The sequence below is a fragment of the Plenodomus lingam genome, assembly GCF_022343315.1.
Source record: "Plenodomus lingam strain CAN1 chromosome Unknown contig_26, whole genome shotgun sequence".
In the NCBI taxonomy this organism is placed as follows: domain Eukaryota; kingdom Fungi; phylum Ascomycota; class Dothideomycetes; order Pleosporales; family Leptosphaeriaceae; genus Plenodomus; species Plenodomus lingam.
Genome location: NW_027093941.1, coordinates 896,399 through 1,030,633, shown reverse-complemented (window position 1 = coordinate 1,030,633; position 134,235 = coordinate 896,399). Strand labels below are relative to the sequence as shown.

The 134,235-nt window shown below is 46.8% G+C and overlaps 43 protein-coding genes across 43 annotated transcripts in view; 24 read left to right on the top strand and 19 right to left on the bottom strand.

The window, feature by feature from the left end:
- The window catches only part of IAQ61_006610 (uncharacterized protein), a gene marked incomplete at its 5' end in the record, with an annotated part of 1,504 nt that extends 807 nt beyond the window's left edge, over positions 1–697 (top strand). Inside the window, one exon of the mRNA XM_066097239.1 lies at positions 1–697. This exon is cut by the window's left edge and continues 807 nt beyond it. Coding sequence (XP_065952716.1) covers positions 1–288 — 288 coding nt within the window. The 3' untranslated portion in view covers positions 289–697.
- Positions 698–849: 152 nt separating this feature from the next.
- IAQ61_006609 (uncharacterized protein) lies at positions 850–4,545 on the top strand. Its single transcript, XM_066097238.1, has 3 exons — positions 850–3,817; positions 3,876–4,031; positions 4,087–4,545. Exons 1-3 carry the CDS (start codon positions 1,581–1,583, stop codon positions 4,202–4,204), a joined length of 2,511 nt encoding a protein of 836 aa, XP_065952715.1. The 5' UTR covers positions 850–1,580; the 3' UTR covers positions 4,205–4,545.
- Positions 4,546–4,684: 139 nt separating this feature from the next.
- IAQ61_006608 (uncharacterized protein) lies at positions 4,685–5,450 on the bottom strand (the record flags this gene model as incomplete). Its single annotated transcript, XM_066097237.1, has 3 exons — positions 4,685–4,918; positions 5,177–5,221; positions 5,340–5,450. The coding sequence occupies 3 exons, from the start codon at positions 5,448–5,450 to the stop codon at positions 4,685–4,687; spliced, it is 390 nt and encodes a 129-aa protein (XP_065952714.1).
- Positions 5,451–6,486: 1,036 nt separating this feature from the next.
- Positions 6,487–6,861, top strand: IAQ61_006607 (uncharacterized protein; the record flags this gene model as incomplete). Its single annotated transcript, XM_066097236.1, has 1 exon — positions 6,487–6,861. The coding sequence occupies one exon, from the start codon at positions 6,487–6,489 to the stop codon at positions 6,859–6,861; it is 375 nt and encodes a 124-aa protein (XP_065952713.1).
- Positions 6,862–7,306: 445 nt separating this feature from the next.
- IAQ61_006606 (uncharacterized protein) lies at positions 7,307–10,831 on the top strand (the record flags this gene model as incomplete). Its single annotated transcript, XM_003845449.2, has 2 exons — positions 7,307–9,815; positions 9,876–10,831. The coding sequence occupies exons 1-2, from the start codon at positions 7,919–7,921 to the stop codon at positions 10,829–10,831; spliced, it is 2,853 nt and encodes a 950-aa protein (XP_003845497.1). The 5' UTR covers positions 7,307–7,918.
- Positions 10,832–11,213: 382 nt separating this feature from the next.
- IAQ61_006605 (uncharacterized protein) lies at positions 11,214–13,871 on the bottom strand. Its single transcript, XM_003845448.2, has 3 exons — positions 13,537–13,871; positions 12,644–13,169; positions 11,214–12,579 (listed from the first exon to the last, which is right to left on the bottom strand). Exons 1-3 carry the CDS (start codon positions 13,772–13,774, stop codon positions 12,096–12,098), a joined length of 1,248 nt encoding a protein of 415 aa, XP_003845496.1. The 5' UTR covers positions 13,775–13,871; the 3' UTR covers positions 11,214–12,095.
- A 1,021-nt stretch (positions 13,872–14,892) lies between these two features.
- IAQ61_006604 (uncharacterized protein) lies at positions 14,893–16,449 on the bottom strand (the record flags this gene model as incomplete). The annotated part of the gene is made up of 9 exons (XM_066097235.1): positions 14,893–14,964; positions 15,015–15,176; positions 15,232–15,280; positions 15,344–15,738; positions 15,787–15,813; positions 15,863–15,913; positions 15,967–16,102; positions 16,204–16,327; positions 16,383–16,449. The coding sequence occupies 9 exons, from the start codon at positions 16,447–16,449 to the stop codon at positions 14,893–14,895; spliced, it is 1,083 nt and encodes a 360-aa protein (XP_065952712.1).
- A 489-nt stretch (positions 16,450–16,938) lies between these two features.
- Positions 16,939–17,286, bottom strand: IAQ61_006603 (uncharacterized protein; the record flags this gene model as incomplete). Its single annotated transcript, XM_003845445.2, has 1 exon — positions 16,939–17,286. One exon carries the CDS (start codon positions 17,284–17,286, stop codon positions 16,939–16,941), a length of 348 nt encoding a protein of 115 aa, XP_003845493.2.
- Positions 17,287–17,372: 86 nt separating this feature from the next.
- Positions 17,373–19,832, top strand: IAQ61_006602 (uncharacterized protein). The gene is made up of 3 exons (XM_003845444.2): positions 17,373–17,835; positions 17,889–18,206; positions 18,425–19,832. Exons 1-3 carry the CDS (start codon positions 17,761–17,763, stop codon positions 19,067–19,069), a joined length of 1,038 nt encoding a protein of 345 aa, XP_003845492.2. The 5' UTR covers positions 17,373–17,760; the 3' UTR covers positions 19,070–19,832.
- IAQ61_006601 (uncharacterized protein) lies at positions 19,833–20,987 on the bottom strand. Its single transcript, XM_003845443.2, has 3 exons — positions 20,818–20,987; positions 20,459–20,749; positions 19,833–20,404 (listed from the first exon to the last, which is right to left on the bottom strand). The coding sequence occupies exons 1-3, from the start codon at positions 20,944–20,946 to the stop codon at positions 19,931–19,933; spliced, it is 894 nt and encodes a 297-aa protein (XP_003845491.1). The 5' UTR covers positions 20,947–20,987; the 3' UTR covers positions 19,833–19,930.
- Positions 20,988–21,586: 599 nt separating this feature from the next.
- Positions 21,587–22,903, top strand: IAQ61_006600 (uncharacterized protein; the record flags this gene model as incomplete). The annotated part of the gene is made up of 2 exons (XM_003845442.1): positions 21,587–22,153; positions 22,232–22,903. The coding sequence occupies 2 exons, from the start codon at positions 21,587–21,589 to the stop codon at positions 22,901–22,903; spliced, it is 1,239 nt and encodes a 412-aa protein (XP_003845490.1).
- Positions 22,904–23,869: 966 nt separating this feature from the next.
- IAQ61_006599 (uncharacterized protein) lies at positions 23,870–24,218 on the bottom strand (the record flags this gene model as incomplete). The annotated part of the gene is made up of 2 exons (XM_003845441.1): positions 23,870–23,923; positions 24,009–24,218. 2 exons carry the CDS (start codon positions 24,216–24,218, stop codon positions 23,870–23,872), a joined length of 264 nt encoding a protein of 87 aa, XP_003845489.1.
- Positions 24,219–25,284: 1,066 nt separating this feature from the next.
- IAQ61_006598 (uncharacterized protein) lies at positions 25,285–29,050 on the top strand (the record flags this gene model as incomplete). Its single annotated transcript, XM_003845440.2, has 6 exons — positions 25,285–25,514; positions 25,753–26,106; positions 26,391–26,503; positions 26,676–26,754; positions 26,897–28,191; positions 28,244–29,050. Coding segments are annotated over 6 exons (2,415 nt in total), but the record flags the coding sequence as incomplete, so codon positions are not given.
- An 824-nt stretch (positions 29,051–29,874) lies between these two features.
- On the top strand, positions 29,875–30,877 carry IAQ61_006597 (uncharacterized protein; the record flags this gene model as incomplete). Its single annotated transcript, XM_003845439.1, has 2 exons — positions 29,875–30,131; positions 30,178–30,877. 2 exons carry the CDS (start codon positions 29,875–29,877, stop codon positions 30,875–30,877), a joined length of 957 nt encoding a protein of 318 aa, XP_003845487.1.
- A 585-nt stretch (positions 30,878–31,462) lies between these two features.
- IAQ61_006596 (uncharacterized protein) lies at positions 31,463–33,041 on the top strand (the record flags this gene model as incomplete). Its single annotated transcript, XM_066097234.1, has 2 exons — positions 31,463–31,654; positions 31,710–33,041. The coding sequence occupies 2 exons, from the start codon at positions 31,463–31,465 to the stop codon at positions 33,039–33,041; spliced, it is 1,524 nt and encodes a 507-aa protein (XP_065952711.1).
- Positions 33,042–34,816: 1,775 nt separating this feature from the next.
- On the bottom strand, positions 34,817–36,958 carry MDR2 (multidrug-resistance transporter mdr2; the record flags this gene model as incomplete). Its single annotated transcript, XM_003845436.2, has 2 exons — positions 34,817–35,284; positions 35,333–36,958. The coding sequence occupies 2 exons, from the start codon at positions 36,956–36,958 to the stop codon at positions 34,817–34,819; spliced, it is 2,094 nt and encodes a 697-aa protein (XP_003845484.2).
- A 933-nt stretch (positions 36,959–37,891) lies between these two features.
- IAQ61_006594 (uncharacterized protein) lies at positions 37,892–39,124 on the top strand (the record flags this gene model as incomplete). Its single annotated transcript, XM_003845435.1, has 1 exon — positions 37,892–39,124. One exon carries the CDS (start codon positions 37,892–37,894, stop codon positions 39,122–39,124), a length of 1,233 nt encoding a protein of 410 aa, XP_003845483.1.
- A 155-nt stretch (positions 39,125–39,279) lies between these two features.
- On the bottom strand, positions 39,280–42,511 carry IAQ61_006593 (uncharacterized protein; the record flags this gene model as incomplete). The annotated part of the gene is made up of 3 exons (XM_003845434.2): positions 42,104–42,511; positions 41,107–42,051; positions 39,280–41,057 (listed from the first exon to the last, which is right to left on the bottom strand). Exons 1-3 carry the CDS (start codon positions 42,411–42,413, stop codon positions 39,280–39,282), a joined length of 3,033 nt encoding a protein of 1,010 aa, XP_003845482.1. The 5' UTR covers positions 42,414–42,511.
- Positions 42,512–42,683: 172 nt separating this feature from the next.
- Positions 42,684–43,125, top strand: IAQ61_006592 (uncharacterized protein; the record flags this gene model as incomplete). Its single annotated transcript, XM_003845433.1, has 3 exons — positions 42,684–42,845; positions 42,899–42,985; positions 43,039–43,125. The coding sequence occupies 3 exons, from the start codon at positions 42,684–42,686 to the stop codon at positions 43,123–43,125; spliced, it is 336 nt and encodes a 111-aa protein (XP_003845481.1).
- A 126-nt stretch (positions 43,126–43,251) lies between these two features.
- On the bottom strand, positions 43,252–44,359 carry IAQ61_006591 (uncharacterized protein; the record flags this gene model as incomplete). Its single annotated transcript, XM_003845432.1, has 2 exons — positions 43,252–44,264; positions 44,317–44,359. 2 exons carry the CDS (start codon positions 44,357–44,359, stop codon positions 43,252–43,254), a joined length of 1,056 nt encoding a protein of 351 aa, XP_003845480.1.
- A 555-nt stretch (positions 44,360–44,914) lies between these two features.
- On the top strand, positions 44,915–45,844 carry IAQ61_006590 (uncharacterized protein; the record flags this gene model as incomplete). Its single annotated transcript, XM_003845431.1, has 1 exon — positions 44,915–45,844. One exon carries the CDS (start codon positions 44,915–44,917, stop codon positions 45,842–45,844), a length of 930 nt encoding a protein of 309 aa, XP_003845479.1.
- A 552-nt stretch (positions 45,845–46,396) lies between these two features.
- Positions 46,397–47,341, bottom strand: IAQ61_006589 (uncharacterized protein; the record flags this gene model as incomplete). The annotated part of the gene is made up of 2 exons (XM_066097233.1): positions 46,397–46,796; positions 46,929–47,341. 2 exons carry the CDS (start codon positions 47,339–47,341, stop codon positions 46,397–46,399), a joined length of 813 nt encoding a protein of 270 aa, XP_065952710.1.
- Positions 47,342–48,333: 992 nt separating this feature from the next.
- Positions 48,334–49,062, bottom strand: IAQ61_006588 (uncharacterized protein; the record flags this gene model as incomplete). Its single annotated transcript, XM_066097232.1, has 2 exons — positions 48,334–48,643; positions 48,914–49,062. The coding sequence occupies 2 exons, from the start codon at positions 49,060–49,062 to the stop codon at positions 48,334–48,336; spliced, it is 459 nt and encodes a 152-aa protein (XP_065952709.1).
- Positions 49,063–70,934: 21,872 nt separating this feature from the next.
- On the top strand, positions 70,935–71,387 carry IAQ61_006587 (uncharacterized protein; the record flags this gene model as incomplete). The annotated part of the gene is made up of 3 exons (XM_066097231.1): positions 70,935–71,096; positions 71,145–71,171; positions 71,220–71,387. 3 exons carry the CDS (start codon positions 70,935–70,937, stop codon positions 71,385–71,387), a joined length of 357 nt encoding a protein of 118 aa, XP_065952708.1.
- A 2,077-nt stretch (positions 71,388–73,464) lies between these two features.
- On the top strand, positions 73,465–74,787 carry IAQ61_006586 (uncharacterized protein; the record flags this gene model as incomplete). Its single annotated transcript, XM_003845427.1, has 2 exons — positions 73,465–74,579; positions 74,634–74,787. The coding sequence occupies 2 exons, from the start codon at positions 73,465–73,467 to the stop codon at positions 74,785–74,787; spliced, it is 1,269 nt and encodes a 422-aa protein (XP_003845475.1).
- A 956-nt stretch (positions 74,788–75,743) lies between these two features.
- On the top strand, positions 75,744–77,861 carry IAQ61_006585 (uncharacterized protein; the record flags this gene model as incomplete). Its single annotated transcript, XM_003845426.1, has 1 exon — positions 75,744–77,861. The coding sequence occupies one exon, from the start codon at positions 75,744–75,746 to the stop codon at positions 77,859–77,861; it is 2,118 nt and encodes a 705-aa protein (XP_003845474.1).
- Positions 77,862–78,000: 139 nt separating this feature from the next.
- Positions 78,001–78,726, bottom strand: IAQ61_006584 (uncharacterized protein; the record flags this gene model as incomplete). Its single annotated transcript, XM_003845425.1, has 1 exon — positions 78,001–78,726. The coding sequence occupies one exon, from the start codon at positions 78,724–78,726 to the stop codon at positions 78,001–78,003; it is 726 nt and encodes a 241-aa protein (XP_003845473.1).
- Positions 78,727–81,690: 2,964 nt separating this feature from the next.
- On the top strand, positions 81,691–82,211 carry IAQ61_006583 (uncharacterized protein; the record flags this gene model as incomplete). Its single annotated transcript, XM_066097230.1, has 2 exons — positions 81,691–81,796; positions 82,004–82,211. Exons 1-2 carry the CDS (start codon positions 81,693–81,695, stop codon positions 82,209–82,211), a joined length of 312 nt encoding a protein of 103 aa, XP_065952707.1. The 5' UTR covers positions 81,691–81,692.
- Positions 82,212–82,928: 717 nt separating this feature from the next.
- IAQ61_006582 (uncharacterized protein) lies at positions 82,929–83,252 on the top strand (the record flags this gene model as incomplete). Its single annotated transcript, XM_003845420.2, has 1 exon — positions 82,929–83,252. The coding sequence occupies one exon, from the start codon at positions 82,929–82,931 to the stop codon at positions 83,250–83,252; it is 324 nt and encodes a 107-aa protein (XP_003845468.2).
- A 1,091-nt stretch (positions 83,253–84,343) lies between these two features.
- Positions 84,344–84,709, bottom strand: IAQ61_006581 (uncharacterized protein; the record flags this gene model as incomplete). The annotated part of the gene is made up of 2 exons (XM_003845419.1): positions 84,344–84,501; positions 84,556–84,709. The coding sequence occupies 2 exons, from the start codon at positions 84,707–84,709 to the stop codon at positions 84,344–84,346; spliced, it is 312 nt and encodes a 103-aa protein (XP_003845467.1).
- A 121-nt stretch (positions 84,710–84,830) lies between these two features.
- On the bottom strand, positions 84,831–85,578 carry IAQ61_006580 (uncharacterized protein; the record flags this gene model as incomplete). The annotated part of the gene is made up of 5 exons (XM_066097229.1): positions 84,831–84,839; positions 84,886–84,965; positions 85,192–85,208; positions 85,262–85,315; positions 85,535–85,578. 5 exons carry the CDS (start codon positions 85,576–85,578, stop codon positions 84,831–84,833), a joined length of 204 nt encoding a protein of 67 aa, XP_065952706.1.
- On the top strand, positions 85,577–86,571 carry IAQ61_006579 (uncharacterized protein; the record flags this gene model as incomplete). The annotated part of the gene is made up of 2 exons (XM_003845418.1): positions 85,577–85,901; positions 86,009–86,571. The coding sequence occupies 2 exons, from the start codon at positions 85,577–85,579 to the stop codon at positions 86,569–86,571; spliced, it is 888 nt and encodes a 295-aa protein (XP_003845466.1).
- Positions 86,572–87,432: 861 nt separating this feature from the next.
- On the bottom strand, positions 87,433–89,064 carry IAQ61_006578 (uncharacterized protein; the record flags this gene model as incomplete). Its single annotated transcript, XM_003845417.1, has 1 exon — positions 87,433–89,064. The coding sequence occupies one exon, from the start codon at positions 89,062–89,064 to the stop codon at positions 87,433–87,435; it is 1,632 nt and encodes a 543-aa protein (XP_003845465.1).
- A 1,902-nt stretch (positions 89,065–90,966) lies between these two features.
- Positions 90,967–92,559, bottom strand: IAQ61_006577 (uncharacterized protein; the record flags this gene model as incomplete). The annotated part of the gene is made up of 1 exon (XM_003845415.2): positions 90,967–92,559. The coding sequence occupies one exon, from the start codon at positions 92,557–92,559 to the stop codon at positions 90,967–90,969; it is 1,593 nt and encodes a 530-aa protein (XP_003845463.2).
- Positions 92,560–93,832: 1,273 nt separating this feature from the next.
- IAQ61_006576 (uncharacterized protein) lies at positions 93,833–96,240 on the bottom strand (the record flags this gene model as incomplete). The annotated part of the gene is made up of 2 exons (XM_066097228.1): positions 93,833–95,029; positions 95,080–96,240. The coding sequence occupies 2 exons, from the start codon at positions 96,238–96,240 to the stop codon at positions 93,833–93,835; spliced, it is 2,358 nt and encodes a 785-aa protein (XP_065952705.1).
- A 509-nt stretch (positions 96,241–96,749) lies between these two features.
- IAQ61_006575 (uncharacterized protein) lies at positions 96,750–99,699 on the top strand (the record flags this gene model as incomplete). The annotated part of the gene is made up of 3 exons (XM_066097227.1): positions 96,750–96,956; positions 97,014–98,342; positions 98,395–99,699. Exons 2-3 carry the CDS (start codon positions 97,560–97,562, stop codon positions 99,697–99,699), a joined length of 2,088 nt encoding a protein of 695 aa, XP_065952704.1. The 5' UTR covers positions 96,750–96,956; positions 97,014–97,559.
- A 1,189-nt stretch (positions 99,700–100,888) lies between these two features.
- On the top strand, positions 100,889–103,825 carry IAQ61_006574 (uncharacterized protein; the record flags this gene model as incomplete). The annotated part of the gene is made up of 4 exons (XM_066097226.1): positions 100,889–100,943; positions 101,140–101,454; positions 101,681–103,752; positions 103,814–103,825. The coding sequence occupies 4 exons, from the start codon at positions 100,889–100,891 to the stop codon at positions 103,823–103,825; spliced, it is 2,454 nt and encodes an 817-aa protein (XP_065952703.1).
- A 3,434-nt stretch (positions 103,826–107,259) lies between these two features.
- IAQ61_006573 (uncharacterized protein) lies at positions 107,260–108,446 on the top strand (the record flags this gene model as incomplete). The annotated part of the gene is made up of 3 exons (XM_066097225.1): positions 107,260–107,319; positions 107,520–107,966; positions 108,132–108,446. The coding sequence occupies 3 exons, from the start codon at positions 107,260–107,262 to the stop codon at positions 108,444–108,446; spliced, it is 822 nt and encodes a 273-aa protein (XP_065952702.1).
- A 408-nt stretch (positions 108,447–108,854) lies between these two features.
- On the top strand, positions 108,855–111,194 carry IAQ61_006572 (uncharacterized protein; the record flags this gene model as incomplete). Its single annotated transcript, XM_066097224.1, has 3 exons — positions 108,855–108,876; positions 109,455–110,602; positions 110,673–111,194. The coding sequence occupies 3 exons, from the start codon at positions 108,855–108,857 to the stop codon at positions 111,192–111,194; spliced, it is 1,692 nt and encodes a 563-aa protein (XP_065952701.1).
- Positions 111,195–111,449: 255 nt separating this feature from the next.
- IAQ61_006571 (uncharacterized protein) lies at positions 111,450–112,631 on the top strand (the record flags this gene model as incomplete). Its single annotated transcript, XM_003845408.2, has 3 exons — positions 111,450–111,682; positions 111,732–112,017; positions 112,080–112,631. Exons 1-3 carry the CDS (start codon positions 111,519–111,521, stop codon positions 112,629–112,631), a joined length of 1,002 nt encoding a protein of 333 aa, XP_003845456.2. The 5' UTR covers positions 111,450–111,518.
- A 2,269-nt stretch (positions 112,632–114,900) lies between these two features.
- Positions 114,901–116,891, bottom strand: IAQ61_006570 (uncharacterized protein; the record flags this gene model as incomplete). Its single annotated transcript, XM_003845407.2, has 2 exons — positions 114,901–114,971; positions 115,064–116,891. Coding segments are annotated over 2 exons (1,899 nt in total), but the record flags the coding sequence as incomplete, so codon positions are not given.
- A 172-nt stretch (positions 116,892–117,063) lies between these two features.
- IAQ61_006569 (uncharacterized protein) lies at positions 117,064–122,376 on the top strand (the record flags this gene model as incomplete). Its single annotated transcript, XM_066097223.1, has 3 exons — positions 117,064–117,245; positions 117,313–120,595; positions 120,646–122,376. The coding sequence occupies 3 exons, from the start codon at positions 117,064–117,066 to the stop codon at positions 122,374–122,376; spliced, it is 5,196 nt and encodes a 1,731-aa protein (XP_065952700.1).
- Positions 122,377–122,994: 618 nt separating this feature from the next.
- Positions 122,995–124,040, bottom strand: IAQ61_006568 (uncharacterized protein). The gene is made up of 3 exons (XM_003845405.2): positions 123,491–124,040; positions 123,124–123,434; positions 122,995–123,067 (listed from the first exon to the last, which is right to left on the bottom strand). Exons 1-3 carry the CDS (start codon positions 123,874–123,876, stop codon positions 123,024–123,026), a joined length of 741 nt encoding a protein of 246 aa, XP_003845453.1. The 5' UTR covers positions 123,877–124,040; the 3' UTR covers positions 122,995–123,023.
- Between the last annotated feature and the right edge of the window lie 10,195 nt (positions 124,041–134,235).

Sequence of the window (134,235 nt, the reverse complement as noted above, 5' to 3'; positions counted from 1 at the left end):
CTCATTGGACAGTGTGGACCACTGCTAGGCACGCGACTGTACCCGAAGCATGAAGGGCCTTTCTACGTCAAGGGCCAGTCGGTGTGCGCGGGCTTCATGTTTTTGTTCTGCGCGTTGTCACTGATACTCCGAACGCTGTTGGTATGGGAAAACAAGAAGCTGGATGAGAAGTATGGCACGGTAGCCGAACAACGACTAGCGATGGAGGAGGCCGAGGCACGGGGCGAGGGCAAAGCTGTTGCAGTCGGTGTCGAGAACTACGGCCCACTGTTCCGATATGTGCTGTAGATGGATTTAGGGACGGGAGTCTTCAGACGATGGATATGTCAGTCTATATGCCATGCTAGGTAGTCCGCGAGGATGGGATGGATACTGGTATCTGGGGACGGCTAGCTAGGTGACCAGATGTATCAATATGGGTGGTGAAGTGCCAAGCAGCCCCGCAAGACGAAGCATGTGTGGACACTGCCTGCTATGACCATTTCCAAGCTTCTTATCCGACGCGGCACCCGCATGCATCTTTGGCCTAGTCGAGGAGGCGAGGCGATTGCGGATACCCAGGTGCCACAGTTTGTAGGTACTGTATGTACTGTAGGTAGGTAGGTAGGTAGGTAGTAGTGGGTTGGTAGGTAGTAGTAGTGGGTTGGTAGGTAGTAGTAGTGGGTTGGTAGGTAGTAGTAGTGGGTTGGTAGGTAGTAGTAGTGGGTTGGTAGGCACATGAGAAGAAAGATAGAAAAGTGGAGTGTTGTGCGTCGGATCCAATTGCCAAGGCCCCAGGCCCGTTCCCGTGATTGCCGTCGTGGCCCGAATAGGAAACGAGGCACGCGCCCACAATCCTGATCTTCACATGCAATCTGTTCGAACAGCTGTTCCCTGGTTCCTTGTAACATCGAGCCAGATTAGAGGGTTGCAGTTACATATGGGAGGATAGACATACATGGTACTGGTCGCGCATACCTGTATATGATGTGAAGGATGCTACTGATTCTGGACAGCAACTACTTGAAGAGCACGTTCAGTTCGGTGGGGAATCCCAAGCTACAACAAGGAGAGAGAGCAGAGTGTGCCTAGCTAGAGTAGTATCACTATGGGACGTACACGCCGTATACTCTACCTAGGACTGCCAACTACGCTACTAGAGTTACTGTGAACCACATAGTGTGCCGTATGTAGCATGCCAATGTTATCTTGTCCTAACCTAGGTTCTAGTAAGGCGGCGATTGTCTATCGGGCGCTTGGACCCCATCTCTTTCGTCACTCGCAAAGCCGCCCGGGCTGGAGAAGCAGAAGGAGAAGAGCAATGACGGTACATGGATTGGTAGCGCGACATTTGAAGTCTGTCGTCCTGTCTCGCCCTGTCTCGCCCTGTCTCGCCCTGTCTCGTCCACGTTGTCGACACCTTCCCCTGGCCTTCCAACGTGTGCGCTTCTTAGCCAGCAAAACTCCCTCGGCTTCTCGCAACTCACCGCTGCTTCTCGTTCCCAGGATCAACTCATCCAGGTTCTCTCGTTCCATCATTGGGTGTCCCCCCGCCCCCCCCCCCTCGCAATCCCCACGATTAGCATAGTTGGCAATCGTCAATGCCATCCCCGAGTCCAGCGCGCCCTGTTGGCCCTGTGGCGAGTAATGGCACTCCCGCAGGCGCAGCTTCAGGCGCAGCTTCCGGCGGCCCCTCCCACACTGAAGCCGCAGGCTTGTCCTCGATGCCCGCAAAGAAGAAGAAGCATCGCGCTGGCAAGAAGCGGCGCAATCGTCGCCAGTCCTTTGCCGCTTCTGGGGACTTGAACACCGGCGACATGAGCCACGAGCGCCCCAGCCTGGCAGACGTCGCTGGCCACGGCAACTCGCGTGGAAGCACCAGCTTCTATCGCTCGCAGAACAACCTCAGCACCACCAGCCTCGAGAGTGAGGCGCTGTTAGATCACCGGGAGCATCCCACCATCCGAACGCGACGTCCAAGCGTGCCCGTCACCTCCATATACCAGCCCCGCCCAAGCCAAGCCAACATCAGCTCACCTCAACGGCTTTCTGCTCCCAAGGGCCAAAGTGCCTTTGGTCGCTCACGACTGTCGCACACGCCAGAGGCCAACTTCAGTGATGGTGAGGCGAATGAGGAAGACGACGTCGACGACCGTACCCCTTTGATAGGCACGTCACAGCGAGATACCAGAACCAGCTCCAGCTATGGTGGAACGAGCGCGCAATCAGGCGCCGCTCTGGGGGCTGCCATATTCGCCCAACACCATCGCTCGCAGACCAATCTTGCCGACTACGATGTCAACAATCCTCCATCGGTACCAACCAGCCCAGCCTTTGAGGCCGAGTCTGGCTTCGACGATGTCATGCTTCCCACAGACTTGGACAACATGTCTGAGCCAGAAAGATCTCGCGATGCCTTGATCGATATGGATGGGGAAAGCATCCATGGTTCGCCCCCGACACCTGGCGCCGACCTCAGGCGCCGTATGACCACCTCTGCTCTCGAGGACGTCTGTTTCCCACATGAGACCATGTCTGAGCTGGGCCATGAAGACTACCTCAACGCTCCCACCACGGGAGAGCCCACAAGCCGACGAAGACGCCGCCGTTGGCCAGATCTCGAAATCCTTGAATCGTGGGCGCGCGAGGAAAAGGAGCAGAGGACAATGGAGGGCATGCGCATGCGAAAGGTCAGCGAGCCATTGATGGTGGAAGGACGTCTGCGGCCAAGACAGCGTGTCTGGCATCGCGAGGCAAGCGACGCTCCATACCGCTTCACCTACTTCAACGAGACTTTTGAAAACACCATCCACAGTCAGAGCATCAGTGAGCTTCTACAGCCGGGACAGACGTTTAGGAATCTATTCATCCCAGATCCTCCTCTGGTCGAAGATACCAGCGACGAGGAGACTGACGAAGAGGAAAACATGCAAAATATGGTTAGAAATGGATATAGCTCCCGAGCCACTACTCGCTCACCCTCCAAGGCTGAAGGCAAGGGCTCATCTGGGGAACAGACTCGCTCGGTGACACCACGTCCAATGGAGGCGCCAAAAGCCAAAGAGGAAAAGCAAAAACATTATGGACCGCGCCCGGCCTGGTGGCTCGATGTCATGTCGCCAACCGAGACGGAGATGAAGGTCATTTCGAAAACATTTGGCATCCATCCCCTCACCTCTGAAGACATTCTCATGCAGGAGCAGCGCGAAAAGGTGGAACTCTTCAAGCATTATTACTTCATCAATTACCGGACCTTTGAGCAAGACGAGAACAGCGAAGATTACCTTGATCCTGTCAACCTGTACGTTGTTGTCTTCCGGGAAGGAGTCATTAGCTTCCATTTCTCCATGACGCCGCACCCGGCCAATGTTCGAAGACGAATTCGTCAGCTTTCGGATTACCTTGTGCTGTCACCAGATTGGATCTCATACGCAATCATCGACGATATCACCGACGCGTACGCGCCCATGATTCAGAGAATCGAGGAGGAGGTGGACGATATTGACGAAGCGATATTGCGTCTCCACTCAAGTGATGACGAGAGTGATGCAGAGAAGGAGAAGGTTGCGTACAATTACAACAACCCCCACTACGAGAAGCCAGAAGCCAAATCACAACAAGATAGTGGACGAGACATGTTGCGAAGAGTGGGCGAGTGCCGAAAAAAGGTCATGAGCCTGTACCGCCTGCTAGGCAACAAGGCAGATGTCATCAAAGGCTTTGCCAAGCGATGCAATGAGCAGTGGGACATTGCACCACGAAACGAGATTGGCATGTACCTCGGAGACATTCAGGATCATATTGTGACCATGACGGGTAATTTGAGTCATTACGAGAAGTAGGGCGACCCCTTGTCGTTCGTCGTTGCAACCCACATGCTGACATGACCTTCGTAGTCTCCTCTCGCGCGCGCACAGCAACTATCTCGCTCAGATTAACATTAGGATGAATGAGCGCCAAGAAAAGACTTCCGACATTCTCGGCAAGCTCACTGTCCTGGGCACGATTGTTTTGCCCATGAATGTCGTTACTGGTGTCTGGGGTATGAATTGGTACGTCCTTGTCCTTGAGCACCATCTCACCTTCCCATGCTGACTCCCCTCGCAGCCTCGTTCCTGGCCAAGACATTCCCACTTTAACCTGGTTCTGGTGCATTACAGGTGGCCTCATCGGCTTTGGTCTCATGTGCTTTTTTATTGCTAAGAGGGTGTACGGCATCGTTTAAAAGTAGCACCATAGCGCCGATTCTTCCACGCAGAACGCGGTCCCTTTCCTTTTCGTTTTCTTTAGTTTTCTGAACCTCTGGTTTAGACTGATACCATCATCTGTAGAATTAATCGGTGTACCTCGATGGTAGTGGTTGGGCGGCAGGCTGGTATGCATGTAGATACAAAGGCGCAGGGTTGAGGGATATACCTAGTCTTGATGACATTGTTGCATGCTCTTGCAAAATTCAAACTCTTCAGTTTATAGTTTGAAAAGGAAGTGCGAATCTATGGTGACAAAGTGTTGGTGGTTCATGCAAAACCCCCCCTAGGCTACTACTAGACCATTCCTACCAACATCAGCCCATCAACAACCTTTCCTCCCAATCTCAATCAGATATCGCCATGGAAGTGCAAAACTTCCGACATTGAACTTCATACTCTACACCTCCAAAGCCCCTAAACTGGTTTCCCCCCTTGGAAAAGTACGCCACGCATCTCTACAGCACCAGGATGTTACCACAGTCCAGCCACATGCCACTACAAAGACCACAAACATTCAAAGACAAGAACCAAACGTACATTCTCGGCACCGTTTTTCCAAGTCGTATGAGCCTCCTGGTTCCAGGGCTTGGGCTTGTTGAAGAAGACTTTGTTGTCTGAATAGGCCCAGCAGGCTGGTAGTTGGCAATCGCCGCCGTCGTTGGTGCCGCAGCGGCATTGCCTCCATGTGTCTGCCAGGATCCTGTTAGTGAATGAGTCGGGGTTTTTGGGTAGGTGGTATGGGGAGGAGTACAGGGAGGGGAGTAGGAGTGCTATGAAGAGCTTGCTGGCATGCATTTTGTAGACATGGATATGATGTAAACTGCTGGGATTTCCAGGTGCCATCCTAGGCTACGGGTGCGGGATGGGTCGATAACAAGGGAAGGATACGGTATGATATGTGATTGTAGAAAGAGATGAAAATTTTCCAAACGCATGCTTCTACCTACTTTGTCTAGTGAGTCACTGCAGACCCCTCTGCTTGCGTATCCAGTCTACTAGAGTGTGCGTCGTTATCGTGTCGGGCACGTTCGGTTGTAGTGAAAAGCTGCGCTGGGACCATGGTGTAGGACCTACTTGTGGTTGAAAGTAAGAAGTGTAGTACCTGTGTACCACGGTACTGTCTAGTTTGGCAAGGACATGCAATTGGAATTTTGCATAGTTTTTGTTGGTGCCGTTGGGTATGTACCCCCAGGCTCTTGAGCCTGAAAAGTCGACGGGCATATTGGCAATAAGAGGTTCTGTTAACTTCAATGTCTGATGAATTGGGGAGACGGATTAGTAGGATGATAACTTTTTTTTTCATTGATAAGTTTGGCCGTAGTGATTCCTAGGGGAACTGTCTTAGCTGTAGATAGGTGAGCTACATGTTGAGTCTTTTGGCCATCTGACAGATCTACATAAGCATGCTTCCAAACGGGATTTGCGCATTGTCCTTGCCATATTAGACTAATGATTAATCGTCCTCGCCTTTTTTATTTAGGTATAGATGAGGGCTTAGTAGTAATATGTCTTCGTAGTCGGGTGTACATAACGTGTTTTGCCAAGGCAAAACATATCTACGCAGGCAGCGAAGGGTGATAACTACGTAGCAGAGGGTAATACTCTTGTAGCAAAGGGGGAGCACTTGTTTAGATATTTCTGTATCCCTTAACCTAGTACAACCTGACTCCATGTGTTTGTGTTTGGGCTTACTAATGTATTCTTTCAACTAGAAATACACTATACCTAACTTGGTGGTTATGGCGAGGACAATAAGCACTTTCCCTCGCACCCTCGGTAGTCGCCTAACAACCGTTATTTGTGTAGGCACCATGAGCCAGTGTTGTAAAACGGCATCAGAATCTGACACATAGTCTCCTCTGCCACCAGGTGCTCGTCAAAGGAGGGGGCGGTTTCCGGTGTGTGGCTTCTCCCTGCGCAAGGTCATCCCAGACATTGTTATGCTTGCTTACTTATGTTGCACGTTACGTGGACATCTTGCTACCTAGTACGGCAATGCAAAAGAATCGGCATGAGCCGTGTTGGGTCCAAGTTGGCAGTTTTCATGTGTCAAAGAAAAGAGTGAGGCCAACAACGGACACATGCTCGGCCTTACAAAGACGGTAGTTTTTCGCTTACACACAAAGTGTGCTCTACGTACGCAACAAGAGAGATTGGAAGATGCTCCGAAGACAATGGCATTGTATTCGTGTGGTGGTAGGTATCCATTGTCTTCGTTACCGTACTTTACGTAGGGAGAGATAAGATCAGGATAAGCATGTTTGTAAACACATCATGTGACTCTGACAAAGCAAGGCCAGATTCCAGATTAGGTGACCGACCAACGACCAACAAAACTTCATGGATCAGGCAGTCCGCCCAAGGCTCGGCGCATTCGTCACATCGTCACACGGGTGCGACGGAGTCCGCCGTGGGTTGCGGCATGCTTCGATCTTCTCACACGGCGTCACACTGCATGCGCATGCGGGGCTATGGATCGGTATACGGTGGGTATGTAATGCTTGGGACAGCGTGGAAGTTGACGTGCAGGTCAAGCGGCAGACCGGTGAGGGTTGCTCTGTTGCTCTCCCGCGACAACGAGAGGGGCGATGTGCAGTCTTGGGAGAGGTTCAGTTGGGCGTTCGCATCCTAGCCGATGCGCCAGTGCGACCTTCATTCGCTAGGAGGTAGCAGGGCTGCAACGGCGGGCGCGGTGAGCAGATCTTTGAAGGTTAGGCCTGGTCAGCATGCTTGTGGTCTTCTGGAGAAGGCGACGTCCTCTACAAGGTATACAGCACAGAACAGAACAGAACAGAACAGTACCGTGGTGGTATGGCCGGCCGTCTTTGCCGTCTACTAGTATTCCACATGGACGCCGTACAACGGGTACACAATGCCTGAATGGGACAGACATGTATTCCGGTCATGGATTGCGCACTTCTCTGCCTTTTTTCTTATACTTTTCTATTTTCTTCTTATTGATGCGCAGACGGAGTTCCGTACCTGGTAAAGTGCGTTCCATGCTGCCATGGGTGTTGGTATCAATATATACCCGTATGTGCATGCTGCTGCCCTGCCCAAGTATGACGTAGCATCTGGCACCGCTTCTTCCATTTCCTTGTATGCGCCTGATGCCACCCACACTTGTCCAGCCAGCCTGACTGACTGACTGACTGACTCACTCACTCTCTCCCTCCAATCCATCTCATCATCCTACCCATCTTCCATCTTCTTGTTACTACACTCTCCATTCCCCATTTCACGCCATCCCAACCTGTGCGAGTTGTGCGCATTTGTTGCCCACCTCCCCCCCCCCCACCCCCGTTCCACCCGTTCTGTGAGTGGACTTCGTGCCCGTGATAAGGTTGCGAATCATCGAGAACGTGCCATCGGCACCGCTGCACGATCCCGCCGCTCCGTCAGCTGTGCAGTCATTGTCCATCGTCTCATCGCTCACGGGAGACTCATCCAGAGCGACTGGCTGAGTAGGCGAGTGCTGCACCACCATATTTACCCGCCTGTGATCTGCATCGCAGCATCCCCATTCCTATCGACGACTCCATTCATACATACAGCATACGTACATTTTGTTAGATTCCATACCCCTACTTTGTTTGCGCATACATCCCACGGAGAAGTGCACAAACCAACCCCACTCCCCACCACCTTCTCGCACCACCATCACCACCACCGTTACCCCACCACTCATCATGTCTGTCCTCTACAAGCGGACTGAGCGTGAGCGTGACTGGGAGACGGGTTCGTCACGCACCGCTGGAGGCGGCGGCGGCAGCTACACTACCGTCAAGCGCTATAAAGTGCCCGACCATAGCCTCGAGCAAGACATTTACGAGACGGAAATGCAAATGGTCCACCGCGGCCGCAATGACTTTGATGAGCGCCGCTCCACCCATGAATACATCATCGAGCGCGATGCGCCCCCACCCCCTCGAAGCGAGGTTCGCACCGAGTACCGCTACATGGAGCGCTCGCCCTCGCCGCGGGGTCGAGACGTCCACGAGTATCGCATTGAACGTCACATCGAGCGCTCGCCTTCTCCTTCGCGACACCAGGAAATCCGCATATCCCGAGACTACGAACGCGACGTCCAGCTAGAGCGCCCCAGAGAGCATCCCTACGATCTGGAGAGGTACTCTAGATCCACCGAGTACTTTCGCCCTGAGCCCCAGCCACTGCCTCCTCCCCAGCCCATCTACATTCACAATGAAGCCCCTGTCGTGCCCCCTGCACCTCAGCCTATCATCATCCGGGATGAGCCCCAGACCATCATCATTCGCGAGCGTGTTCCGGAACCTGCTTATGAAGTGGTTGAGCGTCAAGAGGTAACAGAAGACAGACAGGTTGCTCGCCCACGGCAAGAGGAAGACTACTACTACGAACGTAGGGTGAAGGAAATCGACCGGGGCGGCCGACGAGACGAGCGATACATGGACGAGCGAGAATACGGCCGTGATCGCTATGGAGAGAAGAACTACTATAGTGACGACGACGTGTATATCCACAAAGAGAAGGATACATGGGGTTCCGAGACCCACGCCAAACGTGACGTGGCTGCAGGTGCTCTTGCTGGCATCGCTGCTGGCCAGATTGTTAGACACCACCGCAAGCGAAAGGGCGAAGCGCCCGGTGGCAGCATCGGTAATGCACTTGGATATGGCACACTTGGTGCCGTCAGTGCTGTAGCACTTGACCGATTCAACAACCGTGATAGATCTCGTTCCCTGTCGTCGGAACGCGGCCGAGGACGACGAGAGCGCCACCGCAGCAAGTCTCGTCACCGCAGCAAATCGAGGACAAAAGAGATTGGCACTCTTGCTGCACTGGCAGGTGTGGGGGCCCTTGCTTACGCCGTGGGACAGAGGCAGAAGAAGAAGAATGACCAAGTCACTACTGTCGTCGAGAGGACCCATAGGAGCCGGTCCAGATCGAGGAGAGGTCGGCAGCGGTCCAAGTCTGTGACTGTGATTGAGTCTGAGAAGGGAAGATCTCGCAGCCGAAGTAAGCACACAGACCCAGAGCACCGCAACAACCGTGCTGCACAAGTTGGTCTTGCAAGTGCGGCTGTAGCCGGTCTCGTGGAACATAGGCGGAGCAGATCGAGGAAGCGCGAGGGCAAACGATCACCAAGCCGTATCCGAAAGGGCGTGCCAATTGCGGCAGCTGGCGTCACTGGCGCTGCTGTGGCTGGACTGTATGAGAAACGCAAGGCTAAAAAGGAAATCAGGGCAGCGTCGAGGTCGAGATCGCGATCGAGATCCAGGTCAGTGATTGACCGCCTCAGGGGCCGCAGTCACAGTAGATCAAGAAGCACTCATAGTGAACCTGTGTTAGTAGAGTACGGAGGTGATCCAATCTATACGGACCGCGCGAGAAGTCGGGCACACCGCCACCGGCGACGAAGTTCCTCCTCATCCTCGCGCGGTCGACACAGCAGCCATGACCGCAGTCGAAGCCGAAGCCGAAGTAAGAGCCGCGCACGATCGGTTGCGGAAACAGCAGCAGTCGCCGGTGTCGCCGGTCTAGCAGCTCACGAAGCGGCTAAGCGGCGCGATAAGAAGAAGGCAGAAAAGGAGCGCGAACGACGACGTGAGTCTATCCTTCGCCCATGACGCAACTAGAACCCATACTCAAACATACCCACTACAGGCGAAGACGACTCGGCCTACTCCACAGGCACTTATAGTCCCGGTTCCTATGATAGCCCCCGATCCTCCACCGTACACCCCAACGACTCGCGTTTCTTCCCTGAGACAAATTACTTTCCCCCGCCCCCCAGTGCTCCTGTAGACCACGCCACCACGACGCCATACCCACCCTACAATCCCGCCGACTACCCTCCTCCGCCCCAGACTGCCTATGAGCCCCAACACCCTTCGCACTTTGTCAACCACCCTCCACCACCACCGCACGACATGAACTATGGAAACCCGTACGCCCCGCCCCCAGCACCACCCCATGATCCGTACTATAACCATGCGCGCCGAGGTCATCCAGATGACAATGTGAGTGCACCAGCTCCTGACCGCTTCACACATGCACCTACACATGCCAATAAGGCTGAGCACTCTACTCCTGCTGCGCGTGGTGCGTCGAGGTCGATGTCTAAGCCCGGTGTGAGCAACGTTACTGACACGAGGACAGATCGTGTAATAGATGACGATGAGTCGGCCGCGAGCGAAATTGTAGAGCCAGGAAGCCCATCGACAAGAAGTGAGAAGACTGTACAATTTGACTTGAAACCGCAAGAGCAGACTATTCCTCGTGATCCATCGCCCGAACCCGAGCCAGCAAGAGACAGGGAGCGAAGCAAACGCAGAAACCACCATGATTACGACGATGACGATGACGACTACGACGAACGTGCTCGTCATTATGGAGATGGAAATGGCCACCGAGACGGCGATGCTCACCGCAGCCATCGTCGGCGCAAAGAGGATGGCCGCGATCGCAAGAGACATGATCGCCACGCGAGTCCAGACTCGGAGGCGGGAAGCGACACGACGATTGAACTGCCCTCGCGCTTCGATGAGCACGGGCGACGAAGGCCAGAGGATCCGCTTGCGGATAAGTTGGAGAGTGTGTTGCTGGGCTTGTTGCGGTAGTGCGGTTCCAATGTCCTGATGTTGTGTTGATTGTTTTGTTGTAATCGTCATGTTTTTTCCTTTGAAGTTTTCCTTGTTGCTCCAATCTTTTTATGTTTTGGAAACTCGTTTTTTTTAAAAATTTTCCTCTTTGTCTTTCTCTGATTCTGGTTCGCGAGGTTGGCTGCTCTTGCTTTGGATGATTTGGTGACGTACTTTATTGATTTTTCTTTTTCACATACACGAGATATATGATGAGAGACGGGAACATTGACGATGATTGCGGGAGGGGATTTTCTTCATGGTTCGACATGAATGCCATGATGAATATCATTTCCCCTTGTCATATATAGAAGATGGTAGTTTGCACACGGGATAGTAATTTAACGCTTCACCTGCTGGTTTAGTAACTAGGTGTCGTACATTTTTTATTCTCTATTCTTGCTTTTTGCCCCCCATGCGCTTGGAATGCGAGCTTGGCAAGTTGGGCGTGTGATGTTTAGGCAGTTGGGGGGTTAGGTTGTGGCGCCGTGGTGGTGGTGGTAGTGTTGCTTGTGTCTTGCATCCTACATCCCTCCTCTACCCTTGTATCCCAAGGTTCGTGCATCTTGAAGTCGAATCTTCACCATCACCATCACTAGCATCATCACCTTCCTCATCACCACCATCTCTATACCCATGCCTACGTCAACAATCCCACACAACAGACTTTACATTTCTTTTACTTTTTTTCAACCCCATGGACAACCACGCCCCACGCCCACACCCCCCCCCCTTCCCAACCAAACAGAAACCAAGAAATGAAGAAAAAAAGGAACTGCCATGTATACGACCAAAAGAGAAAAAGAGAGAGAAAGAAAGACAGAAAAATATTGTAGGAAAAAAAAAAGAAGCACGCCTTTGAAAACCCACCCCCACCCCCAAGGAAACAAAACCCAATATTTTGTATTCTGATGTATCCGACAAGTAATCCCACTCGTGTGCATATATCCCTCCTTCCGTCCGCTTACCGACATTTTTCCCTCTGGGTTCTTCATCTGTCCCTCTCCGCTTGCACATGCAACAAACATATTCGTATTTTCCCCAAAAGACATGGCAATATACACGCACGCACAAGCACATCAGTCCCCGATGCACGAGTAGATTGCGTCACCTAGAGGGCGTGGGAGGGCGTTAAAATAAGCCACACGTCTCCGCCGATTCAGCCAACGGGCCCTTTGTTTCCTCCAAGTCATCCACCAGTCTGTCTTTCCTCTGGTGAACAAAGTCGACGGCAAGGTTGGGGTTAGATTGGGGGTTCGGACTTGGGTTGGGTGGGGGTGTTCATCATGGTCAAGTTCATGTTCATGCCCATGCCCATGTTCATGCCCTGTTGCGGTGTGCCCATGGGCATTTGCGCCCAGTTTTGCGGTGGGAGGCCTGCACTGTTTGGTGGCTGTTGCTGTTGCTGCTGCTGTTGTTGTTGATTTTGTTGATGCTGCTGCTGCTGTGGCGTGGATAATTGTTGCGAGGGTGGGAGTTGCTGTCCGCCTTGAGGTGTGGCCGAGTGCATGCGCTGTTGCGGGCCAGGTGATTGCTTCATCTGCGTCGGTGCTCCTTTCCAGCCGGGACAGAGGTCCTGGAGTTTGGTGTAGAGTTTGACGAGTTCAACGGGAGAGGAAGGAGCGGACATGATGGCAGGACCGGGCGGGATGGGTTGGCCTGCCTTTTGGGTTTTCTCGGCAGATTGCGCGAGGTAGGCGAGGTTGACTTGCAGGCGGCGCATATATCTGCGGGAGAGAGGGGATATCAGTAGGTGAGCGATTCTGTAGAGAGCATTGAGCAGGAACGTACTCGACATATTCCTTCGAAGGCTGAGGCTTGTCGCCGTCTGGTTTGCCATCTGGCGCAGGATTTACCTGGCCTGCTTTCCCCTGCGCCTGCAAGTCGCATACTTCCTTGATGAGAATGCTGTTGATCTCCAGCAACGTGGCCATGCGATCCTGGGCGCGGGCCTGGGCGACTGGCGACACGGGCGAAGGCGGCACTTGCCTGACGGGCGTGTGGACCTGCGGGGTCTCCGACTTGAGCGGGGTCTGGATGTTCATCGAGTGTGACTGGTGGTGGCGAGGGTGACCGTTGGAAGGCAGAGTGCCTGGGGATGGCTGTGGCTGGGGAGTCGCGTATGGCTGCTGGCCGTTGTTGCTTGCAGGCGAGGCTGTTTGGCGATTGTGGGCAAAGTGTTGTTGGTGGGCAGGGGACATGACCGTCTGGCCGGTGAATGGCGAGGGCGCACTCGAGTAGGGCCCGCCTGACTGGTGCTGGTGCTGGTGCTGGTGCTGCTGGGCCAGTTGCTGTTGTTGATGCAAGGCGGCGGCTGCTGGTCCATCCTGTCAGTAGCCATCCTCATCGAGGGACACATGTAAATCGTAGTAGGTAGGCCCAGCCACCGCGCAAAGGATGACAGAGATGCACGACCAGACTACACCCACACAACCTCCCCAGCCGCCCTAACGGCAAACCAACACGGCAAACAGCAAAAAGGCCAAAAAAGGGGAGGGGCGTCAGGGTGGGTGTACACGAGGGCGACACGACGAGTCCACGCCTTGGTTCCCCTCGAAGCCCTCCGTCTCTCCCCCTCCGGCGGCCGGGCGTCCCAAGGTCAGGGCGGTCTGGCGGGCTGGCGGTCTGGCGGTGGACATGGAAGAAGGGCAGGCAGTGAGCACTGGGCTCGCCCAAATGCTTACCTCGTGGGTTCTGCGGCATTCCAGGCTGCATCACACTACCACCGCCCATGGCGCCCCCCATGGGCGGGAAGGCAGTGGCTTGGCCGTTGGTTGGGAACTGGCCGCCATAGGAAATCGACGGGTTTGATTGCTGCAGCCGGGCTTGTGGGTCGAACTGCTGCGAGTGTTGTGGCGAGTTGTTAAACTGCCCCCCGCCCAACGAGGGATTATTATGGCCATTGAAAGTTTGGTAATCCATGGCGTGTCGCTGCCACTCATTGGCTGCGTCGCACAACTCGATCTGGATTGATTGGGGGGAGATGGGGGGGTTGATCAAAGAAAGGAATAACGTGGATGTGTGATAACGTTACCCAAGCCCTCCGCTCTCCGAAAACCCCTTCCAAGCCTTGATTCTTTTCTGCCCGGCCGCGCCCTTGTCCTGCTGCCCTGTTCACCCACCCACACCCACACCCACACCCACACACCCAGCACTACCAGTGCCCACACACAAAGCCCCCCCGCCGGCCCACAGCCGAGAAGCGCGTCATTCACCCGAGCACTCCCCAGCCCAGCCCAGTCTAGTCTGGCCCAGCCAAGTCGAGTCAAGCCAAGCCAAGTCAAGTCAAGCCAAGCCCAGTTCAGTTCAGTTTAGTTGACAGCAGACTTTACAGAAAGCAAGACGATGTTTGTCTTCGTCTTCGTCTACATCAACACTCGTGGCTCATGCAAGACCAGCACCAGCCATACCGGTACGATTGAATCGGCTAGAGGTTCCAGCACGGGCGGCTCCATAGAGTACAGCTACCGGTACAGCTACAGTAGTACAATACTACCACGAACTACCTATGCACTTGCCCGTCTTACCCGGCAGTGGGCACACACACACACACACACACACACGGCTATCGTACTATACTCTTTTCTTTGTCCTACCTACTTCTCAACTCACAGTGCGCATGTAGAGTATGCATCGTACCTAGGTACTCTACTACACGCATACCTGACTAACCCAGCTCGGATCACACTTGGATCCCTGTACCTGGCGCCATGCATCTGCTTACATAACACAACACATACCTGCATAGCACATGGCCCATTCCACTATTATTCTCCGCACCGCCAGATTCAGATACCAGGGCAAGGGGCCAAAGAACCACCACTTGGCTTTGAATGCTGGTCTGGCTGACAATCATCATCTGCATCCGCACCAGATTGTATACCCGTAACCTACTCACAGCACATCGCACTGCTTGCTATTCCTACACATAGTAATACATGCTACATGCACACAGACATCAAAATCTCTCCCCGTATCTCTACACCTAACCCCATGTCAAATCACTGCCATGAACCTGACACGTCCATCCATGCCACCATCTATCGAAAAACATCCTCCTTGGTCGGTGCCTCCTTACGCCGCAGGGCCACAAAATAGGCCTCCTTGGACTCCTAACCCGACTTTAGCCAACATTCCATCAAGCTCAAACTGAACATCTTACATTGCGCGACGAGTCTGGCTTTTCCCGACAAACCTGGGCGAACAATCGCTTCAGTTTCGTCTCCAAAGCCTTCTCTTCCGCACCCTGATAGTACTTGCACAAGAAGTGACCGCCCGTCTTGAGCGTATCGAAAGCAAACGTTAGAGCAGCCATGCACAGATCCTGCACGCGTTAGAGACCATCTCCGAAACGCAAGCAAAGAGCCCGTGTCGCATACCATGCTGCCCGCGTGATCTCTGAAGCCGTTTCCGCTGGTATTCATCATCCTAAAATAAGGGTCACTAAGACTCTTCTTGTAGAAGCCCGTCGTCTGGTCCCAGGGTTCTGACATGTCACTGAGTACAACATCCACAACTCTTCCTTGTCGTGTATCCCGCTCCTTCAAAGACATCTTCGCCTTTGACGCCTCCTCCGTTCTCCCCTCGTCTACTGGCTGCTCACTTGTCTTTGCATCCGCACCCTCTAGATGTGCCTGTCGCTCGATGTCGATATAGCCGCGCTCCATTTCGTCCACTTCAGCTTCTATTCGTCCTTGTTCGTTGTTGGATGCGAATGTCCTTCGCGGTCGACCCAGTTCGGGATCCCGCACATAGGCCCGAACTTCTTCCTGAATCTCAGCCGATAGAAAGTTGCCCTGAATGGTCGAGACGCCTCGCGGAGGCTGTGCAGGTATAATATCGATGCCAATTACACGTCCATTTGGGTCTGTACAGTTCACCGCAACCTGGGGGTTGTCAGCGTTGGCTGACAGTCGAGGGCGAGCACTTTATACCTGCGACCATGATCCTGGCGCATATCCCTGGGCAGTTTCAGTGAGGCTCCAAGAGGGCACATGGCTATATAAATACCAGATCGACCACCGTCTGACCAGGCTTGAACAACTTGTGTTTCTTGTTAAGCTGTCCAGCATTAGTGGCCCAGCCTAGCGTACATGTCGTCCAGTGAAATGTACTTCAAGCAACTTGAATGCAGCACGACTCTTGAGCCCTTGGACTCGTGCTTCTCTTGCAAAGAAATCCTTGCCTTGCCTTGACTTCCATCTTGTCGAAGAGGAAGACGCACGTTGAGCAGAGACGGCAGGCGAACGACTACGAGGAGGGCAATGGCAACATTGTTGCACAAGGCAGAAAGAGGCTGTTGGCCGGTATTGAGGTCCTAACAGCAAGCTGTCGGTAAGCCGCTGGAAGACGCGACGTGAGAGCATTCAGGCGTGGCGAGGTCCATGCCTCGTGATGGTGACGTCCAGACTCCAAAGATTTTGTGAAGTTGCGGCTCGGTCTTATCGATAACAGACAGGGACTTGCCCTTGCCCACTAGAGTAACGTTATTTACTACCACCCAAGATTGGCGTCATCGCTGATCGCCTACATCCAACCTCCAAATGGTTTGAAATGGATCCAACACACTCTAGAGTAGAGTACAGGCACAGTGTCATTCTATGGACCCAGCTTGTCGTCGGCGGAGTCTTGTCATTCCCCATCACTTTCTTTGGGCAGTGGGGAAAGCACTACATTGTAAAAATACAGTCTGGGTCAAGTAGTGCCTATGTGATGTGCTGACTACCAGACATTCCGAGATATTATCGCCTTTGGCCTCGGTCACTAACTTTGGCTTCTTTCTCCACGGCCGTCGTTATGTGCACCCCGCTTGTGCTAATGATGACTGTGATTTTAGTGGCCTCCCTGGAACTATCGACTGCCGCTTCGGAGGCTGTGTTGGCTCAGATAGGGCGGATTTGTGTGAAAGGGAATCGCTTCTCCAGGAACGGTTACCGGTACAATCGGAACCGACAGAGGCACGCGGCGTTTGTTCTGCCTGATGGCTGAGACACAACGAGCAACGAAGCACGAGCAACGATCTACAAGGGAGGCGCGCGGAACATGGGGTCATGCCTTGGTTGTTCTTGTGATGCATGTAGCTATAGTCAGGTCAAGGGGGCTAGGGGGACAATGTACTCTGGAGGCTGACGATAGGCCTTCAGAAAGGGGTGCTGCTCCAGGTCGAACGGCACACGCCCCATTCGGCCCCTATGCGCTCGTGGCAGCTTGACTTTGGTGGACATTGGGCAGGCAGCTGAGGTCTGAGACAAGGGCTGAGTCTGTTCTGCATTGAGTCGAGACGGTCGAGGATCGAGGGGTAGTAGATTCGGTCCATGAAAATGTCGCCATACCGGCACATAACCAGTATGGTAACGGGCTTTGCCAAAGTCACGCAGAGCCAGCTGCTCAACCTTGGCGAGCAACGTGCCCAGCTGCCATGTCGCCCATGTCATGTTTTGCAGATTATGACATTGCAGAAGACCTGCGCTGTTAGGAGTAGAGTAGAAAAAGCTTCGCTTGACAAGTTTGCCCCCCCAAAGTGACAAGTGGACATTGGTTGGTTCCCCAGCTTCTGACCTAAAATCCTCTTCCCGCCGGATCTTCCCTTAAATCTCCACGAGCTACGACACCACCAAGCACATCCCCAATGCGCCGCGACGTCCCCTTCGACTCGTGACCCAAACACTTGCACTCTGCCAGTCCCACATGCGCCTTGCATGGAAGAGCCATCATCTGCCGACTCGCCAGCTCCTACAGGATCCCACTCGTTGCCCAATTGCCTACCGTGTCGCATCCATAGTTACCGATGATCTCGTTACCGCGCTCCACGATTCCCTTTCACCTCCGATAGAGCCTGGCCCCGCCAATCCTCGGTGACTGTGTCTTCTGTCCTTCCTGCCGTATCTTGTCCTTTGCACATTGGCTCCATGTCAAAAACATCACAACAGCCGCGGGCGCAAACGGTACCCGCAATGAGCGCCGAGCCGGAGAAAGGTGGAAACGTGAGTAAACCAAGGCATACATCTGAAAGCGCCAAACTCATGATTTTTTGTAGCCTCTGGGGACTCCAGACATGACCAGCCTCCAACGCGCACGCGAGATGCTTGCCCAGCCGGTTCTTGCTTCTTTCATCGCCGGTGGAGTGGCCGGCGCTGTCTCGCGCACCGTCGTATCGCCCCTTGAGCGCCTCAAGATCCTCTTCCAGATCCAGAGCGTGGGTCGCGAAGAGTACAAGATGTCAGTGCCCAAGGCGCTGGCCAAAATGTGGAGAGAGGAGGGATGGAGAGGGTTCATGGCTGGCAACGGCACCAACTGCATACGCATTGTCCCGTACTCGGCTGTGCAGTTCAGTGCGTACAACGTCTACAAGCGAGTAAGTGGCATTTTTTTTGTCCATGTGCTTTTTCCCATTCTGGCGTGGGTGGACTTGGTATCTGTGGTCCTTGGGCGGCTTTTGATACATGGAAACGGGCACGAGGCTTGTATGGAGTCATATGGTAATTGGAAGATCATCATGAAGGGGCAGCGATCCGCATGGAGACTCGAAATCGGACTTGTGAAACTATTCAACTTCTTGCTGACCTGGTCTAGTTCTTCGAGCGAGAACCTGGCGGCCCACTCGACGCCTACCAGCGACTTCTCTGCGGTGGACTCGCCGGTATTACCTCCGTCACTTTTACGTATCCGCTCGATATCGTCCGCACACGTCTGTCCATCCAGTCCGCATCATTCTCGAGTCTGAAGAAGGAGCAAGGCCAGAAGCTGCCGGGCATGGGGGCGCTACTAGTCAACATGTACAAGACAGAAGGTGGAATGTCAGCGCTCTACCGTGGGATTATCCCAACCGTGGCTGGGGTGGCTCCCTACGTCGGTCTGAATTTCATGGTCTACGAAATGGCACGTACGCACTTCACACCCGAGGGCGAGAAAGACCCCACTGCGCTTGGCAAACTCGCAGCCGGTGCGGTCTCCGGAGCGGTAGCCCAGACCATTACATACCCATTCGACGTCCTCAGGCGGCGATTCCAAATCAACACCATGAGTGGAATGGGCTACCAATACTCGGGCATCGGCGATGCCATCATCACTATCATCAAGCATGAAGGCTTCAGGGGATTATATAAGGGCATCGTGCCAAATCTGCTCAAAGTCGCACCCAGCATGGCTAGCAGCTGGCTCAGCTTCGAGATGACAAGAGACATGCTCATGGGCAGCTGGAACTCTGGATTCTTATAAAAGAGCCAAAACCTCTCGACCTCTTTCAGCAGCACTGCGGTAACGATCACGTTTCTCCCCTCTCTCTCTCCCACACATGCACACACCCACACAAACCCTTCATAAGCCCCCTCTTCCCCAATCGATGGCGAAAAGGAAAAAAAAAGCCTCACACAGCCGACACACATCGCGCGAGCAAGGCAAACAAAGCGACCACGGACACATTGTACAGCAGGACCTGGAACCATTTCCTACTAGAGAGCATCAGCATTGCATTCAGGGCGGGACAGCCAATCGCCCTGCGTCACGGCATCGGATTGGATTACACAACACTATAGCGACGGCGTTTAGCTGGCTGGCAAAAGACACAGCACATCTGACCTGGCCAAAATACGGGCATGGATTCTGGATGGCGCAGCCCGTGTATAGATTTATTTTCTTTCTCACTCTTTCTTTTTTTTCTGGGGGTTTTACTTACTTATTGAGAAGGGGCTTTGGGCTGGCTGTATGATCATGATGGCTGGGTTTATGGCTGGGTCTGGAGGGCTGGAGCCTGTTACTAGAGGAAAATATAAAGGTTTTTATGATTTCATGGTGTGGGTGTTGTGTTAGTCTTGTGGTGTGTTTGTCGTGTAGGTGGGACACTTTTGCTGTGGTAATGGATGCGTCTTGTTTGTGCTGCGCTGCCCTTTTTATGTCATGATGATTCTGATGGAAGATGAGCATGTCCCTCATATCTTGAAAGGGGGGAAAAAGTCTTCATTGAGCAGATAAACTCATATGTAGTGTTTGAACAAAAAATTGGTATTGAGAGAAGTTGGACACATGGCTATTACTCCATGCGCAAGAACAAGGCTCGTACTCATATCTACAGAAAATTCTCTATAGAGCACCATCCTTCCTCAGCGTCTCGTTACCCCACGGCTCGCTTGTCAGACAGGTCAAGCCTCCTGCGGGCTCGCAGCTCTTCCTCCCGCTCAAAGGGCCTGGTGTCGGCACTTTGACGCCGCCAAAGTCATAGCCCCGTCCTTGTTGGTTGACCAACTTATCGCCTGCACCCTCGTTTGATGCGTTGCCGTTTCCAGCACCGCTGACAAGACCCTTGCCGCCTGGTTGCGCACCTGTGGCTTGTGCGGCATGTCTTAGGGCCTTGATTAGAGCGACGGTCGAGTCGTATGTGAGGTCCTCGTAGTAGTCATCGTTGATCTGGACCATGGGCGCATTGGCACAGGCGCCGAGGCATTCCACCTCGGTCATGGTGAACAGGCCGTCCTTTGTGGTTTCGCCGTGGTGGATGCCAAGTTCGTCCTCACATGCCTTCATGACTGCGTCGCTATCACGGAGCATACATGGGGTCTAGAACTGTTAGAGAGACGGCCTTCGTAACTTCTCCTTGGACCACCAACTTACCGTTGTGCAGACCTGGACGTGGAACTTGCCGACCGGATCCCGGTTGTACATTGTGTAGAAAGTCGCAACCTCGTAGACGCGCATTGGTGGCATCTCCAACAGCCGCGCTACCTCGTTCATGACACTGATACTGCAGAATCCATGCTGGCGCTGTCCCAGATCCAGCAGAGGCATGACCGCGGCCTTCTTGTATTGCGAGGGGTACCGGGAGACGATTTCGTCGATGAGCTGCTCATTCTGAGCGGTGAATTTGAAGGGAATGTTCGGGTTGTTCTCGGGCGTGTCGCGATGCTATGATATTCCAAGTCAGATACACTATCCGGTCTTAAATTGGGTTCCCGGTATGCAAGTTGACATACAACATTGAGCGAGCCACTCTCGTTCCACGCCGTTCGCGAAACACTAAACGGCCGCCATTGAGTCCTCTGGATCTGGCGGAAGGCGCGCGGAGCACTCCGGTATGCAAATGGGACCAGTCTCGAGGCCATGGTGATATGTGACTGCGGTTCTGGAGGCGTGGCGTTGTTCGAAGACGTCGATGATGGAGCTCGTCCGAGGTGCCAAGCACATCAAAATGGACTAAGGGACTAATCCCAATCCAGTGGCCCTGATTGGCTGATGACTACATCTCAACTTCCTCATGAGATCACGTTCCGTCTAGGTTACAACGACAAGAGGTGCGTCTGTGTTAATCCGAATTTCATATTGCAAACAATGAGACAAGTATGCTTGATCCTGAGTATCATTACAGCTTATGTACGAAGCAAGCTCCGGCTTCACCATTTACTACTGCATCACGTCGGCGGCAGCCTGATATGTAAAGCAGCGATTGGTCATCAATAATATACAGCAACTCAAGTGAAGGACGATGTGAAAAACAATCAATCTGTTTGATGAGACCAACGCGCAAGCGCCGTTGAGGATTCCTCACAAACGCGAGACTACTTCACATGGCCACCCACAGCAAGTACTTGGCCAAGTGCACCAGTATTCACTTTACAGATGTGACTAGGATTGCATTAATATATAAGATTTCAGAATGACATTATAGAGATCACCGATCTCTCTCTTTGAACAGCACATACTCTATTTCCCATCCTCGGACGCCCAGAGCCTTCATCTCCAACAATGTGCAAATACACCATCCACAATTACGAATGCGGTCACAAAGCCGAAGACCACGTCGACTCGAGCCAGTGCCCTGAGTTCCGGAGAACAGGAGTTCACTGTGATCGCGACAATCCAGCAAATAAGAAACAGAAACGAGTCAAGATCAAGACGAAGGGCCGCAACGGTGTCTGCGAGCCATGTCTGCGCCCGCATCGCGAAGCCGCAGAGACAACCGCGCTGAAACTTGATCTAGCAAAAGCCCGCAGGATCAGTTTGATCGAGGCCAAAGCGCATGAAGAATACATGCAGCGTGCAGAGCAGCGAGCTTGTGAAGAAAGTCTTGCTCAGGCGGTGGAGCACGAGAAAGCCCAAGACGCACGCATTGCAGAACTCGAGCGACAAAGTACTGAGGAATATGCACGTAAACTGCAAGAGCAGAAAGATGCTGATTACGAGTTCATGCTGAGAAAGTCGAGGGAAGAAGCAGATCATGCTGCTCAGCAACAGGAGATAGAGGCAATGCAGCGGGCCTTTCAAGAGTCAATGCAGTTAAATCGACTACAACGGGACAATCAAGATATACCAGTAAGTGACAAATATGCATCACAAGGCTCAATATGCTGTACCAAGCGCAAAACTACCGGTATACTAACATGATGCCAGCCTCGAAGTTGGACAGAAGACCTCGGTGGTGGCCTGACAGCAGAGTGGACTGAAACTAAGACAACTACATGGACAACGAACAAAGGAAAGGCACCCGCAATCCCAAATCCACCTTTTCTTTTATCGAGCTCGACTCAAACTCTCACATCTACTCCCCCACCCCCACCTGCAAAGCAGCAAACCATACCAGTCCCCCCACCACTACCCCGAACCACAATCCTCAAAGCCCCCACTCTCCCTCCAACAAAGAAGCCCTCCCCAAACTCCATAGAGCCCAAACCAGTAAACTACAGCATCCCAGCCATGGGCCCCCAAAACATCGGCCGCTTCAAACTCGGCACGCGCTCCCAGCCCATTCACCCGTCTCAAGAACGTGAGGAACCCAAAAGCCCCATCTCACCCATATCACCAAGTGCACCGGCACCGTTTGCCCGCCTTGGTGGTCAGATAACACCCAATATCCCCCCAGCTATGGGACAAACACATCGTCCAGGGCTAGAGGGACCTTTGGGCACTGCTGCAAGGTCTGGACCACGGCGTACTGCGGGACCGAGAACCTCGTTGGAGTCACCCGAGGAGCCGCAGGTTGATGCCCAGTTGCAGGCGCTGTTGGCGAAACGGAGGATGTGGGAGCCTGAGGAGGATGATGATAGGTCTGATGATGTATTGTAGGTACAGAGTAGTGTGCTGATTTGGTTCAGTCCACCTTGAGCGGGGAGATCAAATACTACTGGTGTGACACCGCGATCATCAGGGGATCTTGCCGCTATCGAGAGAGATGTTTCACACACCGAATATGGTACAGAGGCGCAGTCTTCTAGGACTTTGCAGAGGTCTGAATTTGATGCAAAACGAAGGTCTGGTTGGAAGTGAGATGGATTGTGCCATCTCGGTCATGTAGCTACGATGCTATTCTAATGAATCCCTATGGTGATCTTCGAGCCATAGATAGATCACCGAGAACTTGGCGTGTCTATGCAGATCAGAGTGGTATATCTGATGCACTCACCTCTGAATATTCCCAGTGATGCTGTCTATGTCCCTGCTCCGAAGTTTTTGAGTGAATCCCCCATGGCAGGCACTGTGTCCCTGACCAGCATGACCGCCATCGGGAAGGCGCAGAAAGATGATGTGAAGGTTTTGTATCAAGTATGGCATTCTCATTGCTACTTCATGCTTGCCCACCTGCATACAGGGAGCGTTAGGGAAGGGAGCGTTTGTGTGAACTTGTATACCAGTCGTTTATTGATGAGTAGCTTGTAAACCCATGACTGCCTCTGGTGAAGTCTACCGCGGTTATACATTTGAGGAACCCAGTTTGTGAAAGAGGTCCCGGTTCTGATAGAGAAGGACATTAACTTGATGGGAATTGAAGTAGATAGAGCCTCTTTAGATATCAGTACGTGTAGATCAAGGCCCATAGTCCAGCCTACCAATGGCATGGGAAAAATTTAGATACATGATCTGTACGGCAGTGCTGACAGAGCACAGAAGAGAAGAGAGAAGCAAAAGTAAGCCCTGCGCAAATATAACGAAGTGATCTTGTAAAGAGGGGAAAGAGTGATGCAACAGCAAGGCTTGGAACGGACCCAATGAATTCGGTATCAAGACTGGAAACAAAGTGAAAGTCGTCGCATTTCAATAGTATGTCCAGACTTCTTGGTTTCTGTCTAACGATGTCCTTTGCCCGTTCTGCTAGAGTTCAAGTAATCATACTAGCGTTGGTCTACTCTAAATGTATTGGTAATAAAAAGGGCATTTCAAAGAAACCGCATACCGTTTTGGACAGGACAGGAAGCATGGGTTTGATTTCATCGACATCATCACTGTAGAAATCATCCTTGTCTCCATATCCACTATCACCATTACCAGTCACAACGACCGACTTGTCCGAGAAAAAAAGAGTCTCCTTGACTACATCGGTAGGACACCTGACTGACTCGGCAACACGCTTCTTGGTGAATTTGAAGTTTTTGGATGAAGACATCTCTTATTTGGAATCTCTCGACAAAAAGAGGACAGACGAGGGCGGAGAATTGCAGAAAGCGAACGTGTAGAAAGCAGATTGTGATGAGCAGCGGAATTCTCGTAATGGGGCAAGTTGTAATGGTTACAAGTTACATGATAGCGATAGCGACAGCAGCACATTCTTCTGTTGACAGACATGTCTACCCTTGGTAACATACCTGTATCATATCAGACACTCAATGCTAGTCAGTGGCCATTGTTATGAGGACTCGAATGGCAAGAGCTCTGTGAGACTTGGTAGCCATGAATAAGCGAATTTGCTACGGTGTAAGGAGGCGCGACCACGATCTCGTTGAGTAAGTCGCTGGGCCCTGAAAATCTGCAAAGTGAACAACTTGGCCACTTTATACTTGGAACTCGACGCATCTCAGTCGCCTAAATTGCTTGAATGGTCTGGTGTTGAAGTTATTCCTCTCGATTGATGGTATATCCCCGCTCGATTACCTCTATTCACCTTTTTGCGGCGCGGCCACGATCATTTCCAACAAAATGATCAAACGCAAGAGTTTTCCATGGTTTCGCTGCCCACAATTCTGTGAGTATCTCACACCCACCCACACTATCCTGCTTGGATCGCTCTCAGGTACAAACCAATCTATCCGCCCGGAACCTACATTTGTGCTTAGAGTTACGCGATCGAGTCTGCTGTCTTGGAAGGCATACTATCGTTGTCAGAAGAACAGCGTTTGTGACGCCTTCAAAATGAGATCAGCAATTTCCAAAAAGACGACCGGATCGCCAATTAGGCTGCATTGTCGTGTAGCGATTCGTTGCGTTGAACTTTACGACAGTCCTCATTGGCGCAAGCACCAATCGATCAGCGACAGCAAACGCCTTTAAAATGTCCAATTTCCACAATACACGACTCGCGGATTGAGCCTGAGATGCAATTTTCGCGGAAGATCGTGGTATGATGGCCCGTCAGAGAAAGGCACAGCGTTTTGGTAGGTCAAACGGCAAAAAAGAGACATCGAATGAGGAGGCATGTCATGTAAATCATGAGAAAATCATGTTCGGCCCAAGTGGGTCGCCCGAAGAAAGAACGGGGAGACAATTCTGGAGCGCAAAATCGAAGACGACCCCCTAGACGACGCAGCAAAGGATTGCAGAATGGCGTGGCGAGACGTACGAGCATCAGCACCTGGCGCGACGATGTGTGCGATCTGGTCTACTGTGCGAGGAGCCCCAGACTGAGTCTTTGTCGGGCGTCAAATACCTACCCAGCCCAGCTGCCTCGACTGGAGTTGCGATTTGCGTACCTATTTCTCAAAGTTGCGTCGTGCCCTTGGAAAAGTTCCACGTCATGATTATCGCGTGTTTGAGGATACGATAGAGTTTATCGAGGCCTAGGGTGAACTGTTGTAATAGGGGCTTTCAAGATTGTCGACGCCTTCGCCATGTCATCTGCGGTTGTCTTACACAAGCGTAGAGTAGTGCATCGGTGTAGACTTCGCCTAGCAGTCCCGTGGGCCGGTACAAAACATTACGAGTAGGTATTGCAAGTCGCATTCAGCTCGCATGCGTGCAACACATCAACGTACGTTTGATGCGGTTGCACAGGCAGTGTGCCTGCGCAAGTGCTACGCACGTAGAAGACGGCATGGAGTAGCAGGCCAATTTTCGATTCGACGATCTTTCGGGTCGTCGTCAGCACTGCTGGACATTTTCTGTGCTTTGTCGGCGAAGCTTCCCATCAAGGCAGGTAACCGTTGCGTTGTCAGGCCTGAGACAAGAACAGAGCACCCCCCCCCTCCCACCTGGAACCAAGCTTTGCTCGGCGATGAACAAAGCGCAAAGGTGAACCCGACCTCCAAGATATGGAAAATCGACTCAAAGAAATGGGATGGGTTACCTACACCTACCTATATACCGGGAAGATGATAACTGGCTTTCTGGGACCCACAAGACGGCACTGTCAGCCACGTCGGACGCTCCACCGCCGAGGCGCATCCTGCATCGGCGCAAAAAAAAAAGAGACGCAGCGCTACTGTGTATGCCCTGTGGTGTGGCAAAGTGGACTGCATTGGAGAGATGCGCCGGCTGCACACGGTTGAGATTGAAAGTTCAGTATGGGTTGACAACTACAACTGATTCTCTGCATAGGTGCGGCACCTACTGTACCGGTACCTAGGACCTGTGGTCAAGAACAATTGATCAGGGAGACAGAGAGAGAGAGGCTTGGGCAGCCTCCCAAGGACTGCCAGGCCTTCCTTGCCTTCTCGTTCGCAGCTGAGAGGCGCCGGGGTAAGCGGTGGAACCCTAGTCGGCGGCTGTAAATTGCGAGCAGAGGCCGCCAAAAGACAAAGCTTGATTGCAGATTGTTGTGCGATGGAGAAAGAAAAAGCTGGAGTTCCAAGTGGTCGTCGGCTGTCTCCACAGGGGGCCAGTGTGCCTCCTGGCGCTTACCCCTGATTAGGTGTGCCGCTAGTCCACAACGGGCGACTCTTCCAAGTGCTCTCGGCCGGGCCGCCACCAACTTTGGATGGAGCCTTACTGTATTCCCTCCCCCCCCCCCACACACACACACACACTCTCTCTCTCTCTCTCTCTCTCTCATGTCTTAGCCGTGGACAGGTCGAATTAGCCCGCCCCGCCTCCGTATATGTAGTAACTGATCGCCCCCCATGCCCCCTTGAGACTCTTCTCTACCTTCCCTGACTCTTGCGCTGTTGTTGCCGTACATTTTCATTTTGGAGTCGTTGCGCTCTTGTCACTCACTCCCGGTCTGTGTAGACTACCACTTTCATTACCGATCTATCGCAACAACAGTTACGAGCGCTCAGGAAGCCGCAATCCGTCTACTACTGAAACTGCATACTCTTCCAGCCGTCGACGCATCGACCAATCCGGTCTCTACAATCACATCATGTCTTACACCATAAAGTTGAGCCTTTTGGCTCTTGTCTCCACCGCCGCTGCCGTTCCTCACTTTGGTGCCAACCCCCACGCCAAATTCCACGGCGCAAAGGCTGCTCGCGGCCATGTCAAGCCATATCCTGCCAATGGCTGGTCAGGAGCGTCCAACAACACGGCTGTCATGCCCAACCCAACTGCATCCTACCCCGACGACAAGACAACCACCATTGACGAGACCACGACCTCTACCCAGACTCTGTACACCACCGTTTACGTCAAGCCGTCTACGCCTGCTGTCGCCGTTGCCAGCGTCTCTAGTGATCAGTGCGGCCCTGCTACCGTCACCGTCACCGCGAAGGAGAAGGTCACTATCACGGTTATTGGCGGTGGTGCGGGCTACACTCCTGCTCCCCAGTCATCTGCTGCGCCTGTCCCGTCCCAGTCGCCTGTCCCGTCTAAGCCAGACAATGAACATGTCGCCTCTTCCAAGCCCCCCGCGGACTACCCTGCTGCAACACCCGAGGCTACTACCTCCTCTCCTGCTCCAGATTACCCCGCGAAGACTCCTGAGGCTGCCCAGACAACTTCATCCATGTCCGAGTACGCTGTTCCCTCCCACCCTCCGAACAAGCCCGTCGTGAGCTCCAGCAGTGCCACCCCGTCTCCGTCTCCATCTCCATCTCCACCTTCTGGCAACGGCTACACCGGTCACAAGCGTGGTCTTGCTTACAATGCTGCCCATCTATGCAAGACTCTTGCCGGCAAGTTTGGTTTCGGTTACAACTGGGGCCAGGTCGAGAAAGACGACATTGGTACTCAGTTCATCCCTATGATGCACAAGCCTTCCGATTCCAGCGTAGAAGAGTGGCTCGGCAACGTCGACAAGGCCGTCAAGAAGGGCACCACTGCCGTTATGGGTTTCAACGAGTGTGACCACGCTGAACAGTGCAACATGAGCCCCGAGGTTGCTTGCGCCTCGTGGAAGCAGTACATGAACCCCGTCAAATCTGCTCACGCTGATATCACCATCATCGGTCCCTCCGTAACAAACTCAGGCCAGCCCAACATGGGTCTCAGTACGTCCCTCTCCAACCATCCTGACCGAGTAGCGCTAATACGATAATTTAGCCTGGCTCAGCCGCTTCCACGACTGCTGCCCTGAGGCCATTGTTGACGCCACTAACATTCACTTCTACGACATCTACGAGGAGGGCCTGACCCTTGAGCGCTTCAAGGCCCAGGTCAAGAAGGCTAACGAGATCTACGGAAAGCCTGTCTGGGTTACCGAGTTTGGTCTCAACCCCGGCTCCGCCTCGTCCGAGCAAGCCACGATCTTCCTCAAGGGTGCCATGGAGTACCTCGACGGCGCCATCTATGTACAAGGTTACTCCTGGTTCAAGGTCGGCGAGGGCGAGAACCAGCTGAACACCAATGGTGGCCTCTCTCCCCTTGGTGAGGCATACGCTTCCTAAGCTACTTCTCTCCCATCAATTATGTGGGTCGGGTTAGATCAGCTTGGGTTGGGTTCTAGTATCTATGGCGCGCTTTGGTTGAAACTTTTTCTTTGTATATGAATGGACACGGGACTGGGTTCATAAGGGGGTCACTTGATGCAACAGTTGATGAGCTGATTGCGCTGTATTGATATCTGTTTAATTCTTATACTTGCGTCTTCTGGGGGAGGAAGTGGTGGTTTGACGTAGCGATACGCGAATGAGACGATGTTACTCGAACGATGGGTGCAAATAGCTCTTGTATTTCTTTTAGCTATGCGGCCCATGCTATTTCATGTCAGCTTTACCTTCAGAACAAGTTGTCGGCTATTGATGGACAATTAAAAATCTAAACTTTTAAGGGGCGACTGGTTCTTCCTGTGATGATATTTCAGAAGACATTGAATTCATAATCATCGAGACCACATTATGAAACCATATCCATGTATCCATCGTAGTGGAAAGTCTACTCTACCCCCTGGGCTATATGCGGGAAGCTCTTCCTAACAACTTGCCTTTCTGCAGTTGATACGACTCTGAGACTTTCTTGCACGTCAGGATTATCTACGGTTCTAATAAAGAAACCTCTTTTAGAATCATCAAATACTCCTTATGACCCGTTCCAACTATTTTTCAACTACCTCGAAAAAGTTCTCGCACGCTATTTGTTGAAAACTGCTATTGTTGGCATATGTGTTTGAGCTTCAGGCTGATGAAGTGACAATATCACTCGGAGCTGGGCCTCAAGGGGATAGCCCAAATTCGTGGCGGCCCTGCTCTATGGAGAATATCCAAACCCAAAATGTAGCCTCCAAAGTGTAGGCCACTCCGGAAGTAGCGAATGCAAGGGTGGCCCTCGATGGTGCTGAGCGGCGAGTGTGAGATTGGATCGCTGTAAGCTAGGCCTCGGCTCCGGAGTTATTCCGGCGCTAACCTTGAGCCCGTTTCAACTTGCCCCTCGAGGGGCTGTGGAGGAAGACGCGACAGCCATCGACAAACTTTCACGATTTTACGACCCATTGACGAATATTTTGCATTCCCCGCCCTCATTTGTCTCCTGTTGATTGTATCTACGGTCACCGGATTCGAGGATCTTCTGCGCCTCCGCTTACCTCAAAGTAATCCTCTAGACTTGGTGACGACGCTTCCCATATTCGAGCTTCACCGCTCTCAAGATTATAGATATCGAGCTTGTTCGCCCTAAATCACCGGCTTTCAATCCATATTCTTCATCCCGGGACTAGTAGCCCGTCTCTTGCATTCGCCATGCCTGAAACGACCAAGGTGGTGCCACTCACTTGCCATGGACACTCTCGGCCTGTCCCGCATATACACTTTTCCTCCATGTTAGACGAAGACCAGTATTACATCATATCCGCATGTAAAGACAACAATCCTATGCTCCGCGATGGCATCACTGGAGACTGGATTGGCACGTTCTTGGGGCATAAGGGTGCTGTCTGGCAAGCGCGACTCTCCTCTGATGCCTCCTTGGCTGCTACAGCATCAGCCGATTTCTCTGCGTGGGTCGCGCAAGCTTTTTTATGGAATCTTACTAATAGGAATCAGAAAAGTATGGGATACGCATACGGGCGAAGCTCTCCATACACTCTCGCACAATCACATTGTTCGCGCCGTCGCATTTCCTAACCAGCCACACCCGCAAATCCTTGCCACAGGTGGAATGGAGAAGAAGTTGCGGATATACGATCTTTCAAGAAGTGACTCGGCAACAAGCTATGAGATTGGCGCGGGGGTTCACGGCGGTACGATCAAGTCTATTGTATGGACCTCGGACCCAAATGTTGTAATCACGGCAGCCGAGGACAAGAAGGTGCGTTGGTGGGATCTAAGACAAGAATCCACCATTGGTGAACATGTGGTTGAAGGCGCAGTGGGCACTTGCGAGTTGGATAACACCTCCTCTGACGGTGTCTTGAGCGTGGCTGCTGGAAACAGCGTTTACTTCTTCAACAGTCTATCGCCTGGATCGCTCATCAAAAGTATCAAAACACCTTACGAAATCGCCAGCGTAGCTTTACACAATGGGCAAAGGAGGTTTGTTACTGGTGGTAGCAACCAGAACGACACTTGGGTCCGACTATGGGATTTCGACGAAGAGAAAGAGCTAGAGACTAACAAGGGTCATCATGGCCCGATCTGGTCCGCGAGTTTCTCTCCAGATGGCAAGATCTACGCCACTGGTAGCGAAGACGGCACAGTGAAGCTATGGAAATTCACTAATGGCCCTTACGGTCTTTGGAAATAGGGGGCAGCAACGAGTCCTGCGACTGGGCGTGAGGCCCAACTTCAAGCTGGCTCGTCACTTCGGTTGCCACTTTGCTCCTATTATTACGCTGTACACAATACAAAGATACCCAAATGCCTCAACAGCTCCGTGTACACCTACTATACGAATCCAATTCACAATCACTTGGCAAGCATCATGATGAGCATCTGCAACATAAGGAGCTCAAATCACCTGCACGAATAGTGGGTTTGGACTAAGACTACGTCACCCAGGGCAAGTGCAACCGAGAGTTACTTGATTAGGCGTGCCGGAGGATTACCACGGCCATGGTAGATTGCATGAAGCTGCAGTCGGACTATTGGGCAGCATGGAATGTGATAGGCAACGCTTAACAAGTACCGATAAGCAGTCCGCACAGCACTGAGCCATGATAGATATGTAGACTGCTTAGAGTGGAAGGCTTTCCATGATAACGGATTTAGGAGCAGTACGCGCCCCTCGTGCAGTGCTCCCTTCAGACGTCACTGCTCTACGTACAACCGGTGGTCACTGATTATTGTGCTGTTCTGCCTCAGCAACGGCCTCATACACTCTTTTGAAAGAATGATTGAGAAAAAGCATGAGATATCTCTCGTCAGGGAACCTAGCGTTGACAATGGACAGCTCGCAGCGGAGAAGCAGATGCGCGATATTGGCGCAGATTTATACCTCGAAGTTCAACAGTGCTCTAGAGAAGAGCTTGACGCAGAACGCAAAATTGTATTGAGAAAGATTGACTGGGTCATTATGCCAATGGTATGTATACTACACTTTTACATTTATACCACAAGTAGACTAAGCAGCGTCTTAGATCTGTATAACCTACACCATACAGTTCCTTGACAAGCTTTCCTTGAACTATGCAAATGCCTACACGCTGACTCCAGATCTGGGTCTTGAGGGCGCACGGTATGGGTGGGTTGCAGCCATATTCAACTTCGGATACCTTTTCTGGGCTTTACCTGCAAACTATCTGATCCAACGACTGCCCGTATCAAAGTACACGGGCTCTATGATTCTCCTTTGGTCAATCCTCCTATGCTGCCATGTTGCCGCGAAAGACTACGCCGGCATGCTCGCCCTGCGCTTCCTACTCGGCATGTTCGAGGCCTCCATCTCCCCTGCCATCATGAACATCGTCTCCATGTTCTACACTCGCACCGAGCAACCACTCCGCATGTGCGTCTTCCTCGCTTTTAACGGCATGGCCACCATGGTCGGCGCACTGTTAGGCTACGGTCTCGGCCACGCACACAGTCCCCACCTCAAGACCTGGCAGCTCATCTTTCTCGTCATCGGACTCTTGAACTTTGCATGGGCATGGGTCTTCCTCTGCGTGATGCCCGACTCGCCCTCGACGGCCAAATTCCTAACCCACAAACAGCGCATCGTAGCCATCGATCGCATCGCGCGCAATATGATTGGTGTCAAAACCACGGCTTTTGACAAAAATCAAGCTGTAGAAGCACTCCTCGACTTCAAAGTCCACTGCCTCGTCCTCATCGGCCTAGCCTGCGGCGTCGTCAACGGCGGCGTCTCCAACTTCTCCTCCTCCCTACTCAAAGGCTTCGGCTTCTCAGGAATCTACGCCACCCTCCTCCAACTCCCCACCGGCGCCATCGAATTCCTCATCGTCCCACTCTGCGGCCTCGCAGCCGGCTACTTCAAAAACACGCGCTGCATCATCCTAGCCCTCATCTGTCTTCCCCCTCTCGCCGGCCTCTTGGGCATCCGCCTCACCCCCCTGTCCCACCGCTGGTCCCTCGTCGGCTGCACCTGGCTACAATACATCATCGGCGCCCCCGTAATCCTCAGCTGGAACCTCCTGACAACCAACATTGCAGGCCACACCAAGCGCAGCACCGCCAACGGCCTCTGGTTTTGCTTCTACGCCGCCGGTAACATTGCCGGTGCGAACATCTTCTTCGCCGACGAAGCGCCCCGCTATTTCTCCGCCCTCACCGCCCTCGTCGTGTGTTATGTGGCTATGGTCGGGGTGGCGCTGACGCTGGGCGTGTATATGCGGTGGGTGAATCGGAGCAGGGATTGCAGGTTTGGGGCTGGGGAGGGGGAGGACGCGGTGAGGGATGGGTTTGAGGATGTTACGGATGGGCGGGCGCGGTATTTTAGGTATGCGTTGTGAGGGGGTTTTTTTTTGTCAAAGGAATATGAGTAAGTCGCAAAGGCCCTCGGGACTGTACGGAAGCATTTGGTGTGTGGCTATTGCGTTTAATGGGATTCATACTTTCTTCTTCTTTGATTGGATATGAATTCGATTGTTTGTGCTTTGGTCTGGAATGGGTTTGCAAGTCATTCTAGTATCGTAGTTGTTATCGCTGTGGATTCCCTCAGGTTGAGTGTCAGGTCCGCTCTTCACCTCGAGACCACCATAGGATTCCGCAGGATCAGACCTATACCCCCACCAACCACGCTCGACACCAAAATAATCAAAACAGGATCATTTGGTCATTTTAATCCAGTCCATGTCCTCCTTCAGACTCCAAATCTGCCCCGGAATTCAATTCGATCTTGGTAACCCACCAGTCTCACTGACCCGCGGCATTCCCTCGTCTTCCAATGCTCGAATTTCATCTTCTCTCTCCAACACCAATCCCCTCCCCTTCCTCCACCACCATCTACTCCTCCCACACTCCCCCCTTTCTCAACCTTCCCAACAGCTCCCCATCGGTATCAGCAAACCTGCAACCCGAGACTCCCAACTCGGAACAGCGAGTCCGGGAAAGGCGCGCGAAATGATAACACATCCATGGATGCGTTACTCGATAGCAGACAGAAAGGAAGCGAGGAATTTATGCGCGTGTTTGCGGTATACACGTGATTGACGTGCCTTCACACATCGCCATCGCCATCGCCATCGCCATCGCCATCGCCATCGCCATCGCGGCCACCATGAATTTGGAACCCAGGATACAAAGCCAGGCATGCATGTCAGAGCGAGCACTGCACAGTGTTAGCTTCGCCATACAACAACGCCCAAGACACTCCAGCCACCTGACATCCATGCGCGACAGGGTACCCTACCGCAACCACCTGCATCTCCCTACAGACAAACAAGTGCATGCATACCGCCCACAAAAGCCCCATGCAAAAACGACTCGTGCACTAGCGCAGCGTGCAAGACGAGGACGACGATGCGGTACTTGTACTTGCGCGCCGTTGTTTCTCTTGGAGGAGTTGGTAATCTGGGTTTTTGGGGTGGGTGCGGGCGAAGGCGAGGGGGAAGTGTAGCCAGAGGGAATTTTTGGATTTAGAGGATCTTGGAAGGGAGGAGTTGTAGGAAGAGGAATGAGTATTGTTCACGAGCAGGGAATTGCTGCCATAGGTACTACTGAGTGCAAAGGAGCCGATGGAAGACATGATAATGGTGAGTTGGGCTGTCGAGAAAATTCTTTGAAATGAAGAATGATTTTGTTTTGGAGACTAGTCGGCGTCACGAGATAGGTATTGAGAGGGGTTTATAAATATATATACAATTATTTTTTCCGTTGCGGTTGAAATTTGCAAACCAAACTTGCCTAAACAAAAGGTGATGTGATGCTTGCGGCCGGTCCATCTAGAAAAGGTATCGTGAGGTGTTCGGAAACGGGTCGATGGATTCCCGGAAAGATTGGTCACACGTGAGGACCACTTGTTCCGCTGCATCGATGGGCTAGGACCATCCTGTTAGGTCCCCTGCCATAGGGCGGGGGCAGCGATTGAAACCTTCAGGCAAGATGATCTCGAGATGTTTTTGGAAACGCCATCGTCGAGGATGTTGCGTCGTTGTGTCGTGTGGTTGGACAACTCGGTTGCCCGGATGCAGTTGCCCGCCACAGATGGTTCGTCCGGGTATGCCGGACCATGGACTCCCGACCCAAGACTCGTTCTTCTCCATCGCAAGTTTTTTGCGAGTCTCCTTCAGATGCGGTTACGACTTGCTTCTTGTTCTTGGTCGTGCTCAGTCTCCCTCTCCACCTGCTCTGTGTCGCCAGGCCGTGGCTTTGTGGCAGCCTTTGTGTCTACCTCGCCTCCATTCAACTGCCATTCCATGAGCTTATTGAAGGCACCGTCGGGGTTCTTTGTGAGCTCTTCATATGTGCCTTCTTCAGCAACCTTGCCGTCGGCATCAATGCAAATTATGCGATCAGAGCGCTTGATTGTAGACAGTCGATGAGCGATGCTGATTGTGGTATTGTTCTCTTGGAGAAGCTTGCTCAATGCCTGGTTGACCAAGGTTTCTGATTCTGCGTCCAAAGCGCTCGTAGCCTCATCAAGAATAAGAATATCAGGCTTCTTGATGAGTGCGCGTGCAATTGCAATGCGCTGCTTCTGACCACCAGATAGCTGGGTACCTCTGGCACCGACATGTGTTTCGAGACCATCAGGCTATAATTTGTCAGTAAATAGTCATCAATTAGAGTGCACATGGCGTACAAAGTCGCTGATGAATTGGCAATTAGCTTTGCGCGCTGCTGCAACAATCTCAGCACGGGTCGCGTCTGGCACCCCATAGGCAATATTCTCCGCAATGGTCCCCGAGAACAGCACAGGCTCCTGGCCGACGAAACCAATTTTCCTTCTTAACTGTTTTGCATTCATCTTCGTAACGTCCTTTCCATCAATGGTAATTGTACCGCTGGTAGGGTTGTAGAAGCGCAGGAGCAAGCTTGCTACGGTGGACTTGCCAGCTCCACTAGGCGCCACGATGGCAACATTCGTTCCCTGTTCGATCCTGAAGTTGAGATCTTTGAAGATGGTCACTGCTGGTCGCGTCGGGTAGCTAAAGGAGACGTTGTGGAACTCGATTGGGCCGCGCGCAGACTTGACCGGCAGACCCTTTGTGGGCGAAATGGTTGGATTGCGATCTTGAAGCTCGAAGAGACGACTGGCAGCTCCCACTCCTTTCATCATCTCACCATAGAACCCAGATAGACCAACCATGCTGGAACCAGCATAGACGGTGTACATGAGGAACGACGAGAGTTCACCGATGGAGATGACGCCGGTCTTCACCATGTTACCTCCAACGTACAGCATCCCAATAATGGTCAGATTGCCCATCAGTCCGGTACTACCGTAGAAGGTTGCCGCTATGATGGCCTCTTTCTTTCCCAATGCAAATATTCTCTTGACTTGGCGGTTGTATCGAGCAGCCTCCTGAACCTCGCCAGCAAAGGCCTGACTTGTTCGTACGTTGCCCAGTCGCTCCTCCGCAATCTTGGTCAATGTTCCCAAGTTCTTCTGAATCTTACGACTGAGGTTTCGTAGTGCACGACCTGAGAAGAAGGCGACCAGAGCCACTGGTGGGGCAATCAGAGCGAGGATACCGGTGAGCTTCAGACTGACGAATCCCATCATGGCAAAACCAGCAGCACCGCTGACGAGCGCTCTGAGCCCATCCGACAGGTTTTGTGTGATGCTCTTGCCGACGATGATGGTGTCCGAACCCAGACGGGAGATGAGGTCTCCAACCCGGTTGGCATCGAAGAACTCTGCGTTTTGCACAAAGGTCTTGCGGTACAATTGCGAGCGCAGGCGGGCCACGATGCGTTCTCCCACAATACGTAGAATGATGATACGACCAAAGTTGAAACTCGCACCCGCTGTCAGCACGCCAGCCAAGGCAAAGTAAAAGGCCGAGGGATGGAGTCCAAAGAGTAGGCCGTCGGTGTTTTCCGTTTGTGTTGCAGCGTCGAGGATTCGGCCAATGGAGAAGGGGACAGACAGAGAGATAGCGGAGCCAAAGATGAGGAAGAGGAAGGCCCACGATAGCGTTCCCAGCTCCGGGCGGGCGATCTTGATCAGCCTCACAATCTCACGCATGCCGCCTGGAGCGCCTCCGGATCCGCTTCCATCTTTGCTGAGCTTGGCACTCATGTTGACCTGCTTTGCCTGCGTCGCCTTTTCCGACTTTGCAAAGCCTTGCTCTTCTGCGTCACCGTCATTCTCCTCGAGGTCCATGATGCCCCTTTCCTTGATCTCCTGTCGGTAGGACAGCCGCTGCTTCACCGGCTTGGCATTACTCGTAGCCTCTGCGAGTAGTTGGGACGTCGTGAACATGCGGATGGGGGACTGTGTGAGGCCATTGCGACGCGTGGTGCCTGCGGTTGCGAAGCGTACAAGGAATGGCGATGACGTCGGAGTTGACGAAGTTGACGTTGAAGTTGAACGTGGTAGGCAACCATTCCAGCTCGGTGCTCGAGAGGCGACGAATGATATCGGGCATGGGTTTGTCGTGAATGCTCTCGACACGATTGGGGCCGTTGTGGAGTGCAAACGAGGGGATTGTATGAGCGCAAAGAGGGCTCCGTTTGCCGGACCATGACAGGCCTTTGCTGCCGACAAGCCCAACGGGCCGCGCATAACTCGGGAGGGGAAGACTGTACTGTCCACCTACCGGGATTGTGTGATGAATTGGCGGTCCAAAAGAACATTCGACATGGTCATGGATGGGCTGGTTATGCGGGCGAGCAAGAGCGGGCTCCAGCAAAAGCAAGAGAAAGCGTTGACGAGCTTCTGACAAAAGTTCGGCCGCGGTAACGGTACCTAGAGTTAATGACGCCCTGGATGATGAAATTGATCGGCGCCCGGACCAACGGGCTTGCTGACTTAGCATGCCATAGTAGCCAGACCAGAACAACACCTACACCTAGAGTACTACCCAGGCCTCATGCTTCCAACTTACCCAAGAAAAGCACGCAATATGTTGGCATCCTATTCAAACATAAACAGCATATATGGCAGATCTAATGTGCAATCCGGCAGGCAGCAATGCACAGCGAACCGTACATGACTCCCCGTTAACTAGCTGGCTCTAGTTCACTGTTCGACTCATCTTGCCTCATCACCAACCACACTCCCGTATACCATATGCTTCAAGTACTTGATGAATAAAAAAAGCACGTGGAAAGTAGATGGACGGATACCCCTTCACTCGTCGCATGGCCACATCCGTCTTACCTCAAATGCCACACCACTTGCCAAATTCCATCCATGTCACCTCCTCTACCCATCCAACTCGATGGCACAACCCTCGAAGGCGGCGGCCAACTTCTGCGTCTCGCCCTTGGTCTCTCCAGCCTAACTTCAAAGCCCATCACCATCACTAACATCCGCGGTAAACGGCATGGAGGCGGCGGTCTAAAATCACAACACCTAGCCTGCGTCCAATGGCTCGCTCAAGCCTGCTCCGCCCAAGTCAGCGGCGCAACCCTGAAGAGCAGGGCAATCACTTTTATTCCAGACACTGTACGGACAACACCCAGCAACATACTCACCAGCAGAGAAATCCACATCAACCAAACCACACCTGGAAGCGTCACCCTCGTCTTCCAAGCCATACTGCCCTACATTCTCTTCTCAGGCTCTTCCTCTTCCTCCTCCCCACTCCCAGTCCAAGTGCACATCACAGGCGGTACCAATGTCTCCAACTCGCCATCCATAGACTACATAGCACAAGTCCTCCTCCCCACCCTCCAACTCATCGGCATCCCCCCCATCACCAGCACCCTACACTCCCGCGGCTGGTCTCCACCCGGCAATCCCCCACAACTAGGCAGTATAACCTACACCATCCGCCCGCTCAGCGGCCCCCTTCCCGCATTCAACCTCACCAACCGCGGCCCCATCACCGGTATAAAAGCCACCATCATCGCTCCCCAAGCCTCCGAACTCCACTTCCGCAACCACCTAGCCCACATCTTTCAACACCGCTTCTCCCCCCTTTCCACACCTACCACACCCACCCCGACCCTCACGATAACTTTCCACCCCTCCCCCTCCCCAAAACACTACTACCTCCTCCTAACCGCCCACACCACCACCGCCCACACTCTCGGCCGCGACCTCCTCTCCACCACCCGTCCGTCCAAAACCACATCTGAAAAACTAACCGCCACTACCATGGTGGAACAAGTCTCCGCCCAGCTGCTCGAAGAAATCGCTACAGGTGCCTGTGTGGATAGTCATCTGAGGGACCAGCTGCTTGTGTTTCAGGCGTTGGCGCGGGGAAGGAGTACGGTGGCGGGAGGGGGGCGGGAGCCGAGTTTGCATTTGAAAACTGCGCGGTGGGTTGCGAAGGAGATATTAGGGGTAGAGGGAGAGGGAGAGGAGGATGGGGGGTGTGAGGGTGTTGGGTACTGTCCGGGTCCAGGAGAGGGGAAAGGGAATGTGGTGGATAACGAAGAGGGGGGATTGGCCGAGGGATTAGAGAGATTGCAAATGTGAGGATTTGCTATGACGAGAAGAATGTAACCCGTAGTTTAGACATGATTGATATTGTCATTACACCAGCAGACGGGTTGAACGAAATATGTCTATCTATTTCTTTCTCGTCATATCTCATGCCACATAAGCTTCCTTCTTAAATTCCTTCTTTCTCACTAAAACGTCCCAACAACCCTCTTAACCGTCCTCCGCATCCCCTCCCCACTAACCTGCACCACCCCCTCCAACTCCGCACTCCTCAATACCTCCTGAAACTCTGCGTTGTCCACCTGCTCACTCGCCCCCTCCCTCACCTTCTTCACCAGCTCCCCCACACGCACACTCTGCCCCGCACCACCCAGCTCATCCAGCGCCGCAAGCACCGCACGCTTGAGATCATCCTTCCTCCTGCGGTCGCCGCTCGAGGTGCCCTCGGTGAGCAGCGACATGTCGATGAGGCCGGTGCGCGCATCCGTTGCAGCTTGCTTGAGCGCGGATTTGATCAGCCGCACGGCTTCGTGCACATCATCTGCCGTGACTTCCTGTGAGAGACGCATCTTGGCGTGCGCTTCCGAGAGGCGAATCATGGATTCCAGCTGGCGCGTTGTAGCCGTGATGCGGCGTTCCTGGGAGCGAATGTCGGCGCCGAGGGCGCGCATGGCCACATAGGCATCAACAAGCGCTTTGGAGGCCGGTTCTGTGATTTTGGGGTGGATATTGGTGCGGGCATAGGAGATGTAGGATGTGAGGAATTCTATGGGTAGAATCTCATTCTTGGATGCGTTTTCGGGTACATCCTCGAGATACATCCCGACCAAGTGGCGAGCTAGGCGGCGATCGTTTTGCTCGTCGATGCGATCGAGGACGAGGTAGACGAGATCGAAACGCGAAAGAAGGGTTGGCGGCAGATCAATGTTTTGCGGTACGGGAAGGTTGACATTGTACTTTGAACCGATGGGATTGGCAGATGCGAGGATAGAAGTACGAGCGTTGAGGGTGGTGATGATACCTGCCTTTGCGATCGAGACGGTCTGTTGTTCCATAACTTCGTGCAAGACCGACCGTGTAGATTCCGACATCTTGTCGAACTCGTCAATGCAGCATACACCGCCATCAGAAAGGACCAACGCTCCAGACTCAAGCACCAGTTGCCTAGTTTCAGGATCGCGTGTAACATAGGCAGTAAGACCGACAGCCGAGGAGCCTTTTCCGGAGGTGTAAACACCACGAGGTGCGATTCTGTGCACGTACTGCAAAATCTGCGACTTCGCCGTCGAAGGGTCACCACAAAGCAGAACGTTAATATCGCCTCTGTACTTGGGACTCCCACCCTTCTCAAAAGACTTGTTGGTACCTCCAAAGAGTTGTAACATGATGCCCTTCTTGACGTCGTCCATCTCATAGATACTAGGCGCAAGAGATCGAGACAGAAGCTCGTAGACGTCGGGACGAGCGCCAACTTCCTTGATCTTTGCTTCCTCCTCTTCCGAGACTTTGCGAGTCTGCTCCAAATCGCCAGCAGCGTGCTCAGCAAGCTCCTCCTCAATGGTAGAGACATCAATACCCATGCGTTTCTTGTCAACCTTCTGAATATGTAGTACGTCGACGTAGGTTTTGAAGATGTTCTTGACGGAGCGCTGGCGAGGGTTGGTACGCACTTGGTTGCATTTGAAGATTCCAGTAATTTCGACTCGGTCACCAGCCTTGCAAACATCAACAAGCTCATCGTATGCGCACAAGGAGACTGAATGTGGTGTCTGACCATCCGGCATGTCGTCTGGTGTTTCTTGTAGCTTGATGACCTGCTTGTTGGCAAAACCAGAGCGGTTGTGGACGATTTGCATGGAGTTGGGAGATTCACAGACAGCACGCGGGCATTTGGTGGGTTCGGTGATCTTGCCACGGTCGATGTCTACCCTGACGGTATGCTGGCAGACGGAGCAACGGAAGAAGGCTGATCAGATTAGTCAAAATACAGGGAGATTTCGGGGCGCTACACATACCATCTTTCATATCTGGGATAATGGGTGTAGTCCTAATGACGAGGCCTTTCACACTGACCAGTTTGTCCATATCGCCGGGGTTTAATTCACGCAGATTGATCGTCTTGTCCAAACCAAACGGCCGAACGTTGTATGTCTTCTGGTCGACTTCGCTCACTAGGTTAGGAATATCGGCGAATGGAGCAGGAGAGGGAGCGCCTGGAGTAGGAGCATCAGAACTGAGCATAGGAGGCAGGGAGCTCGAATCGCGAGTCCTCGGTTGCGCAGCACGCTGTTGTTGGGACAATTGAACCCTCATCTCAGCCATGCGCTTCTCAGCAAGTTCGAGCATTGTGTCCTTGATCGCAACGTCCATGATGGGGATGATTTCGTTGGGATAAGCCTGCAACTGGTGCCAAAGTTTTCTTGTTGGCGGGTAAGCCTTCAAATTGCGTGCATCCAAGTTGAGAGGTGTGACACCGAGTTCGAGCATCATCTTCATGATATCGACATATTCTCGAGCCATGGCTGGATGGTCTGCAGGAAGATTCATGCCCTCTTCAAGTTCGCCATCTTGAATCATTCGGTATTTCCTTTGAAAGTTCATTAGAAAGTCCTTCATGGCGTGCCTTGCATCCACAAGAGACACATTGGTACCCCAAATGACCCGCGAGGAGTTTCCGCCCAGCACATCGGCATCTGACGTATCTGGGTTCAAGTTGGAGAAGGTCGGTGCGTCTGATGCTTCTTGAACAGGTACACCATCCTCACCAACGAATAGTGTGCGGCGACGGTTCGAGGGACCCGTGCCAAATACATCGGAGTGGATATCGCTGCGACGAGCACGGGCAGCAGACTCGGAACCACGCACGAAGAGAGCACTACTGCTGCTACGGAGGTCTGTATTTTGAGCATTGCGAGCTCGACCAGGGCTGGAACTGGAGTCATAATGGATAGGCGAGGAATCTGGCTGATGGTAAGTAGTGCAACCACAATTCAGAGTCTATCTCAACCATACCTCCCACAGTCATGGCGCTGGCCTTTGGGGTCGCGCCACCATCACTTTCTTCGCCATTTGCTGGGTCTGCGCCCGATGGTTGTGCGGGCGACGAACGGAAGAACAAGGGCGATTGTGTTGATGTGGTCTGAAATCTCTGGTTTCGAGGTGTCGCCTGTGATCCACGTTGCGATGCTTGAGAGGCTTCCGTTTGTAATTGTTCCTCTGGTCCAGCTGGCGGTGGACTAGAGGTGACAGCTGCAGGAGCGCTTCGTCGAGGAGTCACAGATGCGGACGTGCGCTGAGAGCGACGTTTGGTCGGAGAAGACATTGTGGCGATGCTCTCTCTCTCTCTCTGTCTGTGTCTCTGTCTATACACAGCGTCGCAGTGGAGTCATCCGTGATCGTTGTTGTAGAGAGGGGTTGCTGGGGTGAAGTGGGCGGTAGCGCGTCCTCCTGTTTCTACGCGACGCGTTTTGCACTAATAAACGGCGTCGATTGGGCTTAGCTCTTGCAGCTTGAGATGGACCTAGCTGGGTAGTTGTTGGCCCCGCCATCCACTCAACTGCATCGAGAACTTTCATATCCCAACTGAATCACCATGGCACCTCCTTCAAGACTTGCCATTGCGACTAGCGTTGTGAACCGCCTTGTCAAGGAAGAAGCCAGCTACCACAAGGAGCTTGCGCAACAAGAGACACGCATCCAGAAGCACGAGACGAGTGAGGGCGATGAGAATGCCGAGTATACACTGAGGCAAGAGGTGGGGCATACTACCCAGATCGATTGGACTGAACAAAGCTGATTGCTAGACAGCGTCAAGCACTGCAAGAAACCAAGAATGTCCTGTCAGGCATGAAGACGAAAATTCAAGCTGCCTTAGAGAAGCTGGAGGATGAGCTTGTAAGTCCAGCTCTATGCAGCGATGAAGATCTACTTATGCTGACTGTAAATAGGAGAATGGAGAAGCATCAGAAGCGGAGGTTACTAAGGCAAAGGAGGCCATTGCAGTAGGAAAAGATGCAATTAAAGAGGCCTCATAATCTTGCATCTGCCACATGTCGAAAAATATGATACCCCAATCAATATATACATGTGCGAATCAGCACCCTGAGCAAACCTGAACGCCGCGCTATGCAATATACATTGAACGAGACGATCTCCCATCTTTACGACTCATCCATTTTGCCGGTTACTCGATCCTCTCCATCATCCTCACCATCTTCGAGATCCTCGCCTTCTTCAATACCCGAAGAGTCGTCCTCGTTGGTTTCCTCGAAATTGGCTCCAGAGTCGGCCATGTCAGTATCTTCAACTGCTCCTGATCTGCCTGCCGATGCTACCACGCTGGCTTCTCTTGACAAGGGCTTCAACCTGTCTTGTGGGGGCACTCTGAGACTAGACGAGCCCTCCCCACTCTGGCTTGCATGAATCGGTGTTACGCCGCCATCTGGTCGTGGCGTACCCACGTGGCTGGCATCACCCCTAGAAACGCTACCCTCGTGCTCACCGTCTTCATCACCATCCTTCATCATGCCTTCCTTGCGCTCTGCCTCCTCTTTCTCGTCCTTGATCATACGCAGCATGCCCCGAGCCTCTTCCTCGATACGTCCAAACTGCGTGCACCGTTCGCTCCATGTGTCCTTTGCTGACTGCACCTCGTGCTCAAGCTCTGCAATCTCTTCATCCAATTTTGCATGCGCAAGTGCTTGCTCATCTCGAGGTTTCAACATTTTGCTACTGGTGATCTTTTCCGTCAACTCGTCGTACGTCTTGCGCACTGCCAAAGTTTCCTTCGCCTCCACTAGCTGTACGCGAAGTTCCTCAATCGCCGTTTTTACATGCGCTTGCTTTGCCTCGATACCGATCTTCTCCACTGCATATCGCTGGCGCTCCTCGTGATTGCTGTTTGTGGTGAACTCGGCTCGTAGAATGGCAAAATCGATGAGTGACAGTTCGTTCATGATGTCTTTGCGCCATATCTCGATGTTGTGTATTTGCTGCTTACGTTCTACTGCTGCCGCAGCAGCCTCCTCATCGGCCGCCGAGGCATCTGGTGGTGGGGAAGGAAGCTGTTTTGGTCGCGCCTGTTCAAAGAAGTCGGGCTTGAGTATGCGACCGGCAGCATGCGTGTAGGGTCGCGCTTCGACAGCGAGGAGTCTTGAGACGTTGTGGAGCGCATCTGGCGAAGCTTAGTGAGAAGCTGCGCGGGCAGAGTGAAGCAGAGACCTTACCCTCGTCTGCTTGGGACAACAGGCCCCAGTCTTTGGGCGCCATGATAACTGACACTAACTGACACTTCTTCCTTCCAGCTTGTGGGGGAGGGGGAATATGGTGGATTCTTTTGTCCTTCAAAAGTGCGAGATGTGGCTTGTCGCTGTCTTGAACGGTCTTGGGTCTTGAACCTCACGCGAAAGCTTGTGGCGCTAAATGAGCCCCATGCAGCCTCCCAGGTGGTTAGCTTTCCCGCAGTAACCTAACAATACGTCAGATCATTCCCAACCATGTCTCCTTCACCGCGCTTCGGGGTGCGCCGACCTCGATGACCTTCACTTTCACCGTTTTTCACCGGAGCCTATTCGAACAATAGCTCTTTATTTGACGGCGAACGCATGCACGCGCACAATGTGACTGGTGCCTTAGTCCAGGTTGCTCTTGGACCACGTTACGCTTTATCCACGATTTACAGACACCTCGACTTGAACTTGTCCTCGAACTCGTCACCGTTTCCTCCACCAAACAACCATTATATTCAAGAGTAATTCAAAATTATAAACAAGCCTATACCGCTTTGTTCTACACTACCACCCTTCTCGCCGCATTATATCCACGATGCCGGCCGCCTCCCTATACGAGATGGCCAGGCGGCGCCTGGTGAAGAACATCCACTTGCTCGACAGTGTCGCCGATCTACCATTCCACTTCGTCGAGCCAATAATCCGCTACATTCAGAACCCCGAACAATTACAGCTGCTTGAAGAGAACTGTGAACAGTTAAGGGGTGAGACGGGCGAGATCTGGCTACGGTTCATCAAGCGCGACATTCCAAGCTGGGAGACGAGGAGATTCGAGCCACAGAATCCTAAGAACTGGGCTAAGGTCTATCGAAAACTCAAGAAGGATGCAGAGAACGAGAAGCTTGCGCAGGCAGAGATGTTGAGGAACAAGATGAAGGCTGTGGACCGGACCCAGACCAAGACCCAGATTGTCGACAGCAGGACGGCTTTAGGTGCCGCCAGAATGTTCTCTAGCCGTGGATCAGGATCTTCAGCTAACGCCAGCTGGGGACCGTCTACGGGTGCGCCTGCAAAGACTGGTAAGGCAGTGCTGGACAAGCTGAAGAGGGGAATGTTCGACTACAAGCGCGATCGCCCAACGCTGCACCAGGCACCGCCGCAGATCCAAGCCCGGAGAAGGACTCAGCTCGTGAAGGCGCCGGCTCACATGGTACGCATGGCTGTGAATGAAGCCCCCCAACGACGGATAGCGGACGCAAGGGAAGCAGCGGACGCAGCAGCGAAGAGGCACGAACCACAAACACCTGCGAGCAGACCGTCTTCGACTAAACCTCAGATCATTCAACGACCTGTGCCTCAGAAGAGCGCGCTACCGGAGCGGGTTTCATTGCCACAAAACTATCACGCGGAGAGGCAGAGGACAGGTCCCGCCGCCTCCGATGTCAGAGCCTCGGCGCTTGTCCCAGCTCCCAAGAGAAAGCGGACTGAATACAGCATGTTTCAACCAAATAAAAGGAGGACTTGAAAGGTGGTCATCTCTTTTTTCCGCCAGGCTTCTGGTGCACTTCGGCTTCAATATTACGTGGGCGAACATGGCGAACAAGGTCGTTTCACCAATGTCTCTCCGTTCTTGGTCATCGGTTTCTTGCATGATTTTTGACATTTGTGGACGCATGGGCTGGACCGAAACTAGATTATGCACACATACACATTCTGTAGAGCGGCGTTTTGTCTCGTCTCACCAATCTACTTTACTGTTACTTGCTTCGCACCTATACATCATCTTGAATCTCCCTGTCTCAATCTCATGATAGCGCCACGGTGTAAATACCAGCGCACATCCATGATTTTCCCATGTTTTGGATTCAAGGTTTTTACATTTCACTATCTTCGGTAACTATACACTATACACTATGTAAATCCTCATTACGTTTCTTTTACGTCGTGATGTGTCATCTCCCACCCTCTGAACTCAACAAGCGACTGTACATGATCCCGTCTTCCCAGCTTTGCTGGATCTGCACCCTAATTCTCGATACATATCACTAATCCCTTTCATGTCTCGGACACCGTCTCACTATGCCGGAACCACAATTGCGTCCCTCTGCTTTATTCCCGCATACTCGCCCAGCAGTTCTTTGTCCCCTTTCCTCTTCAGTACAAGCGCAGCGCTGAACACCATGACGGGTCCTGACACAGCCACGCCCTTGACCATACTTCCCGCCTTGACACCTGCTGATGGTCCGGATAGTGCTAGGTTTGATGATGGGAGAACGTTGCTTGATGATCCAGTGTGACTCACAGTCCATACCAGTCTTTCGTTAAGAAGTGACGGGAAAGGATGGGAGAAAGCGGGTGGATGTGGAGACGGATTGTTAGTAAGGTAAGCCTGCACCCGGGTTCCCGGCAAGTCTTCTGGTGATTCAATGTAAGCCGTAGTGCTGAGATGTGTGAGCTCTATGGGCATGGATGAGTGGCTGTGATGCTCAAAGGAGAATTTGGACGGTCCCAGAGAGCCAAGCAGGTGCGAGTATCGCCAGTAAGCCTTCCTGTAGGTATCTTGGTGGCTAGATAGATTCTATGCCGCAGTCCTAGGGTAGTGTTTGTACGAGGATACTTTGAAGAACGACAGGCTGGAGGCTGGTTTTCGTGGGTGGTCAGGCGTTTGGCTCAAGGGATAACAGTTTTCGTGTGGTGCTATTTGGGTGCTTATTCGGCTGGGATGTCGTTCGGCCTCTCTAGAACCATTATGTCCTTGGATATCGGACGTTTCCATCCCTTTCGGTGGATGTGTTGGTGACTGGGTCAACTTTGTTGTCTTCTCTTGCCACCACACTTCCTCAAAGACTATTTTGTTGGCAAACTTGTCTTGCTTCTGCTGCTTCCGCTTTCCTAGCCTCTTCTGTCGCGTGATCACAAAGAGAACTACAAGAAGGATGAGTATGATAGCAGCGGAACAGGTAATGCCGATTGCAACTCCGCGCTTCAATCCGGGTAGTGTCCCCTGCTTGTCTTGAGCCATCGACGATGTTGTGTTGGATGTATCAGATGTATGAAACGGCGAAAAATCTTGGAGCGGCGACATGGTATGAATTGCATGTACAAAGAGAGTTACAGAGAAAGAGGCCGGGGGATGCCATAGTTGCAGTGTATTTGTAGCATCAAGCCAAAATCACTGTACTACGCGAGACCATCTCAAGCTGTGTTGCGGCGCAGGTGCATGATCAGGTAGGACGGCAAGGCTTAGAGTGTGGCAGATGGGGAGACTGCACATGTGAGACCGTTGGTTGCCCAATAGATTGACGGCGTGCGCCGAGTGCTACAGACACAGCATGCAACTTCGTTTTGTGCCACTGAACCACGATAATTCAAAAAATGGCTCATTGGTGTTGCAGTCTGAGGGGCCTGGCGCTCGAGTGCATGCAAGGGACGGGAGAGGCGTCTGTGTGTTGCGTCATCCGATGCGGTGGACCATGAGATCTTCATCTAGCCTACAGCAAACGTGCATCCTGGTTCTGCACCTTACCGTATAAACGAAATGGTTGCGGCAAATATCAGTGCTAACTAGAGCAGATCCAATAGATAGCTAAATCGGCTATAATTCAGCCTATGCGTACAAAGTAGTAGTATGATCAATTGTCATCTTTAGAAATATAACCATGAAATTATACTGTTATATACTGTCTCTTAGATCTAGATAAAAAATTCCCTCTAGTATTGACTATAGGTAGTGCTACAGGTACTACACAGTTTTTGTCTGGCCCCATTCTGTTTTCAAAGCTCAACGTATCGTGAGCTCGCACCTTTTACCCCTTTCACACACGTACACTATGCTAAGCTCTTGGCCTGTGAGACTGCAACAAAAGCCAAGATAGACGCCTACAGAATCCTAACCAAACACAACAATGCTGGAGGTGCGTCCGACCCCAATCGACCCCAATACCCCTCTTGGTGTTCCCCGACCCCATTGCTAGCCTACTTGTGAAACGTGATTAGATGCTTAAATTTCTACCATCATTCGATAGTAAAAAGCTCTATTACAAATTGACCAAACTTTTGATACTGAACCATTTCCTTGAATTGCACGACACCTTCGGCACCAATATTCCAAGTATGAAGCATTTTATCTGGTAGGGCATGCTCATTCATGGAATAGAGGTTTACGATAACGTTCCCAGCGAAATGGTTTACGAACGTGACTACGTCGACGAACTTAGTTTCACCGACAAATGTCCAGAAGATTGAGAGGCCATCAATTACAAGTTTGCTATTAGGGCCAAACTTGAAACGGGGCATCTGATAGTGTGCACGTCGTTGGAGTTTGCTAAGCGTGGTGAGTATAATGAGTTCTGAGCGTTACTTGAGGGCACGTACTGCGGCGAAGACTGCGCAACGGAGTCTGGATTGTTGGAACGAGGTCTATTTTTACCTAGTCAGCGTTTGGGATTGCTTAAGAGGGTGCTGGAAGTCCTGGGGTAGGTGCCACAGGGGAATATAAACCCAAGCAAAGCTTGAACATGGTGCAAAGACAATTTGGCCGTAATGCATCTACTTTTAGGACAAGGCGTCATGTAATGGAGTGAACATGACCTACTGTACAGATTTGATAGGTGGCGATTCGATGGGTGATAATTCGTTGACATGGCGAATCGAGATTGCTTGATCTTGGTGGTCGAGGGGCAAGGCGACTAAAGTGACTGCTGAGAGCAGTGAGATCAAGGTAAGGGAAAGTGGCAAGCGCATGTTGGAAGTAAGTTGATCAATCGAGAGAAGCTGTGATTTGATCGAAGGCGTTGGTTAGACAATAAGGTATTGAATGTGTGTAGCAGTTAGCGCAGTTAAGTAAGAAGAAGGCAGTCTCTAATCTACTAAGTATTCATGCAATCTATAAGACTATGTCTATAAAGAGAAATTAAAATCGCTCAATCCTTAGCAGCTAGGTCAGGTAAAATTAGAAGGTAAGCCGGATTACCAGGGTTAAAGTGGATCACGAAAGGTAAGTTTAATCAACTTAGGGAAGATAGATTGGTTATAATTTATAGGCCTAGTATCTATAAATTTGAGACAGGTTCGTAGTAGTAAGAGATTATGAGAGGTAGGGACTGAAAGATGAATAAATGGGGCGAAGATATATGAATAATTCCGGAAATCTGGATCACTAAGGTTAGGAATAATTTAGGAGATAGATTATTAGATTATATCTACTATAATCAGACTTATATATATAGAGCTTTAGCTACCCTTACTAGAAGGTGAATAATTAGTAAACCTTCCTTACTAGAGCTCCTGCTTTTTATTAGGTACTTAGTAGTAAGCTAGTAGTTTATTAGATAGTAGGTTATATAAGGGTATTAACTAGGATTAATTAGATTAAGATACTTTATAATCTAGTTAATATCCCTTTATAACACACCCCCTAGGTATAGGTAGATCTTTTATTATTATAGTTATACTTATAGTTAGTAGGTAGTATAGCTAATTAGAGTATTATATATCTAAAGGGTTAAATTAGCTTACCCTTTAGATACTAACTAGCGTGCCTTCCTTATTTAGCTTATATTTATATACTTAAATATTATCTAAACTAAGCTTTATAACTCTATCTACCTAACTATAATTTTTACTATAGCTTAAATTATAAGATTATATAACTCTAAAGATCTAAACTATACTTATATCTCTACTAACCTATATCTTAGTTAAAGTTAAAATCTACTACTTATACTTACTCTACCTATACTACCTTTATTACCTCTTATACTACTAAAGCTATTATTACTAAAGCTACTACTACTAAAGAAAAGCGTGCTACTATTAAGTATAAAGCTATTATAAAGCGTGTAGTAGCTAAGTATATAGCTACTACTACTATAGCTAAGATTAAGAAGCTAAGGAAGGGCGCTCCTGCCTTAGCTCTTACCCCTCTAGCTCTAACTCCTACTCCTCCCTAGACCCCTCCTAATACCTCTACTCCTTCTTCTACTCCCTCTCTAGCTCCTAAGGAGACCCTAAGATCCTCCTACTATAGAGAGCCTAGTATTTATTATACTAAAACTTATCTAAATTATCTACACTTTATACTCTTTAATAAGTTTAATAGTAAGTACTATAACTCTTCTAGTAAGAGGACTTAGTACTAGTAGTACTTCTTTAAGTATAGCTATATCCTAATATATATAATCTATATAAGAATTTTTCCTTTATAATACTTAGTAAAATCTATACTAATAAACTAATAGCCCTAAGCTTACCTAATACTTTATACTATCCTTTCTAGTAAGGAAGTAAGTAAGTAAGAGCTAAGACCTTCTTAAGAATAAGAAGTAGAGGGTCTTAGTACTCCTTAAGGAGAGTAAGGCTAAGTAGTAGGAGCTAGTAAAAGCTACTACTACTACTACTAAGCTTGCGCGTAAGGCTACTACTATAGCTAAGGGTGCCTAGAGCTCCTTATTAGAAGATAAGGACTCTAGCTTTGTTATGGACTAGCCTTAGGGGAGAATGCAATAAGCGTTAATAATAGTATTTAGTATCTTAAAGGAGAGGTAAGCCCTTAGCGCCTTTTTATAGGTGTGTAATGTGTTTGCTTAGTAGTAGTGTTAGACTTAGTCTATCTTATATTAGACCTAGGCTTAGGCATAAGCCTAAGCCCTTTATATACCCCTAACCTTCCCTATAAACTATTATAAAATTATCTTTCTAGGGGTCTAGGGTTATATCTTTATACCCTATAATCTATTTTAGGCTTTATTTCTATATATTCTTAGGTTTTATTATTATATCTTTATATTCCTTCCTAATTTATAACAGGCCTATATATTAAGTAGTACGCACGCGTAGCGTCTATGCACTTATTTTAGTACCCTACTATAAAAGTTCTAATATAGCTATCCTACCCTACTATAAATTTCCTAAACTTACTTTGTTATATAATAGATTTTCCCTACTAATTAGCCCTTTTTCTAATCTTTTTCTATTAATCCTGCCTATCTAGTTCCTATTATATCTTTATCTATAGCTACTAGTGCTAGTAGTAGGGATCTACTATAAGGTAGTTAGACCCTACGCTAGGCCTACTAAGATAAGGTGCGTACTTCTAGTATTCTCCCTATATTTCCTATACTAACTTTTGCTTAGCACACGCCTCCCTAAATATAGCTACTTAGTAGCTTTATTATTTCTAGTAACTTAGATAATAAGGAGTATAATAGTAGCTTTATAAAGCTGCTTCCCTATAATTAGTATATTAACTAGCTTTATCTCTTTAGTAAGTATAACTATTAGGAAGGTAGTAGTAAGTTCCCCTTAATTTTTATTTTCTCTATAGTAAGTTCTAACTATATCTAGGGCACTTATATAAGTCCTACTATTATAGCTATAAGACCTATACTTAATTAGAAGCTATCCTTACTAATAATCCTAATATTTGCTAAGCCCTTTATAACTAGCTTTAGTTTTATTATAGTTACTAGGAGGATTACCTCTATATTATAAAGAAGGGGACCTTTAGCACCTTTATAAGGAAACCTACTAAAGGCACCTATTACTAGTTTATACTATAGTTCTACTAGCTCTACTATTATTTTAAGGATCTTATATTAAGGGCTTAAACTAATAACGCTATTACTCTACTTGCCCCTACTACCTACTTGCGCGCCTATAATTAGTATTAGCTTAGTGCTATTATTCTATCTACTACTAGTACTCTAGTATTTCTACTTTAGTCTACTATTACGCCTTTATATAGTAGTTATAGTAATAATAATATTATATAGCTTGCTACTACTACTAGTATTACCTTCTAGCGTATTAATTAGCGTATAAATAAGACCTAGGCCTAAACTAACCTTTATATTAATAAGCTTAAGAGCGCTACTAAGCGCACTACCTATAGTATTAAGACCCTTATTATTAGTATTAATTTTCCCTTGTTCCCTTTATATCTATTCTAATATTTACTTCCTTTAGGCCTAGGGTACTGCGCGTTAGTAAGCTGTTAAAGTACTACCCTCCTCCTGCTACTACTACTACTACTACTTATACTTATTAACTAAGTCTTCCCCTACCTATAACACGCGTAAGCGTTACTACTATTACTAAGAGATATAGAGGCGTTAGAATAATATAAATAATAGTTTAGGGGGGGCTAAAGGGGGGTTAGTTATAGATAGTAATAGTATAGATACTACTACCTAATTATTAGCTATATTATAAAACTTTAGTAGTAGGGCACTTACTTAGAGTATTATTAGGATAAATAAAAAGATATCTCTAATACCTTTCTACTTCTTAATTATAATAAAGGTCTAAGTTATTATTCTAGTTTCCTTTTGCCCTTACCTCCTAGCTTTTATACGTATTAGGCTATTATTATACGTAGTATCCCTATACTATTCCTTAAACCTATCTAGAGCCTTAGTATCCTATACTACCTCTAGTAGGTGCTATATTAGATTAATATACCCCTTCTATTTTACTAGGACTTAATACTTTCCTTTTCCTCTTGTATTCTTTATATAAAGGATCTCTTTTACTTCCTATTTATCTAGTATTATATCTTTATTTTCTAGAGTAACTATTAGACCTAGTTATAAGTCCTAAAGCCTCTAGCTTAGTAGCGGGTTATTAGTAGCTCTCTCTAGTAGATCTATATATATAGTCTTATACAAGTTCTCTAGTAAATCTAATACTACTATAAGTAGAGTAGGGACTTCTATTACTCTATACTTTACTTATAGCTAGTTAAACTTTTTACTTAGTTAGTTTATCTTTATATTATATATTATAAACTAAACTATATTACCTTTTAGGAACTTTTTAGCTAGGTATTAGAACTAGTTTATTACTTCCTATTATTATTGCTATTAGAATATAATAGTAGCTTATACTAGCTCTACACCCCTCTATAGGTGTGATAAGAACGCTATAGCCTCTCTATAAGGATTTATAGGCTTTACTAGTAGTAATATTATCTTTTATAGCGTATCTATAGTATACCTATTTAAAAGTAGATTTAGGCTAATACTAGTTATACTAGAGTCCCTGTTATTAAGTGTAAGTTAGTAGGCTAGTAGGTAGTTAGGCTAGTTAGTCTGCTTAAAGCATACTATTATACGCAGCACTACCTACACCTCTTAGTTTACCTACTCTGTCCTGCTATCTATCTAGGGGTGATATATAGTAGACAGTAACTAGTTTATCTTTATTATCTAGTATAACGTTATCTAGAAGGATCCTAACTAGTTAGAGCCTTAGTTAGTAATAATAGAGGATAGGAAGCCCTAGAACTACTACTAGTTATCCTAGAAGATCCTTATATAATAATTAGCTACTATAGAGACTATTACTTTAAGCTAAATATATTTAGATAATCTATTAGTAATAACTAATAGGAACTAAGGTTTGCTATTATCTTTTATAGGTAGGTTAACTATGTAAAGGACTTAGGCTTATGCCTAAGCCTAGGTCTAACACAAGACAGACCAAGTCTAACACCACTACTAAGCAAACACACTAGACACCTATAAAAAGGCGTAGAGGGCTTATCTCTCCTTTAAGATACTAAATACTATTATTAACGCTTATTGTATTCTCCCTTAAGGCTAGTCTATAATATTTTAGTATCTTCTTCTAAATATACTATAATAGTAATAAGAGATAGACACGCTAGATATTTAGAATAACTAGGTGCAACCTAATATAGTAGAAAGGCTAATATAATAGGTCTATAGTTTAATAGAATAATAGGCTTAAGACTCTGCTATAATAGCTATACTACGTTAACAGAACAAGGAAATACGTAATTAGATTCTATCCTAACCCTCCTCTAAGCCCGCTAGGTTTAATAATATACTACCTCTACCCTCTCCTACCTTATATTATAAACCCTTCCTAGTTAGCTTACTATATAATAGCACTAAGGTAAACTTCTCCTCCTAGCAAATAACTATAGAGTTTAAACTACGTGCAGATAAGGTCTTTATTAGGGATAAGGAGGCAAGGTTTATATATATTTAGTCCTAGTTATTACCTATAGTCTAGCGTGCTATAGCACTATACTTTAAGGATAGTGCACGCAAGCATTAGGATATAAGTAGGTTTCTTAACTACCTAGCGTTCTATTATAGTAACTACTATAGGTAGAAGTGTGCCTAAGTTACGTTAGAATACTTATATTAGGGCTAAAATTAGCCTTTTATAGAGTTCTTTATAAATTTTATATAGCTTCTTATATAGTTAGGAGGTTTATACTAGGATAATAAATAGAAGCTTTTATAACTTTAGTAATCTCTTAATAGCTATATACACTTAGTTTCCCTTAATAGGGGAGTCTCTAGGATAAACTATAATATAGCTATAGAGGAATATAAGATAATTATAGTAGATATTAAAATAGCCTCTCTAGAACTAGGGTTTCTTTAGGCTAGTAAGTCTAAGGAACCCTAGTAGAGGTCTGCCTTAGATTAGGATAGTAATATAAATATAGTAGAAGTAGTAGCCTTATTAAGTGTACCTACTAAACTACTAATATTACGTCCTAACTAGATCTTACAGGACCTATTTAATATATAGAAACTAGCAAAGGTCTACACCTAGTATAGATAGGGTAGTTATTTTATACGTGCATATCCTAATACCTTATTACTATAACTAGTAGGTGTTAAGATAGTTGTAGCATTAGCAAGTAGCCCTAATTTAGGAAACTAGCCACCCCTAACCTTAGGCTAAGTTAGGGGTATAAGGAGGACACTATAACAGAGGAATTATTAATAGTAGAGGCTATTAAGTATCCCCTAGATATTAAGGCGGGGTTAAATAATCCTCCCTTCTTTATTCCTCTCCTCCTAGGTAGAGTAGAGAACGTGCAAGTAATAGTTAATTTAGGGTGCTAGTGTTTTAGTGTAGTTAAGGAAAGGTTAGTAAGATAGATTAGTAGGAACTTTATAGATATTCCCCTGCAACCCTTATAATATACCTAGGGAATTACTAAGGGTATAAGAATTTTATAGTTAGTAGTATTAGACTATAATTTAGATAGTTAGTAGTCTTAGCTTTTAGCCTATATAGTACCTAGTCTCTCTTATTAACTAATACTAGGTAGACTATAGCTATATAGAGAGGGCGTTGTTATAGATATTCTATAAGGTAAATTAATAATTAGGAAGGCAGGAAATATAGTAGTATAGGAGAGTAGGAGACGCCTATATCCTACCTATATCTCTATTATCTTAGGTTTAGTTATAGTAGGGTTACTAAATTAAGAACCCTAATAAGAAGATATATAGGTATAAATTTTTATAATAAATATACTAGATATATTATAAGTAATATATAACTTACGCCTAATAAAATATCTAGGAAGTATTAATAAGGGAAGTCCTATTAATATACACACTATCTATATTACTAGTAACATAGTTTCCTATAAACCTAAGTATAAAACTAGAAAGACAAAGTTGCTACTAGAACTTTAAGAGTTTAAGGACCTGTTTAATAAAGAGTTAGCAAGTAGTTTACTACCTTATTAAGGTAGTATAGATTACTATATTTAGTTAATAACTCTCCTAGATAGAACCTAGCCTAACCCCCTATAGGGTCCCCTATACCCTATATTACGTAACTAATTACTAGAACTAAGAATATAACTTACTAGATTAATAGATAAGGGCTAGATCTAAGCAAGCTCCTCTATAGCTAGAGCTCTAGTGTTGCTAGTAAAGAAGCTATTAGGCAGTTAGCGTCTATGTATACACTACTAGATACTTAATAGCATAATAACCTTAGACTAATACCTACTACTACTTATTAAGAAAACTTTACACACACTATCTAGCGTAAATTAGTTTATAAAAGTAGATATTTACACTGCCTTTTATAAAGTTAGAATAGTAGAAGGTTATAAGTCCTTAACTACTTTCTATACCTAGTTTAGGTTATATAAATAGTTAGTATATCTATTTAGTCTTAGTAGTGCGCTATCTACTTTCTAATAATATATTAATACTATGCTTATAGAGTTACTTAGATTATATATAATAGCCTACCTTAATAATATCTTAATTTATTTAGAAGAAAACTAGTTTAACTATATAGAAAAAGTAAAGCGTGTACTTATACTATTAAAAAAAGTAGAACTACACCTAGACTTAGAGAAATATACTTTTAGTATTAAGGAGGTACACTACCTAGGCTATATTATTAAAGCAGGCAAATTACTTAGACCTAACCCTAAAAAGCTTAGGGTAGTATAGGAATAGGAATCCCCTAGGAATATAAGAGAGGTAAGGAGTTTTCTAGGTTTTACTAACTTCTACTATAATTTTATTATAAAGTTTTCTAAAATAGTAGCACCTTTAAACTAACTAACTAGGAAGAATACCCTATTCTAATAGGGAGAGGAAGAATAAAGTACATTTAATACGCTAAAAAAGGCGTTTATATTAGGACTAGTATTAATATAATAGGACCTAGCTAAAGAAATATTATTAGAAGTAGACTATTTAGGATACGCTCTTAGGGGTTGCTTATTGTAAAAAGTTAGGGGCGTCTAGTGCCTAGTTACTTACTACTCTATAGCACTAACGCTAGAGAGACAAAACTACACTATATATAATAAAGAATTACTTACTATTATTAAGTATCTTAAAAGTTAGTTAGTAGAGTTATAGAGTATTTATAAGCTATTTATAATATTTATAGACTATAAAAACTTAGAGTACTTTACTAGCCTTTAAAGCTTAAGCAAATAATAGTGCTACTAGGCAGAGAAACTTTTAAAATATTAGTACATCCTATAGTATAGACCTAGCTATCTTATAGGATAACCTAATACCTTAAGTAGATAACTATAAGATTTAAACTCCTCTAAAGCAACACTATAGTTAGTAATACGCCCTAAATTAATTTAGGTTGTAGTGTTAGAAGTAGAGGAGGCGTCTAAGTTACTAAAGGGCGCTAGCCTCTTTACTAACCTACATATGCAGACACTATAGGACAAAGCAGTACTAGAAGATAAGATATACTAAGTACGTCTTAATATAGTTTAGAAAGGCGCTAGGTCTTTCCTAGTTTTAGCTAATATAAGGCAATAGATTAGGGACTATATAATTAGCGCATATAGCACTTTGCTCTAGAGGGGTGTTATTTAGTTACTAATATAGGAACCCCTTATAACTACTATTATATAGTAAGCATATAAATTAGGTTTAGTAGGATACCTAGGAAAGAATATAATATTTTAAATACTGCGCCGTAACTATTATTAGGATAGAATATTAGGAGACGTTATATAGTATATTTAAAACTGCTATTATTATAGTACTTATATCTCCTAGAAGCGCTAATAGGGTCTGTTGTAACCTATACTAGTCGCGTTATAATACTAGTCCTAAATATCTATAGATTTTATAGTTAACCTACTAGTAAAAGAGGATAGCAAACCCTAGTACCTATTAGTTATTACTAATAGATTATCTAAATATGTTTAGCTTAAAGCAATAGTCTCTATAACAGCTAATTATTATACAAGAATCTTCTAGGATAACTAGTAGTAGTTCTAGGGCTTCCTATCCTCTATTATTACTAACTAAGGCTTAGACTAGTTAGGATCCTTCTAGATAATATTATACTAGATAATAAAGATAAACTAGTTACTATCTACTATATACCACCCCTAGATAGACAGTAGGATAGAGCGGGCAAACTAAGAAGTATAGGTAGTGCTGCGCATAATAGTATGCTTTAAGCAGACTAACTAGCCTAACTACCTTCTAGCCTGCTAACTTGCACTTAATAATAGGGACTCTAGTATAACTAGTGTTAGCCTAAATCTACTTTTAAATAGGTATACTATAGACACGCTATAAAAGATAATATTACTACTAGTAAAGCCTAAGAATCCTTATAGAGAGGCTATAGCGTTCTTATTACACCTATAGAGGGGTGTAGAGCTAGCGTAAGCTACTATTATATTCTAATAGCAATAATAATAGGAAGCAATAAACTAGTCCTAATACCTAGCTAAAAAGTTCCTAAAAGGTAATATAGTTTAGTTTATAATACATAATATAAAGATAAACTAACTAAGTAAAAAGTTTAACTAGCTATAGGTAAAGTATAAAGTAATATAAGTTCCTACTCTACTTATAGTAGTATTAGACTTACTAGGGAGCTTATATAAGACTGTGCATATAGATCTACTAGAGAGAGCTACTAATAACCTACTACTAAGCTAGAAGCTTTAGGACTTATAACTAGGTCTAATAGTTACTCTAGAAAATAAAGATATAATACTAGATAAATAGGAAGTAGAAGAGATCCTTTATATAAAGAATATAAGAGGAAAAGGAAAGTATTAAGTCCTAGTAAAATAGAGGGGGTATATTAATCTAATATAGCACCTACTAGAGGTAGTGCAGGATACTAAGGCTCTAGATAGGTTTAAGGAATAGTATAGGGATACTATACATAATAATAGCCTAATACGTATAAAAGCTAGGAAGCAAGGGTAAAAGGAGACTAGAATAATAACTTAGACCTTTATTATAATTAAGAAGTAGAAAGGTATTAGAGATATCTTTTATTTATCCTAATAACACTCTAAGTAAGTGCCCTACTACTAAAGTTTTATAATATAGCTAATAATTAGGCAGTAGTATCTATACTATTACTATCTATAACTAACCCCCCCCCTAGCCCCCCCTAAACTATTATTTATATTATCCTAACGCCTCTATATCTCTTAGTAATAGTAGTAACGCTTACGCGCAGCGTAGGTAGGGGACAACTTAGTTAATAAGTATAAATAATAGCAGTAGTAGTAGTAGGAGGAGGGTAGTGCTTTAATAGCTTGCTAACGCGTAGCACCCTAGGCCTAAAGAAAATAAATATTAGAATAGATACAAAGGAAACAAGGGAAATTTAATACTAATAATAAGAGTCTTAATACCTTAGGTAGTGCGCTTAGTAGCACTCTTAAGCCTATTAATATAAAGGTTAGTTTAGGCCTAGGTCTTATTTATACACTAGTTAATATGCTAGAAGGTAATACTAGTAGTAGTAGCAAGCTATATAATATTATTATTACTATAACTACTACGCAAGGGTGTAATAGTAGACTAAAGTAGAAATACTAGAGCACTAGTAGTAGATAGAATAATAGCACTAAGCTAATACTAATTATAGGCGCGCAAGTATATAGTAGGGGCAAGTAGAGTAATAGTATTATTAGTTTAAGCCCTTAATATAAGATCCTTAAAATAATAGTAGAGCTAGTAGAACTATAGTATAAACTAGTAATAGGTGCCTTTAGTAGGTTTCCCTATAAAAGTACTAAGGGTCCCCTTCTTTATAATATAAAGGTAATCCTCCTAGTAACTATAATAAAACTAAAGCTAGTTATAAAGGGCTTAGCAAACGTTAGGGTTGTTAGTAAGGATAGCTTCTAACTAAGTGTAAGTCTTGTAGCTATAATAACAGGACTTGCACAAGCGCCCTAGACATAGTTAGAACTTGCTATAAAGAAAACAAAAATTAAGGGGAACTTACTACTACCCTCCTAATAGTTATACTTGCTAAAAAGATAAAGCTAGTTAATATACTAATTATAGGGAAGTAGCTTTATAAAGCTACTATTATACTCCTTATTATCTAAGTTACTAGAAATAATAAAGCTACTAAGCAGCTGTGTTTAAGGAGACGTGTACTAAGCAAAAGTTAGTATAGGAAATATAGGGAGAATATTAGAAGTACACACCTTATCTTAGTAGGCCTAGCGCGGGGTCTAACTACCTTATAGTAGATCCCTACTACTAGTACTAGTAGTAGTAGATAGAGATATAATAGAGGCTATATAGGCTAGATTAATAGAAAAAGAGTAGAGATAAGACTAATTAGTTAGGAAAGCCTACTATATAACTAAGTAAGTTTAGGAAATTTATAGTAGGGTAGGATAGCTATATTAGAACTTTTATAGTAGGGTGCTAAAATAAGCGTATAGACGCCACGCGCGTGTACTACTTAATATATAGGCCTATTATAAATTAGGAAGGAACACAAAGATATAATAACAAAACTAAAAAATATAGCAATAAAGCCTAATATAGATTATAGAGGATAAAGATATAACCCTAAACCCCTAGAAAGACAATTTTACGATAGTTTATAGGGGAAGGTTAGGGGTATATAAAGGACTTAGGCTTATGCCTAAGCCTAGGTCTAACACAAGATAGACTAAGTCTAACACCACTACTAAGTAAACACACTAGACACCTATAAAAAGGCGTAGAGGGCTTATCTCTCCTTTAAGATACTAAATACTATTATCAACGCTTATTGCATTCTCCCTTAAGGCTAGTCCATAACAAACTATAAAATCTATAGATATTTAGGACTAGTATTATAACGTAACTAGTATAGGTTATAATAGACCCTATTAGCGCTTCTAGGAGATATAAGCACTATAATAATAGCAGTTCTAAATATACTGCGTAATATCTTCTAATATTCTATCCTAATAATAGTTATAGTATAGTATTTAAAATATTATGTTCTTTCCTAGATATCCTACTAAACCTAATTTATATGCTTGCTATATAATAGTAGTTATAAGGGGTTCCTATATTAGTAACTAAATAACGCCCCTCTAAAGCAAAGTACTATGTACGCTAATTGTATAGTCCTTAATCTATTACTTTGTGTTAGTAGAAACTAGGAAAGACCTAGCGCCTTTCTAAACTGTATTAAGACGCACTTAGTATATCTTATCTTCTAATACTGCTTTATCCTATAGTATCTATATATATAGGTTAGTAAAAAGGCTAGCGCCCTTTAGTAACTTAGACACCTCCTCTACTTCTAATACTACAACCTAAATTAATTTAGGGCGTATTACTAACTATAGTGTTGCTTTAGAGGAGTTTAAGTCTTATAGTTACCTACTTAAGGTATTAGGTTATCCTACAAGATAGCTAGGTCTATACTATAGGATGTACTAATATTTTAAAAGTTCCTCTGCCTAGCAGTACTATTACTTACTTAAGCTTTAAAGGCTAGTAAAGTACTCTAGGTTTTTATAGTCTATAAATATTATAAATAGTTTATAGACACTCTATAACTCTACTAACTAGCTTTTAAGACACTTAATAATAGCTAGCAATTCCTTATTATATATAGTATAGTTTTATCTCTCTAGCGTTAGTGCTATAGAGTAGTAAGTAACTAGGCGCTAGACACCCCTAACTTTTTATAATAAGTAACCCCTAAGAGCGTATCCTAAATAGTCTGCTTCTAATAATATTTCTTTAGCTAGGTCCTATTATATTAGTACTAGTCTAGATATAAATACCTTTTTTAGCGTATTAAATATACTTTATTCTTCCTCTCCCTATTAGAATAGGGTATCCTTCCTAGTTAGTTAGTTTAAAGGCGCTGCTACTTTAGAAAACTTTATAATAAAATTATAGTAGAAGTTAGTAAAACCTAGAAAACTCCTTACCTCTCTTATATTCTTAGGGGGTTCCTATTCCTATACTACCCTAAGCTTTTTAGGGTTAGGTCTAAGTAATTTGCCTACCTTAATAATATAGCCTAGGTAGCGTACCTCCTTAACACTAAATATATACTTCTCTAAGTCTAGGTGTAGTCCTGCTTCTTTTAATAGTATAAGTATATACTTTACTTTTTTTATATAGTTAAACTAGTCTCCTCCTAAATAAATTAGGATATTATTAAGGTAGGCTATTATATATAATCTAAGTAACTCTATAAGCGTAGTATTAATATATTATTAGAAAGTAGATAGCGCACTACTAAGACTAAATAGATATACTAACTATTTATATAACCTAAACTAGGTATAGAAAGCTATTAAGGACTTATAACCTTCTACTATTCTAACTTTATAAAAGGTAGCGTAAATATCTACTTTTATAAACTAATTTACGCTAGATAGTGTGTGTAAAGTTTCCTTAATAAGTAGTAGTAGGTATTAGTCTAATATTATTATACTATTAAGCATCTAGTAATCTATATAAAGGCGCTAACTACCTAATAGCTTCTTTACTAGTAATACTAGAGCTCTAGCTATAGAAGAGCTTGCTTAGATCTAGCCCTTGTCTATTAATCTAGTAAGTTATATTCTTAGTTCTAGTAATTAATTATAAGATATAGGGTATAGGGGACCCTATAAAGGGTTAGGCTAGGTTCTATCTAGGAGAGTTATTAACTAAATATAGTAATCTATACTACCCTAATAGGGTAGTAAACTACTTACTAACTTTTTATTAAATAGGTCCCTAAACTCTTATAGTTCTAGTAGCAACTTTATCTTTCTAGTTTTATACTTAGGCTTATAGGGAACTATACTATTAGTAATATAGATAGTATATATATTAATAGGACTTCCCTTATTAATACTTCCTAGATATTTTATTAGGCGTAAGTTATATATTACCTATAAAATATCTAGTATATTTATTATAAAAATTTGTACCTATATATCTTCCTATTAGGGTCCTTAATTTAGCAACCCTGCTATAACTAAACCTAAGATAATAGAGATATAGGTAGGATATAGGCGTCTCCTGCTCTCCTATACTACTATATTTCCTGCCTTCCTAATTATTAATTTACCTTATAGAATATCTATAATAACGCCCTCTCTATATAGCTATAGTCTACCTAGTATTAGTTAATAGGAGAGACTAGGTACTATATAGGCTAAAAGCTAAGACTACTAACTATCTAAATTATAGTCTAATACTACTAACTATAAAATTCTTATACCCTTAGTAATTCCCTAGGTATATTATAAGGGTTGCAGGGGAATATCTATAAAGTTCCTACTAATCTATCTTACTAACCTTTCCTTAACTACACTAAAACACTAGCACCCTAAATTAACTATTACTTGCACGTTCTCTACTCTACCTAGGAGGAGAGGAATAAAGAAAGGAGGATTATTTAACCTAGCCTTAATATCTAGGGGATACTTAATAGCCTCTACTATTAATAATTCCTCTATTATAGTGTCCTCCTTATACCCCTAACTTAGCCTAAAGTTAGGGGTAGCTAGTTTCCTAAATTAGAGCTGCTTGCTAATACTATAACTATCTTAATACCTACTAGTTATAGTAATAGGGTATTAGGGTATACATATATAAAATAACTACCCTATCTATACTAGGTATAGACCTTTGCTAGTTTCTGTGTATTAAATAGGTCCTATAGGATCTAGTTAGGACGTAATATTAGTAGTTTAGTAGGTATACTTAATAAGGCTACCACTTCTACTATATTTATATTGCTATCCTAATCTAAGTTAGACTTCTACTAGGGTTCCTTAGACTTACTAGCCTAAAGAAGACCTAGTTCTAGAGAGGCTATTTTAATATCTACTGCAATTATCTTATATTCCTCTATAGCTGCGTTATAGTTTATCCTAGAGACTCCCCTATTAAGGGAAACTAAGCGTATATAACTATTAAGAGATTACTAAAGTTATAAAAGCTTCTATTTATTATCCTAGTATAAACCTCCTAACTATATAAGGAGCTATATAAAATTTATAAAGAACTCTATAAAAGGCTAATTTTAGCCCTAATATAAGTATTCTAATATAACTTAGGCGCGCTCCTACCTATAATAGTTACTATAATAGAATACTAGGTAGTTAAGAAACCTGCTTATATCCTAATACTTACGTGCACTATCCTTAAAGTATAGTACTATAGCGCGCTAGACTATAGGTAATAACTAGGACTAAATATATATAAACCTTGCCTCCTTATCCCTAATAAAAACCTTATCTATATATAGTTTAAACTCTATAGTTATTTACTAGGAGGAGAAGTTTACCTTAGTGCTATTATATAGTAAGCTAACTAGGAAGGGTTTATAATATAAGGTAGGAAAGGGTAGAGGTAGCATGTTATTAAACCTAGTAGGCTTAGAGGAGGGTTAGGATAGAATCTAATTGCGTATTTCTTTATTCTATTAACGTAGTATAGCTATTATAGTAAAGTCTTAAGCCTATTATTCTATTAATCTATAGACCTATTATATTAGCCTTTCTACTATATTAGGTTGCACCTAGTTATTCTAAGTATCTAGCGCGTCTATCTCTTATTACTATTATAGTATATTTAGAAGAAGATACTAAAATATTATAGACTAGCCTTAGGGGAGAATATAATAAGCGTTAATAATAGTATTTAGTATCTTAAAGGAGAGGTAAGCCCTTAGCGCGTTTTTATAGGTGTGTAATGTGTTTGCTTAGTAGTGGTGTTAGACTTAGTCCATCTTGTGTTAGACCTAGGCTTGGGCATAAGCCCAAGCCCTTTACAAGCTTCTTTAAGGTTCCCCCTATAGATCCTAGGTAAGAATAACCTAGGTAGCTCTTTATAGACTCTAAGGCACGCTTTACACGCGTAATAAAGCTCCTTAAGGAAGCTACCTAGTTACTAATAGGGAGGTAGGCTATAGTTAGTTATTCTTATATTATATATTAATAGATCTTATATACTACCTTACTTTAATTAATACTCTATAATATATACTCTACTATTATATAACTTTAGGTGCTCTCTAAACCTTATAAACTATTATATAGTTAGGTTTTTAGTAAGCCTATTAGCTAGTATATTACTAGTAAGTAAGTAAGTAATATAGAAAGATCCCTTTATATACTCTTATCTAAGCTTTATATTTTAAATATCTATATAGTATAGCTTAGTAGTAATCCTTTTATTATTACCTACTACTAACCTAATAGTTTATTAATTATTATAATTAATTATCTAGATAGTATCTAAAGTAAGGTATATTTTAGTTAAAAAGTATTTTAACACTATTACTTCTTTACTTACTTACTTAAGTATAAGGAGCTCTACTTTAGTAGTTAAAGTAGTAATAGTTACTTATTAAGCTACCTTCTAAATAATAGGTCCTCTAAAGAGCGTAATTAGGTATCTATATAATAATTACTAAGTATTAATAATATTAGTAAATAACGCGTTACTATATATTATAAGCTTATTAGGATCCCTATTCCTATATTAGATTAATTAGTATTAAGTATAGTATAGATAGATAATTACTTAATTAACTATATTAAAGTATTATTTAGATAGGTTAGTAAGGTATTAAGAGAGCTAGGAGGCTATATAGGTAATATTAGGGCGTACTATAATTAAGGTGTAAAGGATTAATCTAACGCGCTCCTAATAGTCCTTAATCTCCTTTTTAGTAGCTTCTCTAGTGCTCTTTTTAATATCTTTACTTAATAGTAGTATAGTAGGGAATTTTCCTATCTTTACTAGATTAAATTTCTTTATAATCTTGTTAATATATTTATTATAAATAAGTGTTATTATCTATCTCTTTCTATCCTAGATTACTCTTACCCCTAGAAACTAGCTTATAGGTCCCTTTTCTTCTATAGTATATCTTTGCTTTAGAGCTTAGATAACTTTATAAGCTTAGCTTGTGTAGTTTTAGTAATAGAGTAATAGGATATTATTTATATAGAATATTAATAAGATACTATAATCTTTATTAAAGAATAGGTATAGCTCCTCTTTAGAAGTAATAAGCTTATTTTCTTAGAGTGTAGTTAAGAGCTTGTTATACTATAATAATAGTAAGTCTTTTAATCTATATAGAGCTTATTTAAGCTTAACGCACTTCCTAGGTATTTAATATCCTTTAGGTAGCTTATAGATAACTATAGGGTATTAATCCCTTAAGGCGTTAAGGAAAGCTCTAATAATATTATATTAATATATCTTAAGGTTAAACTTAGCTCTAATAGCTATTATAGTCTTAAATATTTAAGCTACTAGGGTAGCTATATAGGTTAAATAAATTAAGTTAGTAAGCTATAGATCTCCTCTTACTACTATCCTTACTTTATACTTAATTAGGTAACTATCCTAATTAAGCTTATATATAAACACCTATTTAAGTAGGAGTAGATACTCTCCTATATTTAGCCTATTAATCCCCTCCTAGGTACTAGCTTTTAGTAGAGTATTAATTTCTTTATATACTATATCTCTAAATTACTATCCTATTTAGTAGTTATAGAGATTCTTCTATTATTTTAGCTCTTTTTATAGAGCGTCCTAGTGCGTATTTCTTTTAGGGTTTTTAGGAGATTTACTCCCTATTACTACTATAATTATAATATAGATTATAGCGTTTAGTTTAGGATATACTAAAAGATTATATAAGGGATTTCTAATTAGATCTATATCTAATAGATCTATTACTATATATATCCCTATACTTATAAAGCCTCCTAGTAGTTTATTAGGGTCCTATCCCTAAGCTTGCTTACTAATATATATTAGTAGTAGTCCTTTAACTTATAGTTTTCTACTTCTTCTAGGAGCTCTATATACTACTTATAAGGGATTTATAGGAGATATAGAATCTAGTCTTAAAGTAGGTAGGTAGGAGCTCTACTTACTACCCCTATAAGAGCTAGATAGGATACCCTTACCTATCTCTGTGCTCTTATAGAGTAACCTACTAATAGTACTCTCCCCTCTAGGTCTTTCTTAGGAGCTACCTATTATAGCGTTAAAGTAAGTTAGATTACTACTATCTTAGGTAGTAAGACCCTAATCTATAACCTATATAGATCCTTTATCTCCTATACTAAAGTTTAGTTCTAGTATTAGTTTAGGAGTTTAGAGCCTTATTAGCTTAAGGGACTTTATATAAATCCTTTATACTAAGCTAGCTATACTTAGTTCCTATACTAGAGGTGTCTGCTTAGGGGGTTATAAATTACTAGGCTAGCTAGCCTAATTATCTACCTCCTCTAGCTCTACCCTACCCCCTAGCTCCTATACTAGGTTTAGTCCTCCTTACTTACTAGACTCCTTATATTACTCTACTATAATATAAAGCTAATTAAAGATATTAAGCTCTTTATATACTTCTCCTATATTATAGATCTTATCTTTACTAATAATATTAACTATCTTTTAAGCTTCTAACTATTAAAGCTACTCTAGATCTTTCTCTTTATAGAAAAGATCTTTATTAAAGGTAATATTCTATATTATAATAATCTAATTAAGTAAGGGGATCTATATCCTATATATATTAGATACTCTATATCCTATTAGATATCTAATATAACCCTAAGGGTTTACCTTAAAAACCCTCTTATAACGCCTAGCTGCTTAATCTTTATTAAGGGGGTAAGCTTAATAGCTATAGGCGTATATTCTGCTCTAATTAGGGTAGAGATTAGTAGTTACCTCCCTTATCTACTCTAGTTGCTACTACCTAAAGTATCTAGTAAACTAATAATCTAGCACTTTATTAGGTAATATTATATTATAAGTATAGGATAGGCTTATATTATAAAGCTAAGTTGCTGCTTTAATAATTTTAGGCTAGAGCTTTATTAGTAGGTTAGCTCTAATCCTTATTTTTATTAATTTTATTATAATCTCTTACCCTACTCTTTCTACTCCTCTATTAGGTTTATAGGTATATATAGGTAAGCTCTTAATTTTAATACTATTATTAGCTACCTAAATCTAAAAGTAAGATTTACTACACTAAGAGAGTATTATAATATTATTATCTTATATAATCTTAACTATACTAAGCTTATATTAGTTAAGTATTAAGCTCTTAAAATTTTTAAACACCTATATAATCTTATTAAGGTTTTTAGCTTATAGTAGATAGGTATAAAGCTTTCCTAAGTAGTTACACTTTAATACTAAGATCTATTACTTATAAGCTATACCTATTAGTATATTAAATAGATCCTATAATACCTAGTAGTATAGATATAGTAATCTTTCCCTTAGTTATCTTAATATAACCTATTAGGCATGTGTAATAGCGTAGTACTTGTATTTGCTCCTAGGAGTTCCTCTAATCCTAATATTTATTACTAACTTAACTAGAGCTTTAAGCGCCTTAGGTCCTAAATAGCCTAATTATTAGTGCTAAAGCTCCTTACTATTATATTTTAGGTAAGTTATCTAGGATTATTAGGGTTATTTAGGCACTATACTTTAGATTATTAGATAAGGAGTAGAGGGCTTATATTCTAGAAAAGTTAAGTTAAACTTGCGTAGTAACTTAGCTAATATAATACTCTTCTAATAATCTAAACTATAAGGTAGTATCTAGCCTAAGGAACTAAACTCCTGCTTTAAGTAATTAAGCTTCTAATATAATATTTATATAAAAACCTTCTACTAATACTATATTAGTAAGTACTAAATCTTCTATTTTTAGACCTCTTAGTCTATTAAGAGTATTAGGGATTACTCTAGTCCCTCTACCTAAGATTAGAACAGCTTAAGTTCCTGCTTTAACTATCTTATATTTAACTAATCTAAACAAGCTTTCTTCTAGGTAGCTTGTATTATTAACTAGGTGTACTACACCCCTATTATTAAAGATAGTGCTCTTTAATAGAGTATAAGCTTTAAAGTCTATAGTTAAATAGATCCTGTTTATCTTCTCTACTATTAATATAGCGTTAATTAGTGCTACCTAGATACTACCTAGATAGGTACTCGCGTTTTCTTTTGCCTTACTACTATAATCTTAATTATTAGGATAGGACTTAATTAGAGCTTTTCTTATCTCTTTAAATTTTTAATTCCTATTAATCTTTTTCTTAATCTCTAATTATTAAGTAGTAGTAAGCTTATTACCTATATTAGTCTAAGCTTTAATAATATTTTTATATTTAGGAGGTTTCTATAAGTAGGATCTACTATATAGGTATAAAGACTCCTTCTTAGGTTAATTAGAAGGTAGAGCTCCTATTATTATAAACACTCTAGGACCCTTAGAGCTTAATCTTATATTATTCTCTTAGAGAAGTAATAAATAGATTTTAGTAACCTAAGGGAGGTTATAAGTTAGCTCTCCTATTACTAACTTTTTAATAATCCTTTAAAATATAGTTTAACCCTAATCTAGTAAGATCCTAGTAGATAGAGCTTTAAGATAGTCCTATATAATAAGCTATCCTTTAATATTAGGAATATTATATACCTTAGCTTATATATATAGGATTATCTACTCCTTCTACTAGTAATTAGTATCTTAGCTACTTATCTTTACCTTAGTAAGATAAGCTTTATACTATAATCTTGCTAGTGTTATAGCGCTTAAATTAGTTAGCGCTAGGTTATTATAGAGTACTTAGATAAGTGCTTAGAGGGTTACTCTTCCTTAATTAATAAGCTCTATATAGGCTAGGGTAAGGATCCCTTAATCTACTATATTATTAACCTATATAAAAAGGTTCTAGATTACTAATAACTTTAATACCTAATCTAATAAGCAAGCTTAGTACTAGGCTATTTAGAGTTTATACTACTTACTTATTATATTAGATAGTATAATACCTATTAGTATACTAGGCTTAATAGGTTTATTCTTAAAGTAGTTTTTAGTATCCTAAGTATTAGGGTCTACCTCTACCTAGATCCCTTTAGTTAGGGCATAGTATCTAAATTAAATATACTAGGTAGGCTAGTTAGTTAATCTAGTAAGTAGAATATCCCCCTTTAGGATTTAGTTACTTATAGTAGAAGAGTAATAAGTAAGCTTCTACTTAAGAAATAGTATAAAGAAAGAGTAAAGCTTACTAGCTTAGTATTTAAGTTAAATAATACACTTAAATAGATAGGATAATCTTTAATAAGGTAAAGCGTAAACTAGGCTTATAATTATAGAAATCTAGATTACTAAGGTTAGGAATAATTTAGGAGATATATTATTAGATTATATCTACTATAATTAGACTTATATATATAGAGCTTTAGCTACCCTTACTAGAAGGTAAATAATTAGTAAACCTTCCTTACTAGAGCTCCTACTTTTTATTAGGCACTTAGTAGTAAGCTAGCAGTTGATTAGATAGTGGGTTATGCAGGGGTATTAACCAGGATTAATCGGATCAAGATGCTCCGTGATCCGGTTGATATCCCTCCTGCAACAATAATTAATTATAGGCTTATAAGGGGTGAGACAAATTAGTATTACTGCGTGGATGAGATAGTTCACGAGAGGTAAAGATTGCGAGATTGGCAAATAGAGCGAAGATAGATGATTAATTAATAATTGGCTCATAAGTTATGACTACATAAGATATATTAGTAGGGATAAGATCGTACGATGAATTAGTAGTGCTACCTAATCTTACAAGAGAATAGTTATAATTCATAAGATAGACTATAAACGGAGAGCATATATTAATTAGACTTCTAGCGTTAAAAACTTTTGTCTTTTAAAAGACCACTGTGTAATCAGTGCTACTATATAACGCTAACAGTCTATTCATAGGAAGGACTTGTCGCAGAGGTAAGATAAATTAGCGGAAGGAGCGTAGGAAGGAAGATTAGAAGGGGTAATATGGACCGGGGGAAGCAGATTAGGACTCGAAAAATATATTAAAATGAGTAAGATGGACTAGCGGAAGGAGCTTGGGGGGATGGATCAAAAGAGGCAAGCTAGAGTAGCTATACTGCTCCTGCAACACTATATAACTTGTTTTGAACTCTGAGTTCTCAAGACTTCTTATATCCTTATTTCTGTACGACATTATTGTACTATCTCTTACAACTATGCGACTCTACGCCCTTATTCCGCTCTACCTTTCAATGGTTTCTCTTACCACTGCTAAAGCCTGGCATCGCTGCAAATGTGAACGACAACTTACCAATGGAGGCACTGAAGCTAATCCAGCGTTAACTCGGAACGTTTGCGCTGCAAGTTTTAAAAATAGTGTACTACAGCCCCTTAGCACTACCATTTACAACTGCTAAACTTTTTAGGGCGAATGGCGTGAAGGAATGCAAGAGGTAAAATCCCTTCACCTTCAGAACCTATTAGCTCTAAAACTTTGACAGTGTCACGCTGCCTCGCGCAACCTATTTAACAAAGCTGATTTCGCTGCTGAGTGCGAAAAAATGGCTATTCACGGTTATTGGCCGGTCACCGATGCTGGGTTTGACTATGCTGCCAAGAAGAACCTGACCTGGAGTTGCCAAGCTAAATGCAGAGTCCACTGCGACTAGGGATGGGAGGATGTCAAGTGATTGGGCTAGGTTCGCTCAGCCAGTATGCATAGCAGCTCCAAAGAGGTGGCAAGCAGTATAGCTCTTGAGTCTGAATGAGAGTATCCTGGAACAGAATGCGGAGGTAGTCTCTCCGCATGTTTCCCATAGCCTTAGCTTATCCTATTAATACAGACACGTATGTAACCTATCACTACGGTACAAAATTGTTTACAGTAGAACGGTGTTCCAAAGGTTTACTATATAGGTGTAAACAACTTAATTTTGTACCCGTATATATATCTAAAGTTGTAACGACGTAGGTAAGTAGGAATGTCTGATTAGGGGTCCGATACGACTCAAAGGCATATGCGAGTGCGCGTCTGTATGGAGATTGAACGATTGATTCCTACACCTATAGTCTCGTACAAAAGGACAAGAAAAACTTGCCTATCTATCTAAGAGCATAAGGCTCCTTTTATATTACGGAGGCAGAGGGTAAGGCAAAGAAACCTCGGGCCCGAATCGGGGCTGTATTAGCTGTGAGGCCGCCTTGGCTGTGCTGGTCTAAGATAGAACGAGGGTTGCACTCGTTACAGGAGTAAGAAAACTAGAATAGTTAGTAGGAAGCTAGGTATTACTACGTAATACTAGTAAATTAATAGACGTAGAAATAAAGGTAGTTTACCAAGGTAGAGTACCTTCTACTATTAACCCTATTTATATTGACTTCTTCTACTTAAACTACTTTGTAGTCTACTTTAGATAATTATAATTTATAGCTTAAGTAAACCAGTTGTGAACCGTAGTGTATAACAAAGAACATACATTGCAACCAAATGGCTATAAAGCGCCACCCTTAAATTATTCATCGTAGATTGTCAACTAATAGCCATCTATAACGACACCTTAGATATTGTAATTCCTTTTTTAGGTATGAAAGTGTTAATCCATTTATATGCACGCATCTGGTGTTCGATCACGCTTCTGCCAAGTTCTTTATTAGATCAAATACAATGCTTGGGCAATCATGAAATTGCCTCAGAAGTTCTCTATTAACTACAGCCAATCGTTTGCTGGTAACCCTTCCAATGGATCTTCAACGGACACTATTGAGTCTTGGCTTGCGAACGATGTCACTCTGGTTGTACCTACCGACGCGTTGTCGATTTTAGCTAATGTTACTCCATTAATTGGCCGATGTAAAGTCTAGCAGTAAACATCAGCAGTCCAGAACAGTTCGAAATCTCTCGGCTCTCAAAAACAGGATGCTCTCCAATGCCTCTCTCCTTTCCGCCAAGCCGCTACATATGATGACCCCGAGGTGGCTCCGTATGGGCAATTCAGCATGATTAAAACTGCAGTCAAATTACATTCGTCGCAAGCAGTCGTTTTCCACGAGTATGGTCTCGTATAAGGTCTATCATTTCCTTCATACGTCTCTCTTTCTGATGCTCCTCAAGGCAAATTATTCGAGACACAACTATCCTATGACGAGAAGACTTGGTAGCGACCTTGTCAAGTTTACCAATATCTATAAATACGTATTCATCAATAATACCGAGAGTGGAGACGAAATGCCATACGAAATTTCGTCAGATGATGCACTTTTGGTATTTCGCGCATTTGGTTGTACAGAAACGAGACCATGTTTGTCTCAGCCCTACGGACTCCAGATCGCACTGTGTCTGGGATCGTTAGGATCCTCAGCGATGATCACCAATTCGGTCAAGATTTATTGTTCTATCGCCCCACGTAAATGTCATCATCGCTGCTTTAATGCTCCTCAGTGCCATTTGAGAGAGGCCTGTTGTCTCTACTACATACCCTATTGCAGCTGTCTTCCCAATGATTGAGGCGGTTGGCATGAGTCCACCTCTTACCAACTGCAACTTTTCATACTGCCTTTGTCAGTGGGGATCGAAGATGTGACCTAGACCATCTTTAAGATGTTCAAAATTATAACGATGACTCCGGCTCGCATATTGACAGAGCAGCAAATGGTCCGGCTTTGTCTCCCGGTTAACTCACGACTATCTCAATAAATTCAATAATCACGCCGCATACAACATCCAAGTACGTATTGCTGATCATAAAGATGCACTCTACAAGCTCCAGTAATGGCAGTACACAACAACGGCTTCATTGGACGCAGCGAATCGCTCTTGTGAGGCACAATCTACACTCCGCTCGAAGGACAAACGACTTCACCTTCTTCAAGTCTCTTCAGGCGCACGCTCTTTTAGAGGGTACTGATCACGTCGCACTTCTTCAGTACAGTCTCGGTGACCAGGCCGATTCTGTGCTTTCCACACTCGACAATCTCAACGCAGGAATAGCTTATGTCCATCAAGATGCCTTCAAAGCTGTCTATGATGGAGCAAAAGCTGCCATTCACGCCGACGATAGAACCAACCGACGATCGCTGCTCCACGTGGACATCTGCCAGCAGCGTGATATGGCCGATCTCGCCATCGACAAGACCACGAATTCGGCTGTCAATCTGATCCAATCCCAGCCTATTCCTTGCCAAGATGCAGTTGCCAATGCTTGGATCACAGGCACAACCATCATTGCCGATGCTGTTTGTGTTTGTTTGAACGAAATGAATCAAATGGAGCATAATATGGATGACTTTATACTGCTCGAATACTCCTGGAACCTGATCCAATCTTCCGTGGATTCAGCCATATCGGCGCTTCGCGGCATTTTCAGCCTTATGGCTGTGCCAAACACCAGCAACAACAATTTTCCCTTGTTAATTGGGCGAAACATGAGCACCTCATCAGCCGGATCAGAGCACAATAATGCAAGCACACGAAGTCGCAACTCTTCTACAGCCTCTGCGTTCAGTTTCATCAAACGAGCCTTGAGCCATGGTCAAATCCAGCCACCTCAATTCAAGAACCCGCGTACTGGCTCCGTTTCCCTCTCGGTTGCTTCTCCAGAGGCCAATTCTAGAGGCTTCCGCGCAAGCATTAGTGCTGCTTGCCCGACGAAGATGTCGACTTTCGGATCCCATCCGCATACGGTTCTGACCACAATCCCACCGACACCGTCTGTGCACGATGTCGGTAGCATCAGCGTGGGCGGCAACGTGAACGGGCTTCTCAGTCCCTTCATGCAGAATGGCGACTACTTTCCTTTTGACATGGGGAAGCAATCGGAGAAGGATGACAAAGAGAGCAGTGCTATCGATGATCTGATGAATCTGTGAGTTCTCCTATTCCTTCTTCTTGTTAACTAAAGCTGAAATGGTCTTCGTAGTGGAAATATGGACGAAGAACATCTCGACGACGAAGATCTTGACCCTCTATCACCAGCGCCGATGAGCGAATCCATCCAGATGCCTGCCCCACTGACGTTGAGAACACTCTCTGACTCATTCGAAATGTCTCCTGCTACTCCAATCGCTGTATGATCGTTGTTTGATCCTTCTAAAAAAACACCAATAACTCCTCGTACAATCACATGTTGAAGGCAAATTGTGGTTCTTGTGGATTTCGATCTTTCATCATTTATTGTTAACAATACTTATTGTTTGAAGATAATAGTTTGACTGATTGTCATTGTCCGTCATTGATGCTCATTTCGCGCAAAACACATGAGTTTTTTCCTGTTTAGCAATCCAGCACGTGACGTCAGTCACCGCTGCTGGGTATCAATCACAACATTATTTGGTCAAAATGAATCGCCACGAAGCACTTGAGTGATGCTGAGGATGCTTTTGAAACTCTTTATATGATAAGACATCTGAATGAGTCATACAGGAACCTGCGCCTCGACTATAGCCCACTGTCTGATACCAAAGAACCAGGAATCCATGATCAGACACCTTGCAAAGTTTCACACATTACATACACAGCTCGAAAGCTATTAACAGGATCAGTTTCACATCTATATTTTAATACTCTTATCTATTCAATGCTCTCTTCCGGAGTTCGTGTTGTTGGTATCAGTACCGTAGTCGCGACAACACACCGTCACCACCACGCTAAGCCTTTGCGTTTGCAAACGCCTTTCCCCAGCCACCGCGCTCCTGCCTAATGTATTCTGTTTATTATTGTAACTTCATGCAATAATAACTTACTGAGCACGGGCGCCCGCAGCAGCAACGTAAATATCGTCCACCGCGCGGCTCAAACCTTCGCCTTCACACTGCACGACAGCTCAGCTTTTTTCCAAAACCACTAATACAGCTTCCGCTTTCCACCGACTTCAAGTCACAGTCTTCTTCCGACTACAATTCACTTCACTTTAACGACATCAAGTCACTCCTTCAGCCTTTTCCGACCACAGGACACTTCAACTTCTCACCGACAACAAGTCACCACCATCACCACGACCAAAACCAAACATCACGAAGGACTGCCCATCATGTCTTTCATGTCTTTGATCAACTTCATCTTGTTCGTCATTTACAACCTATTCTACTCCTTGTTCCTTTCCGTCAAGCTCCCCGTTGTCGGCGTTGTAGCCGTGTTGCGGTTGATCATTGAGGTACACTCTGACCTCAACATCTTCATCCACCACTACATTTACACAATCTTCCGCAACGCCCTCTTCTCCCAGCCATACGAGGCCCACGAGATGCTTAGTGAAAACTATGGCAGAAATCTCACGGTGCTCTCTCTCCTCTTCCTTCTCCTCTCCTATCGCGTCTTCCTTTGGGCCATCTCACAGCAGTGGACCCAGGAAAAGGTTGACGTCGGTATCATTGCTGGTCATAGCAGTGTCTCGCCTGCTGGTCATAGCAGTCTCTCTCCTGAAGTAGCCGACACCCCTACTTATACCATCCCGACCTTCGAGCACTTCACCGGCACGGGCGACTCCTTCCTCCCACACCTCCAATCCGATCCAAATGTGGACTGGACGACATACAAGTTCCACAAGGACACATTCCTGAACGAAGAGGTCGAAGCCCAGTACGGCTTCTCACGCAAGTGGGACAAGTACAAGGGCAACCACTGGGTGTACAAGGCACCCACGGCCGACCAAAGGCCCTCGATAGAGGCGCCGGTCGAGCCTCAGCCCGTTGTCCAGGCAGCACAGCAGCATCACGAAGCTGTTCAGGTCGCGGCTCCGCCCCCCCTCCTCGCTCTCCCGCCTCCTCCTCCCGCCCTCCTCACTCCTCCTCCTCCCGCCCTCCTCACTCCTCCTCCTCCTGTCGCCCTCCTTGCGCCGCCGGTTGCGCTTGCTCCGAGCGTCGAGGCATACCAGCCTCCTCCTCCTCCCCCCTCCTTCGAGATGGTCTGCGCCGCCATGGCTCGCGAGACGGATGGGCTGAAAGATGCCATCACCGAATTCCTCACCACGGTGAACGCGTCTGGAGACCCATCCGAGGTAATGGAGGTCCTGGGTACAAGCCTCGAGGTAGCATACGGGGCCTTGTGGGTGCACCGCACCCAACTTACATTGGATGAGTCCAGGCAGACAGGATGGCTTGGGTACTTGGAGGAATACTATGCTGTCGTCCTTCCGAATGCGTACTGGCTGGTGAGCACGCACAAGAATGGAGACATGCTGGTGTTCCTCCAAGGACTCCTTGCCTTCGGGCGATTTCTGGGTGTGGTGCTCCCAGATCTTGACCTGTCGCCGCCTCCTCCTCCCCAACCTTCTGCCGACTCCGCCTCCGCCGCCCCCATGCCTCCTCTCGCTCCTGCCCCCACCCCGGCTCCTGACTTCGATCCTTTCCCGGGTCCTGTGCCCGACCCTGTCCACGCATCAGCACCAACACCAGCTCCCGCTCCCGCTCCCACCCAGGCTCCACCGAGTTTCTCCTCCTCGGGCATCAAGCCCGCCTCGTATCGAGCGTCGGCAGCAACATCACGCAACTCCCGCTCCGCCGGGCAGCGCAGGCCTGCCGGCGTGGTAAAGCGGACAGTGAGCGAGCGGCCGATTGGCGCCCAGCCGACTTACGCGGATCCGCCTCAGCTGGGGCAGCAACCAGGCAAGAAGGTGTTGGACTTCGACGACCTTGAGGCCTGGAAGGACCTGGACCAGGAGGAGCTTACTGGGCTCACCGTGGAGTCGTTCGGCTGGTCCGACGACAATACGACCAGCAGGCGCCTCTGGAAGTTCACGTCCGGAAGGGATCTCCTGGTCGGGGGCTCCTGGTCGAACGGCTTCACAGCCGACTCGCTCCTCGAGGACATCGACGGGAAGGTTGGCCCGCTCAAGCGAGCAGCGTGGGTGCTGAAGTGGCAGGCGCAAGCCCCCTTCAACTGGCAGGGTGAATCAGATACCGCACCCACTCTGCTCACTGAGGTGACCACCTTCTTGTACGATGCAGGACAGAAGATCGACTGGGTTTCGGCGCGGAAAACTCTCCAGGACGCGGACGATTTCATGGACTTCGTCCGCTTCCACTGGAACTTTCTGGGGCGCCAGGCCAATCTGAGGGAGAATCTCGCGGGGCAGTACAATGCCGCCGCTGTTGAGAAGTGGCTGTTGCGGGCCCGAGAGATGAAGAAGAAGGTGACCCCCCCGAAGTAGGTGGTGGCCTACTAGAGGGGAGTGGTGCACAACCCCAGGATGAGCTCTCAGGCCACGACTGTCCACAATCAGCTCAAGGCCTCCGTCCAAGATCAAAGCGCTACCCTCCACATATCATCTCCACACCATCACCTCCCCATCACCTCTCTTCAGTTCGCTTGGGCACCTCTGAGCCCTGTAGCTCCGCCGCAAACTGTCGATCTCCGGTAACTTCAACTGGGACGACAGGGCTCGCCAACTCCGAAGGTCGTCTGGGATCATGGCCCATAGCTGGATCACCTCCTAGCTCTGCAGGATCCTGAGTTCGATAAGCATAAATCTCAGCTTTCTTTGCGCTTTCTTCATCAGGTGTGTGCGCTCGGGCCGTGGAAGCTAACGCAGCCTTTACCTGGCGAGCTCGACTCCGCTTCCGACGTATGAAGAACCAGGCGGCCAAGAGCATCAGTAAGACAGCGAGGACAACGCCCACTGCGATTCCCGCCGTTGCACCAGAACTCAGACCATCGTCACCGTTTGTTGGTTCATTCCCTGCTACTAATGTATCGTTACCTGGTGCTACTGGATTCTGAGCATCACCAGAAGGCCGACTGTCTGCAAGACTAGTCACAGGGCTTGATGGAAGAGTGCCTGCTGAGTTGGTCCCTGGTGGTGGTGGAGAGGCTGTGGTTGCCAGTGTGGTAGGCGCCGGTTGAGCCGGTGGTGGAGGATTTGTTGGTCCTGGTGTTGGAGCAGGGGGTGCTGGGGTCTGATCATCGTCGTCATCGTCGTTGCCGCCGTTGTTATTGTTGTTGTTGTTATCATCATCGTCTGGCTGTGTAGGCACAGGAGCACTGGGCACAGGAATACTGGAGACCGGGCTAGCCATGTTGAGTACAATGGGTTGTCTATAACGAGTTTGAGTTTGCTGGAATAGTGTTTGACTACTGGTGATGGCTAGGGTTCTCGGTGATGCTCGTATGAATGAGATAAGACCAAGATGGGCATAAAAATATGTCGCGCAAGATTGGGGCAGTGTTGAGCGACATCAAGCTCTTAACAATCCGGCCCAAGCTCGACCATGCGATTAATGGCAATGTCTCAGAGTAGCGTACCGTGCCGTGATCTTCACTTTTCCACGTTGTCGTTCAAGGATCGGCAAAGTCGCGGCGCTTTGATATCATTCGATGTTGGCACGGATAGCGTGTCTTGTCACAGACTCAGCCTCTTTGTATTCGACTTCCAGCACTACCGTCGGCTTGGCGAACGTGGCTTGCTGATTCCGGATGGTGGAGCGGGGGTCCCAATTTCTTAAGGCCAAGTACCCAGACGTTTCTGGCCGAAAGTCGTCGTGTCGGTTGGGGCTTCGCTGGCCCTATGGTGCGCCAAGTTGTTGTCACTGCCATGACTTGAAATGAGCCATGGCAATCGCTCTACAGAAAGTCAAGGCATACCTCGGAGCAGACAGCCACTTCCGTCATCTGGTCTTGACGTCCTGCTCAGCTATTCTAATGTGTCCAGCGATGGCAACCTCTGGCTCCATACTACCGAGAACAGCACAGCATCGCTGGATGGCTATCAAGCGAATCAAGTGAGAGGAAGCAGACTTGGCACTGACTCGGAAGCTGGTTCTTTTGACACCAAACGACATGTATAGCGACCGCATCTCCCATCGAACCACCACGGCCCAACTTCGCACGTACTCCTCCCGCTATCGAGGTTCTCATCTAAATTTTCCTTATACCCGGTTTCTGCTCTTACTTTTACCTCCGAATTCCATCGGCAGTCATCCGAAACCATGCACCATGGCTATGATGTCGGAAGCACAGGGAGTAAAGCCTGATTCTTCAGGTACAGTGCAGACAATCAGTCAACCGCATGCAAATACCAATAGGTAACCACGCGTCCATCCAGACGTCTTCGCCATGGCTGTAGCGGAAGCATAGGACATCCAGAGTCATGCAAGACCGAGCAAAGGTGCCGAGTGTCGCAATGGAGCGGTGTAAATGGCGAAGAGGATTCTAAAGGCGAATCAGACGTTTGCTTGGGAGGCTGTAATGGGGCAGGCTGGGTGTATACTACCTATGTAGGTACTCCAACGGACGAGACCAGATCATCCTACGAACGGGTTACATGGGGTGGGGGGGGGGGGGGGGAAATGAGAGCTAAGAGTAACTAAGCCGTTGAGTTCCCTAGAGCTTCCAAGGTTACATGAAAATGTTCCGAGGTTGCCGAAGTCTGTGCGTCCAGCGTCCAGGTTTCCGACAGGTGGTGCAATATGGGTGAACACGCGACACGCATTGCACGCAATCCAACCCAACGTCGCACCACCACGTATCTGCAGGAACACTCATAGACTTGCGTCACCTGCATGTTGAAGCCTCGATACTGAAACCACAATAGAATACCTAGGTGCCATGGGCCGAGTAACCCAGTCCGCAAAGCAGAGAAGGAGGAGTTGACAAGGCTGCTGCACACCAGAATCGGCCATCTCTACAATTCGCCATTTTGCGCCAGTCATGTTTATCAAAAAGTATGGACTGATGCTTGGAATCCCAGAAACAAATTTCGAAAAAATGTCCTCTTGGCATTGATATTCCTTGTCACGTGTGCTTTACCCGTTGACGATTCTGGGATTAGTGAACGTGCGTGGGGACTACAGTTCATGCCAGTCAAATAAACTACCGTAGGTACCGTCTAGGAGATCCCATGCTGCCCAGACATGCGCTGCAAGGCACAGCCAATGTTGAAATATATATATCGCCGTACTGTTCTGGATTCCTACGATACATGTCTACACAACAGATTCCGATACTGTACGATCTGCGACGTCCATGCTGCACATCATGCGGGTCTCATCCTCCAAGACCGGATGCTTGGGTACCATCATGTTTCACTTGCAAGTTCACACCTACCAGCTTGTCCTGCATTGCCTCCGCGAGATTGCGTGAGACCCAAAGCTTATATCGATTACGTTCTATTCAGTGACAGGCACTCCCTCGATTTCCTTGCCGTATGTGCGGGGGCTCTGTGGAACCGTTGGTGCATCGGCTGTAGATATTTCGACCACTGAACGGCTGAGAGCTCTGATGGCCCATCGCTGTTAAGGTTATTGGTAGAACCATCAAGGTTGCACGTACTATATCTGATCAGGACGACATAGAGGCTGAACGAGCAAGACTCTAACCGCCAGCCACCCGCCACGTTCCAGCCACATACATCTTCTGTCAACGTCTTATGCCGGACTCGCCCTGTCTTTGCATCCTGAAGTCCTGGATCATGCCCATAGAGATCAAAAATACGCTCTACATTCGAAAATATCACTTTAGCCTAAGGACTCTGTCAACACCAAGTCAACACCAAAGCGGCAAGATAGTTTCTTGGAAGAGTTGCATTTTGTCAATTGTTGGCCTGAGCATCTTTAAGAGAGGCTTTGCAGGCGCGATTTAGGCCAGACGTTGCCTTAAGGCTGGTACAATGTCTTGTATCAAACAGTATTCTTACATCTGCCATATGGTACATGTTTGCGTGATAGCACTGGACATCGTGAGCCATGGATCATAGGTAAGAATTGATCAAAGACCCCCCTTTCTTTAGTTGACTTCAGCTAATAGCCCCCAGGAGTACTCTTTCCCATCGTCCAGTGTTCTCTTGTCACTGCTGCATGCGATTTCACCATCACTCGTAATGCATCGGACATACCCTCTGAATCCACGCATGTTGTGCTATGAACGCTTTGGCCGATATTCTGTTATGTATTCTACGTATGCCCAATCTTTGAGATCTGGTCCTCTCACTCAAATAGCGTCTCATTCTCTATGCGCTTTTACATGAGGCACAATGTAAGATACAGACATGGAAGCGTCGATATCAAATACCGCTGAACACTCCCAGTACCTGTGTTGTGGCCACCATTCGCTTCGATATCTCCGCAGTCTGCATCCTTCTAGCCATCGTCTGTATGCCGATTCATCGTGTTATAAAAGAATCAGACTACTACATGTCTAGGATCCCAGCTAATTTACTGTTTGCGCGTGAGTCCACGACACTTTACGTTTCGCAGTGATAAAGGATGTATTCAGCACTAACGTTGCATAGATCAGAGCGTACACATCCTGAATCTTTTGTTGACTACGAAGTGTACTCTCTCATGATGCATCATTTAGCGTCAGCATATCGGCTCTTCGTCGTACTTCTCAGCTGTCTTTACCATCAGCCACATGGGGCTCAGGCGTGCTCGTTCGCTCAGACTCATTTCCCGTGCGAACAGTTTCTTTCCCAAACAATCAAAATATCATGCTCAAGGCCCACAACACATTGCTCATCACTGAGCTGACTGGCGACACGAGATTCGGTGCGATCATTCTGAGTTAATATCCACTCCATCACAGTGTATCTCCCTAGAACCCACGTTTTGCCCGAACATCTTCAAGCCATTCGTTTCAGGCCTCCCACTCATTCCCGCTGCTTACACCGAAGCGACTCGTCACACTAGCTCGCTCGGCGACAGCGAGGATTGCATAATGTCAATTTGCAACCTAGCAAGAAGCTATTATACAGGAGTAGCCCATCAACATGATCTGCACACAGATGCAGATTCTGTAGCAAATTTGCCTCCCCTATATACTATATGCTGGATGGCTACAAGCTCTGATCGGTAGCCGGGAGATTGCTTGTTCAGCTGACCGCCGAGGAAGCCAAGACAGCAGCCACCAAACCAACAACCCACAGTGATTGGTCCAACTCGACGACGTCACCATAGTTTTTTCAGCCTTAACAGGTTTATCAGCCAGGCTGTGTAAGGCTTCCAACGAACTGGGGAAAGGCGGTGCAATACTAGAGTGTGTGAATGTGGATGGGGTATCTCACCGCTTGAATGCCAGCATAGCATACTACCATATGTATATAAGACTTGAGTCTGTGGTTTCTGGGTAGGCTTTGCACTTCAAACCACAAACACCACTTTCCATCTCATATCAAACGAGTCAGTTCATACCAAATATACAAACATAAAAACACCCACATCCATCCACCCTACCCCAACAACTCCACCAGTGCCACCCACCCACAATCATCCACAAATCCCACATCATGAAACCCACCACAACCACCACAACCGCAACAACCCTCCTCCTCCTCCTCGCCACCCTCACCCTCGCCAACCCAGCAGCACCCGCCCCCCAACCAAACCCTCAAATCGCACCACCCCTCGACATCGCAGCCCGCGACGCTGCTATCCTTGAGAGCATCCAACTCGAGGCGCGCGCAAAGAAGCCCAAGCCGGGGAGCAGCGAGGGCGGTAACGGAAATAGTTCGAATAGCACGGGCGCGGCGGTTATGATGACGACAAGTCGGGCGCTGCAGGTGGGTGCGTTGGGGTTGGGGGTTGTGGAGGTGGTGAGGTTGTGGGGTTAGATTTGGGAGGGAGTGTGGGGAGGAGGAGAGGGGGTGGGTGTATGGGGAAAAGATATGGAGGTGGCAATGTATGCATCGCGGACCTGAGTTCGGGTTGATTTTCCACTTTGGGTGTATTGGGGAGGGGGCTATACAGATTGCCCCGATGCCAAACACGAGTTGTAGCTACATCTAAAGACAGCCATTTCGGAATTCCACTCTCTCCGTAAGTCCACCCGCTTCTCACATACCATGCCGTCTACCTGGGCGAAAAGATAATCCTGATTCCTAACATAGCCTTGCCACTCGCGTTCCAATCGCTGTAACGGTGGGTAGGTATGTGGTCGTTGTGTTGCTGTATTCTACCGTAGGATGGTGGACTGGGTTCATGGGACTAGCAGGTACACAGCCACATTGCCTTGGAGCGCGCTAAACGGTGTTCACTTGGAGCATACTGTAGTCTGTACTAAAGCTTGTACGCTATCTACAAGGGGAAGGTGGGTAGATTCGTATTGACGGTCCAGTGAGCGTGGAGGCGATGTGCTCGGCAGACTCTAGTTCGTAGCAAGCCAGTCCAATGCAAGATTGGTGTGTAATGTCGTTTTATGGCAGTGATGAACTGTTTGCTGGATCGGTTGCGTTGCGTGCATGGGTGCTGGTGTGGTTCATGGCTGGATGATTTACAATTGTGGTGAGAACAGACTAATGAGTTGGGCTTTGCTGCAAGTCTTGCTACAACCTTAATATGTGCGGAGCGTTTTCCGAGAACTGCCGGGAACTGGTATGCGAGTACCGATACACCCATAGCCCCTGAACTCATAATCCAGGCGCAGAGAAATACGGCTTAAAAGTCTTAAAACGCTCAACACGCGGCAATCAAGAGGAAGTGATTTTGTGGAAACCATGAATTAAGAACTACTCATTCATCCAACATTTTCCAACGCGGACTTCGCCCTGAGACAAAACGCCCAATAAACGCAACAGTATCTTGTGCGGCGATCCAATGCCAATCTATACACAAGACCTCAAAGTGCTCATTCACAGCTGGTTACTATACATAAAGTACAACATGCAAGCCATGCAGTTGGGCCAGGAACCCCCAAACGCAGCTCCTAAGCAGCAGCAGCCGTGGCGGGAGCCTCAGCAGTAGGATTGACGTCGGAGCAAATCAGAGCCTGTCCGAGGATGGGAATCAAGCAGCACTTGGCCTGCTGGCCGCCCTCGGCGCAAGTGTCGATGAACTCGTTGATGGCGGTCGGGGTGATGGCAGCTAGTGGATTGTTAGAAATAGGTGGTGAAAATGTGGGAGGCAGAAGAGACGTACGAGGAGCACAGTCGAGGTTGGCAAGTTGGAGGACGTCGGTTGCACAACAGACTGGGGTGCCCGAGGAGCAGAGACCGGCCTGGCGTTCGACGACTGCGGGGACGGCGAAGGCAGTGGCGGCAAAAGCGGCAATGGTAGCGGTGGTGAATTGCATGGCGAAGGTTGTTGAGTAGTTCTTTGGATAGATTGGAATTGAAGGTGGATGGATTCTTGGTTGATGAAGTGAGTTGATAGTGTTGGATAATGTTCAGTTTGAGACGTCCTCGCTCTCCTTCTTATACACTCTTGAGATTGTTAGTTCAGGGACAGATTCAAGGTATTGAGGCTTGCCTGCTTGAGAAGTGACTTGACCTTCGTCATGGAGCCATTGCTTCGAGAAGCCAGATCGTCATCGTGTCCGGGGTTCAGCACTCAGGCACATTCCTCAGTGGATCTGTGGGGTTCCGGAGCCAATCTCTAATCCCAATGCCCTCCGGCAACTCTTTCCTACGGTAAAAAGTGACGTCGATCATGTGTGTTCAGCTTCAACAGTCTTCAAGGAAAAGCATTGACTGGCTACACTAGGAATGCCAGACCATTGAAGTTGTTGATCTTGAAACCTGACGGCTACTCTGACCATTAACAAGGAGTACTGACATGGTCCACGGCTAGATCTATCCCGGCGGTCAACCTCTTCATGGTAATAATGAGACACACTTGGACTTACTGGTAGATCCGCTCGCCCAGTGTCGTCGGCTGGTAAAAGCATTGGCACGCACATCTACCACGGAAAAGTTCGGCTTTGACGCTTCATGCAGGTTGCTTCCACAAGATCAAACACATTGTGATGGCTTGGACAAGCCACAAATTCACAATCTTAAGAGCCTCCTGAGTTGGTGACGTCGATTAGACTGGGGTGGCCGTGAACCGAGCTCTTCGTGCAGACATGGCATGAATGCTCATCTCCGCCAATGAAGCAGTCCCGGTCCCAGAAACGTACACAGTATGCCCTGTAAATAGACCAGCCACGATACCGCGAACCATGGCAACGGCTTGGTGGGCCAGCTTCGCAATGCAACGTTTGATTTCAGATGTTCTTGCTACAGCCAATCATACAAGACTTTTCCATCGTACAGCCACAGTGATATTCAAAGATCGACTTGTAATGCTTGAGGATCTCGGGTCCACTCCAGCACAACGGCCCATCTCAACAAGTTTCTTTCTTGAGAACGCGTCAAGCCATCTGCAAAAGACGACAGAAACTTGCGACAGTGATATTATCATGCTGCAACGTTCTTGCACCTCGTGGGTGACGGTGAGGAAAATGATTGATGCCTCAGTACAGTTCGATTTTGCCGAAAAGCGCAGTAAGGAGCACACAGTCTGGAACGAATAGAAAGCCTAGCCCTTACTTTTAGACGTAAGCGACGCCTTGAAAAAACCTTGGTGATGGCTTGCTAAGCGATCGATATAGCACAAGGATCCGTGTATGGGGTACGTCGTCACCTCTTGTGTAAGGCGGGTATTCTTGGAATCCTCCCATATCCACCAGTTTGGTGCAGTAATGACCTTGACGTTCCACTTCCACGCAGCAAAACGTCTGTAAAGCGGGTTCCAGGCGAACGAACGAACGTTTGGTCTACTACACCTGAGGAATGGGAAGATGCGTGCCTGTCTCAAGTGCCGTTGACAAGGAAGAAGAGCGGAACGTTGGAGGCGAGCCTACCTGCGGTTGCGCCACAAACATCTCCCCACTCGGGCGCCTCTTCCCCCATTCAGGCACGACAGCCGGCTCCAAGACGGCCGCTTCTGACGTCACCTTATCCCCTGAGCTTGACACCGCAGCAAGTTCTCTCGAAAACGCGACATCATTCAGTTCCAAGCAAGTCCAATGATTTGTTGAGATCATGTTTACCATGGGCGAATACTTGCCTCTGTAGTACGGAAATCCCGCATAAGCGAACACTGTTTTACCACGTAGAGTGGTCCACGCGAAACGGCTATCCCAGTTGTGTTGAACAAGGCCCAGGAGCCTAGAGCCCTTCACACTAGCTGTTATCCATTGCCGAGTGCTACGCCTTGGCCTAGGCGTGCCTTGCTGGGAGATGCACAGGATCAATAAACAATGCTGGGCTTCACAGAACTGAGTCCGAGAAGGTTGAATCGGATGTTGCTGGTGTTAAAGTTTTGCCATGATGCTGAAATGATGCAAAGAACAGGGGATTCCAAAATCATAATGGCCAAGTAGTAGGGAAATATTGCCAAGTCACCGTCTGCTGAGATGATGCAGAAAACCAGAAGATTCCATCATCATGATAGTCAAGTAGCAGGGAATTACCGTCAAGTCACCGTCTGCTCACATGTGACACATATAGAATGAGAGAGAGAGAAGGGTATATAGACATTTATACAAGCTCTACCCACCTAGCCGAACAGCTCCCATCTTGGTATCAATCGACATAGAACCCACACTCCCACCATAGAACCCGCCTCCACCACATTACCCACCACCCAGCCCAACAAAACCCCTCAACACTCCAGCACTCCATCCTAGTCATATGCCCACCAATATACAAGGGCTGAACCACATCGACCCTCTCTCAAACACTCCATAACGTCATGCCACGTGCACAGCAAAAAGCGTCGAGTAAGCATAAGAGAAAGAATATTAAAATTTGTGGTATCCAGAGCAGCCCAAAGAAACCCGCACAGCACAAAAGCCAGTGGGTAAAGAAACGCAGACTGATGCAAACGCCATGCCAAAAATGCCTCGCCCACGCTATGCCTCGCGAATAATGAATGCAAGTAAGAAAGCACTTTTTTTCTCGCGACTCTCCTTCTCTCTCTGTATCTCCGTGCCTCAGCCATAAACCCATTGCGTCACAACATCCCATTCCATTACTGCCTCAGAATCTTATTCCTAAACCTCTGCCACGACGAGCTCGCCGAGCTTTCCTCCCACGACTCGGCAATCTCCTCTTCAAACTTGCCCGTCAGAATATCCGCCTGCGCAGGCTTGATGAAAGCCGTGCGCTTGACAATCTTGTGGCCCGTGTACAAGACAACAAAGAGGATGAGACTGACGTAGGCGATGAAGAAGTCCTCGACGTTCCAGGGGACAAACGCCGTGAAGCCCTGGGTGAGGGTGATGATGGCGCAAAAGGAGAGGCCGTAGATGGCGAGGGGGCTGCCGCCCCAGGACTTGAACGGGAGGGTGTCGCGGCTGATGTTTTGGGCCTTTAGCGCGCGCATAAAGCACAGGTGGCAGATGCAGATGCAGGACCAGGCGATGAAGCCGGCGACAGAGATGATGTTGAGAAGCCAGTTGAAGGCTTCGCCGCCATTGCTCGAGAGGTTCATGTAGGCGAGGAGGCCCATGGCGGCGGTAATGGCGGTGGCAATGTAGGGGACACCGCGTTTGGTGGTGCGTTTACAGAATGCGGGCGCGCAGTGTTCCTCTGCGAGACCAACGAGGATACGGCTTCCAGAGTAGACGTTGGAGCTGGCGGCGGAAAGAACGACGGTGAGGAGGATGGCGTTCATGATGTCTGGAAGAGCGGAGACGCCCGCCATTTGGATGGCAATGACAAGGGGGCTGGATCCCGCGTTCGTGTCACCCACCTGGAGTGATTCGAGATTGTAGGGCACAAGGATGCCAATGAAGAAGATGGTTCCCACGAAGAGCGAGAAGATGGACCAGAAGGTGCGCTTGATGGCTCGGGGCATCGTCACTCGAGGATTCGCAGACTCGCCGGCCCCAATGGCGCATAATTCTGTGCCCTGATAAGCGAACCCCGCCTGTATTAATACGGCCCAAAAGCCGACAAATTTGGCCACTCCAGGGCTCTCTGCGAGATAAGGAGCAAAGGCGCCGGGTTCATTCCAGTACTTGAAGCCAAGGTAGCCTTGGACGCCAACACCAGCGTTCACGCAGATGGCGAAGATCCAAAACCCAACCAGAGCGACAACCTTGATCAACGCGAACCAAAACTCGAATTCACCAAAGATATCCACAGGCAGGAAGTTGACGGCCGTAATGGGAACCCAGAAGATGGTGATGAAGATGCCGATACTGAGGTCTGAATTCCACCATTGGATGATGAGGCCCGCGGCAGTGAGTTCGAGCGCATACGTAATCGACCAGGAGAACCAGTAGATCCATCCCATGGCAAAGCCAAGACTGGGATCAACAAAGCGGGCGGCGTATTGTGTGAATGCTCCGGCTACGGGGAGGTAGGTGGCCATCTCAGCCAAACTGAGCATGACCGAGTACACGAGCGTTCCGACGAAGATGTATGCGAGGAGAGCGCCGACAGGGCCAGCGGTTGCAATCGAACCCCCTGATGCGATGAAGACTCCAGTGCCAACGGTACCGCCAATGGCGACGAATTGGAGATGCCTTGCCGACAGCTTGCGGTGCAGCTGGTCGTTCTGGGGCGTGGTTTGTTTCTCGACATCGCTCAGGGAGGTTGCCTTCTCAGGGGTGTGGTCACCCCTCTTGGATAGGACTCCCTCGCCAGCAGATGCCATATTCGAGGGCGATATGAAACCCTGTGGGAGAAGCGTGGGTATGGGAAAAACAACGATGAGAAGATGAGTGTGGCAGATATGGGCCCCAGCTGCTGTGGGCTATACGCCCATCTATATTTCATCTCGCGATCCTTGAAGAGCCAAAGTGGAGCCATGCATCCATCCCATCAAACACCCATGGCCCTAAAGCGATTCGCCTTCCCAATCCGTTGGCCGTTGGGATAACTCGACAGCTCTGGAGTGCGCGCGACCCTTGAAATTTTTCTTCCATGGTTCCACTTCTTGGCGGGAAAGGAGGCGCACTTTTGCCGTGGCGCCAGAATGCTGCCGTTGAAAAGTCGCGGGTGTGGTGTAGGCAGTACGATAGGGTAAAGGAAGGATGTGCGCGCGACGAAATTTTTCGAACCGGGTTGTGTCGGGTTTTGCGGACGGTAGCGTGCTAAGTCAGGGCTGCTAGTTACTGTAGCGTGTACGCAATGCTACTGTAGCGTGTGCCATTCCGAGTGCGCATTCAGCAATAAAAAAAAATCTGCATGTTAGTCCTCTCCATTAACTGTACATTGTGCCTACTCTAGTACCATACTACGGTATGGTAGCTTCGGCAATAGCCCAAGGCCGTTCACGCGACTCTTCACGGCAACTTGCCAAGCGTCCACGGCGACGAACGAATCATGCGCCGTCATGTGGAAAAATTTGGAGTGGCTTCTAACATGGAAGACATGGAAGACTCGGCTGATCACCTGCTCGCTTTTGATGTTGCTCTCGAAGGACTTTGTTTGGGCAAGGCTCCAATGCTGCAGGCACATGCATTCAGCTGCACTACCCGTATGTCAATTCACGTGCATGAGGAGAGACTGCGGTTACTACTGAGGTTGCGATCGAGGTCTGAAGAGTGGCTGATATATCAATGGCTAGTGCTCTAACAAAGACCAGACATGATCTATCTGTCTTTTCTTGCTTGCGTAGTAGGTTGTCTCACGCATCACTGAGGTTGGGCGAGATAACAAGAGGTAAGAGGGTAGATATATAAAGGTCATCTCATTCATCAGACGCTGTGCCAATTTTCTACCCTGGTAGTAATACCCACCCGGCCAATCACGCCAGCGTAGGGCAAAGCTTGGTAGAGCGTCTCAGGAATATTAAGATAGCTTTTAGTAATGCGCTGAATTGACTTGTATACAGGGATAATACTAATTGTAACCTAGTACTTCCTATCTACAAAAACACAGTATCATCACGCCTTTACAAGCAAATTGGCGTATAAGACAGACTCTATTATATGCCATGGTATAGTAGTAGAGGTATTAGAGGTGGTAATAGGGGTCCCTAATCACCATTTCTACCACCACCTCGTACCTACCTCGATATCGCGATATTACATATATCGATACCCACCTTGATTCCAATATCGATATTGAGGTGGGTATCAAGGTAGGCATTCATATAGAGTGTTGATATATCACGATATCAAGGTGGGTTTTAAGGTAGGTATTGGTATACTGCGATATCGACGTTAACATCGAGGTGGGTTTTAAAGTGGTAGTAGAGGTGGTGGTAGATTCCAACAACAATCAGACTTGGGCTCATGCACAGCGCAAAGGTTTGACGTAGTTTACTACGCCTATAGCGCCTACGAGTATAAAATGTATGCAATTAGACAGAGAATCTTGTACAGAGTAGATTGGAAACTTCTAGTACTAGTAGGAGTATAGTAAGTAATGAAATAGATAGATTGTATAAATATATAAAAAGTATACCTTGCAAAATCAGAGTACTACTAAATCGCATTTCATTTTTCCTTAGACGCTCTGCTAACGCTCCGCGCAATTTTTCAGCTCTAGAGTTACCGCAACGCGTAGCCCAACAGGGCGTTGAATTGATAGGATGATATAAAAAGGGCCCTTATAAAGGATGACTTCCCGCACCAACACTAGCACTACTATTAAACATACTCAACAAATGCGGTCTCCGCTTCTCCAAATCCAAAATCATGCTCCCAAACAAGCCATTCGCCCAACTAAACCACTGCCGCGTCCAGATCTTCTCACTCCTCGCATCCACACTCTCATGCATCAACCCAAGCCCATCCGTACTCCTCACCAACATCTGCAAATTCGCGAGAATCTCGTCCTCGTCCTCGCTCGTCAGGATGGTGACGATCAGCGCCATCGGCCACACACGCCCGGGCAGGGTGTGCGGGGACCCCACGCCCGAAAGCACGGGGCCCTGGGCGAAATAGGGGTTCTCGCGCGAGAGAATCTTGCGGCGTGTGTTGGCGTAGATGGGGTCGTGGAGGGTTGTGTAGCCGATGAAGGGGGCGGAGAGTAGAGAGGGGACGTTGGGATCATCCATGACGTTTGCGCTGCCGAAGCCGTCGACTTCGTAGGCGTATATTTTGCCGTGCAGTTTGTCGTCGATGATGCCGTAGGCGTCGATGCCCCGGTTGATGTGGGTGCTTGTGCGTTTCATCCATCTGCTTAGCTTGCCGGATCGCGGCGAGATGGTAGATGCGATGATGGAGCAGGCGTTGAGGGCGGAGCTGAACATCATGTTAGAGGGGATAAGGTACTGGTACGTACACGCATCGTCACTTGGACGATGGTAACTGCGTATGAGGCCGATGTTGCCTTTGTGTGGACTTCCGTTGCAGCGGTTGATTGGGGTTCCGCCATAAGGTGCACAGTAGGTGTAGGGTGTGTGCTGCCATGCGCCGTCTGGGGTGTAGGAATCAATCCTCATGCTCTCCACGGTCCGTAAGATTGTTTCCACGGCTTTCGTCCAGTTTCTGGTCTGTTTGAAAAAGTCGTAGTCTTTCGTTGCGGTTGCGTAGTCGGCGGAGAGCTGCAAGAAGGAGGCGAAGCTATCGAGTTCCCATTGACAGGAGAAGACGCTCATGTCATCAAAAGCAGGGGTGATTTCATCGCTGTTCATACTGCTTTTGCGCTTGATTCCACTCTCTACAGGGGCCTGGAAGGCGTTACAGAAGGGGTTCTCCAAGATGTAACGAGCTTGCAGGTTGATGGCACCGCGGAAGAGACTCGCAAAACTGTTCTGACTTTTGGATGGCTTCAGTAGGGAGACGTAGGCTTGTAATTGGTTTGCACTGTCTCGCAACCACATTGCTTCAATGTCTCCCGTGACCACAAATGTGAGCTCCTCTTGCGTCTCCCTCTGCTCACCATCTTCGTCCTCTTCAGCAGTCTGGTCTGCATAACCTTGCCATGCAATCGTCGTGTCCAGTGTACTTGGCCAACTATTCTCGAAGACCCGGAAGAGGTCAGGATCCTTGATTACATGGCGCAGTCGTTCAATTGTGTCTTCCACCTCTTGTGAGATGAATGTTCGGCAGGCTTCTATAGGCCGAGCATATGACAAGTTAAGGCTCCCTCCAGTAAACGGTTCGTGCCTCTGTCTAGCATATTCGGAGTATGAGGGACATTGGGCATAGGTTGCAGGAATAAGCGTGAATATGGAGAGGATGTCTACAGGCCGCATTGTCTCAAACAGATAATGTCCAGAATGCGCATCAATGAACTGGTAAGCGCGAATCAACAGAAAGTGTATGCAAAGCAAACACTTAAAGGCACAAGATCAATGCAAGAAACGATACAAGAAACAAATGAGTAATGAATTGAATAAGGAAATGAGAAAGGATACATCTAAAGGTGTCCGTATCCACCTAATTGTTAGGCCATAGCGTGCGCGCATAGTAGGACTATGGGGTATGGCGTGCCCTGCGCCTATATATACTATTCTATTCGTGAATAATCCATATTCATGGATTATACGCACCTTTTTGGTTGTTTGGCGCAGTGGGAATAGACACTATATCCTAACACTAACAAACTAATCCTAATAAGGACGTATCTTATCTAAGCTAGGATCGGGAATACTAGTAGTAGTAGTAGTAGCAGTAGTTACTACTATGGATATCATAAGTGGTATAGATGATCTAGAAAGAACAAGAAGATCATGTATTGTGTAAGTACCGTAACGTTATAACCGTTATAATCTAATAGTATAGTAAAGGGGGCGTTAAGGCCCTATAAACTAGCCTACTAGGCATTAAATAATTATTATAGTATTTATTTTAAGTTAAAGTAGAATAACATTACCTAATTAGGAAGTTTAGTAGGGCCTCCTGCTAAGTAACTAGTGCGGCACGGATATGGATGCAACTTCCGTTGTACTGTAAACGTCACATATGAAAAGATGTCTATTGGAATTTGGAAGCTGTTTAGGGCTCTGTCTAGAGTCCAGACTTTGTTGAGCCCACTAATGAAGAGGAGTTACTTGCTCGGGCCACATGCCTGTAAGTTACTACAGCTGGTCGGCCCTTGGGTGAGGGGGTGAGAGACTAGGGTGAGACTGGTCAAGTGTAAAGTAAGAGGTCGGTGACGTTTCATACAAGGTTTGATATCCCCGACGTGATACGCCGAGTTACGAAGCTAAGCCCCGATTAGGTCTGGGTGAGCTTGTAACTGGGTTAGTAACCTTTTTGTAACGCGGGCGCATAACTCCTTCCGAAGTGGGAGACGGCCGGAGCGGCATGCAGACACGGCGAGTCGATCTTAGATGGGAAAAAAAGAAAAGACCCATCATATGTGTATATAATGCCAGGTCACCAGATGTGTCATGTGTGCAGCACAATAGCGGGTTATGGTGCTGTAGATATATCTCGGCTCGTGTGGGTATTGGGGGAAATGGTCCCGGTTTGTACCTTGTTCAATTTAGCTATATTGCAAGCCGCTGCTCAGGTATCCCCATATTATCCCCCCTTCACGATGGCTCGGACGCGCTTCCGCTCCTCGGCATCCATGACCCATGGGATGCCGGACTCGCCTGAAGTGTCATTTGCAACCTCATCCCATTCATCGTCTTCCATGTTCATGATGAGCGTCATTTGTGTGCACTTTGTAAAGGCATCGCGCAAACCATACTTGCCGCCAGCAACGGCTGCTGTGACGATGCCCGCGATATCACGTTCGAGTCTTACAGCTCCAAGCTCATTCACTCTGCCGTAATAACTCCGGATGCGCCGATCTAATGCGGATGCGAGATAGTTTAGCGCAAGAGTGAGCAAACGGTCAAAGTTTGCAAAGGTCAAAATGCGCTTGATGGGACGAATCACTGTACCCCAGCCACGGTCAAAGCGTGACTTTACAAGATCAGCATCTTCTTCTTCCCGCTCGTCCTCGAGATCATCGTCTTCTTCCGGCGCATAGTCGACGTCGCGAAACGCTTCCGCTAGTAACGGTTTGATACGAGGCTTGAGGACGTTGTTAAAGAGCACGGTGATGCCATCATTGAGAAGGTCGCCACTCTTCGAGGCAAAGGATCTTTCCATAGCCTTCAAAGTGTTCTCGACGAACGTGGCATCATGGCCAAAGGGAAAGAGATCGTGGAGCTGCGACTTCGAAACCTGGTGACCATTGCTACCCTCTGGTGAGCCACCAAGCTGTTGCTGTACAATTCGCCTAATGTAGTCATTCGCGACGTCAAGGTTGTTGATCAGAACCAAAAAGGCAATGACTTTGTCCTCTGGTGGAAGTCCACCCTGAATAACGGGCTTGGGATAGCTCTCGTCCCGCATCTTGCGCTGGATCATGCCAATGAAGTCCGTACCCAAGATCTGACTCACCATTGGCACGACGCTGGAGACGACTGCGCGCTGAGATGTTGCTAGAGTTCTCTGGAGCACTTGGTTGACAATATACATGACGTCGTCAACAGCGGAGGTGATGAATGGGGGATTTGAGCCAAGAGGCTTGGTGGGGTGGAGCGTCAAGTCAGAGGGTGCCTCATCAAGCTGGAAAGCCTTCTCGACGGATCGTCTGAAGAAAAAGGTGGACATGACGTTGACAGGCTCAACAAGATGGCTTGTCACCTTCTTGTGTAAATTGCTAGTTGCCAAGAAATGAGGCATGACTAGGCCATGATCGACACGATCTTCAGGTTCAAAAGGCTACATGGATGAGCATATGCAATGTTCTTCTTCGTAATCAATCGACTTACCGCGCATTTGTCGGAGAGGAAGCGCGAGTACAGGGCATATCGGCCTAGTATTAGCGCACTTTCTCCCAGCAAGCCGTCCACCTCCTTCATATTGACACCCTCGTCTTCGCTGGAACGTGGAGCGCCATTGGCCGGAGAGCTCGATCGAGGCGTGCCAGTCCCAGGTTTCTGGGCCGGGAGGAAGCTTTGGACTAGAAATGAAAAGGCGTACGACTTGATCTCGGTGAGCTTGCGGTCAATGTTTCGCTCTTCACGCCACGTGTCGAGTATGATGCCACCTTGCACGTCAGCTTCGATCTGTAGTCGCTCAATGACCTTTTGCATCATGCCCGGGCCATAGTGGCGCTCCACCAGCGGCTCATGGCCGTCGACGATTTGGGCAATGTGCTCGAACAGTTTGGTGATGGTGTTGCCGTAGAAGAAGCCCTCGTTCCGCTGTGCCGGTGCAGGCGAGTTGAAGTTTGCGCGCGCCCTCGAAGCAACACCCTGGCAGACATATCTCCCATAGGCATCCAATCCCACGTCTGTTCGTCCAATCAAGGGGAACAGCTTGAAGAAGCGCGTGACCTTGGAGCCGTCGCCCTCTTTGGCGGCCTTGTCGAATTCGCGCAGAAACAGTCCACACAACGACTCGGCTGCAGCGTCCAGAGTCACCCGTGGCGGATCGGGGACTTCGGCGGTAGGCACGATTTCCTCTGCAAAACTGCCGTCGATGACATCTGCTGGTATCTTGGAGGCGCGACTGAGGTACCCCGCAGCCGTTTCCCAGTCCTGCGGGGCGCCCATGGAGCCATGGACGCCGAGCACGCAGGCCTTGAGCTCAGCCACCTGCTCGACCACCTCGAGTGTCGCCTTGACGTTTGTCTGCTCCTGGTCCAGCCGGCGCACAGCACTCGAGATGCGGTTGGCAGTCGAGGCGGCGTCGGAGAGCATGCCATTGCTGATGGCTCGCGTGTTGACAGCTTGGGTGCCGAGATTGGCTCTGAGCAGGTCGAGGCGGCCGAGATGGCGGGAGAGGTCCTTTTGGGCGGCGATGAGGGCATTGAGGCGCTGCGTCACCGTGGCCTCTTGCGTGTGCAGCTGGTCGAGGGCGGCATGGATTTCGGCTATCGAGTTGGCAGCGAAGATGTCGCGGGGTTCGTGTGCGCCATGCTCGACCATTGCTGTGGTGCGGGCATCAAGTGGCGGTGGGGATGTTGCGGGGTGGGGTGGTGGTGGTGGTGGTGGTAGTAGTAGCAGTGCCGGTGAGAAGGTGCTGACTGTATGTGCATATGTGTGTGTGTGGTGTGTGTGTGTGTGGTGTGTGTGTGGCTAGGTACCGGTACCTTAGTGCCTGGCCAACCGGCGGTGTTGATCGACTTATTTCGGGCACCCGAAGCGTACTCTACCTAGGTACCGGTACATACACACACTACATGCATAGTAGGTAGGGTTCTTGCGGACGTCGCGCAGCTGTCTCTTCCAAGTCCGGGTCCATCTCTTGGCTGTTACTGATCCAATTTCTCTCTCCCGCTAACAGATAGGCCGTATGTACAGTAGGAGAAGTATTATGTTCTGGTGTAGGAGTGGTACCTCAGCCTGTTGTCGTATCTCTGGGGCCCTGGTGGCGGTTGGTTGCCCCCTGCAGCCAGCGGACGAGTCTTGGGTCCAGAAGCCTGTTCAATGTTGACGGGTGCCACTGATTGAACCGTCGCCTTCCACCATCATCCGGCCAGCTTACGACTCTTTTCTTCTTCTTCGTCTTCGACGTCTTCTTCTTTTTCCTGGCCTTCCTTTGTGTGTTTGGGGCAAACGATAGGGCTGTTGGACTTGCCACTACACATCACTCGGCCTCGTTTGCATCTACCATAATAACGGTAGTCTAATACACACACTAGGTAGGTACCTACTGCTCCCATCCGCAAGAGGTAAACAACACCAACAAAAAAACAAAGACAAAGGTCGCCGATCAATTCTAGAACCCGCACCTTGCATCTTGCATCTTGCACCTTGCACCTTGCACCTTGCAGCGCTAGGATCTATTTACCTATTTACCTACGCACAAGACCTACGCAACCTGCAGCTCCACCCTTCCCCGACTGCGCCTTCCGCGACACGACAAGCGGCAATCTTGATCCTACCTAAGCCTTGCCAGCCAATTTATCCTTCCAACGCCTCTCAGTGCTGCCCGTCTCCCTCTGCGACTTCCTCTCTCTCAACTCCGCATTCACCAACCCCCGCCTCGTCTCGCATCTCCACATTCGCCGCATCAAATTCGTTCTCACACAAGACTTCCCAAATTCCTCGACTTCTTCTCCGCCAATACCGGTAGATCCTTGGAACCCGCTACGCGCAGCCCCGTGTGTCCCCTCCAGCTAAAACTTCCGAATCTCTCCTCGCCCATGTTTCCACGCCGATAACCAACTTGTACCCCTTCTACCCTTCTTCAAAGCCGAATCTGGCGGTGCGCCTGTACGGAAAAGGGTCCCCCACAATTCCTCATGGACTCGACGGCGCATGCCCTGGCAATTGCCCACCAACTCCACCGTCGCGCGGGTGGTATGGGTGGAGAGACTGGAACACGTCCCGCATCGTACAAAATTATTGGCCTGGTCCTGGCCATTGCATCTGGATTCTTCATTGGTGCATCGTTTGTCATCAAGAAGTATGGTTTGCTGCAAGCAAACAAGAAATACAATGAAGAGGCAGGAGAGGGCTTCGGTTACCTGAAGAACGCTTGGTGGTGGCTAGGCATGATCCTCATGATCATAGGAGAAATCTGCAATTTGGTTGCCTACGCATTCACCGATGCTATCTTGGTGACCCCCATGGGCGCCTTGAGTTGTGTGGTGACAGCCATCCTTTCAACGATTTTCTTAAAGGAGCGTTTGAGCTTCGTAGGAAAGATAGGCTGCTTCAACTGTATCATTGGATCTGTGGTCATTGCTGTGAATGCGCCAGAGCAGTCGTCCGTGGCACGCATTCAAGACATGAAGAAGTGGGTTATCGCACCTGGCTTCCTCAGTTTTGCAGGCGTCATCATCCTTGCAAGCGCTGGAATTGCCATCTGGCTCGGGCCGAAGTACGGAAAGAAGACCATGATGGTCTACATATCGATTTGTTCGTTAATTGGGGGCCTCTCAGTGGTAGCCACGCAAGGTTTGGGTGCAGCCATCGTGGCCCAGGCTTCCGGAACTTACGGCGGCCAGTTCAAGGAATGGTTCCTCTACGTCCTTCTCGTCTTTGTGATCGCCACGCTACTCACTGAGATTATATATCTCAATGCAAGTCCATTATGCACGCCGACCGTCTGTGGAAAACGCTAACCTGGCACAGAAAGCCCTGAATCTATTCAATGCCGCCTTGGTAACACCCACTTACTACGTCTTCTTCACATCATCAACCATTGTTACTTCTGCCGTTCTTTTCCAAGGATTCAAAGGCACTCCACTCCAAATCGTCAGCGTTATCATGGGGTTCCTTCAAATCTGTTCTGGAGTCGTTCTGCTACAACTTTCTAAATCGGCAAAAGACGTTCCTGATACCGCGGTGTTCAAGGGTGACCTCGATCAGATACGAACCGTGGCCGAGGTGGAGGAGCCTGAGTACGAGCCACGTGCTGACACCCTTCGCGGTGGCGCTTCGATTCTGCGGACCCTTTCGAAGGCCAGATCCCACAAGGAACTTGCAGAAGCCAAGAAAATCCAAGAAGAGCACATGGAAGTCATTGGCGAAGGCGAGCAAGTCGAGTTCGATGGACTGCGACGAAGAAAGACGGTCATGGACCCCAATCGGCCTCCAACGCGCAGTGGCACTGTTGTGCATACCAAAACGATACATCCACCTCTTGGCATGTCGCAATTCCCTACTGAGGAGTCGGACGACGACAACGACAGTTTCCACCCCGGCTTCTTCCAGCGTTTAAGATCTCGCGGCAAGTCAACTAGTAGTCGCGGCAGCGCACATAGACCTGGCACACCGGGCATGGGCATGCGGACACTTCCACCGATACCTACCGACGGCGCATCGGACCAAGAGTCGGATTCTCAATCCGACAAACACAACCTATCGCAAGATACCTCCTACAAGCCCATTGTCGACTCCCACATACAATTTGACCTCCCGGGGCCGATCCATCAGCAAGAGCGTCAGGCATCCCCTGCCTCATCCCTCCATCCTCCCAAACCGCCTCCGCACATGGCAAAGCGTCAATTCTCCTTTCAGAATGTGTTTTCACGGAATCGCTCAGAGTCAACGGGCGAAAGCAGCAAGAGACCTACCAGCAGCAGACATAGTCACCGCGCCAGCCGAGATAGCAAAGCCGTCGCCACCGAGGAGGAGCGGTTAGGCCTTGTGAAAGGCGACTCGTCCAACCTGATCCCCATAGAAAGTCGTGCAGACGACGACGCCGACGAAGGGATGGAGCCACCAGGGTACGCAGACGATTGGGGCATGCCGCGCAGCTCCAGTCCAGGATACTCCCCCGAGCGCGTTACCTTACCGCCCGCCATCACCTCACCAGCGCGCACCTCATCGCCACTACGTCAAGGGGTACGCAGAGTAGGAACTGATGAATTCGACCCGAATTTCGATACGGGCGAGTATGAGAAGAGGGCTACCAATACTGGTGCTTTTCTGTGATGTATTTTCTCGATTGAGCGGTTTCCGTGCTTTTGTTTCCCCCTGTGGCGCAGTGTGCTTGGGTATACTGAATGGCATTGTGGTGGGATAGCGTGGTGTTGCTTCATGAGCGACAAGGGTAAAAGCAAAAGGAATGATTCTTGGATGCAGGCATGATGCTTAATGACTCTCTTCTTGCTATATTTTTGTAGCGAGCGTACGTACATGAATAGTAGGGACATGGAAGGGAAGTAACGTTTGGATGGGATGAGAATGAATTGGGAAGGAAGAACGAGGGATTGTTGTATATATGGAGGATTGGATGTCAAGGCACGAACAGGGTGTCTTTCTACGCTTTCTTCTTACCTTTTTCTTCTTCTTGTTCTTCTTCTTGTTCTTGTTCTTGTTCTCTAGAGAGGAGAATAAGAAGGAAAGATGGGGTAGAGTTGGGTAAGAGCAGGGTAATAGACAGATGGGTATAGGTTATGAGAATACTCGGCAACGTGAACCAAAGAGATTTTATACATGTAGCCTGGTTCTACTCTGGTGCCTTTGCTATTTTCCTGTTCTCGGGTTAGGTGGTATGTGCTTGGTACGCTGGGGGAGACGGGAGAGGGCACAAGGGAGAAGGGAGAAGAAGGTTGTAGATTTGGTCTGATGTCAGTCTGCTCTGTGTGGAGGTTGGGGTTGGGGTTGGGTTGGACTGTGGATGTGATCATGTGGGGCCACATTTGTGTGTGGTAGAGTAGGGAGGCGGCTGAGAGAAGATGGACCATGCCTGATTGGGTATGCTATGGTGTGGTGTGGTGTGGTACCGCACCCTGACGGTTGGACCCTGTCCAGTCAGACGGAGCCGTGGAGGGAAATGGCCGGGGCGGCGTTGCGTCGACGTAAAGTGGGTGTCATGTCATGTGTTTTGCATACTCTATTACAAGTAGGATTGCGAAGGAAGCGGATGGGAAGAGTGCTGATGGTACTCTACTCATGGGCTGGGCGGTTGCTCGTCTGCATGTGTGGGAGATGTTGAAGTGGACAGAGGGGCAGTTGGTGCTACTGGTACTCTACTCTAGAACACTCCTGGAGTAGTACTACTACTTCTTCATCGTTGATCAGGAGATTTCCGTTCTCAGATGGAGTCATGGTGGACGTGACTGATCTGACTAAGGAAGTATAGGGGATATACTATCATGGTTCGACAGACTGGCGCAATATGGTGCAACGCACACCACAGTGGCCTGAGAGGGCCTTTGCTTGCGCTTATGGGAGTAAGCTTGGTCGCAAGAGGAGAGCGGCACAAGTGATGATGGTGATGATGATAGGAGAGCATGATGGTGGATAAGAGACTGGGCGGGCAAAGCAGGACCGCAGAGGCCCACGCGTTCCGCCATCGGGATTGTGGCTTTCCAAGCATGCAAGCGTCATCTCCCAAGGGCCCCGGGTGTTCAAGCTGAGACTATGTAGCCAAGCGTCTATCCAATTCGCACCACAGTAAGACCGTAGAAAATCGGGCATTTGAAGGCGGTTTTCAATCGGCAGACACAGCAGACCCACAGCGCCGAGCCTCAGGCTTACCTGCTTTCTGTACATTCAGAGCACCCTCACCACCACTTCCCTGGCCACCCTTTCCACCCAGCAATTCCATACCGTCCACACACTCTTGTTGCTATCGACATCCTCTACCACCCACCATTTCGTCGATTCACCTGCACCGATTTACTGCGACTAGACGACTGTCACTCGTTGCGCCACTGAGACTGTCGCACGCGAGATCCCGAGGTACGTGTGAGGTGTGAGGAGGGGCCCTGCGAGGCTTATCAGATGGAGGGGAGAAGTTTTTATCAGATGGTCGCAGTCATATCAGATCGAGCGCCGCGCTCCTCACAATGATGACAAGATGCAGCCGGCGAGTCGGATGCAGCATTACACCTTCACACTCGGCGTTACAGTAGACGAGCAGGGCAAACATGAGCCAATTCTTGCTAACCACGATGCACGCTAGCAGGACCAGTCGTCGCCGTCCTCTTTGTCGCGCCCTCACCCCGAAGCCAACCTGTCCGCCACCAGCCTTCACTCCCGCCCACCCCCATTTACAGCCATCGCCGCTGCCTCGCTTCGACAGCGCAAGCCATGGCACATGAAATCCCTACCACGGCGACATCACACCCCAACGACCCGATTCCCTCGGATCCAACCCATGAGATCCCCCGACTCACACTGCGGCCATCGGAGTCGCAGCCCCAGCCCCAGCCCCAGCCCGAGCCGACATCGCCCAAATCGGCGGGAGAATCCATTCTATGGAGTGCAAACAGCAGCGATGACAGCGAGGCGCCCATGACGCCGACCACGGAGCCTGACCAGGCCGTCGATGAGGTCGTCGATAAGCTTCAGGATCTGCCCACCGCTGCCGTCAATTTTTCTGGCCAGTCACGGCCCAGGCGTGCCTCCACCACACTCATCTCAGACAGTCCCACCGACATCAGACGCATCTTGGGCGATGGCGAGACGGCCACCAAGCTCATCAGTCAGTGCTGCGGTGGTGGCTGCTGTCTACTCAAGACATTGGCGCCAGACACGTCGTCGCCCAATTTTGTGCCTGTTGTCGTCCCCGATACTCAGGCCTACAGAAGCCTCAATCTGAAGCTGGGCCCGCTGGCTCTTGACAGCGAGCTCACCGACACGACACCGCTGCCAAATGTGCACCTGTCCTTCGAGCCTCTCCCGTCCAAGGAGATCAAGTACGTCTCCGAGGTACACAAGACGCCGCCCAAGTTTGTCCAGCCACACCCACCGTACGAGGTCTACTCGGCGCCCTTGTACCACGCCCGCGAGCTCACCAAGCCGGGGGCGGAAAAGAGGACATATCACTTCGACATCGATGTGACCGACTACCCGGATGAGGGCGGTGTCGATTTCAAGGTTGGCGGTGCCATTGGCATCTGCCCACCCAACTCTCAGGAGATGGTCGACGAGCTCTTCGATGTTCTTTGCGTGCCCAAGTTCGTCCGCGATAAACCAGTCGTCCTCAGGACACAGACTGGACGGTGGCCGACTATTTGGGGCGAGGATCAAGCACGCGAGCTCATCACGACACGTCGTGAATTGTTGACATGGTGTACAGACATTCAATCCAACCCACCCACCAAGAACCTCCTACGTGTCATGGCCGAGTACGCCGACGCACCGAACGAGAAGAAGATTCTCACCTACCTCTGCTCCGCACAGGGCCAAGCGGCCTTCTGTGACCTCCGCACAACCTCCCACATCACCGTCTCCCAAATGCTCAGCGCATTTCCTTCCTCCAAGCCACCACTACCTGCTCTCCTCGCCGTCCTCACCCAACTCATGCCACGCTTCTACTCACTCTCCAACGACCCACACATCTCTTCCGCGCGTCCCGGCCTTCCCGGAAACCGCCGCCTTATTGAAGTAGCCGTTACAGTTCATGAGTCACCCGACTGGCACGCCGAAGGCGCTACTCGCACCGGCGCTGGCAGTGGCTTCATGGAGCGCCAGGCGCACACGTTCATCAGCGCGGAGAATGAAGGCATCGATCCCCGCTCCATTCTCGACCTGCGCATCCCCATGTTCCGTGGTCTCATGGCCAATCCATTGTCCAAGCAATTCGGCGGCGAAGGGCCCATGGTGCTCATCGGTGCTGGTGTCGGCATGGCCCCCTTCCGTGGCTTCATCCTCAACCGGTTGAAGAATGCAAACTGCGCGAACAAAATCTGGCTCATCCAAGGTGTCCGCGATTCCATGCTCGACGAGCTATACAGCGGTGAATTGGGAGACCATGAGCGCGAGATTAAGAAGGTGGTGCAGAGTCGCAAGGTCAAGGCTGGAGGCAACAATGAAGTCAAATACGTGCAGGACGAAGTCCGCGTACAAGCAGACATTGTCTGGTTCGTCATCAATGCGCTGGATGGCCGCATCTTTGTTTGTGGTTCTAGTAAGGGCATGGGCGAGGGTGTGGAGGAGAGCCTCATCGATGTTGCCATGACCAAGGGGCGTCTGAGCGAGAGTCAGGCCAAGGAATTCTGGGCCAAGAAGAAGGAAGACGGGCAGTATATTGCTGTAAGTTGTGCCTTTTGTGCATCTTTTATTGCAAATGGTCGGTGTACTAATAAACCTGTAGGAAACGTGGTAGAAAGTGGATGCGTCGATACGCATCGACCATTGTATATATACGCCTCTTATGCCCCGGTGGTTTCTCGCTCTCCCTCGCTGCTGCCACCGCCGCTGAAGATGCACACCTTGTATCCAGTCTCTCTCTGTCGCTATATCGTCATCAATCTCACCACATCATCACGGCGTTTGCTCATCTCTTTTGGTCTCATACACAGCGAGCTTCACCATTTACTTAGACGGGGGCCAGATGCAACAAGAGGCGGGCGGGTAACCATTTGTCTATTTTGAGTATTTTTACTTGTTCATCCTTGGGCGGAAAATCGTCTTTTTTTTTCTTATTTGGGAAACCTAAAGTTTGTTTTTTAGTTTCTTTGCTTGTTGGCATTGCGCTGCATAATTTTTCCTTTTGTTATTATCTGTCTGGTATAGAGTGTGTTGGATGCATGGCGCTCACATCTATTCTACATCTTTTTCTCTTTTTGCGGATTTCGTTATCGTGCACTGGTACGGTGGTGGGCTTTGGATAGCATGTCCTTTCCACCATTGCTTTACCCGTTGAGATATTTGCGCGTCTAGGAGAGACAAACCTCGGCATTGTAAAGACAAAGGACCGGGGTGGGATTTTCTTTGTTGGCAGATTTGTGCAGGGGCTTTTTGCCTCTTGCGTTGGTAATGCATGTGCGGCTTAGAAGGGCGCGTGGATGTATGCATGTGGTGGATTGGGGTTGTGTGTATGTGTATGCTATGTGGTATGTGGTATCTGTTGTTGCCATGTAGACACAGAAGAGAAACCAAGAATTAGCAATTTGGGATTTGTGCCGCTGATTAGGTTGTTTTGCTGTTGCTGTTGCTGTTGCTGTTGCTATCGCTGTTGCTGTTGTGGTACCTTATCCCCAGGGGGCGGACAGATTCACCAACTGACGGACCAACGGTCTGAATGTCTGACCATATCCTGGGAATTTGGTACGCCGGGTTTGAGCATGCTGTCTGTCTGCTTGGGATTATTTGGTTTTTCAACTCACTTGTGGGGTGGGTGGGTGGGTGGTTACTGGGACTGTTCAGATGGGAAGGAAGAGAATCTAGAAGAAGATGTAGAAGATGTAGAAGACGTAGTAATCCCCTATCTTCTAGATCCCCAAGTCCAACCAGCACAGAGAAGAATATACAAACTCCAGAACGAGGAATCATGTCAAAGACGAGGTCATCCCACTGACCAAGCATGCCTCGACGGCGCTGCACGAGCAGATTGAAACGCTATTCCCAGCAGCAGAGATGGGTGCAAGAGATGAGGCAGGAGGCAGTGTGATGTCAGAATTTGATCGAGTGTTTTGATGAAACGTTATAGTCGCTATTTGGTTGTTCGTTAATCGTGACTGCCTTGGTATTATCTTGTTCATTGTAGGCGTCCGCTGACTGGCCTAGTAGATTCTGGCATGTTGGGCGAGGAACGGGATCTATTGTGAGGGGTATTAAAGCCAATAGTCTTTCTCATCAGATTGCAATAAATTCATCTCAGATTGACGATAGTACCGAAAATTCTGGTTGTGGAAAATATGGCAGTATAAAGGTAGGAGAGGTTTGCTTTTGCCGATAATATGTTGCATTGGTACTTTGAGTCAAGACAAATTATATAGTTCATTTGAGGCGAGAGAATCTAGAACGTCTGCTGTTCATGTACATGCATTGTATCTCTGCCAGAGCTGATGGTGAAGGTCAGCTGTTCAACGCCAAAAATACCTTTACACTATGACATATCAGAGGCAACCCAAGTGCGGCTGATCAACGATTCGATAAGCGATCAGTCGCACAAGTGATACTACTAACACAAATAGTCGTATTCTGCTGCTCAACCCGTCTACCTTCTGCCGCCGCGCACGCGTGCACTGTCCTCATCGTTGACAGGTCGACATGTAGTCCAACTGACCTCAACAACATGTCGTCGATCGATGTTAATCGAGCTCGCTTAGGTGGTCGATCCGCCACAGTTGCACAAGCACGTGAAAGTGGTGCATCTCATGAGGGTGGCGTTACCACTTCTTTCCCCTGACCTACTCGTGGGCCAGAGTCCAGACACGCAAATTGGAGACTTGGTATGAAATAATTAAAGTACCGCGGCTCTGATGAGGCTCGGTTGCTTCTGAAAGGTATAAGACCGGATGTTGGTCAAGGTTCCCTTTTCTTGCGAGACAGCTGATGAGCAGGGCGGGCTGGAAGCGGAAGAGCCGCAACACCAAGGCGCCCGGGTCGGAATAAGGTCCCTCAACCATTTGCGCAGGGTAGGATTCAGGCTATGCTGCCGAATGGCACTATGGCGGCCGCTCGAAGATCAACACCATGTCATGTCTTCCTTGACGAAAAATCGAAAAACTATACGGTCCACTTTCACATGCAACATCATGTTGATACAGCAACCTATGTTTAGCTGCAGAACATGCTCCTCACATGAACGACTGTAATTGACGTACCCAATAGTTCCCAGCCGTTTTGCGCAGCGACGTACATGTACAGCAGTGCCCATATGCGGAACGTATGACGAATGCGTTAGCGGTTGGTTGCTGTGAGGAGGGAGTGATAAGGCGCAATGGGAGCCAATTGAACGTGACGGTGTGAGAGGATAAGGTGTGCATACTCTCGTATCGGTAGACATGCAATGCTGCCGCTGCTGGAGAGTATGTGGAGGTCAGCAAAGTTCTTTCATTCTCTTGTCTGTGTGGGGTTTCCAAACAACCCAAAAACAATCAGCCGGGTGCTGTGCAACAAGAGAAGCAGGATAACCGGGCCCCCTTTGAGAATGGAGACCAATCCAGAGGGGAGAGGGGGAGGCAAGTTGCGCCAAACTGGTGGAGGCGTCGCGGTCCCTTATCATGTTTTCACATGCCAGAGGAACCTGGCCACCCTGCAGCCTGCGTCCATGTATTTCGCCCGATGTCGCGACGGCAACACAAGATGATAGGTAACGTGTTGTGAGGCGTGAATGACGAACATCGTGCAAGGCTCTGCTGCGTCGTCGACTTGATATAATCACCCAAGGAGGAGCTTGTATGGACTCTTATGGAGAGAGGTCTCTGGCAGACGTCTGGCGGGTGAAAACAAAAGCCTCTCTTGTTCCCTGTTGGTGTTAGCTCGCGTTGATTCGTTATCGATAACCACCACTTTCACATGCCATTCATCCTGCGCACCCAAATGAACCCAGCGCCGTTTTCAGATTGGGCAAGCGCCAGGATTCAACCAAATACAGTGCTTTGCTTACACTATAATAAGACCGTAACAGCCTAATCAGCGAAACCTTTCTTTCTCCACGTTACTCGACATCGGCCTTCCTGTCCTTCTTCACCCAGATCTCACCTTCCACTTCACACTGCGTTGCAACACTCTAGCAACACGACATTGCTATACAATCGCTGCTATATGTCCCCCCACGCTGAGCACGATAACGAGCAACCAAACGGAAACATGAGTGACCAACAAGCTCCAATTACCAATGGCGAAACGCCCAGCTCCAGAGTGCTTTCGGTAGGTGACTTCGTTTTGGTTACACAATCTCGATTACACATTCCTCTCTGGCCTTTACAAGAAGTATTGCTATCAGCAATTGCACAGCTATCAGTCCACTCACTTCTTTCCACTCACTTCTCTCCACTCACTTCTCTCCACTCACCTCATCACCCAGCCATGCTGATCAGACAAGCAAACTTGCTAACCCATCCAACCAGCATCTCCACAGCTACCCAGTCGTCCATGACTCCGTCGAGGGATTCAAGCAGGACCCTCGCGGCTCCAGGGTCCTCGCCCTGGCCACCAACACTTACAAAAGCGTCGTCGCCCCATTTACACCCTACCTCGCCACACCATACTCATATCTTCACCCATACTTGGATCGCGCCGATCAGATAGGCGACAACACACTCTCCAAGATCGAGACCAACTTCCCCATTGTCAAGGAAGACACATCCAAGGTCAAGGAGGTCGCTCTCTCTCCGTACACCTATGTTGCAGGCACATGGCAGGACGAGTACAAGAAGACTGCCCGCAAAGATGGCCCCGTCAAGACTGGCATCGTCCTCATCAGCACCGAGTTGAAGATTGTGCAGGATGCCTGTCAGGTGTTCTTGGACTACTGGTACAAGACCGGGCATGCGGTCAGCAAAAAGGCCGAGGAGGTGAAGCAGCAATAGAGAGCTGATCACCCTCCAAGCTTCGTTGAGATCGACGCTAATGTGCGTCGTGCTCGCGGTTGGAGATACCGCGCAGTGCCATATCCTCCCCCTGCCCCCATTTCACATACCTTACCGACCATAGCTGAAGAGGAGGACGAGGACGAGGAGGAAGAAGAAGATAAAGAAGAAGATGGGGGGAGGGTTGGGGAGCACAATTTACTACTCTATTCATCATCCGACAGATCGAGTACCGAAGATCAGAGCATAGACGGCGACGCTAATGGCCGTCGAGATTCCATCACCAAGATTGTGGACGCCATCTTTAGTCTGCCTGGCATTGTTCTCTTCTTGCAGCAAAAGGCTGAGGAAGAGGTTCGTAGGGAAGTTGAAAATGGGCTCGATTCTCCGCCAAGAATCATTTACGAGCCGGACCGCACTTTGCACTTTGTCGGCTTCACTAATCCCTCTGTAATCCATCACTAGTAGATGCCATGCTTGTTTTTCCAATGTTACTGGCCTTTGAAATAACGATAAGCTATTTTTTGTTTCTCCTTTCCACACTTCGTATTGCTTGCCACTGGTCCAATTGTCGACCAGGCACAACGCCTTGAGTGATTTCGAGTGCATCTGAATGAAATTAGAGACTTCGGAAGACTACGGGTGCTGCTGAGCTGCCGGCCCAAACGCTTGCGCGTCAGAACAGTCCGCACAAATCACAAGCTTGTGCATCACATATTTTGAAGCCGACGGAGAATTGACGCCACATGGGAAATCATCAAGTTCGTGAATTTTTGACCCGATGTCGGATTTCATGCTTTGATTATCAAGCATAAGTACACGCCTGAATGGCAGGCCACTTTTGGGATCCCGTCCATTCTCATATCCGCCGACATGGCTCATGCAGTGTCCACGCGTATCAAATCATGCCCCATCTGCGCCCAGCCGTAACCGAAGAAATGCCTAGAACTGTAAGGGAGTGAAGAACCACCTGTTCTTGCCCGACTGGTATCGCTCCTCGAATGCCTTCTTGACGGTCTTCTTGGCCTCCTCCCGTTGCGAGACTTCCTTAAATGTGTCGGCAGACAGGACGCCCTTGAGGTTCTCAAGCTCGATGGTGTAGCGGGTGGGCATGATGTGGGTGTCTATGAGGGTCAGTGCCTGTCCATGCTCTACAATCTCCCTGCTCGATCCCACGTACAGTTGACCTGCTTGACGAAAGGCTTGACCTTGCTCTTTTTGGCCTGCTTGTTCTTTGACATGCGGCGGGTGACCTTCTGGGGGTAGGTCTCGATACCGGCAACGAGCGCGTGGGGGAAGGGGTGCGACTTGGTGCCGTTGTCGAGAGGCGAGATGATCACGCACTTCTTTCCGGCATAGCGACCGCGGGTGATGATCTAGGCAGACCGTAAGTACATGCGAATGGATGCTAGCTTCGAGCAATTTCAACGTACGACAACGCGTCCGACCTTGAGGCTGTGAACAGTGTGTTAGCAGATGTTCCAATCGCATTACAGAAGTTCTCCCAGGGTTTTGCAAATGCTATCTTGCCAGGCCGTCCAGAGTACACCAGCGGTCTTGCAGTCGCCCATTCGCAATCCCAAAGGCACTCTCTCGCAGCATCGGGGTCACTCACAACTTCATTGTGGCTGTCGTCCGGGTTAGTGATGGGGGTAACTGGTCGTGGTGTTCGAATCTGTCAAAGAGCAAAATGCGCGTGGTGCTCGCTTAACCAAATTGGCCCGTGCATTGCGCTAGTGCTCCGCCGCTGGAAATCCATGTCCGATGTCGAGACCCACGGAAAAAAAGTTCGCGACGTGCAGAGGAAGGCATTCACGACAACAAAAATGAAGATTAAGGCGCTCAGCCGCTCCACGGCATCGGTGCAAGCACCCGGCTCGAATGTTACCAAAATCACACGCAACCTTGACCCCAACCTGCACCCTTTCGAACGCGCACGCGAGTACACAAGAGCCCTCAATGCGACAAAGGTCGAGCGCATGTTTGCGCAGCCTTTTCTTGGCGACTTTGAACCTGGACACGTTGACGGTGTATACGCCTTCGCAAAAGATCCTAATTCCCTGGAGCATTTTGCGAGTGGCAGTGGAGACGGCGTGGTAAAAGTATGGGACCTCACAAGCAGGCAAGAGAAGTGGCAGGCCCAGGCGCACGAGAATCTGGTCAAGGGCATGTGCTGGACACAAGATAAAAGGCTCATAACATGCGGTGCAGATCGCCAAATTCAAATGTTCGAACCGTACTCTCAGCCCTCCAAGTCACCACCACAAGCCACATGGCATGGCAGCGCTGCCTTCACATCTGTGTCGCACCATCGATCACTGCCTACATTCGCCGCAGCTTCGAGTGTTGTCTCGATATACGATACTGCCCGCACATCGGGAGCTCCTGTTCAAAATCTTGTGTGGCCATCTGCCATCGATACCATCAACTATGTCACATTCAACCAAGTAGAAACGTCTATATTGGCATCCTGTGCTACGGACCGCGCCGTCGTTCTGTATGATGTCCGCACAAACTCGCCTTTGCACCGAACAGTCCTGAACTTTGCATCCAACTGCATCGCCTGGAACCCCATGGAGGCCTACAATTTTGCTGTCGCCAATGAAGATCACAATGCATATGTATGTTTTCACGCTCCACCATTGTGTATGCTGCTAACATGGCCAGATATTCGATATGCGAAACATGAAGCGTGCTCTTCAGGTACTGAAGGGTCATGTCGCCGCTGTCATGAGCGTAGAGTTTAGCCCTACCGGAGAAGAGCTAGTGACTGGATCTTACGATCGATCAGTACGTTTATGGGAAAGGCAAAAGGGCCATGCACGTGACATATACCATACCAAGCGTATGCAGAGAGTTTTCTCTGTGGCGTGGAGTCCTGACAACAACTACGTGCTCAGCGGTTCGGACGATGGTAACGTGCGTCTATGGCGTGCGAGAGCCTCTGAGAGACGAGGAGTCAAGTCATTTGCCCTTCGTCAAAAGATACAGTATGATGAAGCACTCAAGGAGCGCTACAAGCATATGCCCGAGATCAAGCGCATTGGTCGGCACAGGCACATTCCCAAAACCGTCAAGAAGGCCGGTGAGATCAAGGCTGAAGAGCTCAAGGCGATTCGAAGGAAAGAGGAGAATGAGAGGAGACACACAAAGAAGGGTGAAGTTAGACGAAAAGCAGAACGCGAGAAGATGGTTTTGGCGCGGGAACAGTGATGCATTTAACGATAATGCACTCACTTTTGATTTGCATAGCGTGGGCGTTTCTGGCTCTGGTACATTCGACATCGACACAATTTACAGGTTGCGCATGATGGGCGCAAAAAATCACGCACATTATAAACATTACTTCTACAATACTGAATTGAACCACTCTATTGAATGACTAAAATTCCACGTGACATCGCGCTACTGCGTCATCATGGTCGGCTACTCGACACACAACATTAACTACTATAATATACCAAGGTTCAGCAATCGAGGTTTTCAGAGCGTTACAGACTTCAACATAGGGCTTCATTAGCTCAAAGTCACCGTCTTATGCTCGCCATGGAACTTCAAGATGGCAGGCTTAGCAGCCTCGGCTTGTCCAAAGCAATCGTAAATCAAGAACGGGTCGCTTGTTACAGCCGTTTTTTAGGCTCTGTATCGAACAAGAATCCAGTCCTAGTATTGATTCATGGCTATCCACAATCTTCATACATGTAGCTCTCGCTCCACCCACATATATGCCAGTGGCTAAACAAATACCAGGTGGCGTCATCTTATCCCCCTCCTACCACCTACAGCACCGATATTCGTCCCAGATCTTCCTGGCTATGGAGGCAGTGCTGCTATTGTCAAGAATGATAAAGTTTCTGCCGGTACTACCATCTTAAACGCACTCAAAACACAAGTCAAAAGTACCTTAAGCAGTTCGTCTTCTGGCCCCATCCCAGTCATGCTAATCGGCCATGACCGCGGCGCAAGAGTAGCACACCACATCACCATGCAGGGTATGGAAGGCCTAGATATCCTAGCAACATGCCTAATTGACATTGTAATCCCCCCCCGCCTAAGTCCCCGATGATTGATTGTTTCACAGGATTAACCTCACAATAGGTCCCAACCTCAACCCAATGGCAACACCATTCTACCCCTTCCAAAGCCTCCAAGGAAATAACAGGCTACTTCCATTGGCCCCTCCTTGCAAATACCGATCTCGCCACTCGTATGATTACTGCATTTGGCCCTGCAAACTGGTGCCGGGAGATGATATTGCGCTGGGCCGGGTCATCCCCCACTGGTCTTGCGAGTCTGAAAGCGGATGATGCCTTGAGCGTGTACTGTGCACTCTTTGAGCAAGAGGGCACGTTGAAGGCGAGTTGCGAGGATTACGAGCACGGTGCTACAACAGATGTCGAGAGGGAGGAGGAGTGGCAAAAGAAGGGGATGAAGCTGCAAGTTCCGCTGCTGCTGTTGTATAGTGCGGCGTTCATTGGGAGTAGGTATGAGTTCCCGAGTGTGTGGAGGGAGCGGGTGCAGGAGGGGGTTGAAATTCAGAGTCATGGGCTTGGAGGTGGAATTGGACATTTTGGGGCAGAGGAGGCGCCTGGGGAGAGTGCGGAGGTGATTTTAGGATGGTTAAAAGGGCTGGGGTTTTCGGGTGTGTGAGTGAATTCTTTGGTCAGGAGGAATAGGGATGGTCAACAGCGTGCATGGCTGCTTACCATAAGTTTAGACCACCAACAACAACTCGCAAGCAAGCAAAAAATTCCAGATTTCTCCATTAATATGTCTTCCGTAACAGCCCTAGCGTTGTATTTGAAGCTTCTTGCCGATGGGGGCTCAGCCGTGGGTGTTGGGGTTGGTAATGAGCGACTGGTTTTGAGTTGAACAATCACTGTACAACTCCCGGGTGTGGTTTGGCAGATTTTATTATTATTATTCACGAGGCGCATCAATTATTGGGCATGTGGCTACAGGCAGGTGGGAAACAACATTGAGCCTCAACTCTCAACGAAGCAGACGATGGTAAAGGAAACATAGAATGGTAGATCTGGCAAACATCCCCCGCACTCCGCACGAGTCATCCCATAAATAACATGCGTTCAGGAAAAACTCTTCAAAAGGCATAGCGTTGTGTGTATGCCACAAACCAGCAAGCCCCCAGCTTCTCCTAATTCTGCACACTGTCACTTCGATCTATGTCGCACCAAGCGCAGCATGATACCATACCAGCTTGCTTTCTCTATTCTGGTCAACCTAATCACTCTCCATTACCTATCATCAATGTGTAATATGGTCCTGATGCCATATACGCGGCGCGCCCCCAGACTCATTATGCACCTCTAGTCATATTTTCAATTCAAGGAGAGTGAGAATCACATACGGCTGCTATTTGGCGGCCATGGCCTGGAAGTCGTCCTTTTTCGAAACGCTTTGTTTGGCGGAGAGAAGACGCTACATGCCATAGTATTATTACACTGTTTGGTTGCTAGACTTGTTCGAAAAAATGTATGCTATCTTGTCTTATGGCAGAGGTCAAGGATATCGGGAGACATGGAGTGTCAACCATCACGCGATGTTGACTTGATCCAGAGAAGGGAGAAGACATCTTGTAAATTCATCTCAATTTCGAAACACCACAGGAGTGTTTGATGTAGGGGGTTGAACACAGAGAGTGCTCAGTCATCGGAATTAGTCTATATGGCACAGATGCTTCTCAAGATCTTTCCATCTTTTCCCTTTGCCTTCACATGGTCCATAGATTCCAGTTTGTTGGAGAGATATTATTTGTGCATTTCGTTCCCAGTACCCGGATGTTGCTTGACGCATGCCAGCTATCCATGGTACATACACGAAGCATACTTTTGAAAGATGTGCACATGTGTTCCATCCTGGCCACCGTAACTCTCGTGTGAGGATGTGCATCGCACTACCCGTGAGCTCGAATGCGGCAGCAAGGCAAAAGGTGGATGCTGGTTTGCAAGCTTAGTTAGCATGCCATAGTAGCCTCTTCGTACATGCAAGGTATGTGATTTCCTCGATAGTCTATGCCACCAATGAAGCTTGACACAGTACTATCTTTCAATCGCATGAAACCCGGTAGTAATTAGGCGTCAACCCCACGCGCTGACATTACCTGCGAGGGCGCAAAACTCCCAGTTATTTTCCTTGAATCTGCCCGTTCTGCTAAAAACAATCATGCAGCACTACATATCAATTCCAGTATTCTCGTCCGCTCTAAACTTCTTAACTGCTTAGGTAGGCAAGATGAGTCCGTAGTGCCGCGCAGAATATGGTGAAGCAGGCTAGTTCAAGTGAAAGCTTGAGCGGTAGCCGCAATGATAGCGTAGGTCGTCCATGGCTGTTGCAAATCACGACGAAAGCAAATGCAAATATCAATGAGCAGTTGCCATAGCATAAGCAGACACCGAATCCCAACTCTTGCATGATCTTGCCATTACTTCTTACCAACTGAGCAGCTGCGGGAAACTGGAGCTGAGGATGAAACGTTGAATACGGAAAGGAACACGCTGGGGTTTGGTTGTATAGGAAGAGTGAACATGTGGGTAATTACGGTTGAGAGAGAAAGTAAGAGTGAGATTGAAATTGGGTACAATGGTACCTGAAAGATGGAAATAAAGACGTGACTTACGCTGCCATATTACGCAAGATGTCCATGTGGGATAGTCATTATACAGTGTGCAATTTCACGGTGTCATGCATGCAAATATTGTGCATCTTACCTTATCTACGGTCAATCAAACCGTGTGCTCAGATAGGTACCTCAAATGGGATTTTCAGATAGAACCCGTCAAGACCCCAAAGATCCACAAAATCAGGCAGAAACTTTCACGACTTTGTGCAGCTGGTTCGAGACAAATGTGCATTAATACGATGAATACCCAAGCTATGGAGTAACAGTGTAAACTTACAAATTAAGCACAAAGATGGTGCCCCTTTGAAGGGCAGACCTCGCGCCAGAACTCCATATCTTCCATGCAAATACTGCAGAATAATGTTCAGTACCTTTGCGACTGTTTTATACGCTCTTGCTTGGGGGAATATCAGCGGATGCCGTTCCCCGCATCAATCTATACTCTTGGCGAGCGCCCACAAGCTGTCAAGTTTCGCCCTGCCCAAGGTCTCGCGCGCTTCACCAGCGGTTTCGCATACTCTTGAGCCCCACTTGCGGAAAGAACGTTGCTTGATCTCGCCTTCGAAGATTAGTGTGCACTTGTTGAATGAGTGATCCTTGACTTCTCCTTTCTCATCTAGCGACCTCAGCCATTGAGGATCTGAGGCTTGTTTCTCGGCCTGGGTTTCCGTCGGGGGCGCGTTCTCTTGCCAGTTGATGCGGTGCAGCATAAGTTTCTTGTACTTGTTCATTGCGTAGGCACCGCCTTCTACAACGACGAGGTTGAGTTCAGGGTTGAAGAGTGTGACACCAGTGAGCGAGTGTTGTTTCGCGTTGTTGTCGATTTGGAATCGGTGCTTTCCAAAAGCCAGGGTATTGACCTTAAAGACGCACATGTAGAGACCCTTTTGCGCATCCTTCTCTTGGTTCGCAGCCAGTTTGGCCTGTTCTTGCTCCTTGGTAAGCTTGCGCTCTTCGTTTGCTCTGACATGATCTTCGTGGCGTTGCGCAATCTGGGACTCGACGAGCATCTCAACAGCAGTAGGATCAGCAATAGCTTGCTCGCCCATGACACGCATCATGTTTCCACGCTTGACCTTTGGTGGTGGGGGTGGTTCCAGACCCAGCCTGATCTTTGCTTGGTGTTCCTTCAGGTCGGCTGCGCGACGCATTCTCCGTAGCTTCGCCTGCTCCTTCTTAGTGAGGTACATGGGCTTGACCTCGACCAAGCGCTGATCCTGCGGCGCCTTTAGAAGAGGCGGGTGCTGTACATAGGGTGTGATGATGGAATCGTCGTTGTCAATCTTGACCTTGGTGGGGTCATGAATGCAGTCGTAATTCTTCTCTGGCACAATTCCTTCATCCCACCATTCAATCTCCGGGGGCGACTGCACCAAGAAACCACGCTCGGTATTCTCGTCCAGACCAGCGCGACGTGCTTGTATCGCAAGCATCTTCTTGATTTGCTCCAACCGGCTCTGAGCTCGCAGCTTCGAGGCCTGGTCAAGATATTTTCCATGCTCATTGAAGACTAGGACTCGCGGGCCCCTCGTCTTGGCCAGCGCCGCCGCCTTGGGATCAAAGTATGGGTTCTCCAGTTCCTCTTCCTGTGTCTCTTTCTGCTTGGGAGCCGTCTTTGGCTTGGCCTCGACCTTGGGTGTTTCAGCGCGGCGATTGCCCAGTGTTGTTGCAAAGCGCGGGCCGGTTGGCTCTGGTGTTGGCGTCTTGACGGTTGCGCTCTCGCCCTTGAGTGCGGCCATCCTCGCCTTCATCGCCTCCATTCTTGCCTTAACATCTATTGCAGGAGGGGCGGCCGCAGGGGGAGGAGTGGCTGAGGCGCCATTAGCAGCCTCCCTTTTCGCAGCGACGCGGGCAGCAATCTCGGCGGCCTTTGCTCTTGCTGCCGCAATCGCGTCTGAAGCCTTTGCGCGCTTTGCATCGCCATTGGGCCCCTGGCCTTCGGGGTGGGGGCGCTTCTCGACCATGTTCATGTAGGCGGCGGGCGATATGGTGAGGCTGCACTCGTGGTGTGGCGGAGGTTGCGGGGAAGAGAGAGAGTCGTGCGGCCAGTGATGGGTCGTGATGCGCTTGATGGGGGGTGTTTGTGGTTTTGGGGGAAATGGGGGAGGATTTTGCGTATGGACGAGGCCAGTGAGAGCGAGCGCGGTGTTTTTTTTGGAGCAGCACGATACACGACGTTGGGCGGTGTCGTGGGTGATGATGATGATGGGGGGGGGAGGAGAAGGTGGCCGGCGGAGGTGACGCGAATTGGCGACAACAGGCTTGGCATAACTTTATGCCGGCAGAACCGCGGCTGGACTTTTTCCTAGTCCCAAAATTTGTCCCCGCAAGTTTGCAGCTGTTCAGTGCAGCTGTCTTCCTCCAGTCCAGCCATAACGCCTTTGCGCGCGAATTGACGGCGACGAACACGCGCAAGAGGAGAAGGAGGCCCCAGTCGCTAACATGAATACACACCAGCCCGTCTCGTCTGCCATTGAGGGCGTCGAGTTTGGCTTCCTCGCGGCCAGCGACATCCGCGCGCTCTCGGTGAAGCGCATCACCAATCCGACCACCTTCGATACGCTGCTACACCCTGTGGCTGGAGGTCTACATGATGCTGCACTCGGCGCCTTCCTCGACAACCCGTAAGATATTCCAGTGCTGACATGCTGTCACGTGAAGCATCCCTCAGCTGTGCTAACACTGCTGAAGATGCACCACATGTGGCCTCACGACCTTTCTCGGCTGCCCTGGCCATTGTGGCCATATCGAGCTGCCCTTACCGGTCTACCATGTCACGTTCATGGATCAGTTGCTGCGGCTGCTGCGCGGCAAGTGCGTCTATTGCCATCAGTTCAAGCTTGCCCGTGTACAGATCAACGAATATGTCTCGAGGCTGCGATTGATTCGATGTGGGTTGGTCCGGGAAGCAAATGAGATGCATGAGCACATCGACATCAACAAGGGCAAGACTGGCAAGAAGAATGTGCAGGACTCGGACTCTGACGACGATCACGAGGACATTGTCGGACAACGAAACAACTATGTCAAGAAGTGCATGAAGCGCGCGGGCATTTCCAAGCATGATGCGCGGTCGGTGCGCGAAAAGAATGACACCATTGCAGAGGCGCGGAGACAAGTGCTGAAAGAATTCTATCAGCAACTCGTGGCAGGCAAAAAATGCAGGAATTGTCAGGGTATCAATCCAACATACCGCAAAGACCGAGGCATCAAGGTCTTCCAAAAAAATCTCAGCGCAAAGGAGAAGGCGCAGATGGCTGCAGCTGAAAAGCGTTTTTCTAATCCTCTAGACATCTTGGCCCGACGAGAAGCAAAGGCGAAGAAGCAGACTGTGCATGCCGATGAGGGTGTAGCAGATCTGGATCCACAAGATGAGGAGGATGATGAGGGCATTGATCTGGATGACATGCAAGAAGCCGATGGGTCACTAGTCGCAACAGAGTCGCGGACTACGAAAAGGTCAGGGACGGCCGTCGATTCTGGGGATAACGCCCAGGAATATATCACAGCTGCAGAAGTCAGGGCGGCCATGGTCCTGCTCTTCGAGCACGAGTCCGAGATGGTACGCCTGCTATACAGTCCCTACGGCTCAAAGTCACTCGTCGATGTGACCGCAGACATGTTCTTCATGGAAGCCATCATCGTACCACCCAACAGATATCGCCTGGAAGATAAGACTGGAGACTCGATTGCTGAATCGCCCAAGAATTCGCTTTACAAGGCCATCCTGAATGCTTGCGAATCCATGCGCCAGATCAGCAATGAAATGAAGGGCCAGGCGAACGAGGGTGGATACCGACAGCGGAATTTCGATGACCTCCAGACGCAATGGGTGACTCTACAAGGTTCGGTCAATGCTTTGATTGATCGCGATGCGAACCCAGTACAGGGCCGAGCCGCCGCCACCACCGCAGACGGTATCAAACAGCGTCTCGAGAAGAAGGAAGGCCTGTTTCGTAAGAACATGATGGGCAAACGTGTCAATTTTGCTGCCCGTTCTGTTATTTCGCCCGACCCCAACATTGAAACCAATGAGATCGGTGTTCCGCCAGTCTTCGCCATGAAGCTTACCTACCCAGAGCCAGTCACCAATCACAACTTCTATGATCTAAAGGAGGCTGTACTGAACGGGCCAGACAAGTGGCCTGGAGCGCATGCCGTTGAGAACGAATTTGGACAAGTCATCTTGCTCAAGAAGAAAAACTACGAGGAACGACTGGCATTGGCGAACCAGCTGCTTGCACCCTCAAGCTCTTACTCGAATGGGTCGAAGAACAAGAAGGTGCACCGGCATCTCAATAACGGCGATGTTGTGATTATGAACCGCCAACCGACTCTGCACAAGCCATCGATGATGGCCCACAGAGCTCGCGTACTTCCAGGCGAAAAGACGATTCGCATGCACTACGCCAACTGTAACACCTATAACGCTGATTTCGATGGTGACGAGATGAATATGCATTTTCCTCAGAATGAGCTCGCTCGCGCTGAAGCTATGACTGTCGCAGACACGGATCATCAATATCTTTCGGCAACTGCCGGTAAGCCTTTGCGTGGTCTGATTCAAGATCACATCTCCATGGGAGTCTGGCTGTCGAACAAGGATACCTTCTTCACTCGTGAAGAGTATCATCAGTTACTGTACTCTTGCCTACGACCCGAAGATGGTCATACTACGTCGGGTAGGGTCGAAACCGTAGAGCCTGTCATCTGGAAGCCACGTCCGCTCTGGACTGGTAAGCAGCTCATCACCACTGTTCTGAAGAATATCAAACCTGCGGAATACCAGCCTTTGACACTTGTCTCGAAATCCTCGACCCAAGGAGCACTCTGGGGATCGAACAGTGAGGAGAACAACGTGATTATAAAGGATGGTATGCTACTATGCGGTATCATGGACAAGGCTCAGATTGGTCCTGCTCCTGGTGGCTTAATCAATGGCATCTTTGAAGCTTACGGTGAAACAATTGCTGGACGAGCTTTGAGCATCATTGGACGACTCCTCACCAAGTTACTCCATATGCGTGCATTCTCCTGCGGCGTCGAAGATCTAATTTTAACAGAAGAAGGAGATCAGGCGCGTTTAGCAGAGCTTCGAAAAGCCGAGAAAGTTGGGTTTGAGGTGGCAGCCAAATACGTTACAATGGACACGGCAAAGATCGATGCAAACAATCCAGAGCTCCGCCGACGTCTCGAAAGCGTTCTTCGCGACGATACTAAGCAACATGGATTGGATCTGCTCACGAATACCGCCAACGGTCAAATTTCTACCGCTGTCACTGCTGCCTGTTTGCCGAACAAGCTCATCAAAGCTTTCCCCAAGAACCAGATGCAAGCTATGACAGGCTCCGGAGCTAAGGGAAGTATGGTCAACGCCAATCAAATTTCCTGCAATCTTGGTCAGCAAGTTCTGGAAGGTCGGCGAGTACCGATTATGGTCAGTGGTAAATCGCTACCATGCTTCAAGCCCTTCGAGACGAGCGTTCGTGCAGGTGGTTACATTGTCAACCGTTTCTTGACTGGCATCCGACCCCAAGAGTACTATTTCCATATGATGGCTGGCCGCGAAGGTTTAATCGATACTGCAGTCAAGACATCGCGTTCCGGGTATCTTCAGCGCTGTATCGTCAAGGGCATGGAGGGACTCAAGGTTGAATACGACACATCGGTCCGCGATTCAGATGGTTCCATGGTCCAGTTCTTGTACGGTGAAGACGGTCTGGACATCACGAAACAGAAGTACCTCAAGGATTTCAAGTTCCAGGCACAGAACTTTTTGTCTCTTGCTCAAGCACTGCAAACTCAAGAAGCGTTCGCGCAAGTCTTCAGTCCCGAGGCGGCAGAACACAACAAGAAAGCAGCCAAGAAGGCTCGAAAGGGCGATGTCACGGCTATGGATCCAGTCACGGCGCTCTACTCGCCTTCTCGCTTCAGTGGCAGTACATCTGAGGCATTCCTGAATGCAAAGAAAGAGGCCAGTAGTACAAGTTAGTCCCACGTGAGAGCCCTACTAACAGATTACAGTACTGTGAAAAGAATCCGGACAAGTTGCTCAAGAATAAGAAGAAGGACCCAGAAGGTGAGATTCTGAAGAAGAGTTTCGAGCAAATGCTGGACCTGAAGTATCTCCGATCGCTTGTTGAGCCTGGCGAAGCAGTAGGCGTCGTTGCTGGCCAGTCGATCGGTGAGCCTTCGACACAGATGACGCTCAACACTTTCCATTTGGCTGGTCACTCCGCAAAGAACGTCACGCTCGGTATCCCACGTCTGCGAGAAATCGTAATGACGGCTAGTGCGAAGATTTCCACGCCTGCTATGCAGCTTTTCCCCCACCCAGAGCTCTCCAAGAAGGACAACGAGAAATTTGCGAAGAGTATCTCTCGTCTGCCACTCTCTTCTGTTTTGGACAAGGTCACCGTGACTGAGACTTCTGGGCCGGGTACACAATTTTCTCAGGCAAGGAGCTATAAGATCCGCCTCGACTTCTACCCTTCCAAGGAGTACACTCAAGAGTATGCCATCAATGTACGCGACGTCGCAGAGTCCATCGAACAAAAGTTCACTCCGCGTCTCCAGAAAATCATACGTGCAGACTTGAAGAAGAAGGGAGAGAACAAGTCATTGTCTACAGCCAAGTCCGCCGGTATTCCCACAATCGGTGAGGCTTCTGGTACCACTGAACAGCAAACTCTCCATGGTGGTGACGAGGCGGTCGATCGCGAGGGCGGTCGTGATGACGATAACAGTGACGATGGAGAGGGCGAAGGCGACACAACTGCTGCCAAGGAACGAGGCAGACGAGACGACAGTGTCGGCTACGAAGAGCCTGAAGAGGAAGAGCAGGCCTTCAACGACAGGCTCGATCGCGAGGAAGCCAGCGAAGATGATGAAACTTACGGGGGTAGTCCCCGGCCCTCGCGCGCAGCTACTCCCGAATCCGACTCTGACGATGAAGACGAACAAATGCTCGTCCCTAGCGACGAAGCCTCGGATATTCGCAGAGACCGCATCATGAACAAGAATCCCGACGTCTTCGACTTCACCTTTGACGACCGCAAGGGCGCTTTCTGCGAGATCACCTTTGAATTCTCGACGGCTACCCCTAAGCTCCTGATGCTGCACCACGTCGAATCCGCCGCCACCTTTGCAACCATTCACGTCATTCCCGGCATCACCGCCGCGCAATTCGCCGCAGAAGGCGACGAACCCGTCATCAACACCGACGGCAGCAATCTCCTCGCCATGCGCGAGTACTACCACATCATCGACGTAAACCGCATCTTCACCAACGACATCGTCGCCATGCTGCAACTCTACGGCGTAGAAGCTTGCCGCGCGACCATTGTCCGCGAAATGCACGGCGTCTTCGCCGGCCACGGTATCAGCGTCGACCAGCGCCATCTCAATCTCATTGCCGACACGATGACCAAGGGCGGAGGCTTCACACCCTTCAACCGCATCGGCCTCAGAGGCAACGTCAGTCCGTTTATGAAGATGAGTTTTGAAACCACGGTTGGCTTCCTCAAGGACGCAGTGCTAGAGCGCGACTGGGACGATTTGAAGAATCCTAGCGCGAGGATCGTGGTGGGCAGACTTGGTGGGATTGGCACTGGCGCATTTGATGTGCTTGCCCCGGTCCGTGTTGTTGATCCGCTGAAGCAGGCGGTTGAGGAGGTGGAGGAGGTGGTTGAGGGCGTGGAAGAGTCGGCGGTGCAAGACGAGGAGGAGGATGATGTCGAGATGAATGATGCGTAATCTGCTAGTGAGGAGAATATTAGAGAAAGAAACGGAAGCAGGGACGAAAGCCATATCCGTCTCCACACAAACGTCATGAGCGGGTACGTTTGCATGTAATGTATACAGGGCGTTTTTCTCAGCTTGGGCGCATGGCAAAGGCGTTTTTGATCCAGGTTGTTACTGTATGTAGAAGCCTATTGTCCTTGCACAGAAAAAAGTGTTGATACTGGTTACTAGACTTTTTTTTGCCCTTTGATGCTGTTGTGCGGCATGGTACCGATTATGCGATTGCGTGCTTTGCCGTGTGTTGTTCATGTTCTTTTGCCTATGTATATAAAGTGGATATGTCAGAATGGGAATGGGGAATCAGGCATCACAGCTGGTAGTTAGCGTGCCGAGAGGACGATATTGCCCCCAGGGAAAGGTTCTCCAGCTGATTGAATGGCAGCGAGTGAGTTGAGTTGAGTTACCCAGTCGATGGATTTACAACAAGGAACGCCTGATCGAACCATTTCGTCTCATCACCTGAGATCAACGCGGCTACTTAGAATCACTCATCTCGATGTCAGAGTAGTATCAAAATGCAAGCTCATAGATATAATCATATATACCAAGTAAATATCTACAATGAAGAATCTCCGCTGTACAACAGCACCGTCGCCCCTTTAACAGGTGAACTTCTTGGGACCAGGGATAATGTACTCCGAGGCTAAAGAAATGATTAGCATGCATAATAGTAGATTTATCGGAGGCCTCTACACATACGCTTGTAAGCATCATACACAACGCCAGGATCCGTGGGCTTGTATGCGCCAGGGAAACCAACGAGGCCACTTGGTGTAGTGTTTCCACCGCCCGAGACCTTCAGTTGATGGCAGCCAGGGTAGAACTGGGCGCCGGGGTATTGGTACGCGGCGTGCAGCGCGAGGATCTCGTGGCGGACGAGGTAATAGCCACTGGGTATACACTTGGGGATGGTGTAAGTGACGAAGCCGCCAGCCACCTGAAGAGCATCGGAAGCCCAGACGTCAGAGGTTCCTTGACGACCCTCTTCTTGGACCTTGAACCAAACAGCGCTGATGTGGCGGGTTAGCATACTGATGTTGGGGGAAATGGAATGGATCTAGCTTACGAAGACTCTGGCATCCAGTCATTGCAACCAGTGTCTGGGCACTTGGCCATGTAGGTGATTGTAGGACCCATGTGGCTTTCAGGCCAAAGTGTCCAGTAAAGGTTGACATCAGAGCCAGCAGCCGCATCCGCGTGTAGAGCAGCGGGCTTGGATCCATTGATGCCACCAGCGGCGTAACCACCGCACTGAATATCAGAGATGGCGACATCCTCGATTGGCCCATTACCCTGAATCTCACGAGAAATACGCTCAGGCTTAGGGCTCATGTAAGGGTCCTGGTAAGGCTGGTAGAAGGTGTACTCCTTGCCACCAATAGTGGCGTTGTTGACGTAGCCGTGGCCAGCAACAGCGGTAGCGAAGACGAGGGCGGAGGTGATATACTTCATTTTGTAAGACTGCGTAAACGTACGAGCCGGCGTAGCGAATGGACAAAGGTGGGGTTGGTGAAACGAATGTTTATAAGTTGGACTGAAGAAGTGAACGAATGCGATGCTCCGGTACTGAATGACCTGAACGCCGAAGTATATTGCGTGAGGCCATGGTCTTATAGTATCCTCATGTAATTATCCTGGGACTGAGGATTCTTCGCGGCACCCAAGTAGGCATTGTTTGAAACTGCCCTGCCAAGCATGCCTGCAGGTGTGGAAATTTGGATCACTGAGGTCAGGAATGATTTGGGAGATGGATTATTAGATTGTATCTACTACAATCGGACTTATATATATAGAGCTTCAGCTACCCTTACTAGAAGGTAAATAATTAGTAAACCTTCCTTACTAGAGCTCCTGCTTTTTATTAGGCACTTGGCAGTAAGCTAGCAGTTAATTAGATAGTAGGTTATACAGGGGTATTAACTAGGATTAATTAGGATTAATTAGGATTAAGATACTCTATAATCTAGTTAATATCCCTCCTATAATACACCCCCTAGGTATAGGTAGATCTTTTATTATTATAGTTATACTTATAGTTAGTAGGTAGTATAGCTAATTAGAGCGTTATATATCTAAAGGGTTAAATTAGCTTACCTTTTAGATACTAACTAGCGCACCTTCCTTATTTAGCCTACGCTTGCACGTATAGATATTATCTAGATAGAGCTTTATAACTCTATCTACCTAACTATAATCTTTTACTATAGCTTAAGTTATAAGATTATATAACTTTAAAGATCTAAACTATACTTATATCCCTATTAACCTATATTTTAGTTAAAGTTAAAACCTACTACTTATACTTACTCTACCTATACTACCCTTATTACCTCCTATATAGCTAAAGCTATAGTTACTAAAGCTACTACTACTAAAGAAGAGTGCGCTACTACTAAGTATAAGGCTATTATAGAGTGTATAGTAGCTAAGCGTATAGCTACTACTACTATAGCTAAGATTATAAAGCTAAGGCAAGGCGCTCCTACTCTAGCTCCTACTACTCTAGCTCTAACTCTAGCTCCTGCTCCCCCCTAGACCCTGCCTAAGGCCCCTACTCCTACGCCTACTCCCTCTCTAGCTCCTAAGGAGACCCTAAGATCCTCCTACTATAGAGAGCCTAGTATTTATTATACTAAAACTTGTTTAAATTATCTACGCTTAGCACTCTTTAATAAGTCTAATAGTAAGTGCTATAACTCTTCTAGTAGGGGGACTTAGTACTAGTAGTACTTCTCTAGGTATAGCTATATCCTAATATATATAATCTATATAAGAATTTTTCCTTTATAATACTTTTAGTAAGATCTTATACTAATAAACTAATAGCCCTAAGCTTACCTAACACTCTATGCTATCCTTTCTAGCAAGGAAGTAGGTAGGTAAGAGCTAAGACCTTCTTAAGAATAAGAAGTAAAGGGTCTTAGTACTCCTTAAGAAGAGCAAGGCTAAGTAATAGGAGCTAGTAAAAGCTACTACTACTACTACTAAGCTTGCGCGTAAGGCTACTTCTATAGCTAAGGGCACCTAGAGCTCCTTATTAGAAGATAAGGACTCTAGCTCCTCTAAGGTTCCTCCTATAGATCCTAGGATAGGGTAACCTAGGTAGCCCCCTATAGACTCTAAGGCACGCTTTACGCGCGTAATAGAGCTCCTTAGGGAAGCTACCTAGTTAATAATAGAGAGGTAGGCTATAGTTAGTTATTTTTATATTATATATTAATAGATCTTATATACTACCTTACTTTAATTAATACTATATAATATATACTCTACTATTATATAACTTTAGGTACTCTCTAAACCTTATAAATTATTATATAGTTAGGTTTTTAGTAAGCCTATTAGCTAGTATATTACTAGTAGGTAGGTAGGTAATATAGAAAGATCCCTTTATATACTCTTACCTAAGCTATATATTTTAAATATCTATATAGCGTAGCTTAGTAGTAATCCTTTTATTATTACCTACTACTAACCTAATAGTTTATTAATTATTATAATTAATTATCTAGGTAGTATCTAAAGTAAGGTGTATTTTAGTTAAAAAGTATTTTAACGCTATTACTTCTTTGCTTACTTGCTTAAGCGCAAGGAGCTCTACCTTAGTAGTTAAAGTAGTAATAGTTAATTATTAAGCTGCCTTCTAAATAATAGGTCCTCTAAAGAGCGTGATTAGGTATCTATATAATAATTACTAAGTATTTACTATAGTAAAAAATTGTTTACTATAGAATGGTACGCTAGGGGTTTACTATATAGGTGTAAACTAACCTTGTGTATACCTATAAATAGGTTTAAAGTGGTGGTTTACTTTTTTATAGTATAAACATAGTGTGGTTTACTATAGACCTATTAGTAGAGTAAATAAAGTGGTTTATAATAGACCTATTAGTAAAGTATATAAAGTAGTTTACAAAAGACAAAATATAAGTGTTAGGTGTAGTAATAATAGTATTAGATTTTTTTTAGTATCCTTATATAAACTACTAGTACGTCGTTGCCTGTCCTGTCCCTAGGCCTAACCCGCCTAATTAACAGCCTATACCCGCCCAATTAACAGCCTATACCCGCCTAATTAACAGCCTATACCTGCCTAATTAACAGCCTATACCCGCCTAATTAATAGGCCTAAAACCGCCTAATTATTAGCCTATACCCGCGTAATAATTAGCCTATACCCGCGTAATTGTAAGGCTATCTACTGCGTACCTTACTTATTTTTAGAAAACCGCGGTATAATGTAAATTAAATAGGTATACAAGTGGTACAACTGCGTGGTAATTAGTGTAAGTTAGTACGTCTAATAATAGTCTAGCGTAACATATAGATAATATACTTACCTAATAAATACTAGTATGTTATATAGTAATAGTATTAGTATAAAGAGCCTAGTACTGTAAAGCTAGATATAGACCTATTATCTTACTTAACTATAGGTGGTTAGTCTTAGACTATCTGCGTTTATTAATAATATACAGCTTATTACTAGGTTAAAGTTAAGCGCTATATCTATAGTAAACTATAGCTACTCCTATAAGGTTAATAATTATTGTTGTTTAAATCTATTTAATGCTGTTATTATCTTCTATTATCCTCTAAGGTTAGGCTAGTTAGCCTATAGTAGTAGCAGGTTGTGTCTGTTGCTATTAAAGTACTCCTACCTATTTAGAGTTATTAGCTAGATCTTAAAATAGGTATATTACTATCCTAAAGGAGAGCTAAATATAGTTATTATAATTATTTCTAGCAGCGTAATATATAATAAACGTAGTACTCTAGGGGTAGTTACTATCTTTATAATTCCCTAAAACCCTAATAGTATACCTATTTAGAAGTATATAATAGTTATATATAACTATATCCTAGGCGCGTGTCTATATAGCATGCACTATAGTTATAATTATAGTATAAGTATTATCTAGGATACGTCCCTAGTATATATCTATACTACTATAAGACTTAGATTTTAGATAGTACTCTTATAGCTAAGTTATAATTATATTTTTATTAATATTATACTCTATACTAAGCCTAAGCTATTACGCGTAGATAATACACTTATATACTAGTATATTCTACTCTAAACTAATATACTTCTAGGAAGGAGAAGTTACTATCTTCTTAATATAACTAATAAGTCTCTCTAAAGACTATTAGGTATAGTATATAGGTAGTCTAAAATCCCTAGTATTAGATATAAGGTAGAGTAGGTAATAGATCTAAATAGAGCAAGATAGTAACTAGTCTACTTTACTATAGTAGTAGAGTAACTTATACTAGCAAATAAAATTCTCTACTAATAGTTCTAACTTGTTAATCTAGTTAATAGTAAACTCCCTCTAGCTTATATAGAAGAGTAGTTTATAGTAGCGTAGGAAGTTATTAGCATATTCCTTCTAAAGATAGACCTGTATAGCTAGCGCTCTATAAGTAAGTATAAAAGTCTACTATTTAAACAAAGTCTATATCTTGTATGTTATAGTGCTTTATAGGGTAGTGCTAACTTAGGTTAGTACTAAGGAATAGGACTTATAAAGACCTTTATTAATTAAAGCCTAATTAGCGTTAGTAACAAGCTATAGTATAGTCTTATTATTAAATTTATCCCCTTTCTAGAGTTAGAATAAGGCTTTAGGTATATTATAGGATATTGCGTGTATAACGTTAATAGGAAAGCTACAAGGAAAGTGTATAGTAGGGAGGTCTAATAGGATAGAGCAGCGGTTAATACTAGCATCTTAGCGTAAGGTAGTGTATCTAGAGGCTAGCATGTTAGTCTGTTATTTATATATATCTTTAATAGTAGTAGCTAAATTATTATGCATAACTAGGCAAAGGGTATCTCTATTTAGGAAAGAGTATTTACTAGTTCTCCCCTTAGTTCCTTTGTGTAGGCACAGGCGGCAACTCCTTTTTAATATACTAGGCCGTTTTATTCCTATAATCTCTACTATAGCTAGCCTATCTCTAGTTATTAGTATAAGGTAGGCATAAAGGATAAATTCTTCCTAAGTGTCTGCGTTGTATATATAAACTCTAACTACAAGTTAGCGTAATTCCTTTACTATTAGGTATAGCTAAGTGTCTGTAAATTTTTTGTTAAAAGTACTAGGTATAATAGTAGTAACAAGTGCGTTATAGTCTTAATCCTAAATAGATAGGTAAAGGTTTAAGATATATAGCACTACTAGTGTAATACTTTATTATTTCTTAGGGTTCTTTACTATACCCACCACGTCTAATATAAGTTATAAAGCTAGATCCCTAGGGTCTTAGAAGTATCCTTTCCTACTATATTCTTAAAACTAGTCCCTGTTATACACGTCTTAGTGTAAAGTATATTCGCTAGTAGGGTTAAAAGTTGCCTAATACGCTTTTAATTATTATAACTAATAACTATTATTATACTAGATATGTAGTTGTAGAAGTATAGGGATATATTACTATTAATATTTAGATTTGCCTTTCTTATTATACTAAGCTCTACTATAGGATAGGCACGTATAAGTAGTATTAAGGTCGCTAGTAAAGGCTATACACCTATTAGTATAATAATTAATAGATAGAGGAGTTATAGTATCCTAGAATAAGGTATATAGTGTATACTACCCCTAGTAGATAGTATTACTAATATTAATATTATAGCATTTCTTTAAAGTTTATTATATCTTTTAGAACTTCTCGCGTAGAATACCTATAAATGCGGTGTATATATTAAGAGAGGTAGTGTAAAGTTATTAAACACGCTCTATTTACTTATAATATAGTATATATCCTATTTGCTATTATATATCCCCTAAAAAGTCCTCTAGGTATAGAACCTCTTTGTCCTCGTCCGCGAGTTACATGTTATTGTTATGGTCGTCTATTAGGTCTACACTATTACTAGTAGAATTGCTAGTAGAATTGCTAGTAGAATCACAGGAAGAATTAATATTAAGTACTCCTTGTATGTTGTTAAGGTGTAATAGTTAACTAGCAGGGCAGCTAGTAGTCTGTAGTATAGCAGTATCTTTAGTAGTAGTAAAGGGAATATTTTGTTTACAGCACCTTTGCTAGTATTATATATACTGCTTTTAATTTACCTTATAGCGTGCACCTTAGTGTAGAGTAAGATAATAATAACACTAGAACTTGTTCTATTAACTAGATATTTGTGGGCAAGGGGCAGCAATTACCTACTATGTACTATCTATAACAGTTTCTACGTTAATATAGCACTTAGGGATATAGATAGTAGATATATAAATATAGATAGTAGTGTCTAATCTAAACTGTAGTGTGTTCCTTTAATAAGCTATAATATAATTATGCTAGTCTTCTAGCATAATAGCTTAGTAGCGTAAACTTACTATTTTGCTATACTAGATAATATAAATATTAGTAAGCTATATACGTATTAGTAGAGTTATAAAGTTTTATATTTATTATAGTTACTATAACAAACGTATTAGTATAGAAAGTAGACTTTGTGTTATCTTCTTTTATACTATATAGGTATTCTACTTTACATATCTATATATTCTACTATAAGCAGACGTACTAGATATAGTTTATCTTGCCATAAGTTAGACCTAATCTTACCTACTACTTAAAATAATACTATTAAAGATGTAGTATACAACTGCGATCGCGATAGTTAAGACTACTAGAATAACTGTCTAAACTGCACCTAATTAAGGAAACTCGCTAAGCTTATAAGCTAACTCTTCTAATAAGATAAACTGTGCTACAGCGACTTTCTACAACTATCTTGCAATAACTAAACCTCTAACCTTGTTATTACTATTAGACTTCTATAATAGGATATTTAAGTGTGTAGATATATAATCGCTTAGAAGACTAATAACTATTCTAGAGTATAGCATAACACTATACTCCGCGCCTATATTCTATTCTACTTAGGAGATTTTATATTAAAATATATTAGTTCTAGGATAGATAATTAACTTTAATAGATTATTAACTTAAATACTTAGGACTATTACCTTAAAAATAGTATAGAGAAGTATACTAGTCTACGTCTATTACGTATCCTATTAGATTACAAAGAGTATTATAGCTATATTGTAGAACCTACAATATTAAATTAATTAGTTTAGAACAGCTCTTTCCTTAACCTAATTAGATCCTAGAGTTGTATTTACTAAGATTACATTTATAAGGATAGGCTAGAGTAACTTAGATAGTATATTATCTATATAAATAGTACTGTAATATTAATACTAATATATATCTAATTTAAAAACCTCTAAGTCTAATCCTACGTGCTATAGCGATATTATAGTAGTTAGGGAGCTTACTTTACCTTTACTACATAATCTACCTTATAGAACTCTACTATTAAGCAGTAACTTAGCGTATCCCTCTATAACCTTAACACCCCTATCCCCTTATCTACTTTATTAATCCCTCCTATTACCTTCTTTACACAGCTTCTTCTTCCCCTCTTATATTAAAGCTACTTATTAACTACGCTAATTAAAGTTACTTATTAGCTGCGCGGTCCTAAAGTTACTAAAACTCTAATAGAACTAAGTCTCCCTCTTTTAAAAGCAAATAGATAGTTTACTAAATTATAGTTAGGTACGCCGCCTACGCAGGCGCACATGCGAAGCTACTTATTAACTATACTAATTAAAGTTGCTTATTAGCTATGCAGTCCTAAAGTCTCTAAATCCTTAATAGAACTAAGTCTCCCTTATTTAAATATAAATAGATAGTTCGCTTACTTATATATAGGTACGTCGCCCGCGTAGGCGTATATGCAAAGCTACTCCTTAATTACACTAAATTAAGTTGCTTATTAACTACGCAGAACTACACACGCTATCTATATTACTAAAACTAAGTCTCCCTTATTTAAAAGTAAATAGATAATTTACTAAGTTATAGTTAGGTATGTCGCCCACGTGGGCGCAAATCTAAAGCTACTCCTTAACTGCGCTAAATTAAGCTACTTATTATCTGCGCAGTCCTATAGTTTTTGCTTATCTTAGTAGAACTAAGTCTTACCTTATTTAAACATAAGTAGATAGATTACTAATTTATATATTAGGTACGTCGCCTATATAGGCGCAAATCTAGAGCTGCTTACTAGAGTGCTATAAAAGCTGCTTAATAGAGTGCTAAAATACCTAGTTTAGATAAACTTATAGTCTAACTATGTTATTAATTAGTATAACTCTATTAAAGGCTATAGTAGTTATATCTTTAGACAAGTAATTAATCCTACTATAGACTTTAATATGTTAACAACTTATAAGTCTACCTAGCGCTCCTAATACTATTAACTTTATCTTTAGTAGATAGATAGTTACCTATCTAATAACGTATCTATAGTTTTATACTAGCTATTCTTGTCCCTATAGCATTCCCTTAATATTGTTTTATTAAGTTAGTTAGTGTTAAAGGGATTAAGATATACTAGATACTAGCTAGGTTGTAGTAGCGTAAGGACACTATACTAGGCGTAGTACTAGTTATTAAAACTAGCTTAGGTCTACCTAATAAGTAGTTATAGTAATACACGCGTCTCTCTATCTTTATATTGCTTAGGGAGACGTCCCTATTAAGTGCTTGCGCTTAAGGCAACAAGGTAGTACCTTCTCTATATTATTATTCTATTAATATTATTAAGATAGGTAGCACCTCTAAGTTAATAAACGCCGTAATAAGAGTTGTTGTAGTTAGTAGCAGTCGCACTTAGCACTATCTAATAAGCTCCTAGAGCCTGTAGTTTGTGTAATAGATAAGTAGTAGGTTAGTACACACCTATACTTCCTAAGGATCTACAGTCTCTATAGAGGATAGTTAGACCTAAGCTAAACTTAATACTTTACTTAACTAGTTATTTAATAGATTTTAAATTAGTAATCTTAGCTAGAATTAGGACTAGTAGTTAGTAGTTACTACTGTAGTAAGGCTAAGGATCGCAACCTTTAGGCTTCTAAACAATAGCATAACTAGCGCTAGTGTTATGCCCCTATAGGAGCTAAGGAGTTATACCTATCCTTAACAAGGCTAACAGGTAGTGTTAGTAGTAGTAGTATATAGTCTTTTAGTTTATTAAGGGCGTAGTAGTTTATAATTATAAGTATATAGGCAGGTATATTAATAAATAGTTAATTATACTAGTACGCTAGTTGCACTTATAACTAGCAGGCAGAGTTAGTTAGAGTTAAAGTAGAGTGGCCTCTCTTTAGTAGCAGTCCTAGACTGCAGGACTAATTATTTAGGTCTGCTAACTATAGGTTATCTACCTATCTTTAGTATTACTTAGTGCAGATTAGACTATTATAGGTGTAGTAGGGCCTAGACTACCTAAACTTAATCTCTATATAGTATTAGGGGACAACCTTATATTCTTAATTACTTGCAGTCTTTCTTTCCTTTAGAGTATTTAGCAACATTTACTTGCTAGTAGTAGAGGTTCTCTTTACCTAGCTATCTCTTAAGACTTTATAATAGAGATATAATTAAAGGGGTTTCTTACTATAGATAAGTATAAGCTAGCAAATTAGGGGCGTTAGATACTATTTATAGTAGCCTTTTTAAGTGTTATAGAGACTCTTTTAACCTCTTTTTAATAGAGGTAAGACTAGCTTAGGCTACTCCTAGATAATCCGCTCTACTTAAATCCTTACTTAGTATTAGTTTCTCCTCCTTGTGCCTTAGTTAGCCTTGTAGACTAAGGATATTCTAAGAAAGGTTTCTAGGCTACTATAAGACTATATCGCTACTATTCTATATAAAAGAAAGCTAGTCTAACTAGTGTAGTCTAGGTAAGATAGCCTGTTAATAGTATAGTTAGCTTATTACTATCTACTATTAAAGGGCTTTATACTATAAGATATACTATCTAAGACACAAACTTGCTATATTATAATAGATGCGCAGTTCTCTATAGGATACTATATAGGAGGGTAATCTATTTCTCCTTATATAGGTTATCTAGTTGCTGCTAGATTTATCTATATAGGAAGGAGTAATTCTTTAATTATATAATATACTTATTTAACACGTCCTATTATATTATACTTATATATAATATATCTATTATAAGTTTATTAATACTAAATTAAATAAAAGCTTCTATAAAGATAATCTTAACCTTAACAGCGTACTATTAAAGATAAAGAGCCTCTTCTTCTATAACTAGGCTTTCTACAGTAGGGACTACCGCATCTTGTGGTAGTTAACTAACGTATATAATAGCCCTATTTTCTATCCTAAGCTAATATATATTAGTTCTATACCTAGCCTAGGAAAATATATTAACGTGTGACGTACAGTTAATAGGGTATCTAAAGGATAGATTACCCTACTTTTAGAATACTATAGCATAGCAGATAGGTTATTACCCCTAAATTTAGCAACTCGCGATATTATCCTCTTAAATAGTATTGTAGTTGCTATATTAATCTACATTAATTCCTAGTCTAGCATAACTTATATACTAATCTAGGTTGTATAACAACTGCGTTTTAGCAAACGTAAACTACGTGTAGCTAATATAGGTTAGCAAGAGTGTATTCCTAGATATTTATATCTTACTCTATTAATGCGACTATTATACTCTAGTATATAGAGGAGTAGGTAAATAAAAGGATATAGCATAAATCTATATAAGCTAATATAACTTGTTAGCGTTAGTTATAACAAGTAATAATACTATAATTATAGTAATATATATAAATCTATATAACAATAATCTAGTGTACTCTAAATTAATTCTTAACCCCTTACACACGTACGTAATGCAACACGTTAGCACACCCTCTCTATACTTCTATTATACTAATATAGCAT

Coding starts and splice junctions, on each gene's coding strand:
- IAQ61_006605 (XM_003845448.2), bottom strand. CDS start 13,774: ATGGATTACCAAACTTTCAATGGCCATAATAATCCCTCGTTGGGCGGG. Junction 13,170..13,536: donor AATGCCGCAGAACCCACGAG/GTAAGCATTTGG, acceptor AGGATGGACCAG/CAGCCGCCGCCTTGCATCAA. Junction 12,580..12,643: donor CCTTCGAAGGAATATGTCGA/GTACGTTCCTGC, acceptor TCTCTCCCGCAG/ATATATGCGCCGCCTGCAAG.
- IAQ61_006568 (XM_003845405.2), bottom strand. CDS start 123,876: ATGAAGTATATCACCTCCGCCCTCGTCTTCGCTACCGCTGTTGCTGGC. Junction 123,435..123,490: donor GACTGGATGCCAGAGTCTTC/GTAAGCTAGATC, acceptor CCGCCACATCAG/CGCTGTTTGGTTCAAGGTCC. Junction 123,068..123,123: donor TGTGTATGATGCTTACAAGC/GTATGTGTAGAG, acceptor TCATTTCTTTAG/CCTCGGAGTACATTATCCCT.
- IAQ61_006601 (XM_003845443.2), bottom strand. CDS start 20,946: ATGGCCTCGAGACTGGTCCCATTTGCATACCGGAGTGCTCCGCGCGCC. Junction 20,750..20,817: donor AGAGTGGCTCGCTCAATGTT/GTATGTCAACTT, acceptor GGAATATCATAG/CATCGCGACACGCCCGAGAA. Junction 20,405..20,458: donor ACGTCCAGGTCTGCACAACG/GTAAGTTGGTGG, acceptor TAACAGTTCTAG/ACCCCATGTATGCTCCGTGA.
- IAQ61_006609 (XM_066097238.1), top strand. CDS start 1,581: ATGCCATCCCCGAGTCCAGCGCGCCCTGTTGGCCCTGTGGCGAGTAAT. Junction 3,818..3,875: donor AATTTGAGTCATTACGAGAA/GTAGGGCGACCC, acceptor TGACCTTCGTAG/TCTCCTCTCGCGCGCGCACA. Junction 4,032..4,086: donor GGTGTCTGGGGTATGAATTG/GTACGTCCTTGT, acceptor CTCCCCTCGCAG/CCTCGTTCCTGGCCAAGACA.
- IAQ61_006602 (XM_003845444.2), top strand. CDS start 17,761: ATGTCAAAAACATCACAACAGCCGCGGGCGCAAACGGTACCCGCAATG. Junction 17,836..17,888: donor AGCCGGAGAAAGGTGGAAAC/GTGAGTAAACCA, acceptor GATTTTTTGTAG/CCTCTGGGGACTCCAGACAT. Junction 18,207..18,424: donor CGTACAACGTCTACAAGCGA/GTAAGTGGCATT, acceptor GACCTGGTCTAG/TTCTTCGAGCGAGAACCTGG.